Raw genomic sequence first — 132,545 nt, 5'->3', positions numbered from 1 at the left:
GTACGCTCCAGGGACCAGCCAAGAAGACTGATGATCACACCGGTTTGATCGTTCGTGCGAAATTCAGTGATTCCTCTGCGTACCACTAGAGGGAGCCTGCGTACCACACTTTGAGAACCACTGCTTAGCCTATAGTTGGACAACAAATATTTACATAATCCACTCATAAAAATAAATCTAATTTTAAAACTAATATATATCTAAATGTCAAGCAGAGGACAGGGTTTAGTTATGATCCTGAGACAGAAGAATTGGAGTGGAAAGTGAAAGTGCAGCTTCCACATTCAAAGGTGGAGCGAAGGGTGAGAGGTCATGACCTGTGACTGGCTGCGCCTATGCAATCACCAGTGTTTAATGATCTAGATTCTAGAACAAATCCAATTGAGCTAATAACCATGCAAATTAGTGACTACAAAGCATAACCCCTTCAGACACCATTTATGTTTATGGTTTTATGACTGACAAAAATAGGCACATATGTTTATTTTTTCCTTTAGCATTCAACCAAATGAGTAGACCGGATGTGATGCATGCATTGGATTTAGATGTTGCCTTTCCCCCTCCTGCTGCCTGTGAAGGATTCTGGAATGGAGATTGATACCATGGAAATCATGTGGAAGGACTTTTTTGTTTTGTTTTCCACTCTGATAACGATAGCTAGACCCTTTAGTAAACAAAATGGATTGTAGAAGAATGTAGACAAAGAATGTGCCAAAAAGCTTGTGCTGGAATCTTCAGCTTGTTGATCCAAACTTGGCAGGGAGCACGAACGAGATGGAGAATGGCTCTTGTCTGTATCCCCTGTTAGACCCCATGCTGAGATTACACATGATTTAACTGGTTAAAGGGATAGTTAAACAAAAATCTGAAATGTGTTCTGACATTCTTTTTTCTGCAGAACAACAAAAGAAGATATTTAGGTAACAAAAGAGTTTCGGTTTCCATTGACTTCTATTTTATTTTTAGTCTATAGAATGACTAACATTCTTCAAAATGGTTCATGTTGAATAGAAGAAAGAAACAGGTTTGGGACAACATGAGGTTATAAAAGATGACAGAATTTTCTTTTGGTGGACTATCCCTTAAAGGGAGCATTATGCTGTTTTGTCAAAACAAGCAGTAAAAAGTAAGAAGAATGTGGAAAACTAAAACAAATTGTAAGGCTGCTTCTTTTTTTCCTTTTGATTTGTTCTCTTCTGGGAGATAACTAGGCCTCTATGTTTTATTTATTTTAAAAAAGTTTGACTTATCAAAACTGGTATGAGTAAAGTGTGTGGTGTGTTACAGACTGCAGGAGAGTATAAAGCATTCATGATGGGATTTAGTGGAACACTGAGAATGTTATGTGTTTCTGCTGTAGAGTTTAAGCTCTATTGTAAGCGCTGTATGTCTCAGTATTGGCCAACAGAGGGTGAAGATTCTTTTCCTTTCCGTTCGCATTCAACCCCCTATTACATAGTGCACTATTAAACTTTACACAGTGAGATAATACCAATATGTGCCTTTTCCCAATGCCAATGATTCAATTAGACTTTTTATCTTGTAATAACAGAGGTCATGATTTATAAATGCTGCATGTATCAAAACTGATACTACATAATTTATTTCTAGTTAGTTTCAAAAAACCTCCACAGGGAGGCACTCGTGGTCTTCTAATGATTATTCATCTTTATATGCAGAAGTTACTTGTTTAGGATACATTAGAGCAACAAAGCAATGGAAAAATCTAATATTAATAAATCAAAGTATTTGTTATTGTTATTATTAATAATGTAATGATGATAAGAAAAATATAGTATGGACAGAGATCTTGCATGAAAATATTTCATGAAAAGCGATTATGAATTAATAGGCTATCATTTTGCTGTCAATTCTTTCCAATTTACTGTTGTTAGCAGTATTTTCATTTTTGAGCAAGCTGTAAAACGGAAACCATGGTAATATTTAATACATTCAGGTCACTTTTTTTATATTTATGTAGGCTATATGAATGTGTATTTACTTCAAATCTGTTCAGATTTGCGGCAAATCTCATCTCTTTATAATTATTTCACACATTAAAAAACACGAGTTTTTTACGACTTTAATCATCTTTAACACGATGGATGACAATGTACATTAGAATCTTTTCCTGGGAAAAAAAGCAAAAAAAAAAAAAAAAACAAAAAAAAAAAAGACTAAACGTAAAGTGTTGTTTTTTTAAACCCATTAATTGTTCTTAATGAATTCTCTGAAATTAAATCTTTAAGCTTTCACATTCTGGTGTGAAATGACTTGGCCCTTAGTGCAATAATAACATTTCTAAAAGCTTTATAAAATACCTTTGGTATATATCTTAGCACGTGGGTGTGATAGATGGCCAGAGGCATTAAGTTTGCCAGCTATAATCCATTATAAGGTAATAGAGCCAAATAAATCTCGCCATAATTAAGGCCAATTCTTCATAGCTATAAGACAAGTTAGTTTTTTAAGACCCAATTACCCGCGTCTGAGATTGCTGCTAAAATGCTGGAAATTTGGTCAGAGAGGGAGGAGTCTAGAGACTTGTTCCAGTGTGGAGGGTGAGATTGAGGCTAGGAGAATATATGGAGATGATCCAAGGTGGAATAAAAAAAGTTCCCCCTGCTCTCCGGCCATCACTTGCTCTCATTGCAGGGCCCCATTAGATTTATGTCAAACGAACACACCCTTAATTTATGTTATACGGATAATGCATCCGTGGTCCCGACCAGCCTCCTTTCTTGTTCCATCACTGGATGTTTCTTTAATTATATGTCAAAGGCCATAAAACTCGAAATGAAATTCTACATCCCAGTTTTTCCTTAAATATTATGTTTTAACAAAAGATGCTAATATCCCTGGTGCAAAAAACAAACAAAAAAAAAAACATTTAATCACCACACATTCTATGACACATAGATTGAACACCTGTCTTTGTCACTCAAAAAAACCATTCAGGGCACATACACTTAAATGTCGGTAAACGCATCTTTACAAACAACTCTGCTTGTCCTTGCTCATCATGAACATCAAGACGAACTCTACACATCAGCGTTTGTAAACGATCAGATATTCAGCACCAGTATGCTGTCATATTACTCATTTACTTTAACAGATGTTGGGAAGCAGGTTATTACTGACAAGGTGAAGAGAGAATTTAAAAGTCTTGTACAAATGCTGCGTGAACATTAAAAGATGTAGACAAATACATATTCGCATATCCATCATCAATCAGCTTTCCACCAACCAACATGTCCATACAGCCATGCTGAACCCAGTAAGCAGCAGCAAAAAAGCAATCAGAGGATGCTGACAGCACATTCTTCAGTCCTCTTCAGTTTACCAAATTGTTCTTTGCTACAGCAGAACTTAGGCATGTCACACTTTTCCTTCATTCATCAATTTGTCTGACCTAATCTAAAACTTGCATGTCCTCAAAGTTTCTGTTTTTAATTATTGCACAATATCAGCATCACTCTCTCCATTGCTATAAAAACAAGGCCCAATATGTGGAATACATAATTACACAATCTTTTTTTTTTGTTTTGTTTGTTTTTTTGTAAAATGCAATAGAAACATACAGTAAACCTTGAGGCCTGAAATGCAGCTAGCCATTGTTGAAATTTAAAACTGAATAATATTTTTTTCCAATTTTACTACATGATTGAAACAAAATGACTCCACCCCTGTTAACCTCACACATCCTGCCATGATTCTAATCTATTCAATTCTTCTGTTGGTGGCACATTAGCCAAACAATAGTATTTAGCCTGCAAAATGAATAGCTCAGAGTTTTCAGCGAAAGCTACAATATTAGCACGCCCTGTATCAAGGCATGTCCATTTGTGAAGCTGAAGCAGTGTGACCTTAATCCAAGCACAACCTTTAGTATCCCTACTGTGCTGAAGAAATTTCAGGCATGCTGTTACATTGGAGAAGCGTATGTTTTAGCTTGTTCTTGAGTCAGCGAGGCTAAAGCATGCATCTTTATTGGTAGACACTCAATATGTGCTGCACTATTGTGACAAAGAGCAGTTCAAATCGTAAAATGGAATTGTCTTAAAACACCCACTTCAATGTAAGCAATGCAAAACCGAGGAAAATCTACAAGTGAATTTTGCGCTGCCATTCTATTCCCTCAGTATCTCAAACATCCCGATATTCCTGTTCAATGATAGTGCTTTTGATCAATGGACGCCTTTCCCTGATGCTGCTTTGAGATTATAAATGCATTATTTACAAGGTTACTCTTTTTGAAGTAAAAATAAAACTGAGCATATCTTTGTCCGTGCCACAACTTCAAACTGTCCTTCTGCATTTGTTTTTTTTTTTTTTTATGTCCCAACACCTGTAAATCACTGTACATCCACAGCAGACACACTGTCTGTTCATTCTGATCATTTAATATCTGGTTACTATGACAAAAGTCGCAGCTTCTTGCCTGCGTTTCAAGGCCATCAAGGGGTTGATGTATTCCTCAGCTGAGCTCAAAGCCAGCAGAGGATTCAATAGCATAGAGTAACTTGTTCCTCATTTGCTGAGAGTCACAAAACTCTGGTAGCTTGAGAAGGTTCATGCAAGTGCTAGCGGTAGGGAGACGATCCAGGTCAGCGCCTCCGTTATGGATGCAAAATGCTGGGTACAGCTCCTAGAGACAAAGAGAAAGCAGAAAATCTCATGAACATCTATGAAAAGCAATACTCAACAAACACTTTGAGGGGAAAAAGTATCTGGAAGAGACCAGAGGAGAAGAGCTAAAAACATTTCGTTTTTCAGTGAAACAAAATCATATTTTAGTCAAGTTGTAGATGTGAGATTGCCAAAATAAATTTGAAGAAACAAAAACAAGTCTTTCTATCAAGTTTTGTGGGCTGCATGCAAAACAAAACATACAGAGTGACCAGTGTCATACAATTCAGAAATGACTCTTACGAGCCAGTTCTTTTAATGAATTATTCAGAAAGACATTACTGGGTTGAATCAGTCTGACAAATCCATCACTGAATGAACTCCTTGAATCAGTCAGGGCGGTTACTGAATTAAAGGAAACATTCGTCAATTTTCAACCAGCTTTGCATTGCTACAATGTTAATCCCCTGTTTTACCGATTTTTGTCGCGTTTGGGATAGTGAGGGCGGGGGACGGATCGGGTCACTATGAATCTGGGGGGGGGGGGGGGTCATGTCCCCCTCGTCCCCAGTGCCATCTGCGCGCCTGGTCGGTAGTATAAGTGAATGAACAATCTGTGCTCTTTTTCCATTTTACCTGCACAGAGATATCCTCGTTTATTTTGTGAAAACTACAGATCGTACATTTTTCATTTTTGTATCCCGCATTATGAGTGTTAAATCTCATTTTTCTCAGTTATCTTTAGTCGTGTATCACTGATAAAAAAAAAAAAGTATATACATACAGTATATACTTTTTTTTTTTTAATCAGTTGGCTGTCAAGAGTTGGCTGTCTATGCAGTAGAAATCTATATATATATATATATACACATATATATATATACACATATAAATACATATATATACACATACATATACATATATATATATATACACACACACACACTCACATATATATACATATATATATATACACACACACACACACACACACACATATACATATATATATATATATATATATATATATATATATATATATATATATATATATATATATATATATATATATATATATATATATATATATATATATATATTTCTACTGCATAGACAGCCAACTCTTATTAAACCCTCATCTTGCTCATCTGACTCGCTTACAGAACTGCAAGTTATCATCAGTTTCAGTGCTGATCGTTTTGAAATGAAGCAAATTTTGTATACTTAAGTTTTGCAGAAATCCGTGTAGGATTGTAAAAACAGTTTAACACTGTGTCTACACTAGGTGAACTGTAGTCAACCACAGCTTGAGAAATCAAAGTTCCAACTGTACTGTTGTCAGAAGTAGCGCAGGCACGTGGTGTTTGTCACAAATAAAACACAAGTTTATTGTCAGTATCTGGTCACACTGCGCTCCATTCAGTGTAGACTATCACTGGTTACTAAAAAAAATGCTATAAAACTAAGGCAGCATCTACGCAGATAAATGCAACAAACAACTGCCTAATATCACAGCAACAGCTAAACAGAGAACTTTTCAGATCTATAAAAGGTTGCTGAAAGAACAACAAGACGGGCCTACTGGAAAAATTCTCCACGTGGCTGCGAGGCTCAACCCCAAAATGAACCTGATTAAACCGGCTTTAAGGGGCCAATTTTTCTAACAATTAAGGTATTAAAGTATCGTTGCTTATCGAGAAAATGTCATGATGGGAGCCATCATTTTGAAAAAAGGGTATCCATCATGATTTTTAAATAGCTCACTGTGACAGGGCTATTTCTCCCCTAATGAATTCTGGGATGTTTAACGGCATCTAATTAAGGCTGAGCTGGCTGAAGAGCCAGACGAGGTGGGAGGCCATCTCCCCTTGATCCGTCTCTCTTCGTCTTTTTCCTCTTACTCCTCCTTTCCATCCGTTCCTCAGAGCGTCTGCACCAAAGTCAAATTCATTAAACAGCCCCACTTTAATTTTGGCAGTAGCACGTATCTGTGGAATTGCTCAGAAGCCATCCCCCACCCAAATTCATTCAGGCTAAAGTAATCTGCTTTAAACTGATGACAGATATTAAAAGATGCAATAAAGTCAATGAAATGACAATTACTGTCCTTGGTTAATCTAAGGAAGGCATAAAAACACATTTAATGATTTTTCTGTTCCCCAGATACTGCTGAGTGTAATAAGCACAACTTCACACTCTGGTATACAAGAAACAGACTTAAGGTTGAATTCCTGGAGACTGAGACAATACTAATCCTAAGAAAACAGTCAGTGGATGAAGTAGTCAGAATAATTTGAAAGCTCTGTATTTTATTTTCTGTGTTTACTGTCAGATGCTATCATCCTCATTTCCTGGCCTTTGACTACACGCTAGATACAGTCAACATCAAGCAAGAGCCGTTTAAAGTTCAACAGGGCATTTTATCAGTCAGATGGATTTCACACACCCAGTGGCACTTGGAAAAGCCTCAAATAACATTACAATGCTAGGGGTCACAACCTCTCTAGCACAAATAGAGGCCAAGATAAGGCCTATCCTGATAGCTGTTATAATGTGAAAATGATTTGTTACAATGAGCCTGTTTGCTCGTACACCCTTGTGTAAATTAATGACGAGATACTGCGACAAAACATTTTTTTCACTTCATTATTTCTCCGTTAAGGCAGCACACCTTGCAGGGAGTAGACGTCTTTGTGGTGGGGATCCTGATAACTTTATTGAATAAAAATATAGAAATTAGGACAAAATCATAAGCAGGTGCGAGTTGGCATGAACTTCATCTGAACTTCATATGTGCTAACAGAGGTGCAAGTCATATCGATGCAGCTCAGACACGGGGTGGGGTTGGGTTATGTCTGTACATTTCACTTTTCCAGTGAACCCACCTAAGGCCCCTTACAATCTCAGATAAAACATTAACTCATCTTTAAAGAGTTCAGACACAACCCTAAGTTAATTAAAATTATATTTTCAGAGGGTTTAGGTCAATGTCACTGACCTTGAAGCCTAAGAGCGGAGGTCGTGAGCAGCTTGTAACAAACTTGAGAAGCTGCCGTTTCTCCTCATCACTGAAGCTCTCCACCACATCCCAGAAAATGTTGATCACTGGATGATTTGCTGAATAACCACCTGAGTAGTGCAGCAACAGTTAATAAACAATAAATATAATGCATATATCTAAAGTCTTTCATAACTAAACCCTTCTAAATTATCAGATAATAGAGCTTTAGTGCAAAACATGGTTAAAACATTTTAAACCTTTTTTACTACATCCTGTTTAAGTAGAGGAAAGGTTGAAGCTTCCGAGTTAACACGTAAAGCTGGAATACACTACACGACTTAAAATCTGAATTTGTAGTTAATAAACTACAAATTCACACTTGACCTGTGCGTGTTTTGGCTCTCCGTTACTAATACATAAATACAAGACAAAATGTAAGAGCAACATGACATCTCTGGAAGGAAAGTAAGAGAGGCTAGTAAATCAAGCTAAATCTATAGTGATAAAAAGTCTGATGGGTGTGCTTGTAGTACCTGAGTAGTTAGTAAATTTCTTCAGGTCATCCAGACAGATGGGCACGTGTGCACCAGAAATCAATACCTGAAAATATAGGTGGACTTAAGTTGTTTACATTTAATTAATGACAACAAAAAAAGAGAAGAGAAGAAAAGACAGACAGTTTTCAATATTATCTGGTGATAATATCTGTTGATCTTATTATTATTAATCCTTTCTGACACATAACTGATTGGTTTGTGTCTAGACACATGTGCCCTTTCCCACATTTTTAGCATGCGTGTGTGTGTGTGTGTGTGTGTGTGTGTGTGTGTGTGTGTGTGTGTGTGTGTGTGCGCGCATGTGTGTGTGCGCGTCCAGGTAAGCTGCTACCTGAATTTCCTGCTGATCAAACATTCGCAGCCACTCCAGGTTGACCACGTTAGCCAGGCCCTGTCGAAAGGCCAGGCAGTGTGCTCGGATCTGTTTGTTCAGACGGTAATCGGCCACTAAATGGATGTAGGCTATCCTGTTGGCTGTGGTTACCGGGATGTCCTTTCCCCCTGGTTTGAGCTCAACCACCTGGAAAAAGAAACAAATAGATGGAAGTGTGACAGGCACTGTCTCCCTGGGTCCAGTGATAATTTAATTCCATGTTGAAAGTGAAACAGTACAGCTGCAGAGGAAAGTGTTTAAGGCAACTGAGGAACATAATGGAAATGAGTGCCCATGAACACCCTTTACCTAATGAAGGGGAAAGTAAATAAGAGTTTACTTGTACTTTGGTACCTTAGTAATAAGAAAGAATTATCAAACGATTTATTTTTCTCCATTCATGCAAAATAAAAGTTTTTTTTAATAAAAATCAGTATCAATTATCATTTGGTCCTAAACTAGCTAGTCACTACTGAATTACTATTTAGGCTAAATCTACCACCCTGTTAACCATCCTGTCTATATATATATATATATATATATATATATATATATATATATATATATATATATATATATATTGTTATTTAAGGATATAATTGTTACTAATAGTTGACCTGAGTTGACAATATTTTCTGAACATTCAATACCTTTCATTACTTTTTTTTTTTTTTTACTTAAACTTGAACCAAATGTGGAGAGCACACACAATTTCTCTCCATACACCACAGGTTGAGTTGGTTTCCATATGTTTGGAAGTGAGGAGTGGCACTACCAGATATCAAGCTGGATGATTAGACCTTATACTATGCTACACAGTTTTCTCCCAGTAGGTATGTTTGAGCTGGTCAACAGAGAAGTACTTTTAAAGATCTAGACAGAGACGTGCTTTATCTCCATCAGCCAAGACTAACAACAGTTAGATCAATCATTAACAATGCCAGAGAACAAGAGATGGAGAGAGGAGACACAAAAGACAAACAAAAGGGCACAAAGGGGGGGAGACGTGTTGTTCACCTGTGCTTCCCCAAGATCATTGTTGACCACAGTGAAGTTAAGGCCGAGGTCTTCCACGTCACCTTCATAGCTCTTGAGGAAAAGCAGGTTTCTGTACATCTCTGGGTCTAGAGAGGCCAGATGGTGGATGTCCACCTCTGAACTGGTGCCTAAAATCTTGGACAGGAAGAAACTGGCAAAAGGCAATTCCACTAGCATGTTTTCATACAGCGCCTGGGAGACAGAAGACAGAGAGAAATATATTTAACAATATGACCTCTAGGACTGTTAAACACTGTGTAATGTAAAGTAAGTGGCACAATTATGACAATATCTATATCCTGTGGGCTAATCGGTCCCAAATACTAATGACACTTTATACTGAAGAAGCTCAAACTTTAAAAACATCAACATATCCTTAACCTGTTGTTCCATTAAGAAGCACAAGGATGGTGAGTCCTGAAAGCTAAAGTACCACAACAGTCCTAAAAAGACCATATCTGAGGTCATTAAAATATACAGGCCTTGCATAAATGATTGCACTAAAATCTTTCAGCCACATAAGCTAAATGGATTATAAATTTCCCAAATCTCCATAATGCATGCATCTAAAACACACACGCAGGCTGTAAATCAGAGCATTTCCTAAACACAGGTTAATCGTGCAACTTCAAACATGGGACATTTTTTATGCAAAATAATCCACTTAGCAACACTCTTCCCACGAGCCCTGTTGTGGGAACATATGTGCTGCGCCCTCCTGAAACCTATCAATAACGTCGCTCCCGGGAAGAAGCCGCAATAAGGATATGGAGGCACAACGCAGCCTATTTTTCAAACCTTCAGGTTATTTATGGGTGTTTATTGCCAGAAATTGTGCCAAAATGATTTGGGATAAAAAGGATTAATGAATGGCCAGGACTTTTAATATAAGTGAGTGCAGTGGCAACGCAATTAATGCAAATTGTGGCACCATCAGGAGAGTAAACGCCAACAACTTAGCAGCTGCCTTCTGTTTCTGCCAAATAAATTTGTAAATTTACAGCATTAAGAATCAATAAAAAATTTAACACACTTGCCATCAATCAGGAGTTCTGACCTTCTCTTTCCTCTCTGTTGCCCTTTGAAGAGGGACAGTTAAGCACTGCTTGTTGAACTGCAGAGCACGTTGCATTTGTGCGTGTGACTCAGTTCGTATTTGAGGGCATGTGTAGAGTAGAGTGTGAAAATAATTCAATTCTACACAAGGGTGGGTCTTTAATTAAATGGCTGTAGCATGCCTTGATATTTAAATAAAAAACATTTATTTTTCAAGTATCCACTTCCAATATTGTGAAAACACCATTTTCTTCTACATCATGATCTATAATGCACCCAGCCCATGATGGCTTCCTGATAAAGACATGTAATAGCAATTCTACACATTAATATTGAAAATTTTATTTGTCACTTACACAGTCATATATAGAATACAACTTGCAGTGAAATGTAAACCTGGTCAGTGTCCAAGACTAAACCTAATAAAAACAATCATCAAAAAAATCATGAAATGATGAAAGATAATAATAAAACAAAAACATTTGCCAAAAAGAATTATATGTTGAATGGATCTGGGAATACTACACTTCTTAAATGGTAGCTGAAAGAATAATCATATTAATCAAAAGCTTAATCAAAACATTTAATGAATAAGTGAAGTGATGTGTCGACCCTTGTAAATGACTAGGGCTCCAATTCTGTGTAAATCATCGGTTAACAGGACCACACAAAATCTGCAATGATGTCTAAACTCTCTTAATCCTGATGACACAAATATGGGCTGCAAAGCTAACAGTATAGGCCTCAACAGGATTTTATCCAGCTGGTCCAGTCAGGCAAGAAGTTTAGATTTCACATAATATATGACGCCATCACAAAAAAAAAAAAAAACACTACTGTCAGGTTTGTACAAAACCTTTTACCAAAGGCAAAGCCAATTAGATAAATTTACCATGGTGACAAATCGTCAAAATAAAAAATAAAAAATGTATTGTATCACAAAAAGTAAAATTGACAGGTCTCTTCATTGGACCCTGCCACAGTTACAGTGACGCAATTGTAATCTATACAGATCGTCTTTATAACAGCACTAAACAAATATCAATATCCCACTCAGTCTGCCACACCTTCACATATTTATGGAGAGAGAAGGAGGGTTAATTGAAAGTCAAATTGAAATTAATCTCGTCACCTTAATTGCTTCGCCCATTACTAAGGAGCGGGGGCAATTGAATGGAATAAGATCAAGAAAGTAGCAGGGAGGGGGGGCCAGCCATTCCTCAGGGTAGGAGCTCAGTTATGTCCCTTCCATCATACAAGGTGTGTGTGTATGTGTGTGTGTTCATTATAGCTCTCTAATAAGTGGCCTGAATTGCCTCTTCACAAGTGGTGTTGATGCCCATGACTGTAAAACAGATCAAAACACTATTACCAGCGGCACGGCTCCAGTTATTTATGGTGCTAGCTGATTTAGCGTCCATGGCCAAATGCGATGGCTACACAAACAGAGACAGGAAATCATGGGCTAATGGAGTAGCCTAATTGAGCAGCGAGCTTCTTGGCATGAGGTAATTCATCTACCCTTCCCCCAGTCAATGTGCTTTGTGATAAACAATCCTGGGCATACGCATTAATGAAACTTTAAAAACATTAGCGGCTAATGAATACCATCTAGCGGCCATACAAAAGAGATGGCCAAAACAATAGCGTCAATAAATTGTGGCTCAAGGTGGAGCCATTATAGGAAAACACTAGGCAAAATTAGAATAATCAAAGAGTTATCAAGATGGTTTTATTGTAAAACATTTTCCACTTATTGTGAACCATTCTAACCATTAAGAAATTAGAATGCACTTATATCAAATTATTTCCATCCTCCAACAGAAACGATGTACTGCTACTGTATATACAGATTCCTGCAATGCTTGGAAACAGTTAACTGTTATTTCTGTCGCTAAATTAAAGCTCCTAAACTACTTTGAGGCCTCATACAATTAGACAAATTAATGTGATTGTGAGCAAATTATTTAATTTACATTCAACCATTAATTTCTAGTATTTTGATGGAGGTTTATTAAAGGTAATTTCCTAAATGATCTATCAAAAGGCCACAAATAAACTTGACTTTAAACTTCAGTGACCTCGTAAAGATAATGCATATGATCTATAATGTTAACTAAGCTACTCAGCCTGAGACCACTGATTGAACCTGACCTTTGACCTTCAGCATTGATCCAAATGACCCCATTTGACCTCAAAGACAAATGAGACACCTTGAAAAAAATGAAAAGACAAGCCACTGCAAGTGTTATTAAATTATTAACTTGCAGTGAAATATGTTAACTAAATCGTGAACAGGTGTACCAGGTGATCAAACTGATTTCGTAATGCTCTTTGGTCTCTGCACCACTGAAGAGATAAAGAATGTTATAGTGTAATGCAATACATCACATGATCCCTGTGAAATCGGTCTTACCTTTCCCAGTATCCTGCCAAGAAAGTAGTAATGGCGGGTGAAGGATTCTCCCACAAGCATCTCTGCAGTGGGGCTCGGATAGAGAAGCCCTTCATTAGTTGTCTTGAAGAAGCCTTGGTTAGGATTAAAGCCTGACTTCAACAGTTCATTCAAGAACTCTCGAAATATTCCCCCTCCATCAATGCCAGCTTCATCTAGCCCATGAGCATTGAGCAGATGAACTCTGATCCTCTTCTTGAGATCAGGTTCTGAAATGGAGATAAACAAATGTATTTAGAATGCTCCACATGCACCGTAAGAACAAAAATCTGTAGAAAAACGTAAAGGTACTGATAAATTACTGCCAGGACATTATCCGTTAAAGGGATAGTTCACCCAAAAATGTACATTCCGTCATTACATACTCACCCTCAGGTTGTTCCAAACCCATTAGACTTTAGTTCATCTTCAGAACACAAATGAAGATCTTTTTGATAAAATCTGAGAGCTTTCTGTCCGCAACTGACACTTTGATGCTTCAAAAAGTTCAGAAAAAGATCGTAAAACAAATCCATATGAATTGAGCAGTTTAGTCTAATTTTTCTGAAGAGACTTGCTTTATATAATGAACAGATTTAATTGAGGCTTTTATTCACATATAAACATTGATCAGTGAACATAAACAGAAGCTCAACTGAACCTGCTTGATGCGTGAGAACAAACCTCATTGGTTCTTGCTGAAACTCAAACGTGCTGTGTAACACGAGAATGAACCTCATTGGTTCTCGCATGTCAAGCGAACATGCTTAAGCTTATGTTTACCACAACTGATGTGTGAGTAGATGAATGTTTATATGTGAATAAAAGACTAAATTCTAAATCTGTTGGTCATATAAAGCGATCGAGTGTATTCAGAAAATTAAACCGCTCAATTCATATGGAATATGAACTTTTTGAAGCACCAAAGTGTCAGTTGCGTAGCTGTCTATGGAGGGACAGAAAGCTCTCAGATCTTCATTTGTGTTCAGAAGATGAAGTAAAGTCTTACAGGTTTGGAACAACATGAGAGTGAGTAATTAATGACAGAATTGTCATTTCTGGGTGAACTAACCCTTTAAGTTTACATTTCCTTTAACCCTAAAACAAAACACAATGCAATGAATATTAACAATACATTGTGCCCTATTTTACAGACTTTTAGTAATAACATCTGTATGGGGTGAATTACCTCAGAAGTACAGGGAATAATATTATGAGAAAACAATAATTTATATTCTTATGTGACAAAATTAGAAAATCAAGTTCTCATTCAGATCTGCCATGAATCAACAAGCAATGAATAAAACATCAAATCCCTGCACTACATTCCTTCTTTTTCGATAATCTTTTTCACTTGGATGTCCATCACAGTACAGAAGAAAAGATCTGTTGCTACTTCAGTTACATAAAAACTTCAAAGGCTTAACACCAGTCTGTGCTATAGTCAGAAAAACATTTACCAAAAAAAAGCAAACACTAAAATTTGACAAAATCTTCTGTCATCTATAAATGTCTGGTGCTACACAACCAAAAAAACTTCTCAGGTAAGTTCTTACACTCAAGAGGCCTCGCCCTCAATCATCAAAACAGCTGCTATAAATTATTGTATCTTATTCCTTTAATGTCTCATCCCAGTGTTTATGAACATCACATTATGTGTGCTAATCGCTTTTTATTAAAAGAGCTTTCAGCATATTTGAAGGGGTAGGTTTGCCTTGTTTACCATTCTCGGGGGATAATTTATCATATGCATCTTCATAGATGTAGTTCCGCCGAATAGTGACGTTAACGCCATCCAAAAAAGGGCCCTCTCCTTGCACCTCCCGCTTATCAGCATAGATCAACTTCTGGAAAATCTAAAAACAGAATGAAAGAAGTTTAGCTGATTAAAGTCAGTTAACGGATCTGAATTTGAGCATGTGTTAATTTAGATTCTCACTTTCCCAGTTTCTTATCTAAAGCACAAAAACACATGAAAGAGTTTGTAAAACCCAATGCTATCAACTAATTACAACTTTCAACCTTCTCTTTAATTCACAGATCATTGAATATTTAGACCAGTGCTGAGCATGAAATGGAATCCATATCATACCAGTAATGGCTCTTACCTTCACTCGCTCCTCAAAGGGCACAACAAATGGTAGTTCAGTCAGGATAGCCAAATGTCTCTCCTCCGATACTGACAATGGTGGAGGCTCCAGTCCAACTGTGCGGGGGACAAAAATCTTTTATTAAACTTTTATTCTTCAAGTCATCTCTGAATATCTCCTTATTTTCCAATGCTGTTTCCCCTTGTATCATTGTCACTGCTTGTCTTCTTTAAATATATATAATATACACATTTATAATGAAATTATGAAACACCCAATGTGTTTTTCACCTTTAGGAATCAATCCCAATATTTTATTAATCTGCTGTTCAATTTACAAGGACAACAAAAGATATAAAACTGACAAGCAATTTACTCAACAAGCACAGAATTAATTCTCCTGGAGAATTCATCCTCCATCTTCATCTATCCTGTTGATGCTTCTCTATTCACCATCCAAACACATATACTACCAGTCAATCAAAAATTCTTCAATGTGAGTGATTCCTTCAGAGTGAACACGGGTGAATCTGACTGCAGTAGATGTGAAAGATATGAATAAAAATTATGTTTATTCAGCCAGTGCAAATACCTGTGTTTACATCCTGTTTTCGGTCGAAGTCCATAGTAATCGATTGTCGAGTTCACACGCATAGGTTTAGTTACCTATGATCACGCGCATGAACTCAGCAATCGACTACTATGGACTTCAACCGAAAACAGGATGTAAATACAGGTACGTGCGCTGTCTGAATAAACATCATTTTTATTCATATCTTTCACATCTACTGCAGTCAGATTCACCCGCGATCACTCTGCAGGAATCACTCACATTAGCTGTGCACTTGTAATGACACATCAAGGATGTTAAGAGGCTAAAAGCAGGTTTAAAACTTGCCCCATTGAAGTCAACAGGGTGCAAATTTTAAAAAGAGGATAACATGGTGTAGGCAACACCGATTTTTGTCGTTGTTCTCTGTAATGACAGCACTCCAAATTTACAAAAAAATGAGCTCAATGTTAAAATTGACCGGAGTTCTCCTTTAACTCAATTTGTTAGCATCACATCATTATCTATATAGCGCAGCTGATTGGTTGCTGTGGCATCAACAGCCAATGAGCTTGCTGCTTAACATTCAAACACTTGGCATTGTTTGCTGTTAGCAGTCAGAAAATACAGAAAATAGATTTCAGTGAAATTATAAATACTTCAGCATAAACTAATACAAGGTTAACTAATGTAAAGGTCCTCAAAACAATTATAGAAAACAAGTAAACAATCAGCAATATAAAAAAAATAAAATAAATAATTATTATAAACAAAACTGACAAATAAATTCAACAGAACAAAAATACAAATTAAATAAACAGTGCGTTAAGTTTTTCAGGAAGATGTACTAAATTGTATTCAGATAATAGCTCAAAGTAATGGAATATAATCAAATGTAAAATAACACTGAATAGTCTTCACTGTTTACATTAAAATACAGATTAATACTTAATAGGGCTGTGACGAGACACTTGTCTCACAAGACGAGATGAGGCACGAAATTGGGTTCATGAGAACGAGACGAGATGCAAATTTTGCACAATTTTGCAGAAATCCTCAGTGACAAAATTTGTGAGAAAAATAGTCTGCAGGTGCATTTTTAACTAATATTCTAATGCATGTCTTTTCAGGTCTACTTTATGAGTATGAATGATCAAATGCACTGAAAGAAAACAAAATACAAGCTCTGTAAAAGAATTTTACTGACTGGCTTTTCTCATGTATGATTTCACATAAGTCTATTCAGAGTTCAGACCTTACTGTACATGAATTATGAGCTTCCAGAACTTCTGATTGAAGCTGTGTGTGACCTCCTAACTGAACTAACTAGGAATAAATAACAGTTTTCTCCTAGTCTTATTAAGTGCAAACAATAAGTGCACGTGCAACCATAATCAAAGTACTGTATCCCACAGACTCTTTATAATTGTTGTGAAATTGCTGTGTTTTTTTTCACCGGCAGTTATAGGGTTAATGCGGCGAGTTCGGAAAGGCCAGATAGAGAGAAACGAGGATGGTGCTACACGGATCCAATATATTGATACACCTCCTATTTACTCCCAACTGTCCCAATGACTGGTTACATGAATACTCGCTAAGACGCCATATTTGTGTGTATTTGACCATTTAGGCCCACACCTGAAGCTCAAAGTATACTTTGCTTACCCACGTTTGGCTACATCTCGCAGCGCTAACACAGAAAGCCACCTGGGGAACAGTGTCTCTTTCGTGGCTTAATGCACTTTTAATAACACTGTTTAATATCAAGCACGTCCCGCAGTATAACAACAGTAGAATGCATTTTACAACACTCGCTTATTTGGCTAATTTAGGGAGGAACAAATGGGCACCGCTGTGAAGGAAAGGAAGGTGCGCTGGACAAAGAGCAGCAGCGGCACAATAATTGTTTTACCTCGATTATCTTTTTTTCATAATCGTTGGAAGCCAAAATCGAAAATCAATAACAATTAAATCACACAGCCCTATTTTAAATAGTAATAATATTCAATATTTATTTATTTTTTACTCTATTTATTTTCTTAAATTGGTGGGACCTTAGGCTTCATTCAAGAACATAAAAAATATTATTGACCTCAAACTTTTAAACGGTAGTGTATATCCACATATTTTTTCCTTTCACAACAAGGTCAAACGATGTGGCAGTAAATTGTTAGAGATAATTAACCTGCACAAGACAATGATGTCTGTTGCAAAAGACCTACTTCATTTACATCTGTACACTTGCACAACCTTGAGTGAGGTCTCCTTCCAGCCTTGCTGAATGCGATATTTACAGAGCATCCCATTAAAGATCACTCAATCCCCCTCTGTCTTTCCTGCCACACACTTTTAATTAACTCAGCAGCGATTTGCCCATCCACCTGTCCTCTCCCTACTTACAGGGACGTTTGTTTTGTATTATACAAACGTTTCGACCACGGGAAAAAAACTGCCATAGCAGCAGATGAGAAGTGTCTTTCGTCTAATACGTTGCTTGCATGGTGGAACGATTCTACTCAATTAGTCAGTCCTTTCTCTCCCTCTCTCCACAAACCAGCCATCAAGGGGCCATCTTGGTGGAGAAATATGGCGCAGCATGGTCAATACAGGAGCCATTCGTCACTACTTCGCAAGTCCATTTAGGGAAATGAAAAAGGTCCGGACAAACAGGCAGCCAGATGTGTCCAGCCTTAGGCTGATTGAATTTTTAAGCACATATGCTCCAGGGTGGCATGGGAAATATCAGACACACTGGTACTAGTTAGCATTAAGACCCTCTTGAGTGTTCTTGCTTTGGAATGAAATTGCTTGACAGAAGCCATGTTAATATTACAACATGTTTTTGTTTGTGTTCCACAACACTTCAGTTTAGATGTGGTTGTTCTCCATATGTATAAGTCTTACCATCTAACGTGGACTGAAGCGGTCCGATACGTCCCATTCTCCTGGTTCTCCACACATGTCTTGCAGAGGGCACATAGAGCTGAGTCACCTACACACAAACGATAATATACAAAGCAAGTCAGTTCACTACAAGCTATTAGTGAGTTCATGCATTTTCAAACTTATTTATTTCGAAACATGTATTTTTGTTTATATTAGGGATGTGCCCAAAGCTTTATTCAGAAAGGCATGAAAAATAACTTCAAAACGAATTATACATAATAATAGAAAAAACTCCTTGTGCTTGCTAGATAGAGAGAGGTGATAGCCTTATTTAATAGAAAAATATTAAAATTACAATGCAATATTGAGTGTGTAAAGTTAATGAGTGTAAACTCTATGAGCGCAGCGCCATCAGTCGTGTTGCAGTTTCTGTATATTGTGTCTCTCAGAAATTAGAGCTTGTTAAGAGATACATCAACTAAGATACAGCAATATACACATTTTGTACTATTTCATATCTATTTAAACATAATACATTACAAAAGAGAAACATAATATTATGTTTTTCTGTCTTGCTGGAGGCGGAAAGCAGACGTGTGACATAACTGGCGTGCGCAACAGCATGTGGCTTTCTGCCCTGTACGCGTCAAAGAAATAGAACGTTTGTGTCTATGACTCGTCGTGCTGCACTGCATGCAGTGTAGACAGACAGTATAACTAATTATAATGGGTTCTGCTGGTTTTTGTAGTTTCTGACCAATAGGAGCGATTTCTTATTAAAGCAACATGATTGATGAGGGAGAGCAATCCGCAGTTTCTCTGGTAAACAGACAAACAAACCTTTTATTTAACATTTAGTACTATTGTTTTAATTAAAGGATATTTGAATTATTGTTGTATTAAATTATTAAAAGATTAAAACATTTTGTAAAAAATAAAAATAAATAAATACATTAAATAATAAAAAACAAGAAAAAAAATATTTTATGAATGATACAAGGCATACTTGCTATATGCAAATGATGAAGGGAACAAAGTTATATTTAAAACAGGCTTTTCGTATAGTTTAGACAACCCCCGGTTTATGTCCTACCCACATTTGGCTTTATCTAAATACAAATATTTTTGCCATTGCCACAGATACAAATATTGGCTTTGCTGTACACCTCTAGATTAAATAATAAAACCATTACACTTTCATAATAAATTGTATTTATTCTTTAAAATGCAAATGCTTGCCATTCATTAGCAAAAATCTAACTAGTCCAGCTTTCATTGGATCTTTAATATTTATCAATCAAATACATTGCAGTCAATTAATCAGACAGCAAAACTAGTAATTCTGTTTATTAGGTTTTAATTATATGATTAAATTTCTTTAATTATTTTTTACCTTGTCTGCCCTGATGTTGACCTCATCAGACAGCCAATGACCCGATGGACAGAATGGTCTTCGAATATCTCGGGCTTTGAGCATTTTCACAAGGTTGGTAATCACCTAACATATTTATAAGAAGAAAGAAAAATGTTTAGCACAATGTGCATTCACAATCAGGAATAAAATATATTTAAAAAAAATGGCTAATATATGAAAATCATGCATATTTTAAGCTTCTAAAAATATTATTAAAAACATTACGATTTAGTCATTAACAGTTCAGCAACCAATAACTATCTGCCCCATGTGTTTGTCCTATTTCTTTAATAAGTATAAATAGTTTATGTTTACATAGCTTATGTAATAGTGCAACCAAAAGTGGAGCAGCCAGCACAACTAACAAAGCATGTATTTTGTTGACATCAGGACACAAATATACACACACTCACTTGTGCAGGGAAAAGCAAAACAATAACAAAAAACACACACAATGCTATTTAACAAATATGTCTTTTCGAAGTCTTCATTCTTTTTGAACACTGGGTAAGTCACATCTAAAGTCAATTGACTTCATCTGAATTCACTTATCTACACTTCTGTTTAATACTAATTTTCTCCGATTACATTGGCAAACAAATGTCTGGAAGGCCATTTCTAGAGAACGCCTATCAATCTCTGACCAAGGAATGTTAACATCACTGTAATAACGGCAAGTGCAAAACTCTGTTGCTGGTGGGCTTGAGGGGCAGGGGGTTCGAAGGCTCTTCCTGTCTAAGTGGAATGAATAAGCATTGGTTAATTAGCCCATCGGGTTAAGTGCAGGCCTTAATGGGTCTCTCCAAAACTCCTGTGGTGACATCTCTCTCCAAACAGGGCCAAGAAGAAAGTTCCATTAGCAATATTAATACAAGCTTAGTTGATCATTTTCATTCAATTAACTTCTTTCAATTAAATAGATAGCTCGACAATAGGAGTGATAAAACATCCGGAGGGACGGCCCATGGCTGGAGGCAAACATTAGTGTGTGAGGGGTCAACTGCGTTAGAGCTGACTGTAAATTGCACATTCAATTTGGGAAATGCGTTTCTCCTGCTTGTACTTCTTTAATGGGTCGTTTTAGCTGACAGGAGGCGTTTTCCGCCATCTTTTGTGGAAATCTTTCATAGCCTTTTGTGTGCTGTACTGACTCAACCAGTGGAACCCAAGCAATAAGATGTCTTTTAAAGTGCTTTTCTCAGAACAAGAGTCTTAAAGAATAGCACAGAAAATTCCAGTGTGTTTGATTAGGGTCGGAGATAAAATCTGCAGGACAGTTGCACTCAAGGACTGATGTTGCCTATCCCTGACTTAGGATCTGTTTCTATCAGTTTTAATGACAAAATAAAGGCATACAACCAGCTTATTTGTATTGCACTGACAACATAGTTTTATATAATTAGTTTAATAATAAGGTTAATTAAAGGTTAATTAAGGTTAATAAAAACTATAAAAAGAAACCTTATGATAAATACTTATGAATGTACACAATTTTTAACTGCAAATGATAACTTACACACTTATTTGAAAGTGACCTATAACATCTTAAGACATGATATTCATCTAAATTTAAAAGATCTCATGGATGTGGATGTTGTGGTTCTTGGTCATAATGGCACCAGCTGCTGCAGTAAATGAGGCATATTCAAACAACTTTGACGCAGTTTTTTTTTTACATTTATCCGCTTTAAATGCACATTGCCCACCGTGCACAGCTGTCCTAAAGGTGGCAGTGACGCTGGAGCTTGGGCCCATCATCGCTGCAAGCAGCTATATTTACAATGTTGTTTTTTCCTTGGTTAGGTTCACTTTCACAAGGCAACATTTTTCATTTCAGAGTGCACCTGTTTGTTTTCTGGGTTTCTGCTCATAGTGGTCATCCATCAAGATGGATTGACAATTTAGCTCCACAAACTAGCTGTTGTGGTTACACATGTGCATAAATGTATATTAGTCTGGATTAGCACTCTGAATGATAAATTTAATTTAATTTAATTAAGTGACTACAGTGGCTAAACCTTAAAGGGATACTTCAGGATTTAGCATTAAGCTTTGTATCAGTAGAAAACCTGTAGTATTTTCGAATTACCATGCTTTCCTCCCTCATATCCCCATGAGATGAGAGATTTATGTATTTTTTGTCTGGAAAAAATCCTCCGATGACACAAAAATCGTCATTTTGCGTCATCTGAGGATTTTTTGGCCAGAGGCTAGAGACTACAGCCAGTAGTAGGGGCTGTCCCGCATGTTTTCAACCCGCCCATAGAGGGTGGGATCTCACTCACAGAATGTACAAACAGTGTCAGCCATCTTTTATATGGAAGCTAAGCTAATGGGTTCTTATTCTGTGGAGAAAGCTGAGTAGTAGGGGTTACCATACATCCTCTTTTTCCCGGACATGTCCGGCCATCGAGATCGTCCAAAATGTCCGGGATTCAGCTTTTGCATTCTGCAGTCGCCATTCATTGTTTACATGCACACCTTTTGTTTCAATCTAACTGAATTCATTCCAATTGGGGAATCTTAATGTAGTGTTTACATGAACGCTAAACAAGTGATCGGTTGATGTGCGTTTTACCATTGCTAAGAAAATACCCGCTCCTCTGTGAGAGATCGCCTACGATACCGGTGCGTTTCACAGGTGTCGCTCATCAGTAATCACGCCACCGGCCTTGCGTCGTTCTCCCGCGGCCCTAGTCTCGTCCTGCTCGCCACAGTAAACATGATGAATGGCGACTGTAGAACGCAAAAGCCGAATCCCGGACATTTTGTGCGATCTCAAAAACCCAGGCAGACTTGTCACGGAGTTTCACTAGTAGCCTAGCTTTGTTGTTTAACTGCCCTCTGTAACCGGTAGGCGTGGCTTGGGAGTGGCCTCCTAGGGCAGCGAAGCAAGTGCATTCTGGGAGTTGTTGTCCTTCATCCACATGAGCCAAAAATACATTTTCTGGCTTTTCTTAATCTAGAAGGCTCCAAATTCAAAAATAATTTCACATTTCTACTACATAAATGACCCAATTTAAATACACATTCATCTTTCCAGAAGTGAAGTATCCCTTTAAGTTTATCAAGTGACAAGAATACTTTTTGTGTGCAAAAACAACAAAAATAACGACTTTATTCAACTATTCATTTTCTTCTGTGTGGGCCTCTGAGTGAGTTCACGTAGTGTACAGCGCAGCGCTTCTGGGTTGTACGTCAGAACGTAGGCTCACTACGTCAAATAGGTCAGATTGCTTTCTCACCATACGCAAACTGCTCCAGAGTTTGTTTTCAATTAGGCCAAGACCCCCTCGTTCAGGCGTTCTCAGACTGATTATTTTACTCCGGATCTGAGCGTGATTACTCTGTTCATTTATGTCTAAGCAAATCGAAATGAGGGAGAAAATACACCAAGTTCCGAAACAAATGCTCCAAATGAGGAAGGTGAGAAAATGCCTAAAAAAACTGAAAACTGAATTTCGCAAATAACAACTTGTTTTTTACTTTTATTTTTATCCAAGTTTATTTTAAACTTTATCCAAATTAATATTAATGATCTCCACAATTATCTGTTAACTGAATCGGAGCAAATTTTTTTAAAATTTGTTTAAAAATTTTAAAATTATTGAAAATAAGTTTAGTTAAATGAAAAGAAAAATAGGTAAATGAGCTGTCAAAAGCAAGCAAGAGATCGGGTTAAACCACAAACAAATAATGAGGAAAAAGCTGAAACTTGACATGGGGATGGAAGTAAGAACATGATGGAGAAAGACGAGGAAGAGGATGGAGATGGATGGAGTGAAGACAGCTGACTAATATCCTAATGCCGTTATTCAGCTCACTTAGTCTTGGCAAACAACCTATTAATTTCCCGAGTGAGTGGTCTTCCTGCCTGGCTGATCAGCACTGATGGCCATAACAGATGCTAAGACTATTCGCCTCATTAATTGTAAACCCATCTAATTAGGTCATCAAAGACGTTGTTAGGACTGCTAATACAGCGCCCGGTTAAAAGTAACGCACATCATCCACTGGAGGTATTATCACCGCTAATGAATATAGAATAAGTGCTAGTGAGAATCTTCTCAGTACTGGTTAAGTTTAATTCCTTTCAACTACAACACCTAATGAAAGTGAATTCTGCATTAACTAGGTAATACGAGAGTGTGAGAAATAGAGGAAATCACCTTAAAAAGCTGGACCCATCGTTTCTGTTGAGCTTGGATGCGCTGCTGTACTTGGCTGTTGGTTTTCACCCCGACGCTACGGAACGCAGCTACATACTCCTCTTTGTGCTCTGTCTTAGTCTCAGGATAGGCCAACTTAATGATTCCCAGACACGCGTCCCGCAAACACCGAGATAATGTCACCAACTCTGACAGAGAGAAGGGCATCATCGACGACTGGCTCTGACCTGCCCGAGCAATGAAAAAACATTTAGGAGTGTAATAGTATTAACAAGACCACAATAAAAAGAAGGCAAAAAGAACTAAATTACCTGATCTGTTAAATACTTCAATATATTTATATACAGTTATTAGTACATTTCTGCAGAAATAGGTATTATTACCATCTGCTGAGCTGCCAAAAAACTCGCTGTCATGCACAGAGATGAGTGAATGACTGAAGAGTGAACTGAAGAGATAGAAGAGAGGTATGATCCTGTTGGAGTCCTCCGGAGACATTGGAGAACCTCGGGACATCACCTGCAACAAGGGAACCATAGAGCTACACAAAAGAGACAGAGAATAAAGAGAAAAGAAAAATGGATTTGTTAATATTATATTCAATAAATATGCATTAGAAAAGAACAATGTGGAAAACTCACCCTGTGATCATTTTAGTCTTCATAGATGTGATTAAAAACCAGAGGTGTCTAAGAAAGCGAGCATTGAAGGCTAAACTGTACAAAAGCCTAAAAAAAGGACAAAAAACAGAATAAAGATTTTTAGACAAAGTACACCAGTACACCAGCTAAGAAGCTACCACTAAACATTATGTAGTCTAGGCTATATACACACACAATACCATTACTTAACAATTCACCAACACTTTAAGTCAAAGGTGCTACAGGAACTATGCGCATCTCTAAATGTTCAAATAACCACATCTCCTGCCCATAAAACCTGAACTTCCCAAATTTCCAGCAGGACTCATAAAGTAGAAAAAAATATAAACAACCCAGTGAGCTGGAATTTCTAGTCTTTGTATGTGACCACAGGAAAGATTAAATGAGCCATTAAGCTTTATTTAGGTGAGGCACCTTCCATTAGTAAACTAGCAGTCTGCTTCAGGGTCGTAAACACACCAGTGGTTCCTGTGGGGGCTCCATTTAAGTTAATGACGGCCAGAGAGACAATGTAGCACGGCTACAATGGCCTGACCGTAGAAACAGTGCTGCCATCACAAATTAGATACTGTGCTTAGGCCACCCAAATCATTAAACCTAACAGGCATCACACCGGGGTGTGAGAAATCACTCTGGTGGTTACTGCATGCTTGTTTTGTGTCAAGGGGTGAAAGAATAAATAAAGCATAATTGCAAGTAATTAAGGGAGAAAATAAGATTAAAGTTGGGGTAAGGTTAGGTAAGAATGTGTACATGCACCTTACACGCACACACACGCACACACACACACACACACACACACACACACACACACACACACACACACACAAAGCACTAGTCTAAAATCCATCAATATTGGGAAATAAGTAGACCAAATGTTAAAAAATTTAAACTGACACACAAAGCAAAATGCCATGCAGTATTTTTCTAAATAAAATAAATAAATAAATATATCAGTTTATGATAAATTCAATCAAGGACCAAATACAGTAAAGTGAGTTTACAAATTAAGCAGTTTTCTCAGCATCACAGGTTCAAGGGAAATTAGGCGAGAACAATAAATTAAACGTTTTATTATTATTTATTGCTTACATGCTTCACAGGGCATGCACTGTAATTGACTATAAAAAATGACTAATTTTAACAGTAAAAGACTGAAAAACCCTGTTAATACGTTAACAGCAAGTTCCTGTACTAAATGGAGGTAAAAATAACAAATTTTTCTTATAATTTACAGTGAAAACAACTGTAAACTGACATTCCTAGAATTCCGAGTGTGACACTTCACATTTGATGGTTTTTAAATGTAATAATTATGTTTCTTCTTAGTTTTTATCTCATCAGTTACATTAGGGTTTTATGTTACATCTTATGTTGTTTAAAGAGTGTTTATTGCATTATTTTAGTGTTGTGTGTTACCATGATGGTGTTTTGTGTTTGTGTTCATGACACTGTATGCAGCTTCTACATATTAGTATTTAGCTCAGCTTGTGTTTTCACTTTACCACCAGTGTTATTATGGTGGATGTCAGTAAATGTAAAAAGAACAAGACAGATAGCGTCGCATGACTGTTGGCTTTACCGGTTCTTCTAAATTACAGTTTTAAATTGTAAAATTTACTGGTTGTTCTGTAAATATGTTTGAAGTTTACTGTATGTGATTTTAAATTGTCAAAACAAATACAGCAGGCTTAACATTAATGAGACCTTTCCATGAACAGGAACCAAGCACTCTAACAGTTTTTGATACTTTAATGACCTGTTTAGAGTAAAATACAGCCACACTCTTCACTTCAAATATGATAATGTTCAAAAGGCAACCAAGTTTGCACGCGCACTGGGTGCTTCTTTAAAGGTTGTAAATCAGGGACAGCTGTTATACCTCTTGTAAAACTATCCCATCCACTCCTGCAAGAATTAATCTTCCTAGGCCAGCTAATTATTTTGTACAGATATCCGATAATGATAAAGTAGTGAAGGCAGGATTTATGATAAAAGCCTTCTCTTCTCGACGGAGCTGTAAAATATAAAAATACCACCAAAAAAATATTCAGGGAAAAAAGGATGAGTAAAGAATATGAAAGAAACCAATGGAAATAAGCGGTTTATGTCATGTATGAAAGTAATTGGAACAGGCAAAACATGTTAAAGACGTTACAGGAGCAAGATTAAGAAGGAAGTCTAAAGGGTCATCCAGAAACTTGAGTGTTGAGTCAAATGAGGATGCATGTTAGATTTTTTTCATATATTTTTGATTACTCTATATTTCCATAGAACAATTAATAATATTAAATAGTATTTAAAAGATCATTTTACTTTGTTTAAAATCCCATATGCAGTAATTTTAGCATATGAAAGCATCATTTTAATTAGACAATAAGGTGCAAAATGATTAAATGTGTGTTAAACAGCCTAAACATGAAATCTATTTATCCAGAAGTTAAAAGTCCCCCTGTAGTCAATAATTTTGTACCTTAAAACTCATCTTTGATCACCAAAATGTCATATTTAAATGTTTTTTCCTGTCCATTTTTTTTTTATTCATGCCTTAAAATAGCTCGAATGTAACTCTACAACCTTGCTTTATTTAGTTTACACGGAACCATAAATATGCAAACGATCCCCGCCTCCACTGGCTCATACAGGCTCGTCTACAAGACGTTGTGTCAGAATGGTAATGTGTTTTATGGATCACTCTCTACAACATCGGACACATAACTGTAATTAATATGATTAGCCTTTTGCTTGACTACGTTATCAAACAGCTAATAATGTGTTGCTAATGTTACACAAACCATGTTCCCGTTCGTCACCTCAGAGTCAGACAGCTGCTTTCTAAAAATCAGCATCCTTAGAAACACTTTGAACAACTTAGAACATCAGTGGAGAAAGCCGTATAGTTCATCATAACATCGTAATATACATCATATACATAATTCACCCGCTATACTGATAAATCTACCTGATTTTTCATATCAACAGAAAAATATACTGGGATAACCTGGCTTCTCTTGAGACTCCCCTGCTTCAGAGCATAGTTAATGATATGCTAAAGCCTGCCCACACATTGACGTGATTGGTTACAACAAGGTAGTTTGTGACATAAGAAACTGTCTTTTTTTCACTACAGTTTTAAGGAGAAAATACTCAGCAATGGTGTTAACTTATGAATTTGCACATGGTTTGACTAAAGGGTTAGTTCACCCAAAAATGAAAATTCTGTCAGTAATTACTCACCCTCATGGTGTTCCAACCTCGTAAGACTTTCGTTCATCTTCGGAACACAAATTAAGATATTTTTGATGAAATCTGAGAGCTGGCTCACTCCTCCATAGGCTTCTAAGACATTATAACTTGCTGGCCCAGAAAATGTATTAAAGAGATCGTTAATATAGTCCAAGTGACCACAGTGGCTTAATCTTAAGTTTATCAAGCGACGAGAATACTTTTTGAGCGCAAAAAAACAACAAAAATTACGACTTTATTCCACTTTTCATTTCCTTCTCTCTGGGCCTCAAGTTTTTTCACGTAGTAAATCTGCGCAGCACGTCTGTGTTGTACGTCACACGCATCACACACATGACCAGTGTCGGCCAGTAGTGCGCCTACGTGTGACGTACAACACAGACGTGCTGCGCGTGCTTTGCGCACAAAAAGTATTCTCGTCGCTTTATAAACTTAAGATTGAGCCACTGTAGTCACTTGGACTATATTAACGACGTCTTTAATACATTTTCTGGGCCAGCAAGTTATAATGCCTTAGAAGCCTATGAAAGAGTGAGACAGCTCTCAGATTTAATCAAAAATATCTTAATTTGTGTTCCGAAGATGAACGAAAGTCTTACGGGGTTGGAACAACATGAGGGTGAGTAATTACTGACAGAATTTTCATTTTTGCGTGAACTAACCCTTTAAAGCATATTAAAAAAAAGAGCACATAGAGATATAAACAACATAAAAAAAAATTCACCACAGAGGGTCTTTAAACAATGTTAATTTAAACATTGCAAATATTAACAAAAGAATGTGAAAATGTAAAAATAAAAATAGAAAAAAAGAAGTGACTTTTTTTCAGCATATGCAAGATGGATCATTAACATTTTTTCTAAGATATGAAAGGCTTGTGAATGCTGCCTCCTTAAAGGAGTAGTTCACTTTAAAGTGAAAATTACCTCATGATTTATTCACCCTCAAGCAATCCTAGGTGTAGATGGCATTCTTCTTTCAGACGAATACAATCGGAGTTATATTAATAAACACCCTGACGCTTCCAAGCTTGATAATGGCAGTGGATTGCAACCATCAGTTGGAAGCTCGAAAAAGTGCTACTTTATAAAGTTTTAAATATGAATATTTCTCATACACAAACTCATCGTTGTGCTTCAGAAAACCTTTATTAACCCCCCGGAGCCATGTGGAGTTCTTTTATGATGGATGGATTCACTTTTTCGAGCTTCAAACTGATGGTTGCAATCCACTGCAGGGTGTCAGGGTGTTTATTAATATAACTCCGATTGTATTCGTCTGAAAGAAAAAAGTCACATTATACACCTAGGATGGCTTGAGGGTGAGTAAATCATGGTGCAATTTTCATTTTAAAGTGAACTACTCCTTTAATTGTGAAGACTGTTTTCTGACAAGATTTGAATACCAATACTGAGAACATAAAAGGTATAGGGCAGGGTTCTTATAGCTTAATACACTACGATAAATGATTTAGTGAGATTAAACACATGGCATGTGTTGAGGTTCTGATTAGCTGATTGACACTGGCTTTACCAATCAAATATGTCCCTCTCCTAGGGCTGGGCGATAAAACGATAACGATATGTATCGCGATAGACACGTAATCAATATCAATAAAAAATGCGTTCGATAAAACGTTCGATATATATATATATATTTTTTTTTTTTTTTTCGTTAGAAGAAACCAACAAAGCAAGTTTGATTGCATGAACAAAGGCACTCACTCTCTAGTAACTAGATAAAACAGAAAAAGTCAGCTCGCCTGACTTAAAGTCTGACCGTAGTCAGACCAATGTCGTCTGCAGATTATGCAAGACCGTCGTCAGTTTCTCTGTTATTCGCGTTCTGATCATAAAATGGTTCTGATGCGCTGTTCTAGCGTGTGCGTTTCTCAGCGCGTACATGTGAAGCTCGCATGCTCTAAAAGCCTGTCTACCAGCGCCTCAATACTGGACTAAGTTATATTTCGAGTCTTATTTTGCTAATACTGTTATATACACACAAAGTTTACATAAACTAGTCGGATATGTCTAAAGTGAAAGGAAACTTGAGAAAATTGAGAGAAAATCTGCTTGTCAAATGCGTGTATAATAGACGCGTCGCGCGCAGCTTTTAAAGAGACAGTAATAGTAAACACGCTGCCGCTTGTCCTTAAAGGGATAGTTCACCCAAAAATAAAAATTATCTCATTATTTACGCACTCTAATGTTGTTCCAAACCTGTATTAATTGCCTTCTAATATTTTCTAATATAAATATTTTGAAGAATGTGGGTATCCAAACAGTAGCTGGTCCCCATTGACTTTCATAGGAGAAAAATATACTATGGAAGTCACTCTGGTACATCAACTATTGGTCATTCTTCCAAATAACTTTTATTTTCAACAGAAGAAAGAAACTTATTCGAGTTTAAAACACTGTGAGAGAGTAAATTATGAAAATTAGAATTTTTAGGAGAACTATCCCTTTAATGTTAATAAAACAACAAAATGTAAAGAGAAAATCACTCACTGCTCTTGACTAATAACTTTATTAATAGCTTTAATAAGTATCAATGTATAATTTATAGAAAATAGAAAGAAATAGATTTATAGAATTTATAGAAAGAAATCGTAATATTATATTTTTGCCATATCGCCCACCCCTTTATAAAGCATTTCTTACGTATTCTTTAATTTTGCACCTAAATGTTAAGAGATAATTGTTAAGTGTTCATTGTGATTTTAGACTTTTGAGTTTTCCATGGTCGTGTTGACATTTCTGCCTTTATAACTGATGGGATTATAATCAGAGGTAGGTTAAGTTTAAAATAAAAAATCTTTAAATGTAATATATTTGTCTCCTGGACTGGTCCTTATTTTAAATATGTTATAAAAAAATTCAATAATTATCGATATCGACCGATATGAAACACTTATATCGTGATACAGTTTTCAGCCATATCGCCCAGCCCTACCCTCTCCCTCATTAAACTAGACGTTCTTCTCTTCCCTGTCTTTCATACCACCTCTCTCCATCACTTTCTTTCTTTCTCAAGTTCTTTCTGCTGAAATCCTGTTCTCATTTTGTCAATATAGCAGAACCAGAAGTAGAAAAAAGCAAAGGTAATTGAGAGGAGAGCTCATTAAACTAATTGATGAGTGACAGCAACTAAAACTGCCCTGGTAATAGAAAAAACACAGCAAGATGAGACTTAACCGTCTGACTGCTTCATTAGAGATTTTATTGTTTTCTGTTTTTAAAAACCAGCAGAAAAACAGAGGCAAAGATAAAAAGAAAAAAGAAAAACAACGCTCACAGACTCGAGGACAGTTTGATGTTTGGGAATCTTTTATATACTACTATAAAAGTGCATCCCAATCCTATCCGACTCTGATCTATATCACTTTCTTGACTGCACCTCTTTTTATCAATTAGAGAGGTACAGCATGATTAACTTATCTTGCAATGAGAGTGTGATAGAGCACAAATGTGCACTGTGCAGTACATCTAGTTCTATTGGTTATCCTTAATGTTGTGTTGCACAAAATGCTAGGTGATTCATTTTGTTTGCATGCGTGTATGTGATCTGACCTGACTCTGGGCACCATCATACGGTGCTGCACCATCAACGTGTGACAGATGGAAGCCATCATGGTGAAGATGTCTTCACTTGCAGAGTCTCTCCACACTAATGTTAGCAGAGCATTAGTCTGCTGCTTGGTGTCCAACTTCTGTACACATTCTTCTGTTATGTAATACACAGAAATCCAACTCCCATCCTTTTGAAAAAGAAACAGGATTATATCCACCCGTTGTATGCTACTCTCTGAATATTTTCTTCTGTGCAAAGATTTGGATAAGAGATAATGTGTGTACCTGCGAAGCAAGAGGCTGTACAGTCATTTCTTCCTCATCTTCTGAATCACTGTTGATGTCAGCTCTCCTGTTGCACTCCGTCACTGGCAACAATGGCAACAGAGTCTGTAGAGCGTTTAAGTACAACAGCAACCCTTCTTCTGAGAGTGAACCTATACAAATAAAACAGACAAAATACTCAAACCTGATTCCCTAAATATACTCTTAAAGATATCTAAAAAAGAATTGCAAATCGATTTCTAAAGAAGTCACCTTTTAAGCACACGTTATACTAGTCATACAGTGCAGTTTATCTTTCTTACACACTCTACTTACCCAGTCCTGATTCTCCAACTGACAGCACAAAGTAAAAGAGCCAAGGAGCCTGAGCTCTGGCCTGGGCAGAGGAGGCTATGGTGGCCTGGAGTGACCAAAGGAAGTTCTGAAATGGGAAAGCTAGTTTTGGGTCTGCCAAAGCTGGCACGAAGAAATGATAGATTTGTTCAGTGAAAGGCGCAGAGATGAACTCCTCAGTGAAGGCTGTAAAAACAAACTGCCTGTGAATGAGAAGAGAGAAAATGTTGTGAATTTAATACTCTATTGACTCAAATGTACTGTAACTGTAGCTAATGTTTTAGCCTGCAGTAAGTACTTCAACTTTCAATACTGACATACATTTACACACACTTTTGGCCATTTGTGTATCTATGAGACAAAACCCCCTCAATCTCCTGTCAGGAGACCTTATATTAGCAGGACTTTGTTAGTTACCATATTTAGGGTGTACTCACACTAGGCACAGTTGCCTTGTAAAGTGCCCTGGCAAGATTGTCAAACCAGACACGTTATAAACCTAAATATACTCAATTTAGTTACATTAATTGAAAAGTGTACTGTCTAAGTAATAATAGAAGATGTTTGCTGTCTGTAATGATGTAATGATGACAGTAGCGCACACAAAAGTAGAAGCTGTTCCGTGCTCCGACACGGTTAGCAATCACACTGCATGCGTACCGCACCCGAGCCCGACTGAACCGTGCTCTGGCCCACCTCTTCCAAGCGGGCCATGGATGATTAAGCAAACAGCGCCTGGGCACTGTACGAAGCGATCACACTAGTCAAACGAACCAGACTTTGGGGGTCAAACATGCTCGGGTACAGTTCAGATCGCCTAGTGTGACTACACCCTTACATATACAGTACCAGTCAAAAGTTTGGAAACATTACTATTTTTAATCTTATTGAAAGAAGTCTTTTCTTGAAAGACGTTTTCTATTTTAATATACTTTAAAATATAATTTATTTCTGTGATTTTTGGCATCATTACTCCAGACTTCAGTGACACATGATCCTTCAGAAATCATTCTAATATGCTGATTTGCTGCTCAAGAAACATCTTATTATTGTCCATGTTTTTAAGGATTCTTTGATAAACAGAAAGTTCACAAGAACACCATTTGAAATCCACTGTAACATTATAAATGTCTTTGTTGTCACTTGATCGATTTAATGCATCCTTGCTATTAATTTCTTTTTTTTTAATCTTACGGACCCTAAACTTTTGAATGGTAATGTACATTATTAACCCTAAAAACGTAAAAGGAAAGAACAGATAAAAAAAGTGTCAATGTTAATTTCAATCAAAAGGTGATAACTCACAACAACATCTGGCTGGTTTGTCTAGATACGTGCCTCTGTGTATGAGTATGTGTGTGTGTGTGTGTGAGAGAGAGAGAAAGAGAAAGAGAGAGGACAAACACAGGACTGTATGCACAAGCTTATACTCTCGCGCTCTTGTCGTTCTTCAGAGAGAAAAGAAAAGAAAACAGCACTGTTCGTCTCTCAGAGTGTTAGAATGGAGGGTAAATGTTGTGTAAACATTACATGTTGAGTGAATGAGTCTGTCTGGATTTTACTACTCTCTGTAAACAAAGCAGTGAGGGAATTACTGTCCATTGGTCCTCTGGAAGGATAAAGCTAACGGTCTGCAATAAGGCCAACCTTTTACTGGGACCCGTGCACCACACATACACCAAAACAAAGACATTACTCAAACAGCTTAAATCAAATGCTCTCCAAAGCATATATAGTGTAAAAGGCTGTGAATAATTTGAACTAGTCAGATTTCTTTACAGTATGAACGCATGTAAGTGTGTACCTGGTATCTGGGGGGCAGGAACTGTATGTAAAGTGCAGAGGCTTGAGTGTGTGTTCCAGTAGCGTTTGTGCCAGCGGAATGGAAGGGGAATCACTATATTCTAGACTCGATGGCAACTTGTGATTCACTAAAACATACAGAGATCTGTAGTATCCTAAAAGACAGAAAGACATTGAAAATAATATGATTAAAGCAGAAGCAAACTTTTGCTAATTTAAAAAGATAATTCTGTGTAGTCTCTAACTAAATATATTCATCTATTGCCTCAAAGTATGATTAAGACAAATCAAACATAGGGCAAAACTATGTACCTTTCTGTACCATATAGCTCAAAATTTGCTCAATAAGTGCAGTGACATAGTTTTCATCCTGTAAAAAGGGCAGGTAGGTTCTCTCAGATGAAAACACCTCCAGCATCCGCATCGGTACTGTCACATTCAGACTGTTATCTTCACGTGCTTGCAATAACCTTAGAGAGACAGAGAAAATGCTTAGCGACCAACCAACAAGCAGATCTATAGATTTTTCCTATGCCAGAATTTTTTATTTTAGGGATGCTCCAACAGAAAACAGTATCTGGGGAACATCTTATTGTGTACCTGCAACAGTGTCCCAGCATCCTCTTGATCTGAAACAGGCAGCTCTGTCTTTCTGGCCCTGTCAGCAGCTTGACGAACTGAGCATGATGCTTTACCAAGCTCTGACACATCCAGATCTACAACAGTTAAGACATTAACATCCTTAAATGCACATAAATCCAAAGAAGGTTCTTGGATTCATTAAAGACAATGACACCATAGAACAAAGCTGTCCAACTTCTTTTTATTTTTCATCAATTCACATTAAAAAGGCAATTAACAAAAACAAAACGTCATTGGCCCTCATGTGATAACAAAAATGCAGATCATATTTTCGGTTCTTACCATTCGGTTTCTGTCTTCACTTTGTCTGTAAAAAAAGAGAAGCTGGCGAACAAGTTGGCTGAGTATGGCACTGTCTGTAAGTTGAGGGCCAGAGCCTGACTGGCACTGACACACACAGTGGTCAAAGCAGCCCCTTTGAATGGCATACTATATGAAACAGAGAGAAAATTCAGGAATTTAACAATCTGTCTATCAACTACAAGAACGGGTTCAAAAAACCCATCCACACTTGTAGAGTTTAAAGTGATTCCACATACTTGCTGTTTTCGGTCTTGGTATCCCCTTATGTATGACTGAATGATGATTGAATTCTTTAGTCTTTTCCTCTCATCCTGTGCAAAATACAAAGATAAGTAAATCATCTTCTATTTGTTCATAACTGCAAGATTCACATTCTTATATCTGGCTCTAATCTAAAAAATAGATACACATCATGGGAATTTTGTGATACACCAAAAAGCATTTGGACACTCAAGACACACTTAAAAATGTATGAATGTCATTTCATTAGATAACAAAAGTCAAACCAAGCTTTTCTCAGAACTAGCATAACGTTTTTTGTCCTATTTTCACAATAAAATGCTTTAAACATCTGTAAAATACCCTAATGGCGGATACTCACCTCTCGTTTCCTTCTTTCTTCCTGTGTTCGATGAAGAAGAGATGCTTTTTCCTCCTGAAAAAAAAAATGTGTTAGACGTATCAAAATAGATCCAATAACAATATGGAACAACAATTACCAGATTTGTGTTGTCCATATGTGGAAATTATTTACACTAGTTTAGAATTAGCAAACAAATATTCACAAATATACAAAATGGTCAGTTTCAAAGTAACAATCATTGAAGACAAAGGTCAAATGTTGTGATGTCTATCACATGGAAAACTTACTTTTCTGCTAGCACCCCCAAGGGACACCTTGGGTGTTCTCCTGAAATCTCCCTCAAAACTGAACATGGTTACACTTTTCCCATTGAGCAGCAATCAATACAAGTATCCTGTGTGCAGTGCAACAAAGTGCAGTCTGAGCCGGCAAGACAGAGAAAACAAAAAATGATGAGATTGATTGGAGTCTAGTCAATGAACTAATCATAAAGGAAACATTATCTCATAACAAAATTTATGTTTGCTTGTAACAATAAGCACCGATAAAGATGCTGCTTAAACATATACCACTGTGAAATAAAGCAGGCTGTTATGATGAAGATATTTAAAGCAACTTTATCCTTGTGATAGATAACTGAGGAGGTGTGAATGGAAATTGTCGCCCCGCTTTCAGCAGGTGTGGTGATCAACACTAAATAGAGCTGTATAACACCAGCGTATCTCCAATCAGAAATGTCACAACATGACCGCTGAAATATTATTTCAAATTTATGTGCACATTATTGTACATGCGTACAAATATCTGTGTTCAACAATTGCCCTGCCATGAAAAGGGTTGTTTCATAAGGAGACAAACACATTTGTTATGACTCAAGCCAGGCTAACGTTAGTTGGCTTGCTAACATAAAGAACCGGTAAAGAATCACTAACGTTATACCAGACGTTCATCATAATTTACGACCGTGTTCTTTGAAGTTTTACATATAAATGAGCATTCGCGCTGTGAAAGACACAGAGTTCTGGCATTTTCTTCAGTCGGATCCATTGAACTTCTCTGTTAGCCTCTTGGCTAAAGGTTCTTTGACTAGCTAGCTAATGACTCAGCAGCAGGTCAATTGTCTTTCACCTCGACAATTCCCAATTTCCCAGAAATGTACACGTATAACTGTATGTTATTTGGGGTCTGTCACCACTTAACGAGAATTAAGACAGTATTTTGGAAACATAAATGCTCTGCTCTGCTCTGATATGTTAGTTCAGCTTGACAGAAACTTCAGTCATATGTCGCTCTGATCGCTTCTAAAGTCACCAAGTGATTTCAGTGAGGTTTTACAGCTTTTTCTACTGATGAGTCGTGTTAGTAAATGAAATGTGAATTGTTTACCTGGTTTTATTGAATGATCAGCAGAACCATACAGTTCAGCTACTGGAAATCAAAGAAAACAAAACCGAAATCGTTGCTCCTGCTCTACTAAACAAACACAACACAGAGAAACGCCCGCCCACTCAATAGCACGGTGGAATGTGATTGGACAACACAACACTGGCTACCAAACGATTGGTTAAAAACGAGGTCAATCACGTGAAAAATGTCACAATTACTTCCTGGATGAATCCCAGCAATAAAAGGAAACCAGTCACGGTCGGTGAAAGGGATCTAATCTCCGATACGTCGAACTGGATCGTGTTTATATTAGATATTCTAAAAAAAGTATTATAAAAATTCATTTCTTTATTGGTTTCTTTGTAAGTGATGTAAATAATGAATTGGCAAACACATAGCAAAACAAAAAGCAACCATTTACATAAAGTTTTGAAACATTAAAATGCATAGTACCTACACCCAAAATGTCTAACTCTTTTTATTATTTACTTACTTACTTACTTACTTCTTTCTTCTGTGGAACAGAGAAGATGTTTTGTTGTTGTTGTTGTTGTTGTTGTTGTTGTTGTTGTTGTTGTTGTCCCTCTCCATAGAATGGAAGTCAACATTCTTTAAAATATATTTTATGTTCCACAGAAAAAAGGAAAGTCATGTATATTTGGAATGTGTGAGTAAATGATGACAGAATTCCAGTTTTATAGAGAGGAACTAACTTTGAAGCCAACTAACTTAGCTTACTTACAAATACTCATCGGCACTTTACACACATCCCCCTAAATATTCCAGAATAGGTCTCACACTCATTGCTTGGCATCTGATTCTTGTTGGACAGCAGTAGCAAGACAGGAAACCACTCAGTTTCTCATATATGTTATAGAGGGATTTATGAGTTATTGATTGATCATATCCTGCCTTTTAGACCTGAAAAGGGTATAACGAGCCACTACAGCAAGTCTTCTGGAGCTGCTTCAGAATACAGAATGGGGGTCTCATCATCTCAAAAGGTCTCTAATTTTGAAAGATGTCAAAAAAGGGTCACACATTTACGTCAACTCCCTGAGTTATATGTCTCCATAACTCTTTGTTGAGTCTGGTTAATTGCTAAATTGTTCAAGAGTCCTTTCAGGACCTGTATTCTTAAGTAAAAAGTGTTTTAAGCTATTCCCTGCATCCATATATATATATATATATATATATATATATATATATATATATATATATATATACGTATATATATAATGAACACCAAATCACGCTGCCTTTACATTTGTCTTAAACAGCGTATGCTTACATAGTTCAAGTTACATGTACAATTCTTTTAAACCCAGAATAGGCACTACAAATATTCAAAACAAATGTGGGTTATAAATAATTAATTTACACAAACATTCACAGAGCAAATTTTATATCTGGCTCCAAAGTACACTTGTCAAATATTTTTATAAAACAATTGAATGTTCATCATTAAATCTGTTTATTAGGTCCTGATATGTGCTTTGTACTGTGCAGTCATTGTTTAAATGATAAAATTCCCTACAAAAACAAGACTGATCATTCATCAGGCAGTGAGACAAATGTAAAAACTGAGCTTGAAAAACATCCATAAGAAAACAGGCAACTGTTTTCATTGCCTAAAAGCTGTTTAGCTTTTATGATGTTGGTTAATAATTGAAACATGCTATAAGGCCAAATGCACCTCACTCCCCTCTTTTTTGAAAAAGTCATGAAAAAGAAAAATTACACCCTCCAATTAATTTGTGGTGGCCAAATGTGCTATTCTGAAACACAATACAGCCATCACTGTGTCACATTTGCCTTACATTTAAAGAAATGTGGATATGGTTTGGGGACGTCAGGTTTAGAAGACTAACAATAAGTAGCATAGGATAAGGCAACATTGTAGCTTTTATTATTAGGCCTATTGTTTTTAAATCATGTAAGCCTAAATGTGCAGATTCAAATCATTACAGTTTTACTTTTTTTTTTTTTTTACAAAACTGTTATCTCACCTGGTATAGAATATTAAATCATAAGGGTTGTTGTTGATTTAATAAATAGCCTTTTAAAATATTTCCTCGGTTCTCAGCTTGTTTTGTGGGGCACTCGTTTTAATAAACAGCGAGATCTTTGACTCTTTGCTGTGCTTATGACAGACATGAAATGCATTCATTTGAATTAGCCTGACATCTGGTGACATCGTCAATCACGGGCTCGTGTCACGGAGAGAGGGGACTCGTGGGTCATCTCGTTTAAAGCACATTTTAAATTACACCACTGACTGAATTGTGTGTGTTCATCACATTAGTGTAGTCTACCAGTATGCTCGGTTGAGTGACACCTGGCTTTCGGGATTGTTCACAGTTTGGTCCAGTGAATCAAGATATAGGCTAATCAGGGTTATCAAAGAAAACTGATAAAAACGCTCATTTCGATATAGCCAGAGCCAAAGAAGGACTTGTTTAAAATGAATTCAAGTTCCATGTTCAGAATCATAAATCTATAAGCGCTGAAATCGGATTTCCTTTAATGATTTTTGATACTGGTAGGGCCATTCGTTGTAAGTAACCGTTCCCTATATACAAATTAAATTGATAAAAAGATTATGGGCCCGAAATGTGTTTAAAACTATGTACATTTCATCACACTGCCCATTTGTGCCATTATGATCGAAAATATTTAGGCTATTGCAATAAAAGAGACAGTGGAGGTCCCGATAAATTGGCTTTTCATAATGAACACATTTACCATGGATAGGGCTAATTAATATATAAACTATTTCGATTTGTCATTGTGATATGTGTTCCACTTAATTGTGAAAGTAATTACCGAGCGAATGAGCAGCTTTGAGGAGAGTCCCTGGTTTCAGGCCCTTCCTTCTAACAGAGGGTGCAATAATAATAATTTTACTCTCCCCTGATGTGATGAAAAAGAGCCATAAATCTCTCTGATCGCTGCAGGTCCGTGGCTTCATATTTCACTGCTGCTTTAATAGAAATATTCATGCGATCCCTTAATGAAATTACAACTGATGGGAAGCAGACAAAGCGGCAAGACACAAGAACGTTTAACCGCGTTTAAAGACATAAGCACAATTTATTGGGAAGAATGTTGAAGACCTCAAATAGGAGGATTCCAGATAAACTCAAATCAAAATAAATAGGGTTAGCCTATTGTTGCGTTGCTTTTCGCAGTCCATGATCGTCTAAATAGGTTATACAGGCCATGCATTGTAAAGTTGTAGCAATTACACCTGAGGCTATATGAGTCCTATTATTTCAGAAATGGTGGGTAACTTCATCATTGGGACACCCTGTTATTTTTCTCCTTTTGGTTCGTGACTTGTTGATTTCCCCTGAGCAAATAAACGCATGCGAGCAGTCTCTCGAGAGTGGTTAGCTGATGAATTGAGGAAAACTAATCCGCTTTATTGGTAGACAGGTTAAGGGCAACAGAGTGTCAATAATTCTCTCTCTGGCCTCTTTCTCCATTAGCTTAAAGAGGCTTATAAGAGGAACAGACCCCACAACAGGACACAGATCTTCCACACCCCATCCCATGTACCCAGCTTGAAGAAATAGCTTAGATTTTAAGAGCGAGATTTGCATTAGACATAACTTTTAAGAAAGTCCCATCTTTTTTTCATTTTTTTCTTCTTCATTTTTTCCTTTAAATTTGATCAAACTAACAAAGGTCTGATTTGCAAATGTTTATGCAGAATAAATAACCTACAAAATATATATGTACCAACATGTTACAATATTATCAGAAGTTTAGCTGTCATGATTATTGTGACAGTTTGAATAGTGTGGCACCTTTGCCTATTCGGCTATTTATTAAATATAGCCTAATCTAACACTGAAATAACCTACACATTATCTTGTTGTTATGGATGCAAAGTTGCTAAAATATGTAAAAATCCAGAATAGGCTAGAATAATGTAACTGTTAAGGCTAATTAAGATTTTTTATTTTTTTTTTTTTTTTGCATGTCATGTCACGCGGAAAAGTTGTCAAGGTTTTGAGTCAAAAGTCAAAATGTGTTTTCGCAGTGGTTATAGTTTAAACAATTATCTTAAATTAAAATAATTTTGTGAATTTTAACCTCCAGAGTAAACATCTAATACATTTATATTTCTGTAGCTGTTTAGTAAGAAATTAATCACAATAATGTCAAACCGAAACTGGCATATTTTTAGGCAGGGGTCAAATAAAATCAAGGTCGATTTCAAATGAAAGTTTGACCTGTGTTCTGAGGACAAAGATATTTTATATATCATGTGGCGGGCAAGTTGTCACACGTGTTTTAAATATTGTAAAATAATTTATTAAATTTAGGCTACATTTAATAATTTATTAGGCCTATTATTAAATGTAGGCTATAATTTACTAAATATTTATTGCTCAAAACACTTCTCCGATAGTTACCTTTAACATTTTTCCCTAGGCAAATTGTTTTACTGCTTCAATCTTTGCAGAAAGAATTATCATTGGCTGTTCAAAAATTTTCACTGGAGTACAAAAAAGTGTGACACGGCTTGCCCTATGTTGGTATGAGGAAAGACTTTCCACAAATTCGTCCTCTTATGATTCAGAATTAAAACTATATTTAATATAAAATGCGTAGACTATATCCCACTTTGTTATTAATTCATAGGCCTAGTCTAATCATCGAATTAAAAAACAAAAACAACAATAAAAAAACGCCCATAGTTTTTGCATGCCCTTAGCTCTTGGTTGATAGCCTATTTATAAGGATATAAACTATTTGACTAAAATTATCCACGTATTAACAGGATAGCCTACTACTACCAGTTTTAGCCATTTATTTAGACATCTTCGTTTATAGGCTACTTAAGCTTTTTGCATCGAAAAAAAATCAGGCTATATCGTGATAATAAGCTACACTTTATTAAACTCTTTTTAAGGGATACATGAAAATGTTTCTGTATCTGTAATTTGATAGCATGTTAATCATTGCGTTTTAATGCTTTCTTAAAACAATTAGCCTACAATTATGGATATAAAATACGTGTTGTATGTCAACAAAGTTTTTTTTTTTTCACACACCCTTAACTTCCACGACGATACGAGAAAATTCTTATCTTTTGAGGACTATTGAATTTCTACTAAGCGCACCGTGAACAAGGTGAAATCATTGTCCAATCGGAAATCCACAGGGATGACGTGATTGACCAATCCACACCCTTTCGGGCAGCAGTTGACAAGTGCACTCCTGGCTTGCACACCTTGGCCAAGATCATAACTTTAAGGAGAGGAACGGTGACACTTGTGACAGCCTTGTAAAGTTGCGAACGACGCGTGAACCTGTTTGCGAGGTGGGCCAGATGGAGAAATCTAAAAACTTTCGAATCGACGCGCTTCTAGCTGTCGATCCACCAAAAGTGCAGACCTCGCCGCTGGCGCTGGTCACCTCCCTGCCCACATCTTCCATATCATCCTCCTCCGAAAGTGTCCAGGCGTCAGATTTGAACGCGAACTCCGAAGCACTTCGGAACGAGACTCCTTCGCCCCCCAGGATATCATCTTGCGGCTTGATTCCTAAGCCGGGTTTCTTAAACTCTCCACATTCGGGCATGGTCGGACTACACCCTCAGAGCAGCGCCGGGATTCCTCCTCAAGCTCTCTACGGTCATCCAATGTACACATATTCGGCAGCAGCGCTCGGTCAGCACCCGGCGCTGTCGTACTCTTATCCGCATGGGTCGCACCATCATCATCATCCTAATGACCCCCTCAAACTCACAGCCAGCTCCTTTCAGCTCGATCACTGGCTGAGGGTCTCAACTGCGGGAATGATGCTGCCCAAAATGGCAGATTTCAGTGGTGAGTTCAAATTGAAATGCATGTGGATAAATATATAGCCTTAGGTAGGCTTAGGTAATTATTATCCCATTATTATTATTATTATTATTATTATTATCAAATTGTATTTTAGCATATTCAAAATAGTTTGAATGTTGTGCTTTATATAGGCCTATGTTTTTTTCCCTGTAATTCCTTAATTAGCCTCACGTGGTAGCCTATTTTGAGTTTACAGAATAGCCTGTTTATTTTCATATGTAGGCTATGCTGTAATAAATAAAAATAGGCTAATCATTGAAGATTGCACAGAGCCAACGAGTAACAGTCTGGTCTAACAAGCGCGTGCAGGGTCAGTAAAGCTGTTCTTTGACAGAGAATGAACGAGCACTCTCTTTCAAAGAGGGGCTAAAATGGACAGATAATGGACAGAGGGAAAGTGGCGGACGAGTGTGAAAACCACAGCCTGCCAACTGTGTACACTGCAGACACTGTCTCTCTGTTCCGCTGCTCGTCTGCAGATTTTCTCAAACCTCTCCCAAACAAATCAGACAGGGTGGAAATGTTACCAGATGTACTGACAATGCCGTGGCACATAGAGGCTATGTGTGATTGGGAATTGCTCTGGGGGCTTTTAAAAATGAGAGTTTTTAAAATTTCTTGTCGTACCATTGTATAAATTGCACTGTGTGTAAAAATCCGTTTTGAGTGCTATAATGCAGTAATATATATATATATATATATATATATATATATATATATATATATATATATATATATATATATATATATATGTATGTATGTGTGTGTGTGTGTGTGTGTGTGTGTGTGTGTGTGTGTGTGTGTGTGTGTGTGTGTGTGAAAAGCAGTCCTGCCCGTACCACTCTCAAAAAGAAATTATTTAACGGTTCAGTGCATGCAGTAGCATTTTCATCAAATAGCCTAACTCTCAAAGTTTTTTTCTGGTTTTCTTTGGAGATTACGAAAATTGATGTTGATGTCTTGGTAGGCTATTGCATTATAGTTTTGTAGACCAGTGTATATCTGGGTTCTTTACAGCATCAGTTTGTAGGTGGTTTTATTAATAAAAAATAATAAGAAGAAAATAAAACTAGAGCAGGCTACAAAAAATATTTGCAGAACTTCATTTTATTTATTTGCAGAATGTTATTATGTTGTATAAACGAAGCTAAATCTGTGTTGGTTCTAATTGGAATAGTTCTGTTTTTAAAACAATATTTGCAACATAGTAGCCTAGCCTATAAACTTTCAAATTAATTTATGATGTTTTACGAAACATAATGAAATATAGGCTAAATATGATGAATTATAAATTTTGTCATTCTAGGCCAGGCGCAGTCAAACTTACTCGGGAAGTGCAGAAGACCAAGAACCGCGTTCACAAGCCAGCAGCTCCTTGAACTTGAGCATCAGTTTAAGCTCAATAAATATCTATCGAGACCAAAACGCTTTGAAGTGGCTACATCTTTAATGCTAACAGAGACGCAGGTAAATCTTCCGATTTTTTTTTACGCTTCGCCTGGAAAAACACTTCTGTAATGAAAAAAAAAAATGTCTTGTGATAAATAATATTAAATGTTTTTAATAAATAATAATATAAATCTGTTTAATTTAAATATGGCTGATTAACACCAATAGCGTCGAAAAATGCCAAATTCGATTAGCTACTGATGTGTTTACGAATGAGAAATGTCATGTTTTTATTTCCAGGTGAAAATCTGGTTTCAGAACAGGCGTATGAAATGGAAGCGCAGTAAAAAGGCTAAAGAACAGGCCGCTCAGGAGGCCGAGAAGCAGAAAGGCAAAGGAAACCAGGACAAAATGGACGGATTAGAGAAGGACTTCCAGAAGGTAGATTCAGTGAAAAGTAACAGAATACGGGACTTTAGAGACAGTGACGACGAAGAAGGAGAAAATTACATGCTAAATTCATCTGACTGTTCCTCCGAGGATGAACGAACCAATGCCAGTGATATAAGTCCACAACCATGAGACTTCTTTTACAAAAAAAAAAAAAAAAAAAAAAAACAACACCCATAAAAGCTAAGTATGTGAAATGCATGTCATCATCTTGCAGTCATTATGGAAATGCTGAGGTGGACGCGTCCACATGAGCTGTTTGTATAGGCATCCCATTTACAAACATTGACTGGATACTTTCCTGAAGGTATATCCTGATGTATGGTTGCAGAGCATGTGGTAAAATCGCATCTCATCAAGCATAATAGTGAGTAGGCCTATCACTATCGGTAATAATCAGCATCATTAAAATAAGATGATCCTATTCGATAACCACTTATTATTATTTTCTGAACTCGAGTGGGATAAAAATAATAATCTACAGCCAGATCCATATGTGATGTTTATTTTTATACAATGTATTTATAACGAAATTGCTTTTAAAATGCATGTTATTGTTTAGGCTTATCAGTTACACTTTGTGAATAAAAAGATTTTTTTTTTTTTTTGTAATTTTGGGGGGCCTTTTTTATTTGTAACAATGTTGAACTCTATATTCCATTACAAGCGTGAAGGAAAATCCTCCTCAACAAGGCTGGATGTGAAGCGGCCTCTGTCTCTTGTCAGTGGCATGGCCGGGTCATGGGAATCGCTGTTTATAGAGCTCTCATATCCGTGCAAATGTGCGAGTAAGCATACTCGAATATGGCCAAACATTTCTCACCACTGCAGCAATGGCCACCCAATAATGAAGCTTTGAGACAAAGCCCATCCATCATCCGAGCACATCACAGGGACTATTCTAGGTGTCTTTTATATTTATGTTAGACTTTAAGTGAAGTGAAATTAGACTGACCTTTCCGCTGATTTTAGACACTTCATGTTATATCTATCCGGAAGTCTGTTTCTGTCATGTTCACAGAGTAATGTTCAAAATTAGCCTATAGTAGGCTAGCTATTAGCTAAAGACAGAGCGATAGTACTTAGGAAGGATATGAAATGAAAATGATAAAGAAAGAGAGTATGCTGGATTACTCTACAGCACGACTATTTTAATGGTCTTTTCGGCAATCTAATTGAGGTCTATTTCGCATAAGTGCATTCCCTCCTTTATTAATAACGACATGCTTTATTGGGTAATAAACCCAGAGATCCATCTGGTCTTTGCCAAGGAGCTTCTTCGAATCAATTAGAGGACATTTAAATATAATCACTATCCACTCCTATCAGTCCAGGGCCACGAGAACTATTACTCGGACACTGAATGTGATCTGAAATGCTTCTTGTTTTCATTTACTAAGCCACTTTCAGACACCTTCTCAGTGGAATAATATGCAGTGTATTCTGGTGAATCAATTCTCTGAGACGGACTCCCCTTTTATTACTCAAAAACAGCATTTACCTGCCCTATGATGTGACTGCAATGCATATAGCAGGAACTAAAATCTGGCTAATCCCCTAAATCCCTGGGTCCTAAAAGGCTTGTAGGGTAGTCAAGCAAGAGGCAACATTTTAAAACAGAAACAGGAAATTCAGAGGGGTGAAGTAACTAAAGAATGTTGAAATGTGGTTCAGTTTAATGCAGATATAAAACATTATGATAACTAAGACCATACATAGGCTACATAAATGTATCTAATGGGCAACAATTAGCAATGATTTATACAGAATTAATTTGGCCCTGAACAGGTAGCAGTCCATTTGAAACCTTAGTTACTGATTTAACTAACGCCTAATTTACCCTACTTGTACGTTTACCCAGCTGCATATGTACAAAGAACTCAGAACCTTATCAGTGCCACTATCACCCTCTATCCATTGGGAAAGAAAACCACAAGTGAGCAGGGTGGGACACATAGGCCTACACGAAGGACTGGATGAGACAGTTAAAGGTGAGAATTGTTAAAATGATGTAATTTGTCAGTAGGGGCCAGTGCACATGGTTTTATTTAACACTCGGCTCAGGCCTATGCACATGTATGAATCTCCCATGGTCCTTTGCACAGGAACATGTAACATCCTCACCAACAGTATTCTAACTGTGCTGTTATCAGTTCAACGGCAACTTTGCTTCCTATTACCAGTTCAAACTAAGGTCAGTATCAACCTTCCTATGGTCTCACACAGACAGACAATAGCTATTTACAGTCACCTGTGTGTGTCTAAGTGGGCTGGACCCACATTATACGCTTCTCCTCACATATGGTGACAATGTTGTCTTTGTCAAAGGGTGGGAAAGCAGGACATCTGTAGGTAACCCTCCTGTTTCCAGCTCTAAAACTGCGAGAGAAAAAACAGCCAGACTGATGTGTCATCATTACAGGTTAACGTGACAGTCTGTTTGATCTCACACCGGGGTATGTGATAAGGTTTAATTAATCAAATATAATTGAACACTTAGCTCTTTTGTTGTAGAGCTGCAAGGGTGATGTTTCCTCTGCCTGACCCCAGATGATGATTGCTCATCCTCTGATCACTCCATGCTGTGGATTGATGTCAGTAATGCCAATGTTGCTAATGAATTAACCATGGGCATCAAATCTAACGGTAACCCTCTGCTATGTAATGCTAGTTGATCACATCCAGAGCACTGCTGCATGTGCAGTTGTTCCAATGAATTCATATTTCAAATTAAGCAAACAATCCATGTTTGTGTTCTTTTCTAAGTTAATAGTTTTGTTTTCATGGGATAAGCTATTCAACTCAAGAGTCACAGGCTGAATTTGTTAACACAACAGTAATTGTACATTGAATGTTTTTGCGCATTAAAGGAATAAAAGTTTTTCTCTTTTTTTGCTTGAGACAGACTCTGGCATAAAAAAATAAACAGGCCATTGTGATTTAACACACTCAAATATCTGTTACAAACTTGGTATTTTTTACTTTCCTTTTTTTATATTTACATTTTCTACTTTTATAGTTTTCAAATAAAAGATCACTTTTCCCTTTCAATTAAATAATCATTACAGAAATACTGACTTACTATTAAAAGAGATGTAATAAAACCAAACATAATTATGCATCACACAAATGTTATATTCTTCTTTCTCTTACTCAGGTATGGAAGTCAATACAAAATAAATTCCAAACTTGAGATCTGTGCTGGTCAATGTGCAGTCATTCATGTAATACAAATTTTTTTTTTGAAACTAGTGATAGCATCTTCCATCAGAATAGAAAAGCTAGCCATTGAGGTTTTCTCATATGTAACTTTTTAAAACACAAAAAAATTCATATTTATATATTTTACTTTTTATTTTTTCTACAGAATGCCATTAATAGAAAATGCAATGCATGTCAGTGATCTGCATGTGTCTTAAAGTCTGCATTCAGGTTTGCATATTGCCTCGTGTAGAAATTGTCACTTTTTTAAGTCTGATGCATTATGCACACATCTGTGTGCTCTATAGCTTGATTTGGGCGTCTCGGGCCTCCATAGCTTTGGTGGCGACCTCGGCTCTGTCCATGAGTGCCTTGGCTTGCTCAGATGATTCTTGTGTCTGAATGGTCCGGAGCAGAAAGTGACTGATGAAAAGCTTCAAGCCTTCCCGAAGCATTCCTAGCTCGGGAATTCCAGAAATCCTGGGACACAATGGTAGACAGATATTGACACACTAGGCCACACACAAGCCATTTTAGATGAACTCAGGCTGTTCTGCACATCTGGTCTTTTTACTCATTTTACTGAAATTAGAAAGTGTTTAAAAACTTGCACTCACAAATAAATATTTAAGCATTAATGTAAGAATTGTTATAGCTAATTAAGTTCATTTCTCTTTTGAAGTTCATTTATACTGCCATTATGAACAATGCCTCTGAAACAAGACTAATGTATAATTAGCGATGTCACACTTTTGCCTTTGATTACAAAATATAGATTTACGCCTTTAAAAAATTAGAAGCTTGCAAACCATTGAACATTATGAACATTTATCTACATGACTAATATTTTTTTTGTAGACAAATAACACTCACCTGCCAAATATATTGACAAGATCTTCTGGCTCAGTTTCTTTGAGGAGTTTCAAGAGAATCTGCTTCAGGAATTTGACTTTGGGCTTATCTAGCTCCCCAAACTCAATAGCCTTATTAAAACACAAAAGACAATCAGAAAATTAAGCCATCCTTTAACTAATATGTAAATGATTCATAAAGAGGAACTTTAACTTTACCAAATATTACCTTGAGAATAGAAAGAGAGAGACTCCTCCTGTGTAAAAGATGAGTGACCATCTGGACCAGGTTACTGAAAGACCTACTGGAAAGGTTTGCCAGTTCTTTGAACTTATCCCACAGACTAAACTGAAAGGTCATCTAGAGAACAGAAGAAAAGCACAGAGGGTTTTACATTTACAAAATGGATGTTATGTTTAATTGTAACTGACCTAAACAGCTACAAGCTACTAGGCATGACATGCAGCAGAAATGGGTGTAAACAGACTGACTCATATTATCAATACAACAGATTTGTATATTAAAAACTTATAGCTGATCTTATATCATATTGCACATGATAAGAGTAATATTCATTTATAATATCAATCTTAGCTAACACCTAGTGGAAAAAAGCACACTCCTAACAGACTGAGACATACTGTAAGAATCACTGCAGCTCCACTCTACCTTGAACCGACGGTCATGCAAGCAAAGTTTCTCAGCCAGAACCGCATAGAATTTATTGAACATTTTCTCCTGCAAGCAGCAGTCCATAAGAACATGAACAATTTCCCGCTCTTGCTGGTTTTTCAATCCTAACCTGAGACAGAAAATAATCCACTGTATGAATTGGGTAATTTATGGTTTATGAAAAACATTACAAACATAATGCATCATGTTTGAAATACACAAGAAGAAAACAGGCGGGTCTCTTAGCAAGTAATTTAAAGAAAGATCTGTGTGATAACATTAACTAAAATGTTTAAGTGTGTGGCATCATCACACACCAAGGATATCATTTCAGAAAATCTAACATTCTTCTTGTTCTCTTTTTAACCTAACATAAAATAAACGTTATCTTGCTAATAAAGCAGATCTGTTAATCTGTAAATACATTTTTCTAATCATTTTATACAATTATTTTACACAAGTAGGTCTGCAACTAAAAAAGTGCATTATCGATTCTGGCATTACATGACACTGTGATCAAAACAACACTTAAATGTGTCAACATGGCCTATGTCACTGAAAATCTATGAGGAGAAACAGAAACTATGCAGACAAACCTTAAAAGTTTCTCAAAGGCATCCAAATAGTCTTCACTGGACATAAGCACACAGAAAATGTTCCTCCTGATGTCAGTGTTCATTCGTTGTTTGTGTGCAAGCTCCAAAATCTTTGTGCTGTACTGCAAATTCATAAATAAATTCATGAATAATCCATTTCAGATGACAATTTGACTCTCATAAAGCCAATTTATACACAAAAGTGACAGATTCTATAAACAGAAAGAACTATATTTGGTAAGACTTTTTTTGTTTTTACAATAAAGCTTTATTTGTTAACATAACTTAGCTACATGCATTAACATGAACTAAGAATAAACAATACGTCTACAGAATTTATTATTCTTTGTTCATGTTAATCTCAACATTTACTACTACATATTTAAAAAAAGTTGTATCTGTTAACATTAGTTAATGCACTCAGAACCAACATGTCATTTTTATTAACCAACTTTAACAAACGTTTTAAAAATTTATTGCTCATTGTTAGTTTTAGTTAGTTAATGCATTACTAATGTTAACAAATGACACTTTATTGTAAAGTGTTACCCTATATTCTTATACATTTCAAAAATGTCTAAATAAGCAAAAAAAGAAGAAGAAAAAAACGTACTTGTTCCCCTTTGGTGGATGTGGTGGTTGTCTTGTTCTCATGGTCATCAATCATGGGTGCTCCACTCCAGGAAGATCCCACAATCCACCAGCGACCAACGCGTTCAGCTTCCAGAAGATTGTCTAGTGAGACTCTCAACTTCATATCACTGCCACTGCTGTGAATCTATTAAGAGGGTTGTGTTAGTGCATGACTAACTGGCAACAATTCAACATTTCTCTGAAAATACAAAACTCGGATCAATGTGTGACCACACCAAAGTATGGAGTTAGGCTGGCCCCTAGTGGCCACAGCGAGAAGTTAATTTGGTACCAATAACACCAGACATTTATTTTAGTGAATCCAGTGAATTTAGGGCTGACTTTAGGGCTGACAATAATGTGAACATTAACTAGTTATTCGCTCTAAGCACTTTTGCATCGCAAGTCCACGTTATAAATCTACCAATGTAAGTAACATCAGACATTTTCTCACCAAAGTCCTCTGCAGTTTCCTTAATTTCTCCAGAGGTTCAGGGTCATAACCCGGAATCTTCCTCATATCATTGTTCTTCAGTGCCAGCATAGTCTCCAACATAAACCGAATCTGACAAGCAAACCAACATAACAAACGTCTGTTTGTAGAACTTGAGACCGACTATAGAACAACTGTCTTCATTTGTAAATTGCTTTGGATAAAAGAGTTTAATGATTAAATGTAAATATAATATGATAATTTCTAAGCACTAGAAGACAGCTTCTTCATAGGACAAATGAGTCTTACCCTTGTTTGGTCCTGAAAACGCTCTCCTTCAGCGTTGGCTTTCCGCTGAGCCTCAGAGATCAGCTCCTTAAGAGCTAGCGGATCATCCTTTCTCAGAGCAAACCCAACGTTCTTCAGCAGCAGCAGAACTAGTTCAATATCCTTTGAGCTGAAACGTGTCACCAGCTTCTTCAGAATGTCAAACACTAGGAGAGCATGAACCACATGGAAGTTGTATATGTGGGCAATTATGGACAACAAGTTGTCACATTCTTTGTCTGTAGCATCGAGTTGACTGTAAGTTTTATCAAACTGACGGACTACAGTCTCCAGAAAATGAGCTCCAACCTCAAAGAAAACAAGAGAGAAAGTGAGAAATTAGCAGGTGTCAAGCAAATCTACAAACTATGACAGAAATTCTAGAGTATGCCGCCGAAAACAGCAGCCGCTTAGTGTTTAAAGGACTCAGGAGGCCCCATATAAAAAACAACTTTCAACATTATTACTACATCTGCACGAATGCACGAATTACACGCTTGAAAAAAGGGGGTTCCTTACTTGGAGAGAGAGGCAGAAAAAAAGGGCTACAAATTAACAGGGCGCATAACTGGTGTGTTAGCGCCCCATATCTGGAACTGCTTAGTTCCCCCAAATCACTAAGTCTGCTCCTGACAGCAAGTGTGGACTATATTGCCATGATGACAAGGGTATGAGATGTAGTAAAGTAAATATTAGATACCTCCAGGCCAACACTATGGTGGAGGATGCTGACAAGTAGGATGTGCTCCATTAAAAGCCTGGAAGAGAGAGTGTTGGTGTTAATGATAATACTCTGTATATGGTAGGTGTGGCTTGGGAGTGGCCTTGTAGTAGGGCAGCGAAGTGGGTGTTGTTGTCTTTCATCCACATGAGCCAAAAATGCATTTTCTGGCTTTTCTCAGTCTAGAAGTCACCAACTTCTAAAATAATTTCTTATTTCTACTACATAAATTACCCAATTTAAATACACATTCATCTTTCCAGCGGTGAAATATCCCTTTAATGACACAATTTTCCTTTTTGGGTGAACTTTAAGTTGAGTGTTTTTTAAGGCGGTTGCTAGGGAGATGCTAGTGTGTTCTGGGTGCTCAGAGGGGTGTTCTGAGTGGTTGCTAGGACATAGATTATTTTAATCAGTTAGAAAAGATATAGCACAGTAAATGCAGGAATACACTACACAACTTTTAAAATCATACAGGCATCATACACTTGCCGACTTTGTAAATGGTTATAGAGAAAAACAAGACAACATACATTAAACGACTGAGGATCACATACTAACAGACTTTCAAGTTGTTCAGAACACAACAAACTCTAGGAGACGCATGACCAATGAAGACAATGTGTTCTAAAATAGACTCAAAATATCAAACATGTTTGATACCCTTCAACTGGATGGAATCACAGTATGAAGCTAAAAAAATCTGAGTCTGTGCACATCATATACACTATGCATGCATCTGTCTGCAAAATCTGTTTAAAATCTGCAGACTGGCTCTGACTTTTAGCAACTGGCATTGATGTGTTTAGACGGCAAATTGGGCCAAAACATCAGGGAGAAAGCCATGTGGCAGATTCCAGCTTTAAATCAGAACAGAATGAAGATCTGACCCCTGACCCTGGTGGATGTAGCTTGAAAGCACTAGGGTTTTTAGTCTCAGAAGAAGAACATCAGTACGTGGGCTCAAGCCAACATAATTAAATTAAACACTACACAAATGATCAAAGACTGGGTTATAAAATGAAGTATAATAAGGTAACCTTTCAGGCATGAGAGCAGGTGTGACGCACGCAGCCAGCAGAATGTCCGTGAGTGTATCGTTCATGTCCTTCCTGCTGGTGCTCATGTACAGCTCTTCCAACTGACCGCTGATAGATGCCATGTTGGGCTGACTTAATCTGCCAAGCAAAAGGCGGATTATTAAACTGATCAACAAAAATTAAGCTTTTATGTAGTCATAGTACCTTCCACGCCACCTTACCTGTTAATCAGACCTTTTACACGGCGCTTCAGTTTCTCCAGCTCGGCTTTGCGTTTGCTGTCCACGGCTTCTCGTAGGTGAGGTGGAACATATTTGCCCACAGTGGCAGAATTCTATAAAAAGAAGAAACCACAAATATCAGCTTCAAAACATACTTTTGATGAGTGGAGAGTAATGGCCAGACAGTACACTAGAGCTGCTATAGCTGAATTGAGTTTTATAATTCATGAATTTTTCAACATTAACACTGTTCATGTTCTGTTTATTACTGAGAAGCTGCTTTAAAACGATCTGAATTTCTCTATAAATAAACGTGACTTGACTAATAGAGAACAAGACTGAATTTGGACCTAAACAATAATAATGAAAGATTTACAACGACATACTAGTTCCTGGCTTTCAGGTGTATATTGTTCAGATTCAACTTCCTCCCCATGATCATTTTCCTCTGATGTATCTGCGTGACCTTCTTCCTCTTCTTCCTCTCCTTCCACATAATCTTCTATGTGTGTGTCTTCTTCTTCTTCTACATCCTCCTCTTCTTCCATAATTGTGTCATCCTCTTCATCAGCGTCATCTTCATCCTCACCATCTGTCATTTGCCTGTCGCTGTCCTCTTCTAACTCATCAAACTTATCCTTCGCTTTGTCAACGTCCATTTCTTCATCACTCTCATACAGTCCTGTCGCAGATGATCCAGGCTCAAGAATTCCTAAAATATAATCGAGTCCATCGTTGGTGAATGACTGAGGCAGGCTCTTTTTGTTCTTTCTTTTATTCAGTCCGAGACGTTTTTCTAATTTCTTTATTTCCTTGTCCTCTTCGATATTTGCCTCTATCAGAGCCCGCTTTCTGCTCTCGTGCAGACTAGTTTTCGTTCTCTGCTTTGGCAGATGCTCGGAGAAGTGGACTTTCCTTTTAGTCGTCTCTTCTACACCATCTTTCATATTAATATTGTCTTTCTGGGTCTCCTGCTGTCTCTGAGCGGCATTTTTAAGATTCCCAGCTGGTTTCTTCGCAGCTGGTTTCTGTGTATTTTCTTCATTTTGCGCAGGTTTCTCCTCCTCCTCGCTGGACTTCAGGAGGGATTGACCCATGTAGTGACTTTTCATCTTAGATTTCTTTAACTTACGTTTCTCTTTGCGTAGCTCTTTTCTACTTTTCCTCTTTATGAAGGTTGCTCTTTGGTTGTTTTCATTTTCATCGAAGCCGCCTTTGCTCTTCACAAAGTTATTAACTGAATCCATGAATTTCTGAAGTTTCTCCTTGTGCATTTGCCTTCCACCTTTCCCTTTACTCTTGCGCTGCGCCTTTCCCTTCATTTTCAAAGCGAACTATATCTGACGGTGCATAAACTCTTTATTTATTGTCAATAGTAACGTGTTTACAGAAGGAAATTCGCTAAATATCGCATAAAATAGGTTTTGGAAAAATAACACATGCAGAAGCTGGAGGCAGCCATTGATGTTGACTCGTCGTTAGATGATCAGGATATTACAACAGAGAAAACACATTTGAGTGGCTTTATCGCCGCCTACTGAGTTGGAGCGTACTTGTTGAGAACCAAATAATTTAATCATATGAATCGTTTAGTCAGTGTGTGTGTGTGTGTGTGTGTGTGTGTGTGTGTGTGTGTGCGAGAGAGAGCCTGATAAATATGGAATATATAGCCACCTACTGGTTACACAACAGTATTACAGATACTAAATGGTGCATTTTTATTTACTACTGTAAAATCCCTTAAAAAATATTTGTTTGAAATCAATATTTTAAGTCTTTAATTTGTTATATGGGAGTTCAACACAGTTTGAATTGTTAGATTATAATACATTTCCTTTTTCATTATCCAGGGAGTGGAGAAACTTTTCCATAAACAAAATTCTGATGCATGTCACAGAGGATGGAATGGTAGTACTAGAGATCCACATCAGACAAGAATCTTACTTTGGTCAGACACATCACCTTTGAATGACTGAGATCTTGATCTTCAGACACCTGATATTATGCAAATATTTTAATTTCTTTGGAGCTCTAGATTAAAACAAACACCGTTTACAAGTACGCAAGAGGTTGCACTTTATCCTTATCCTTTATCCTGATCTTGGATTAGCATACCAACAGCATGTGAATTAATTCATATTTTCAATTACATTCATTCAACTGATTTTATAAGTCACAATTGAAATTATTGATGATTGTTAAAAATGTGTTTCCAATTTTAAATGTTAGAAGATAATATTAACTAAAATAAATAACTAAATAAAATTATCAGCATGATAAAAAAAGCCACGACTGTATTTTCATATTGTTTAAATTCCTCTTAATTAAGTGATCATTAATTGTGATGGTGTAATGCATATGCTAACAATTAGTGTGATGGCCATGGTTGCCAACCCTGATTATCTGGTTACAATGCAGAAAGAATCATCAGGAATAAACAAATATTTTCCAGAAACATTGAACACTATACAATATTTTCAGTATTATATACAGTACTTTAATGTACAATTACACCTGAATAGATTGAATAGATCTCTTGCGCTCGTAAAAGCTTCTGTCGACAAAATAGCAGCAGATAAATACAGATACAATTTTAAAAACAAAACTCATAACTTAATATCACTCAAATGAAACGCTTACATCCACACATGTAAGCACAAAACTGACATCACTTCCAGATCAAGAAGCTGTGAATCAAAAACTCAGTAGCCAATGAGAACACACTGCTGCTAGCCCCGCCCCCGCGAGAGATATGTGCCAGAATGGCGAACGAAAACTCAGGGAGCGTAAACGAAAAAATCAGAAGCATAAATGAAAAGTCTGAGCGCATTGTAGTTCAGATCAGCGAAAGAAATATGTGAAAACAGTTAGCAAAACATGCAGTGTATTAAAAACGAAGTCAAATTTTTTTTTTTCAGTTCCATAGATATTTTATTCAGTTTTAATTTATATTTGCATTAGTTTCTTCAAAAGTTACGTTCATTATTATTGGCACAAAGGTAATTCCATAGGATATACTAATATTTGATGCTTACATTACACTAATTTTGAATTTTGAATATTATTATTATTTTACAATTAAGGATCCTTTGTTACAGTGTAATTGAGTTACATTAGGGTTAGGGTAACACACACACACACACACACACACACACACACACACACACACACACACACACACAAATGATAAAATCGTGGACTTGATTCGAAAAAGCTAAATGGTCGTAAAAAAAGTCCTTGTATTGTTTGCGGTAAAAAATGACAGGCAATGAACGGGAAATACGCAAAAATACTGAGATTTTGTGTGTGTGTACAATATAAATCATCCACGATGCAGAAAAAAAATGCACAGCAATGAAGGGGTGACACTAAAATATCAAGAGTGCAAAACAGAAACACTATTACAGATGTTTTTCTTTCTCTCTTTTTACTCCCACCAGATGGCACTAATCTGTCTTCAAAAAATGGACATTGAAGGTCTATATTTTAACATGAAATACTGCTTTATTGAAAAGTGATACAAAATATTAGCTTTTTTCAATGGGAAAATGTATGATAATTATTGCATAAATATTAATTAGTACCATGAAATTCTCTCAAAATACAAAATATTATTGAACAAAAATGTATTACATTGATTTTACTGAAAATAAAAAAAAGTTAAATTTCAAGTGTTCGGTCACTTTTAACTGCGAACAACACAAGTGTGACCCCCAAATGAACAATACCAGAGTGTTATTTTTATGCATAATTTCCTGTTATTACTATAGTTAACTACATGTAACATGTGGAACAAGAACACTGTAAAATAAAGTGTTAACAATTTTTATTATTATATTATTATTGACTTGACTGGGAGCCTGCAGGATGTTTACCCCAGATATCTGAGGTTATGTGTTTGCCCAAGCGAGAAAAAAACAGTAGTACGACAGGAAACGTCAGATGTGTCCAAAACAACGCTGAACAAATGCTGAAATATGTAATTCTTTCAAATTATTGAAATATTTTATTCTCCGTGACAGCTGTGCACCTGTGTGTGCATACGCCCTCTTGTCCTGTCGTGTGTCGCTGAATAATGACGCAATGTATTTTGACTGTGTTTTGATCGTTTATTTGGCGCTGAGACGCGACTGGATCTCTGTCAGTCGGTCGAGCTCTTCTTCTCAGGGCGGTCTGATGATCCCATAGATGCGCTTTCTCTTACAGTGAATGGACACGCCACAAAAATGTGTTGCTAATGAATGTGTTTCTGCAATATGAAGAATGGAAGAAGACGATGTGACGATCAGAGAGCAGAATTTCCACAGCCAAGTGCGCGAGTACATCGTGAGTACAGACAGAGACTGATGAAGAGTGACCGTGTTTGCCTAGCGTGTTGTTCTTTATCGCATTTAGCCTCCATTGCGTCTGTTTCTTGAAATGAAAATACGAATGGGTGTACTCTAATTGAAACTTTTGATAGTTTCTCTGTTGAAAATATACTGAATGTGAGTGAGGTTCATTAGGCTCGTTTGCTAGCCTGTTAGCTTTTAGTTAGCTACATGTTTGAGCTCATTGATCCCTTTCGGTGGCATTTTATGTATTAAAAAAGCCAAAAGATGTGGTTAAGTTATTCGTTGTAGTCTGTTATTGTGTGCATGCTATGTTTTTGTGACATGCACATTCCTGAATTTCTCGAATTAGAGTAGACGCACAGTTGAGTGAGTTAATCCTAACGGTTCTGCACTGACAGCTTGTTTACTGTTGTTGGTGTACATACAAGCTTTGCAGGTTTGCAGTATTTATTTTGGGTGTCAGGATGTAATGTGTATCTCCTTCCACCGTTGAAGCAAACCTGTTCTCAAGACCTGCAAGTGATTAAATATCACGAATTAATTTGTCAATGCTAACTGGCATGTTTGGCTGAACGAAATTGTGCAGCCTTTACTTGTAAGAACAGCCAGAAAACTCTAGTGTGATCCCAGCTGCGGTCTCTGCCCTACAACAAATGCAAAACTGTTGAAAAATGCAAGATAGAATGATTTAGTAATCAACGTTGTTCTTGATCCACACTTTAAAACAAGGAAGCAAGTTAGGCTATTCTTTAGAAAGTGAAGCAATGAAATATGCGCAAGATTAGAAATTAAGTGTGATTCACTGTTGTTGCAATTTTGACTCTTATTTTCATATTTGTCAGTACATTTCATACACTGACTGACCTTTAAATTTTACCACTAACTTTAGAGTGAAAATGTAGAAGCACGTGCAGTGTATTTAATAGTCTGAATTATTTTTTTGCTTAAAGGTGTGTAGAAGTGAGATAGCTGTTATCAGCTGCATACAATAAGTTAGTCTAACAAATATCTGTTTTTCTGGCTATTTTTTGATGCTGTGATGATAATAATGTCCTAGAAGTTTCTAAACTGTCCTGTTTCTAATCTTGACTGACATTCAAGCTTGACGTTGCTAATAATTTTGATATATTTTGGCCTTTACCACACAAAGAATCTTTATTTTCTAAAGCCAACCTTTATTTATTTAGGATTTAAAATGTAAAACAATATTGACATGTTTTTTTCCTAGCTTTTGTGTGTACAGTTTACAGTTTTATATATTTTTATGTTTTATGTCATTCAGCCAGTGTGATGAGTGTACTTTGTTTATTATTCGGGGATTTTGAGAGTGGTGATTGTGCTAAGATCTCAGCTTCAGAGTTTTTTTTAGAAGCAGAATTTAAGAATAAAATCCCCCTTTCACACAAGAATGATAACTATAAAGATATTAGCGTCCACACCAGCGGACAATATCGTTCTATTTATTCTAAGCGCATGCTTGTCTGACGTTTTAAATGCTCGAGCTCTTTACAGCTGGATGGATTCTTGATTTTAGCGTTCATCAGCTGGATAAAATCGTTCTGAAAGTGATTCCAACAATATCGTTTCTCTGTCCCTGTTATCATTATAGCTGTGGCGTGAACATGCTTGTAATAGTCTTGGGAGGATCAGTTAGACATATCAGTAATGCTTTCCACCATATGGCATGCCATTTTATATCTAGCAAAAGCGTTTATGACGTTTAGCAGTCACAAAGTATCTGTTGTTGAAAATGTAAAATATTCATGAGTTGTAAAAATTTTTTTTTAATCAAATATAATTACAAATATAAATGTACATTTTGTTTTGTTTTGTGGTGCAGACAGATTGTAGCATGTTGCTTTGCTGTTGCATGGAGGTTCTGGGTGGATAATCATTTGTGGACTTTCCTTAGTAAGCATCACTAAATATGATAATTGTTTTAGGTTGGCCTCTTTGGCTTGTACCTCAATAGACTGCCAATCGGTGTTTGACATTATGGTTTTAAGGTTTAAGATTGCCTCACTATGCGAAGGGTTGTCAAGCATATTATTTATGCTTTAATAGCAGTTATTTGTTAATCTAATGCAAGTTAATGTATGTTATTGCTGGAAGTTTAAATTCGGCATGAAGTGTAAGTTGCAACTTCATGTCTTTTCTTCCCTATTGTGACATTTATTATATTTTGGGTGCAGTCGTGGGCTCGTGACCTAACGGTTAGAGAATCAGAATGGTAACCCGAATGTTGCGGCTTCAATTCTCAATACCGGCAAAATGTAGGTGGGGGAGTGAATGAACAGCGCTCTCTTTCACCTTCAATACCAACTGAGGTGCCTCATGTGTGTGTATAGTTGATTGTATGTAATGCAGATCTCTGTAAGGGATCTGTAGTTCTGTGAGGCTACAAGCAAGGTGTAATACGAGTAAAAATTCACACTTTGCATATGCAGACCCATCAGTCCCTCCTAAAATACACCCAGTGTCCTGGACACTCTGCTGATTCTTGCCATATCACAAAGCTACAACTCTAAAGATTACAGATATAGCATGTTTTTGATGAATAAAACAGAGGTAATACTTTATCTTTTAATTGGGCTCTTACTGCTTGGAAATATTTTTTTGATACAGGCAAGACTTATACAGTATTGAATTATGTTGGGAATTAGAGCTGCACAATTCTGGATAAATTGAGGATCACAATATTTTTTTTTTTTTTTTTTTTTTAATAGAGATCATGATTTTCCCACTGATTCTAAACAACTAAACAAAATAACAATTACCAAATTTTCGGACAACTTTGCTGCCGTCTATTTAAAGTATATAAAGTATTTAATCTTAATTTTTAAAAAATCGGTTTGAATGAATGATTCAGTGACTCAATCATAAAGACTTTGCTTGTTTCATTACTGGATGAATTAGTGTTTTTGAATGAATCTCTTGAATGAATGACTCAATCACAAATAAAAAAAATAAATACAAAATTAAACAATCTTTTACTCGTCACCACCTTCTGGTGTAATGATGTAATTGATACAATCTTCATTTGAAGCATCAAGTTACTTTATTTTGATCGCTACTGTAAACACTAGTTTTCCAAACTAATACTTTTATTCCACTACTGATAATTTGAATTATTGTAACAGAAATAACGAGACTGTGTGGTTGAAAAGTCTGTTTGTGAAGCTGTTTCATATCTATACATGACAACTGCTCTCTCTGGCTCAGTGGCAACCCCGACACGGATTTGGGTGTTCGCTGTGATCGTACTTGTCAAAGATTTAGACATGGCTGAATCATTTAGGAATAAGATTGCGTGGGAGTTTGAATCGATATTGCGATCTTGTAATGATTGATTGTGCAGCTCTATTGGGAATCCATTCAGGACACACAGCACACACAATCTGTCTTGGGCTACATTTTCTAGACCACTGAATTTCAGTTAGGTCTTCAGTTAACCTTTTAGTTAAACGGGCCTTGAATGTAAAGTTTACAATGTAAAAACCCTTGCAGAACTTCAGTGTTTGGAAACTTATTCATCTCCTTCATCTTTTTCTAGGTCTGCTTCCTCCTGTTTGCAGTACTATACATTGTGTCGTACTGCGTCATCTCCCGCTACAAGAGGAAAAGTGGTAAGTATATGACTAGACTAATCCAGTTGTTGTTACTGATCAAACTGTTGCACCATACACATGCAATTGTATTTATAATATCTACTATGAATAAATACAGCTTTTTACTTTTGAGATATTATATTATGTTATAGATAAGTTTTCCAGTCATATATTTGACTCTCACAGGTTGATGATGTCCTGTGACTAGGGTTGGGTACCATTCACATTTTAACCATTACCGGTACCTGAAATTCGATGCCGGTACCCAACGGCACTTTTTCCGGTAATTTAGGCATGTTTACCTCAATAACTGTAAAGAAACTGTCATTTGTAGAAGTGTTATTGACATTATGCCAAAGCTGCCTTGGTCATTTTAGTAATAATAAAAATATATATTTTCTCTGTTTTGCTTTCCACAAATTCTGTGTTGTGAATTTTCTAGTATTCAAATGAAGACATAAAACATTAATTTAATTGATCTTTTATATGAACTTAACTTTTTTGTCAAACAACATGCGGCACAACTGAGCTTTATGCTGTTAAAATTACAACACCGATGAAAAAGTGTGATTATTCCTTAAAAAATATTTTTTTTATAATAATTTATTATTATTAGTGTTATTATTTAATAATAATAGTATTATTATTAAATTGAGATATCTAAATTCTACTTAATCACTTCAGTGTGTGTGTGTGTGTGTGTGTGTGTGTGTGTGTGTGTGTGTGTGTGTGTGTGTGTGTGTGTGTGTGTGTGTGTGTGTGTGTGTGTGTGTGTGTGTGTGTGTGTGTGTGTGTGTGTCTGTGTGTGTCTGTGTGTGTCTGTGTGTGTGTGTGGTAAATGAAACCGCGTTCACACAGAGACATGCAGAACATGCAGGATTCGTATTTAAATAGTCTTACTCTCGCACCCAGATGCGTTCTCAGGTACTGAAATTTGGCACCGATTGATTTAATGTGAATCGGTACTCTGTAGTACCGACGTAATTCGGTCGGTGCCATTAAAAGTACTGAGTTCGGTACCCAACCCTACCTGTGAGTTCTTCAGATTTAGATCAGATTCCTAGATGACAAAATAACAGTTTGATTGCTTGCTTGCACACTTTTAAGGGGTTTACTTTACACCTTCTGTAACTCCATAATGCAACGCTTTACAGTTATGTTTTAATGTATGCACATTCCCAAGTATCATCCAGCTACATAACACAAGAAGCTGCCACCTCCAACCTTTCAATCCTGACACAGACATTTATGAGTTCTTGAGAAGGTCACGTCCTCCCGTAGCATATGTAACGTCAGCTAACCCTTGTGGAAAGCGTCAATCACAGCAAAAACTAGGCTGTTCTTAAGCCTTGTGTCTTAATAAATTAACAGATGAGCTTAGATGCTGTTGTGAAGCATGGCTGTAAAGCCAAATGACCCCAGGCCTTATGTAGAGGCTTTTCAAGGACTCTGAATATAGAGTGGTGCAGGTATGATGTTAGAACCTGAAAACGAATTATTTCGAGGGAACAGCGACGAATTAGACTTCCGGTTTCTGACATCACACCTGGACCACTCTATTTAGTGATGCTGTTCTATGCTTTTTGTCCATCTCTCTCACCCTTTTCTTTCTTTCTTATTTTGTTGCCATTTTTCAATCTGTTCCTCTCCCCCTTGCTTTGATTCTTGACAGCCTCCATCTGGTCGATTAATTGTAAAGGTTTATTCACTTGTTTGTGATTTATGATTAACCAGTTTTCATGTAGCTTTCAGTTAAATGAAGAGAGATCATGCCTTAGACATCTTAAACCATCTGTCACGTCTCTCTGCCCTCTGTAGATGGAGCTATTTGTGTCGCAAGTTCACAGTAAAGAACTTTACACTAGATCATAAAATAGCTGGCTGACATTTTTTTCATTGATAAAGATTGTCAGAGCATCATAGCTCTAAAGAACTAGAGGAACATAACCTTTTTTTTAAATAAAAACGGCAAAACCAATGACTTTGCATCTGTGGTTATGCCTTTCAGATGACCAGGAAGATGAAGATGCCATTGTCAACAGAATATCGTGAGTATTACAATAATAATAATAATAATAATAACAAGTGCCAATTTTTTATGGTACACTAAAAGGATCCAGTTATATTAATATCAATGAAACTTTAGTTTAATAACATTTGCTATTAGATGTCCCACTGTACCTTGAGTTGTAAACACTTGTTTTCATCATGTAACATCATATTATTATGCCATGATCTTAAATGTGAAGTTAAAACTGATGTAAATGGTTAATTTAATTAATATAATAATGCAAAAAATGTGCATGCTTTTTACTTATGTTCTTTCTCTCTTTCTCTCTCTCTTTCTTTCTTTTTTCTTTCTTTCTTTCTTTCTTTCTTTCTTTCTTTCTTTCTTTCTTTCTTTCTTTCTTTCTTTCTTTCTTTCTTTCTTTCTTTCTTTCTTTCTTTCTTTCTTTCTTTCTTTCTTTCTTTCTTTCTTTCTTTCTTTCTTTCTTTCTTTCTTTCTTTCTTTCTTTCTTTCTTTCTCAGTATGTACCTGTGTACATTCACATTGGCAGTGTCTGGAGGGGCTGTCCTCCTCTTACCATTTTCTATAATCAGTTATGAGATCCTGCTGTCCCTTCCAAAAAACTACTATATACAATGGCTCAATGGATCACTCATTCATGGTCAGTATCACGCCTTTTTCACTGTATTTTTACATGTCACTTTACAAGTATGCATACATAAGTTTATTTCCTTTTCGTCTGTCATGTATTAGGTGATTTTCACAGACTGTTGTGGAAATTAAATGCTACTTGTGTGCTGTTCTCCTTAAAACGCAGCCCATTTTATTAGCCCTTGCATTTCGTAAAAAAAAAAAAAAATCTGATTAAGGTTAAAATGACGTGTGCACTGGAAGATGTTTTGAGTATATCATTTTGTTGTGTTGTCTGACAAAATGATTGTTCTGAGTCCATACTTCTCCCATTTATAGTCATTTTATTACAGTTGAAGTATTTTTCTCCTTAGTTTCAGCCATGGCCACAAGGTGGTGTCATATGTCTGTTATTTGTGTGGATGGTTTCTCTGTGCAGTTTTTGGGTTGTTTCACATGATGAGAACATTTGGGGCTTTTGGAACTTTTGAAACTTGAACTTTTTTCATTTTCTTAATTGATTTTGAAAGGGGAAATCTGTGGGATGGATTTAAACATGGCAAAAAGTGTTAAACCGCACTATCTAAAAGCACAATCAGATTAGAAATAATATTTACTGAACAAGGGATGCTGTTATTATATAAAATGATATTGATCAGGTTAGTTTGCTGAACTTAAAGTTGAATGAACAGATTTCTCTTTGTTCAGGCCTGTGGAACCTGGTGTCCCTCTTCTCAAATCTCTGTCTCTTTGTGCTGATGCCTTTTGCCTATTTCTTCCTGGAGTCTGAGGGCTTTGCTGGTTCGAAAAAGGTATGTGGTAATGTGTGTTTGTGTGTGTTCTCCAAGCTTGAGGCTTTGTGTTTATATACAATGGCCAAGGACATATAAGATTCGAAAGATATTTTTACACATTTGTACAAACCAATACTCCCAGCACACCCAAGTTTGTGCACTTACTCACCCTCGCTTACCCAAAAACACACACACACACGGTTTTATGTGTGACCATTTTAATTTCAGCCACTCCCCCACCCTAAAAAGATAAAAGTTCAAAAGCAGAGCGGTCTTATGTCTCCAGCTCATTCAACCTTATGTTATTAGTCACTCAAAGAAGGGCTGTCACCGGTGCTCATAGAGACCGTAAACCAGCAAACACACACCGTCACAATAGAGCGTGCAGATAAAAATGAAAGGGTGGGAGGGAATGCATCACGTTGCCCTCTGTCTTACTCTCATCACAGTTTGAAGTCGCTCCTGGTTTATGTCCCTTCTGGCAAAGCTACATAAAGATTAGTTGCTACTGTAGTTTATGAGGGCTGCACTCATTTGTACGGGAGCAAGGCGTACTGCTTCATTTTGTCTCGTTTGCACCATGACTGTTTCTGGCCATTGATCAACCAGAAACACAGGAGAAAGGGAAGCACTGCTTTATGTTGGCCTACACGTCTCGGAATGACCAGTGGAGAGTATGTATGTGCGCACATGTAGCAAAAAGAGAGGAAATGATCAGAAACTGCCGCTTGTATGAAAGCCCCCTGCTGATACAGGGAAGGGTTAAGTCGTCAACTGCAGAAGCCCATAAAATCAAGATTTCATGTTTTCTTTTTAAGTATAAAGTCAAATGGCCTGCTTGTGCCAGTCTCCATGTTAGATGGTTAAACAGGGACGTATATATGGCAAGTTACATTCAGTAACTGGAGGAAATGAAACTGGGTAGTTTGTTAAAAGCTTGTGTGAGCTGTAGCTGGTGCGTTTTATGGACCAGTGTTTGTATTAGTACTTCATCAAATGTAATAACCAAAACCAACAATATCTGTGGAGAAGAAAAGTGTGTGTGACTGGACTGTTTCTCTATATCCACTTTCTGACTGCCAGTCAAAAGTTTGAAATGATTACGATTTTTTTTTAAATGCTTTTTGAAGAAGTCTCTGGTATTCATTATAAACAACATACGTCAAGCCAAAATGAATTTATTTGAAGCGAAATTGAAAAGCATTGGGCTCACCTCTCTCATTGGGCAAGTATCCAAATGTTTCTATATTTGCCATGTATCATTTGGTTGCTAAACTGTTATTCATCATGTAGCTAAACAAAGGCTTTGCAATCTAGAATCCACGTAAAACAGCATCCTTCACATGCGCAAAAATGTGTTTGGTTTGGGCACACTGATTTTACAGCAGACCATTTAAACTATGCAGTGTAACTTTTATATTTGGTTGACTGCATTTTAGTTTGACGATGAACGGCTGAAATGTCAAGTTAACGCTAGAATATGTTGTGTGTGCGTGCGAGGCGCCTGCACGATCAGTTGGGTTTAATAAAATAAAAAGATATAAAGAAACAAATACAATGCGCTAGAGTGTCACAAAAATTTCTTTTGTTAATCTGTTAATTAAGTTAAATATATTTATACCATGGTCTGGGTGAATACTCGATTCTGATTGGCTGCAGGGTGTCCTTTGAAAAGTGATAATGTACACCTAGGAAAGGCGTCCCGTCAATTTGCCTGATGACTGTTCTAAATGATTGCGCTGGCTCAAACTCACTGATCAACTTCTGCGGTCGGGTCGCTGTGGCCACGTTGCTTGGCAACGCCTGTATACGGGAGATATTAAATAGTGCGCTCGACTTAATAAATAAAAACCCTCACGATTTTTGCTCTAAAACACATTAAAGTATTATTAATTGATTAAATATTTCTTTCTTTCGTAAGTGACCATGATATAAGCGGGTTAATGCCCTTCGAGGTGTCCATTGTCAGGTATTAATGGACTTCAGACGGTTCGCGCCTCGCCGTCGTCCATTAATACCTGATAATGGACACCTCGTCGGGCATTAACCCTTACTTCATGTAGTCCTATTTATTTAATTCCTTTTACTTAATTTTACTCAGTTTTTCTCCGTTCAAACAAGTGCTGCTGGTGCGTGATGTGACGATGTGTGAATCCTCATGTTCTGCTGCTATTTGTGCATGTAAACCTAAACTTTATTATTTTAAATGGGTCACAGACACCCATGTAATCTAATTTAATCTAATCTTAAGAGTTAATGCTCGACTAATGAGCTTCAGCTATCAGTCAAAATAATCTAAATGGTCAAAATGCTCTCGTAACATTTCTCCTCCAGATTTACTATGCTGCACGCAAGTTCACACTAACTCAAAAACCTGCTTACACGAGCTGAGACCTGACGTGAGATATGATCCTAGCCTCCGTTCACGTCCATAAATGCCAAGTTTTGTGTGAAAATGACCGTACGCCCAGTTTTCTGTCGTACGTTCGTTTCGTAAATGAGGCCCGGTGTGTTTGCTGCTACGACTTGTGTCCACTGACTAGCCAGTAAGAATGCAACATGACATGGCGCTAAAACTTAAAACTACTCTTCTCACCTCTTTTCCCTAGCCATGAACACGTCCATATTCTCCTCATTCGCTTCCTCCTCTTTTTTCAGCGCATATACTACAGCTACCACAATTGCCAAAGTGTGATTAATCTTGCTCAATTTGTTTGCATGCTGATGACATTTTATTCTTCTATACTAACTTGCGTCGTAGCCTACGATTCAATAGGTGTCATCATCGTACAGTCTACATGCATGTCGTACCCACTTTTATTAGATGTATGTCATACATTGTAATTTATAATGATTTTTTTAGGATTGCCTAAATCGCACAGTCTGTAGCAGGCATTATAAGGGTGCTTTGGGTGGAAAGATGCATAGCCTAGGCCTGCAGTTCTGATCATGTACAACAGATGGCAGGATTATGATTTCAGTAAGCATGAACCGGATGCCTCAGTCAGTATCACATTTAAAAAAAACCTATGAAGAGGTACTTATGGCCTCCTAACTCTCTACGATGCACCTGGGGATAGGACTAGTAAAATCTATTGGTTATTATCACTATGCAAAAGGACTCTAACTTAACTGACTCCTTAGGAATCACATGAATCTTTAACATAATGATCACGTTTTTGTGTGTGTGTGTGTGTGTGTGTGTGTGTGTGTGTGTGTGTGTGTGTGTGTGTGTGTGTGTGTGTGAGTCAGTGTGTGTCAGTCTCTTCCTTTGTAGTCTGTCCACAATAGGACTGATATTTATTTTTGAGATGTGATTCTCGCTCCCAGGCTTTGCTTGCTAAGGCCATGACACTGTGTATTTACTCTGCCTGCGCCCCATTCTATACCCGTTTCTATGACAACATATGAGTTTCTCTATTTTGACGGGAAAAGGCGCAACACTGGATTGGATAATATCCTCCATAGTCAAACCTTAGAAAGCGTGAATGTTTGTATGCATTTCTTGTGAGGTTTACTTGAATGCAAATGAATGTGTGTTGACTGTTCACTACCATCAGCACTGTTTGTGCAATAGTTTGGTTCTGTTACACTAGATGCCTCGACGTGTATTTTAGTGGGTTTGAACAACACACTGAAAAATGATTGCCTGCTTCCCCTTTCTATTCATTTCTGATTTGTATCACTCTTAAACATTTTCTTGGCTTTTAACATCTTGCTGTTTGTGTTCTTGACAAACCCCAGATTAGTTCAGAAGCCGTTCTCAAAGGTCTTATTTGTTAGACACCTCATGCTAACAAGAAAAAGATGGTGACACTGTAGGAAGAGGGATAAAAAGAAAATAAAACACACCCACAAACTTCAAAAGTACTGAAGTGCCTTCCTCAAGTCATATATCCTGTTTTCTCGTCATTTTGACGGGCTTCTAATGTATTAGTCAGAATGGCACATCAATGGCCTGTGTGTGTGTTGATATACAGTGATTCATGTCCCCTGCGTGTTCTGCGCTCTGTTTTGTGTCTCTGACACTGCTCTTGGTGTAGCAGGCTTAAAGAGAAGGTAATGACTACTGTTCATGCTAAGCCTTTATTGATGAGAGTTAGTAGTTCACGGAGGGGAAATCGTAGTAGACAGGGAAAACACTGCATGTTTGTGAGCATGCCTGTTGTTCTGTCTGTTTTGCCAGGTCCGATCTGTTTAAAGAATTTTTTCTAACTTCGTAGAGGTTCTTCTCTTTTTTTTTCTTTGTGATCTCTCTCTGTCTTTCTTTTTGAGCTTGACATGCACTAAGCTTTGAGACCATGTGAAGTTAATCATTTTTTTTGTTGTCCATTTATGCTTGTTACACAGACAGTCATTTTGGGAATGAAAGAGAGAGAGAGCAGTTTGTGACCCTGACGCTGACTGAGGGTGTGTAAGGTCAGGGAGAGCCCTCTTAGGTGACTCAGACCAACAAAACATGCATTAATGCAAACATTCGCTTTTCCATCTATTTATCTCTCTCTCTCTCTCTCTCTCTCTCTCTCTCTCTCTCTCTCTCTCTCTCTCTCTCTCTCTCTCTCTCTCTCTCTCTCTCTCTCTCTCTCTCTCTCTCTCTCTCTCTCTCTCTCTCTCTCTCTCTCTCTCTCTCTCTCTCTCTCTCTCTCTCTCTCTCTCTCTCTCTCTCTCTCTCTCTCTCTCTCTCTCTCTCTCTCTCTCTCTCTCTCTCTCTCTCTCTCTCTCTCTCTCTCTCTCTCTCATACACACACACACACACACACACACACACACACACTTCTTGGAAGTCAACCTGGTATTAGCAGCGGCCCGAATAGAGTATACTGCAGTGTGTGTGTGTAAGGACTAGATGCTGAATATTTTAGAGTTACTATATTAAGCAGTGCTCACATTTAGATGGGCAAGAGTAGAAGAGCTCAACCCTTCTCTGGCTTCTCTGCCACGTGTGTCTCTCTCCTTTTTAGATACCAGAATGGTAACGCTTCACTTTTAAAACTCTTTTCTTGCCTATATTTGTTTTCTTGTTCTAAATACAAGTAACTTTAGAAAAATAGCCATGTGACATTACCAAATGCATGTATTCTTCTCTTTTTTTTTTTTTTTTTTTATTGCAGATTTTCAGTTATTTATTGACACTGACGCTGATGTTTTTTTGTAACACATTCATTCACAGTTCAAATGTAAAAGGTTCACAATCCATTGAGGGGAGACTGATATGAGGCAGATGTTGTTCATCAGGAAGTCACTTGGAGGTGCTCTAGATTCTCTTAATATCAAGAAAAGCTGTTAACTACTGCACATACAGGTACATAAAGTGCCTTAAGGACAGACTGAGACAGGATGCAGGGAATGTAGACAATTGAAAAAGTATAGAAGGGCCAGTTGAGTTTAAGGTGAAGGGAAATAATCCTAATGGGTTCAGTCAGATGTGTAATTTCTGGATTAAATTTCTGCTTATTAATGTTGCTTGTAGGGCTGCACGATAATGGTTAAACTGATAAACATGATTATTTTGCTCAAATTATAATCGCGATTATTAATCACAATTCTCATTTGGAATATATATATATATATATATATATATATATATATATATATATATATATATATATATATATATATAATATCAGCCTAAAGGGGTAATAGCTCGTGGACTTCATTTAAACAATTATGATGGCTTCATCCCACGGGAAATCAATACAAAAATAATGTAGGTTTCAATACATTATGAAAACTGGTAAACATGAAAATGTTAAATTCCTAATATTTATTTCAATAATTCCAAATGATGTACATTTTTACTTTGTATTGTAGCACAGAGTTTGCACGGACCACATTTATTCACCAACCATGTTCGCAAACAATATGGTCAAGAATCATGTTTGAATTTATTACAGATCGTCACAGAGACTGTTCGCTCGCAGATTTAGTAGCAGCAAATTGCACGCTGCCTCATGAAGGAACACAAACTGGCTGTATGACACTTTCATTGGAACAGAACTTCACAGTGAACATCGCTTAACTCCAACATGCATGCTTGTCAGTGTTGTTAGATCATCATTGCTTTTTTGCTGCGCAGAGATATGCACAGATTTGTTGCCAGATTGAGAAGATAAAAGTAAAATACTGGGCAGAAAAGACCCATTTAGTGGATTTATTCTCTTGAAATCTGACAGCCTCAAGCAGGAAAGATAGTGGAGGCTTATTACTAATGCAAATAATAAATAAGAAAAAAAAAAAAAAAAAAAAAAAAACTTTTAAAGAAAAATAATCAGTGGGGCAAATATTGTGATGAACATTTTTAATTAATTGAGAGAAGCAGAAATTATCACGATTAAAATATGATTAATCGTGCAGCCCTTTTTTCTTTCTTTTTTTAACCGTGATCCTTTTTAGAATTCTTTGAAAACAAAGCTTTTTTTATAGAAAATACAAATTCTTTACATTGATCAAGTCGCAAGTTATTATAAAAGTTTGCTTGACAATAAGGTCGCATTAGTTTATGCATTAACTAATATTAACTAACAATAAACAATACATGTATTACAGTGTTTATTAGTAAAAAAAAAAATCTGCTGTTCATTGTTCGTTCATGATAGCTCAGGTCCATATTAACAGATGCAACTTTTGATTTTAATAATTTAGTAGTAAATGTTGAAATGAACAAACTAAGATGAATAAATGCTTCAGAAGTATTTAATATTGTTAGTTCATGTTAACAAATGGAACCTTATTGTAAAGTGTTACCAATTTGTTTAAAAAATCTTTCTGACTTGTCACAATCGTGCTATAACATCAATATCTAGGTTCTGTGGAAACAGAGCAAATCAGGAGTGGAGTTAAATGCCACACATCAGGAACTTACTGACCCAGAAAAAACTCCTCTAATAGTTTCCAGATGAGCCTCTGGAGTTAATCTCAGACAGTAGTAGCCACCTTTTTCATTTTAGCCGCAAACTCCGACCGGACATGTTAATAACAGTTCATATAAGTGTGCGTGTCAGTGAATGAGAGGGAGGAAGGTCATTCGTTTTTTTGTGTGTGTTGTGACCTATTGTTGTGTGTGTGTTTGTGTTGGGAAGGGGGCTTGACATTGAGGCAGTGTTATAGGGAAGTCCCGGGGCTTCCACAGCCAAATTTCCAATTAGAGCCTCATTTACACCTGCTGATCTGTGTGTGTGTGTGTGTGTGTGTGTGTGTGTGTGTGTGTGTGTGTGTGTGTGTGTGTGTGTGTTTCTGAATCACTCTTGGCTACAACCATAAGTAAACTTGAAATCATTAAAGAGGGTGTTTGTTGCTTTCAGGGCATAAAGGCTCGAGTGCTGGAGACATTTGTCATGCTCTTTCTGCTGGGTCTCCTCATCCTGGGCATTGTATGGGTGGCGTCCGCTCTCATCGACAATGATGCGGCCAGTATGGAATCGCTCTACGGTATCTCTTTTAACCCTCCTCCTGCTGCTGTGGATGCATGCATGTGATGTAATCAGATATGTATTGATCTGTGGTTTACTGTGCCTGTCTCATTCTCTCATTCTAGATTTATGGGAGTTTTATCTGCCGTACCTCTACTCCTGCATCTCTCTGATGGGTGGCCTATTGCTGCTTAGTAAGTTCACAGGAAACCATCGTTTCCGCATCTAGCCCTTATTGGCCACCGTAACTTCCAGTGCAGAGCAGTGTATAGACATTGTAAGGAAAATTAAGCACTGTCTGAACAGTGACAAGTCAGTGTTTGTAGATTGAATGTTGCACTTTTCTTCTAAAGTTTTAAATTTGAACGTTTTGAGTCTAACCTAATATAACATAATTAGCTGTGACTGACAGTTATGACAAATATGACAGAAAGACTTTGTGCAATTTGCTATGGGAGAATACTATATAATACGCAGGCAGTTAATGTGATTGTGCATTAGGGCAGGGTAATATTTTTATTATTTATGATATGTTCATGATTTTGCTGGCGATATAAAATTTAAGCAACATTGTGAACGAGGCGTTTAAAATGTTTTAGTAAGTATGTAGGTAAATGTTTTATTCCTATGTATTGTTATATTGATGTATACAATTAAATTTGTTCATTTAGTGAATTTTTTTAAATACTTTGAGCATGTTGAATCTTCTTGGCTGAAGTGTCTGTTTGGTTAAAATGGTTCCTCTCATTAAAATTATTTAAAATGATGTTTTTTTGTTTTTTTTTCAGAGCTAATATGTCAAAATGGCATAAAAGGCTGAAAATGATCAAGAAAATATATATTTTTAGTTATATAGCCCACCCCTGCTGTGACTCAAAATGCCCTTTTCACTTGTTTCACCCACTGTAACAGTAGTTACATAAACTTGAACTCTTTAGTTCAAAGGTTGCATTCATACTCTTGCCTTAGAAAAGCATAAATGAGCATGTGTGTGTGGTTTTAAGCAGCTTCTTGTCTCATCTCATCAGTGTGTACTCCAGTGGGAATGTCACGCATGTTCACAGTGATGGGCCAGTTACTAGTCAAACCCACAGTAAGTACAGTTACGCTCTCTCTGTGTGTGTGTGTGTGTGTGTGTGTGTGTGTGTGTGTGTGTGTGTGTGTGTGTGTGTGTGTGTGTGTGTGTGTTTAAAGATCCACTCTGTCAGTGTCCCTCACACACTCCCTCTCTTTCTCCGTGTAGATTTTAGAGGATCTGGATGAACAGATTTATTGTATACAGCTGCAGGAAGAGGCCCTGGAACGTAGACTCAATGGTGAGTGTGTTTGTTTTTTGTATGATGGGGCAAATGCATTATATAATCTTGCACCTATTACAGGGGTAGATTCTCTGTAGTAACCTGGGGAATAAATGCATTGCAAAAAACACAATGGTCATGCTTCATGGCTCAGCCTGGTCAACCAGCTACTGTCTGGTTGAGATTGAGCCACTATGCCACATCACCATGCCACCCAGATGACAGATCTGACATATTAATCCTTAAACATGTTGCACTTAAATTTTTGTTCAAAAGAAAAGATTAAATAAAATAAAATATATAGCTATCTCCCTTCATTGACCTGCTTCTGTTCTAATAGAACGATGTCCCTGACTGTTTAACACCCACTCTCTCACTTCCTTTAACACCCACCCATTCATCCTCTCTTATCTGAGAAATCATACCCATGCACTCTGATTCAGAGGGCACGACCATTAGCCCACTCAAAGCAATTTTTCCATTTTGTGTGTACATGATGTTTATTACAACTAAACTTTTTCTGTATATTTTACACTAATATATATATATATATATATATATATATATATATATATATATATATATATATATATATATATATATATATATATATATATATATATATATATATATATATATATATACTTTTATATATATACAGTTTTTAAGAATTAAAGCACAATTAATTATTTCCAGCCAAAGCACGTAGTTTATTTTTCTATTTAATAAATCTATTTATCTAGTTGCACTGTGATGTAGCACTGTATGTACTGCTATTTATAAACAGGACTTGGTGGAGCAGCCACATTCATCAAACCAGGGACTCCAGTGATCTTGTTTAAATCAATCAAGTAACTGGTGAAACATCATAAAAGTAGAATTTAAAGTTTTCTCACACACTTGTCTTCTTTTAGCTGGCTTTTATTCCCCTACACCAGGGTTCAGGAACCTTTTTTGACCTAAGAGCCATTTTTTCATTTTTGTCTCTTGGCACAGCAAAGCCCCAGTTTCAATAAAATTATATGTTTCAGTCCAGTCACTTTTTTTTTATATAGCCTACTTTTACATTTTCACTGCGGTTCTAAACATTTTTAAACTACTACAAACAAGCTACGTAGCTTCTTGAATCTGAGTGCACTTTGGCTGGTACAACTTGAAATGTGTTATTCTAAACTTTCTTTTCATTAGCTTCGGGATATACAATAAAGGAATTGTAATTATCTTCTTTTTCTGCAGAAATGTCTATTGATGCGTCAAATTTTTTATCGATCATGTATTGGTAAAGGGTGCCAGACCTGGTGAGCCACATGATTTTTGTCAAAGAGCCAGGTGTGCCTCGAGAAGCATAGGTTCCCGACTGCTGCCCTACACAAACATCCACACAATGCAGGAAGTGTTTAGGCTTAAAGCCAAACTAGACTTTAGCTTCAACTCAAGCACGCAACAGAGTGTACAGATGCCAGTCAACATAGAACATGTGCTTTTTCTATTGAATTCACGGAGGTAAGCTAGATCATCTTAACTGATAGTACCCAGTTGGCCAAATCCCATGGATGAATTTCAATAGCCTCTCATTTGGTTGTTTGGTTCTGTAGTGTTAGCACCAAAGGCAGATTTGCTTTGAACACCTGATAAAATAATTGTAATCGGTCTTAACGATATTCGCTTTTTTTGTGATTGTTGTTTGATGTGAACCGCAGTGGCAGTCACTGTGATCGGGTGACAAAAGGCCACTAGGGATGCGGAATGCAATTTTGGCAAAGCATAAGAACTCTGCGTTATAGGAAGATCTCGCTCAGGCGTTAAAGAGAGAACGAATTTACCTTATCAGGAATTTAAGGAATTTTCTTTCTTTTCTTCTTTTGCACCGTAAATAAAAACCTGAGGTGAGGTTGAGGGGAAGAGAGTTCAAGAGGAAACTGTCTACTTTGCTTTACTCTCTTATCTGTGTTCTATCTAATAACAATTACCCAACTGACTGTAACTTCATTTAGATACTACATGCCTGCACACGCTCTCTTGCAGGCCTTTGATATGGGCTAATTGATAAGCGTGTTAATTATTCAGTTGATCCAGTAATCTGATGTCAACCTTACTGTCCTTAAATGGAGGCCATTAATACAGATCTCTCCATTTGGTGTCTGTGTTGTATTTTGAAGTATTATTTTGAATACATTCACGTAGTTGTGTGTGTATATTGCTATGTGTGAATGTCATTCTATGGATGCATTAGTGCACTTGTGTTTATGCAATGTGAGGGAATCTTGTGGCTGTGTGTTTAGGTGCATTTGTCTGAGTGTATGCTTTAATATTAGCCTTTTCATATAATTGCAGGCATTTGTTTGTCCTCTGTCTTGGCTCTTGCAATGCTTTTCTCTGTTGCCCAGATGCGCAGTGGCAGGGTGACCTTGCATAAACTCTCCTCGGTACCGGATGGCTCTCTGCTTTTGCATAATTACCACTGACGTAATGCAGAAAACCGGCTGAAGTTTCTTTAGAAAACAATGACATCATCTCCTTTCCTTCTGCCAGCATCCCTCTACTGAGTTGCTGCTGACCAGCACCTTTATCACCTTAATTGAAGGGCTATAAGCAAGAATTTAGTCAAGTGTTTCCTAATCTTCTTTTTGGAAATGATTGATTCATGCTGATTTGAACAAACTTTTGGAATTATTATTCCATAAAACACGTTTGACAAAAAAGACTCTGTTGTTCTTTCTCTCACTTTTTGTTCACCTCATGTTAGCCCTTTAAGGCAACTGTGAGCCATGTTTGGCAGAACAATCCAGTCCTGATCAGCTAATAGTGACACTTCCCATTTCATTGTTCTCACAGTTTTGGTTGGAGGGTACAGATTTTCCCTAAAATTCACTGGTATAGACAAGTACACGATCAGGAACCCACCTGTTGTGTTTTTTTTTCTTTCTTTTAATAGATTTCTTTATGAACCTGAACCTCTACCAGACAGGGCGTGGTACAATCATCATAATAATAATCACGTTTTGATCAAAGTGATTGACTTCTCAGCCCCATGTCGTTGAAAAGATGAAAGATTGTGTTTTTATTGCACGCCAGTAACGGTGTAACACTGAACTAATTGCTGCTGATCTGCCAGTGTGTGTCCCCCGAGGCTGTGCAAACCAATCCTTTGCTTTGAGGAGCAAACGAACCACTGAAACAGGAAAAAAAAAGAAAGAAAAAAACACCAGAATGAAATGGATAAATGAGAGCTAAATGAGACAGAAGTCTGTGGTTTTCCTGGAGAACCCCTCTGGTTTTGCCCTCTCACTCTCACCTCCTGACACACACACAGTCAGTGTTTTGAAGAAACCTCAGTCCCCTCTTCCGTCAAAACCAGTTGCAGCATGCACGCGTCTGGCCTAGACCCAAAGTATACCTCAGTTCTGATGCGAATACTGCATTTGCGTCCAGCTGGATGCTTAGGCGGTTTGACACATGTGCATTAGAATCTTTGACCAGTGTCTGTGCTGTTTCTCTCCAGAAGTTATGACCTTAAAAATGTCTATAAAAAAGTGACCTAAAAGTATCAAACGTGTTCCTTTCCATGAAATATAATGATTTAATGTAATTACTCACTTTTTTTTAAAGCAACAATTAACTTTTCAAAGCATTGTTTTCCAGCACTGTTAACCACATTTGAGTTTGCTGTTGTGTGGTGCTCATGGGATTTTCTTAAATGTTGCAGTTGTTGAAAGTAGCAGAAATAGAAAATTTAATAGAAATGTTCTAATATACAATAATCTCACAGTCTCACTTCTTGGGCGTCCATATATTGAATTGTAGATATTGAATCTCCACTCCATGAAAGCTGTTCTTTCTTGACAGACTTTCTGACAAATGGTGTGATATATTAATTATGTACTTGAGTAAGGGAAAAGATAACGTTCAAACCACTGATTTATGTTCACATCACTAATGTTTCCTTTGATCTTCTTTTACAGAAGCTATTAATAAGCCAAGGTAAACAGAATGAAAGTATCTTTCCGTCTTCTGTCACTCAGGTACGATGTCAAACTCTTATTTCCATGGAAACTCTCAGCACCATCTCTACAAAGAGCTGGACAACATTCGCAATCAGAGGAACAAACTCGGTGAGAGATGTTTTTAACAACGTTATTTTAAACTAAATTGAACCATGATTATGAACTGTCAGTTTAAAATATGTGTTGGCTGCAATATCCACTCATAATAATGTTGAATTGCAAAGTGTGTGCATATTTGAATGTGAACAGTCATTTGGAGTGGGGCCAGATGAGGTATGGCTGTATCATTTTCGACGTCAGCTTGTGTTTTGGGGTATTATAAATGATTCCAGAGAGACAAGCAGTTGGAAGGAGAGGAGGCCACAAAGGCACTTAGGATATTGGAGTGTGATGCAAACTTTATTGTGGCTGTCTCTCCAAGTGCGGTCATTAATTTAGAGGCAGCATGGTGCATATGCAGGGAACCCAGCCAACCTCAGAGCCAGAGCAGAAGCAGAGCGGGAGATGTTGAGAAGGAGAGAGTAGAGGGCAGAGCGGCACAGGAGTGACAGACACTGAGATATAGAGAAGATGTTCTAATCTAGACCCACTTCATGAGTGGAGCAGGAGAAGCCTTAATGTTTGAGGTTTTCCTGTTCAACTGTTCTGAACTATACCGAAACCTCTGAACTATAGACATGCTTATATGTAGCCATAATTCAGTAAACCCAGAAATAACTGGTATCTCTACACACTAATGAATTGCAAAGCAATAGATTATCATAGAAGCTACAGTTAGTTATTATATTATGAATGCAGCACAATCGCGAACATAAATTGACAACTTTAAAGGCGATTTATTTTATTTGACTTTATTTTATTTTTTGCACTCTCAAATTTCCAGATTTTCAAATAGTTGTATCTCAGCCAACAATTGTCCTATCCTAACAATTCATACATCAATGGAAAGCTTATTTATTCAGCTTGCATGTGATGTATGAGTCTCAATTTCAACAACCCATGTGACTGGTTTTGTGGTCCAGGGTCACATATGGCCACACATTCATACAGATAGTATTCAAGACGCTACTGTAAGTTGCTGTGTGAACAGGACATTTCGAGACTCGCACCTGTAAGTTGGCAATTCCATAAACTGACATTGTAAATGTAGCCTTTTATGTGTGACACTTGACAATAAGTTTAATTAGTTAATGCCCTTGGTATCATGAACTAACCATGAACAATACTTTTACAGCGTTTATTAATCTATTAGATTAATGTTCATTTTTACATAGACTACTGCATTTTAACATTTTTAAAGTTATCTTATGTATACATTTAGTTTAATGTAACATTAATAAATTAGTGTTATGAATGTATTTTGAACAAATATGAATTAACTAAGAAAGGTAGTATATATTTATAGATTAACATTAACCTAGGTTAATAAATGTTGTAGCAAATTTAAAGTTTGTGATACTAACGCAGTAACTAACATTAAGAAATTGAAACTTATTGTGTAGTGTTACACTTATGAATAGTGTCCTTATTGCTTTGTTAATTGAAAAATAATGTTTTAAAAATTATCCTGCATTAAACACAGATTGTTTATTTTACTCCGTATTTAATTTAAAAAAAATTGTCAGACACTGAGAGGCATGGACTAATTAAAGGAATTATAAGGTTAAATTAAACATACTGTATGTACAGTCAGTCAGATAAATGTGCACTAAAATCGTTTCTCTCATCCCTCCGTCCTAGAAAGGAGAAAGAAGGCCTCAGCCTGGGAAAAGAACCTTCTGTACCCCATAGTGATGCTGATCCTTCTTGCTGGAACGGTATGTCTTTTAGACTTTGCAGGGTCGAACCACAAAGCATATGACTTGCAGTTTATTTTATGAGTTGGTTTTATGTTTCTTTCTGCTGTTTATAATGCTTATGCTTGTTTTAATCTGTGCTGCTTGCAGGCGATTTCTGTTCTCCTGGTTGCTCTGAACATTGTGTACTTGCTCGTTGATGAGACGGCTATGCCAAAGGGTTCAACGGTAAGAAAAATGCATGTCAACAACCCAATACTCATCTTTTCTGGATTTTTCCTTCACTTGTTGCCGCCTCCTCTCACTACTGCTGTGTCCTGCTAAAATCATGCTTTGCGTTGACACAAACTGATTTCCTGATATGCTCAGGTGTGTGCTGTAGAAGAAAAGGCCGGTCTAGATGTGTATCATGTCGCTGCTGTTTGATGCTCTTTATCAGAGTTGTGCTCCCGTTCGCTCTGCTTGATGTCAATTCAAAGGCACTCACGCACTGTACCTGTGTGAAACTCTTCACACAGACCTCATTTGTTTTAACTGGGTGTTTTGAGTACTTGAACAAAGTCCTTTCAGCCAAACTGCTGCAATGAAACCATCATTTAACCTTTGAGCAGTTATGCACTGTGAGAAGACCGTGTCAGTTTTCTCTTTTGACAAGGTAATTACAAGCTACGACTGGTTAAATTTGGGTCCAAGTCAGTTTACCACTTATTTGAGCTTGGACAGGTAAATTTAATAGGTCCATGGGAACCGTTACGTCATTTCCTGTTTTTTTTAAATGAACATTTTGTTCTCACTCTTTCCTTCCCTCCATACAATGATGCTCTTATCTCACCTTACTTCACCACTCCCACCTGCTATCCTTGCTTTGCACATTTTCCTTTTTCTTCCCACAACAAAGGAAAGGCAGATCCCTTTTCTGGCCACGGTTTGACAGTGTTGAGCTTCTCTATTAGAGTGCCCGCTTCACATTCTAATTATTTTATTAGTGTCGATATTTGCCTTGGCATGATGCTTGACTGAAAATCCCCCAAATTACACTTGTCACAGTGTTCAGAGACGAAGGGCCCTCTTGACAGGCTGGTTTAATGGTTTATGCGTTTGATGAGCTGGACTGGTGCCATGCTTATGATCTCGTGTAACCACGACAACCCAGCAGTGGTGTCTCTACGTCTGTTTGATGGTTTTTACGTCGGGTTGGGATGTGGTGGGGCGTGGGCCTGCATTCCGCAACAATCTTAAGAGAGATTGATGCGAGTTAAGGTAACTAGGTTAACGCAGAGACTGTCAGATAAGGCAGGGTGTCGTAAATGTGGCTATGAGGTAAGGAGATCTAATGCAATGGCACTGCTTGCATTAAGCTGTCTGATGCACTGTTGCTAATGACTGCCATAAAAGTCTTATTGCTGTCACTCCCCATGGATTCAGAATTATTGTCGATGCTAAAAACAGCCTCATTAATGTCCGTTTCTCATCCGAACTCATATCTCACATATGTCATACGGAGCAGAAGGAGTGATGGAATGAAACAAGATGAGCGGGAAAGCAAGGGATATCATCATTTTCTTTTTGACCTCTGAACCTTTGGTAAGAGTCGACTGATGGTATTTAGCCCCTAACCTGTCAGTAAACAGCTTTCTAAAAAAGAGAGAATGTAAAAAAATCTAATCATGATTAGTTTTTTTTTTTTGTTTTTTTCTGTTATTATCCAACATCAGAGGTAGCTGAGGCACATCAAAACATGTAGTGTAGTTAGAACACACCTGAAGGAAGGCAAACACACAGATATCCTTAAACTCACTCAATCACAGGTGTTAAGCAGCGCCAACAAACACCTTACACAGCTCTGAGCATAAAAGGAGATTGCAGATGGCTGTCCAGTTCAATAATATCATTCTGTTTATGGTTAGAAGTGAAATGACAGTTAAGGATGGATGTGGAGTGAAACTGTGTGTGTATACATGTGTCGTATACACATGTACACACACACAGTTTCACTCCACATCCATCCTGCATAACATTACATTAACTTTGATTAATAAATGCTGTTAAAAAATGTTCTAAAAATAACTAATATTAACAAAATTAAACTAATTGTAAAGTGTAACGCTTTACAATAAGTTTAATTATACATTCATACATGCATACATACTTATTAGATTAATACTACATATTCGAGCTGCACGAGTCTGGATAAATTGGGAATTGCGATTTTTTTTATTTTTTTTTTAAATAGATCATGATTCTGAATGGACAACTAAACAAAACATGTACTAGTGATTCTGACAAAATGTTTATTGCTGCAGTCTATTTAAAAAATTGGCTTGAATGAATGATTCAATAGCTGAATCATAAAGACTTCACTTGTTTCATTACTGGATGAGTCAGTGTTTTTGAATGAATCTCTTGAAAGAATGATTCAATAAATTCATTTTTAACAGTCATGTGTCGCCAACTACTGGTGAAACGATGTAATTGATACAATTTGAAGCGCCAATTTACTTTCAAGAGGTGATTTACTTTATTTTGATCACTACCGTAGACATCAGTGTTTATATCCCAACTATAGACATTTATCCCAGTACTTCTGTGATTTTACTTATTGAACCAGGAAGGTCCCATTGAGAGACAATTATCTCTTCTACCAGGGAGGCCTAGTGTGGTTGAAAAAACTGTTTTTTTTAAGCTGTTTCATACCTATACATGACAACTGCTCTCTCTGGCTCAGTGGCAGCCCCGACACAGACTTGAATGTTCGCTGTGATCGTACTTGTCAAAGATTTTATAGACATGGCTGAATCATTGTCATTTAGGAATAAGATTGTGTGGGTATTTGAATCGAGATTGCGATCTTTTAATGATTAATTGTATTGCTCTACTACATGCTATATAAATATACACTCACACAATATTATAATTATAATTCTTAGCTCTCATAGTTCCTCTGAAACACTGTCAGTGGTGTTTATGCTATTATTGAGCAAGTGAGAATGGGTTATGGTTTTATGTTTGATCACATTACCTATTTTGGTCTCATTTCACATTAACTACAACCTAACTTTCTTGGATGATTCAGTAATATAAAGTGAGCGTTTGATCATATTTTACAAGTCAGTGTTTAGTTAAGCTTCTCTGTTTTTTTAATCACATGTAAACTTTCTTCAGTCCTGACATCAGTATAAACAAAAGCAAGACTGACATTATAAAATCTAGTTCAGATTTTATCTAATCCTGTTAAAAGGATCATCATAAATATTTGTATATGCTCTGTTGATTTTGAATTGGTCTTCTGTCAAGTGCACATCATTAGAATGAGACTGATGATTGATTTTTATTTTATTTATTTATTTTACTTGTCAAGCCCAGACTAAGATTGTTTTACATTGATAAATTATGCCAAATAAATGTTGGCTTTTATTGTAATAATTCTAATCCAAACCTTTAGATCACATCAATGACTTCAAAAGATATTAAAGGCCTGAGATTGAAAAACTTTGTTTGCCAACGCATTTGTTTTGGTTTCTTTTTTCCACATTTTTCTCCTAATTTTTGGCAGCCATTCATTCAATGCAGCCTCTTACTGTAAGAGCACCACTGCTTTTTCATTCTTTTCTTTTTTTTTTTTTGTTTGAACACCTGCTCGCATATTATGCGTGTGTGAGCAGCGGTGAATTTAAAAAGATTTCTTTCATCTGCTTCCATTCATTTCTTCGCCAATTTCACTCTGTCTGTCCTCATTGGTGAGAGGGGAAACTTCGCTAATCTGAGCTTTATACGTTTTATTTCTTCATAATAGCGTTCACTCAGAACAGCTCCAAATATTTGTGCGCTTTTTTCTTCCCACACCGCCTCAAGCACTGAGGTGTCAACACTGTAGTCTTATTTAGATTAACAGCTTCAGTTGTAACAGGAGCCTTCGCGTTGGGCATGTCGCTAAAACACGTCCACTACATGCAGTTTCTCCATGTACAGTAAGAGCATTGCCTCAGTCCAGAACCTAAACCGGCACTTATGAGAGTCATACTAAAAAATTATCATGTTCTGAAACCAAATTTTATTTGGGGAAATTAAGTTTATGAAAATAACCTCTGGCAGTAACTTTCACTCTTTCTTTTGGCAGGAGAGAGATATTGGCAATGCCTCTTTATCCACGTTTGGAGTTGCCCAGGCAGTTATTGAAATTATTCTCATGTTGTATCCTTTGCTGTGTGTGATTTCTCAAATTATGCATGAGCTGTAGTCTAGTGTTTGATCACAGATTGTGTGTGTTTAGTGAGGGGACTCAAGTTGTTTGTTTATGATTGTTGTGAGTGTGTTCTAGAGTGAAATGCTAGTAAAGGGTTTGACGAGAAACCTCTGTGTTAGTCTTAACTCTTGAACAGTTATCTGATGGTCTCGTCTGTGGTTGGCTTCTATAGCCTTCGCATCTTTCAGGAGCTCACTCCCAGAAAGGACGACACTACCATGACGACGGTAGGATCTGCAACACTGCTTCAGTTTTATGGCCTGTTGACACTCAGTCAGATGGGAAAATATTCACACAGTTCATTGTTCATGTTATTCTCTAAAAAAAATTGTTAAATACCTGAATATATTGTTTAGCATCTGAATACAAAAATAACCTCCCAATTATTGCATTATAATATGTTGTACTTCAATGTATAATTACACTGTAACAAGGACACCTTAAAAGAAATTTTAACCTTACAATTTATAATATTATTATCGTGAAAAATTGGTCATGTTGCATTTAGTTATATTTTCTTTTTACCAAAGCTATTGACTATGGAATCTTTTGTCATTTTATATTTAATTTGGAATGATGGAAATGTTTCTTAGACTTGTTTTTCCTTTTCTTGTAGATCATCGGTTGCTGTGTATCTATTCTAGTGCTGAGCTCGGCCTTGCCTGTCATGTCCCGAACACTTGGTAAGGTCCTCCCTGCATGCATGCATACACTATCCTTCATAAGCATCTGTGTATTTCTTGGGGTTGCCATTAACATGCCATGCAATGTTTGTTTGTTTGTTTTTGGACACTACAATTGTTCTACATTATCCAGCTGCACTGACGCACTTGCAGCTTACACATACCTGCAAACTCATTTCCACTGTTCAGATTTAACAAGTAACATTCCAGCAGGATTTGCCATAGAGATTTTACACAAGAATGGAGCGAGAAAATGGACAGACAAGCAGCCGTCACAATAGCTGCAATAAACAACATGGCAAGCTACAGAGACAGCTGTTCAAATAGCCTTGTGTGTGTGTGTTAGTGAGTGAGTACAGTGATTCATTAGGAGCTTCAGAAAATATCAACATTTCTGCTGTGCTGCTGAATAGATGAAAGGAGAGGTTGCATAGAGTAGTTTTTTGTTTGTTTTTGACCAAAGAATTTCATCAACTGTTCATATAAGCTGCTTTTTCACCGTCGTGCCAAACGGTTCTAAGAATGGTTCCAGTTATGTTCTACTTGAGCCTAGTACAGCACGGCATGATTACAAACCTTTCTGAGCCCGGAATTCTCTGCACCGTTGGCTAACCATGCCGAACCGTGCTGCTAGAATACGTGTAGTGACGTCACCACTCAGGATTGGTCACTTATCTCTGTTGCCTGGCTACCAGTTTCTCTGTAGCTGGCTAAGCGCGCTATTTGAGCGACGTAAACACAAAGTCATTATTCAATTTCAAAATTATCTGATCATCCTCCATAACGCAGTATATTTACATCTCATATCATCAGTAAATAGCCAAGGCAAAGACTGACGCATTTGTATTACATTCCAAAGAGTGGCCGTTATCACCACAGTGGAAAATGAAACCACATCCGTGCCGGCTGACCCTGATCAGCACAGAATGGAACGGTTAAGCAAAGAGAACGGTTTGGCCCAACAGTGGAAAAGCAGCCATAGAGTCTCAAACTGACAAATTAAAACTCATTTACTATCAAATAGACTCAAAAACATCCTGCATGTGGATGGAAGATGGAAGTCCTTCAGAAATACTCAAAGGTGTGTGTGTGTGTGCGCGCGCGCGTGTGCGTGTGCGTGTGCGTGTGTGTGTGTGTGTGTGTGTGTGTGTGTGTGTGTGTGTGTGTGTGTGTGTACACATAAGCAGACTGCAGGAGCCTGTTGAAAATGTGGGAAAGGCAAACTGACTTGTGACACTGATTTTTACAGACATTTTACAACTCTCACCTCAACACTTTTTAACGCCTAGATATTTAACTCTTGATTTTTTTTTTTAATCTTGTGTAGGAGCAAGTTACTTGGATTTCTTTATTTTATGTAATTACTAGGGGTTTCCAAAAAAAGGAGGCTTTTGCTAAATAAATCATTTACACATGAGCAGGAAAGTGCAGTTCACCTAAAGTTTTATGCAATTGTTTTAATTCAACATGATCGTCAATGACTATAGGTTATAGACTAAGGATGCACCGAAAGGAAAAATCTTGGCTGAAATGGAAACCGAAAATTCAGGATGCACTTGGCCAAAAATTGAAACCAAAAATAAATGAATAATCAATTAATTAATCAAACTTATTTAATAATAAGCAATCAAATAGCTAAAACTGAGTTGTACAAACATTTTAAATTACACATAAGGTAGTTTTTATTTCAGCTTTTTAATAAAAGACTAGTTTTACTTCAGTTTGTTGGTGAAATATAAACATTTAAACGACAATAAGTGTAATAACTTGTTTTCATGACAGACTTATTCAAACATACATTAAATAATAAAGACTAACAGGTTGAGTAAAATATAATGAATATGTAATACAGTGCATATATTTAGCAAAATGATCTTCTCTAGTTATTTTTTCTAGCTAACTAATGAGTTTATGGACTTTGAATAGCTTTAAGGTGTCATTGTATAGCCTACAAGCTGTTTTATTGACATCTTTCCCCAGTTAGGGAAACTGAGCGATAACATGAGACAGGATTAATTTTTGTATGTTGTAATGTATCTTTCAGCATACCTTCTGGTGTTCACCCATGTTTATTTCGTGCTGCAACTAGTAGTAAAGAGGAGATGTGACGATCGCTTCACGTGCGCTTGATCTGTGCTGCAGCTACAGTGATCTGTCACAGCGTATTAAAGAGTGCCAAAACAACATTTATTGCTTGAATTTGTAATAAAATCAACAGAATTTTTAAGTTGAGGCTTTGCTTCATATTAAAAGTAACAAATCAGAGCTTTTTGCAATTATTGAATGGCAGGAGGGCTACAAATGTTTAGTGAAGTTTGTTCACACATCAACAGAAAACAGCACAGTCGAAAATGTTTAGATTTAAGAAACCATACCAATTGAAAACCGATAAATGAATATCATCAACCCAGAGCTACTGTCCTGACAGCTGACATGTTTAACTGGTATAGCTTATCCACGTTGTGTGCACGCAACAGACGCTGAACGGTCAAAACGTGTCATTGGTGAAGCGATAATTAAATGTCTGTTTTGGACACTGATTTCGGCCCTCCAAAACCATTTTGGCCAGAAACAGCTTTTTCGGCCAAAAAAATTTGTTAGCCGAAATTTCAGTGCACCCCTATTATAAACCTTGTGGTATGTGATGGACTTACAGGTATTATTAGATTGTATGCAATTAATTGAATTCAGGATAATGGTGTGAATGTGACTGCAGCCAAAAATCTGGCATGCTCAAGAGAAACCTTTTGAGAATAAGTTTACTTCTACAGCAAATCAGCATATCCATTTCCAAATCCTTATTCAAATAATTGGATAAATCCTGTTTATAATTTATCATTTTAAATGTGATTATCTTTACAGCTGCCTTTAAACATGCAGTTTAAAGTGCAGAAATTGGTCATTGCCCTCATTAACTGGTAATTAAGTCCAGAAAAGATCTAATTTATTTGTTGTTTAACTTAGAATACATATGCTTTCCCAGGGATGAAAACTTGACCCTGTTTTACCATTTTCAACTTATGCTTTTTCTGATGATGCTTTATATTTTGAAAGTGAAACATTGAAGTTGTTTTAAGTTATCCTCAGGAGTCAGCCTGTTGTGCGCAATGTTTTATTTAGAGATAGTCCAGAAAAAGGTTGAGTTATAATGGTATTTAAAGAAGCACCCAAAAGCTGGAGAGAGAGGAGGAAAAAAGAATCATGCCCAATAGGAATAGCCATTATGCATTCAAGTGGAGGAAAAAGAAGGAAGGCAGATTCATCCTTTCTGACACATGAAACTAGTTGAACTCTAAATTTGATGCATTTAAAGGCAAGTAATTTATAGTCAGTGTAAATTTATTTTGGTTAAACAATTATCTGAATTCAGACTGAATTTAGAAAACACTTTTCTTTTTTTGCATCCATGCAGTCTAAAGTGATGACCTGAGTTAATTCATTTCAAACTGCATGCTGCATTCACTATTATTAAGTTAAGCAAACACTTGTTTGGCAACTTAGCAACATAACACTCAAATTTATTTTGCACAAATACATGTTGTTTGAATGTGCACATGCACTCTGTGGCGTTATATATATATTTTTATATATATATTATCTGATTGAGATGGAGTTGTAGTCATTTCAGAATTGTCTCCTTTTTATCACGTCTTCATCTTGAGCCCTCACCTGTTCTTTCAGTCCTTTCTTTCCAACAATACATTTTCCCCTTTCTTCAATCCTTTTATTCATGCTTGAGACATTGACAGTGAGTTTAAAGCCTGGGACACATCAAACCGACGCCAAAGAACTAGCGCTGATGAAAACTGACTGTGTTGTCGCCTGCGTCGGGGGGAAAAAGCTGCACTTGAACACACCGAGAGAACTACTGCCGACTGTCAGCCAGAATGCGCGTAAATGAGACAATTGTCTATTTCTGCAGATATATTCGTCATTCAAAAAGGGAAATCGACGCTGCAAGCTGCAGATACATAAACCATAAACAAAGCAGTGCGTGCTTAGTGCGTTATCAATCCTGCGAAACACTTTCTTTATTCCATTCCGCTCATGGTGATACTGAAATATTCGCCAAGGAACACTCAGGTAAGATGATGTAACATTAGAACAGCCTTCTATCTGTACCGTTTTTACTTCTTTGCTATTATCCTCGTGCTCTGACTCGTTCACTAAGCTGAACAGCCAATCAGAGTTCCCTCTTTCACGGCCTGACGCCGATTCAACATGTCGAATATTCGGCTGAAAAAAAGCTGACGAGGACCAATTTCTGCCGACGGTGCGGAAGACACTGAGGAATAGTCGGCCGACGCACAAAAACTGCCCGACAGCCGTCCATTGGCTTGGTGTGTCCCGGGCTTAAAGGTGCATTGCGCAACATTTCATGTTAAAAATACCCGTTTTTCTAACCCATACATGCTTAAGCAATTGCCTGATGGGCTGAATGAGCCCTTCTCTGATGACTGCGATTGCCTCTATAATCCTGTACAGTAAAATAAATAAGAGGGATTCGGGTCGGAATTTGAGACTGGGCGTGACGTCATGCGCGTTCAGTTGCAGTGTTGCAGTTTCGCTTGTCGCCAGAGGGGGCATAGTTCTGCAAAAACTCAGAGACTTGCGCAATGCACCTTTAAAATGCCAAATCCTTTTAAGAATCTCCAACCCAAATAAGCAGTCGTGGCACATATCATGAGTTTACATTCTCATTTCACTGATGTTTTATTTTGTGCATGTGGTTCTTTTGTTTGATATTCCGTTAATTCAGAGAAAATAAAAATAATTTGAGAATTGTGGGTTGTAAAAAAAAAAAAATAAATGAATCTTTGCGATATTGTTTTGGTGTAATGCAAACTTGTCTGTTCTGCTGTTCAGCAGCCCTTTTGTTGATTATAAGAAAGAGGTGGTGTTAATCTGAGAACCATTTTTCTGTGTCTCACTTTCTGCAGGAATAACAAGGTTTGATCTCCTGGGTGATTTCGGACGATTTAATTGGCTTGGAAATTTTTACATCGTACTTTCATACAATCTTCTGTTTGCTGTGGTAACCACATTGTGTCTGGTCCGAAAATTCACGTCTGCCGTGCGAGAGGAACTTCTCAAAGCCCTTGGTAATGTATTCTGCCTGACTTCATTCTATTATGACTTCTTACATCTTAGTTTAACCTCCAAATTTCTTTCTGCTCTACATTTCCCTCATTCCTGCACTGTAAAAAAAACATATTTATCACAACTTTTTTACCTTTGTCAAATCAACTTAGATAATTAATGTGGTTCAGATAACATAATGTTTTGAGTTTCTGTTGATTAAATTAATCTTCTTTGTATTAACTCAATTTTTTTATTTCAATGAACTCAATTTTAAGGCAGCTAGGTTCCCAATTTTTTTTTTTTTTTAAGTTAAACCGACAAGTATTTTTTACATAATGTGTGTTCTCTACATTTTCCCCCCATTCCTGTTTTCTACATCTCTTTTGTTGGACTCATGTCTCTGTCTGTTTGTATTCAGAGCAATCCACTGATTGATGATGCATAGGCTACTGTAGTTTTGGGGTCTGAAATGCTAGTTTGTCTATTAGAGAGAGAGTGAGAGAAGAGGAGATCAAATCTGAATCTTTCAAATTCTTTCTTTTTTTTTCTTTGGTTTCAGGTCTGGATAAATTGAATCTGTCAAACAGTACGACGGATACAGAGTCAGGGAAACATGCTGTCAACGGGCATCAGAAAACTTTGTGATAGAAAAATCATCAAGATATTCTCACACAAACACGCGTATGTGTATACAGTTGGCTTTTTCATTTTAAGAATATAGCGGTATACAGTCAGAAAGCATCAAAAAAAAAAAAAAAAATAGAAAAGGGATCATTAGGAAAAGATATTAATGTGAGATGCTTCTAGTGTCAAGTGTTTACCTGATGTGTGGAATGTGTCCATCACCTCATGTGAGCAGTCAATCTACTATACAGTTGTACATGCCACTGAAACTCACTGCAGAATCCTTCCAGCTGAAACCAATCTGAGATTCACAATGATTTAATTTTGGTCAATGTTTGTTGTTCTGCTTGTAAATGCTTTCATTTCAGGTGAGAAAATGTTATTTCCATGCTGACCTGCACATCTAAAAGGCCTCTTGACTGCACCCTTCAATGGGGTATTATTATTATTATCCTCAATACTTTCTCTTTGATTAGTGGAAATATTAAGCCGTTTGCCAAGCTGATTGAGTTTCACATGCAATGAACCGTGCATTAGTCTCATTTAGGGCATATCATTTTCCTCCTGAATTATTGTAGATTTTGTGCCCAGATTTTTTTTAACAGTATTTTGTTAAGTTAAATAGAACTTGTTACATGAAACAGGTTTAGGCCACAAGAGCAGTTCACGTAAAAACAGCACGCACATGAAATATAAACTTTGTTGATATCGACTGGAGAGATGCCATTATTACATGTAATCTTAGAGCTAATGTTAAACTATATTACCTTAAGAATTGCAGAGCTTTGAAGTTTGGCGCTGGGAAAGAAATTGCTGCAGTGTTACTTAACATTTATATAGTTTCAAATATTTTAATACCAAATTGACTGGTTCTAATTAAAATGGCACTCATTACAAAATCAGTTCATGATAATATACAAGCAAAATGTGATCGCCCAATATTCTGACAAATATTCTGAAAGTTTGATTGTCAGAATTGGTCCATATCTGTCAAATGTCTTGCTTGACGTATAAAGTATTGTTATTCTGTGTCTGCCATTGAATATGTTTACGTTCAATTATGCATACATGATCAATTATTATTTATTAGATGATCAATTATAAATGAGGAAGCATTATGATTTGTTTCCTCATGCTGTACTGTGACAATTCAGGTTTGTTGGATGTGACCGAATTAAGTAATGGGAATTGACAAGGAAACTCCCCAAACATGTGCCTTACTCAAAATGTTGGCATATTCTGGGTAGTATTGGAATGTTACTATCAGTGGAGGATCCTAGCTGCCAAATTTCTATTTTGCACTGCAATTGCTCTTGATTCCATCGGTAGGCAAAGTTCAGAAGTGGACATTATGGGTTTGAGTCACTACCAACAACCAGCTTAATATCTTGTTGTGTTTACTTGAATTGGTTGCGGCAGATTGTGTTTAGGAATGTTTCGACCTGCCAGTCACTCTCGGAAATATCACATCAATGATTTAACACATTAAATGGATTGTAGTGTACCATAGTCTAGAATTAGGGAGGCAACAAAAATGAAATGACTGCAGAGAGATGCGTCTCTGTTGTTATAGTGGTAAAAATGCACCAAATATTTTGGAGGAAGGTGAGGCACAATTTTGGGATTAAGATTCCTGTTCTTAAATCTGCTGCTACTTCCTCCACAACCTTTGATACTATGCTATTCTACATGTATTACACAAAGTGATTTTTCCCCCCTTGTTGGGAGAGCATATAACCAGTACATACATCCTTTGAACTTGGTTATCGCTGCAGAGCTTGTTTGCCTTATTTCAGCATCACTAGCAAAACAGCCTTCAAACATCTAGTCTGTACCTCTGAGGCTGCTTTGCTTTTTGCAAATGGAAGATTATTATATCCATGAACATTAAATGTTTTTCCACTCTCTCTCCTGCTGGATTTTCGGCCAGCTTAGCCTGTTTGGCCTTGTGAATTACTGGCATATGCAGATTAGAGGTGACACTCTTGCATTAAACAGGACTGCAGAGCCACACGAGTCGGTTACATGCCTAATAAAGCTTATTGTGCGGTGAAATGAATGTGAAGTCCGAGCTGAGACCGTAGAAAGCAGCAGGACTTATTGAAGGGCAATGAAATGCTTTGTAGCAATGAAATACAGTGTCATAGAAACTTTTTTATTATTATTATTGTTTTGCTTTAACTTTAACTTTGTTGAAATGTTACTGGTCACACATTTATTGTACAATATGCTCTGTATAGTTTCCAAACATTCCCATTCTGAGGACAAAACCAACAGGCTAAAAAGAATATGTAGACCATAAAAAGAACATTTGATGTAAAGCTGCATAGACATCCTGTTTACTCTTCATTGTCTCTTTAACTATGACAAGCCTCATACTAATGTAAATTATGTATGTACATGTATATACAGTATATTTCTCTTTTTATTTTTGTAGAATGTAGATATGAAACAGGCTCTTGAGCCTCATTCATACTATGCTTTTTGTGGAAAAGGCCAGACAATTAGTCTCTCAGCATTTGTTTATTGTAAAAAAAAAAAAAAAAAAAAATCACCTCTGATGCCTTAAACAGGCTTTCTAGGCTTTTTTCCGTTTTCGTCTCCTGTTGTCCGGTAGTGAGGAGACGAGCTGTGAGATGTGTAAATGAGTGAAAGAGTGAGACAGACTGTCAGGGATGCACGATATATCAGCCACCATGCTGGTATCGGCCGATATATGATCCTTTTAATGTTATTGTTGTCGACCTGATACGAAATTTTGGCCGATTAAAGCCGATAATGTATTATTTCCTTCATCTGAGACACTTCAGATGCGCACTGTTTGCCGTGATGCGTTTGAATCGCTTGAAATATGATTGGAATCACTTCGAAAAGGACACCGTTAAGAGCAACATGCGCAGCGCAAGTCTGTCAAATAGGCTACGTAAAATTATAATGAGAAGTGAACAAAACTGTGAAAGAATGTTGGAAATTCTTTGTACGCCGGTGTTTTAGTGTATTGTTAGAGGAAAAGCGCATCCACAGCAGAGTTACACCTTCATCTTGACCTATAAGTTTGCTTGTGCATCCCCAGCCTTTTGGTTTGTGCAATTATAAGTTGTAATATGTTTATTTTGTGTATATATCTGATTTATCTCATGTAGGATGCATTTGGTTAAGAATTAAGGGGTTAGTAAAGCGTGCCGGTGATCATCTTCAGCTTCAGCACGTGCAGCTTAAACAGCAATGCATGACATTAATAACTATGACTGGGACTGTCATATTACATAACATTATAATGAGAACACTATTGTAAATAAACGTTGTGAATTCATTGGGTTTAGTTGCCATGTTTCAGCGCGTTGTTGCGGGTAGAGCGTGTCCACAACAAGGAGTTACACATTCATACTAGCACATAACTTAGTTCATGTTCACTTGTGCATTTGCAATCATTTTGTGCAGATATAATTTGTAATATTGTTTATGTAGCATAAATATCTGATTAATCTCATGTAGGCTTAAAGCGCTTTAGTTTCCCATTCAGCTTTTCAGCTTCAGCACACGCAGCTCAAACAGCAAGGCTGTTATTTGAAACAATAATATAAATTTTAGATGTTTCCTTTTCAAAAACAGTGATGCATTATTAATAATAACAAGCACTTTTGTTTTTCTCGTATTTTCATCAAAAATATGGTTTAATTAAAATCTTTTCATTATTGTCCACGCGTTGGCTATTCCATTTTATTTATCCATGGCATATGTATTTTTATTCTTGACTATCAATGACTAGTTTGCATTATTTAGGAAGTATTTTATTCATTTTTTTTATTTTATTTTTTGGATAAAGAAATTTGGCCATAGGAGTGTAAATTCATTTTAAAACTTGCACTGGTTCAAACTAGGCTACTGAACTGTATATGTTTGATTTATGTTGAAGTGCTTGGGACATGGCTTTTAATGGTGAGACTTTTTTTTTGTAATCAGGCTCTCAAGAATTATATAAAAATGTGGATTTAAGTTTAGATTTATTGGTCAATATATCGGCTATCGGCTTTCAAATTTCGGCCAAATTTTCATATCGGTGCATCCCTTGTTAAGTGTGTGTAACTTTTTTTATTGACTAATTCACTGTGATTCCCTCCCTTGTCAATAACATGGCATACCAAAACGACTGGGTGCGTCTTTTTAACTCAAACTGGCCAAAGGCAAAAGAACCTGTCAGGGCTCTGATATGGAATATTAATGTTTGGGGAGGAAACATTTTAAGAAATATATTGTATTTTGTGGAAAGTTGAAGGATTCAAATGAGGGACACTGAATTCAAAGCCTGTGAAATGGTCATTTAAAATTGACACCTCAAAAATGGGTTCTGTGGTTCAATATGTTGCATTGTTTTTGTATTTTTATTGTCATGGATTTAACCAAGTTTCACGTAAAATACCTTTTCCTCCTGTTGATTTGCACAAAGAATATTTTGTAAGAAAATATCTGGGGAATAAGTGCATGTTGTCAATAATTGTGTCATTTGAAGTAAGCTTTTAAACTTCATTTTTTTTTGTATCACTTTTGTCTGCACAAAGTTTGTAATGCCAGAACATGTTGTGTCATTAACTATCAATACTGTCTGGACAAGATGCTAAATTCTACTCTCTTGTTACTTCTATTTTAGTTTAATTGGCTTTTTGAGGGATGTTGCTGTGCCAGGCTTCACACCTGGTCCTACTTTATGCAGCACAAGGACTGGTGTGTTAGTTGGTGTGTTTCTCAAAATAGAGGCATTTGCAGTGATGTACTAGAATTACAGTGAGGAAAATAAGTATTTGAACACCCTGCTATTTTGCAAGTTCTCCCACTTAGAAATCATGGAGGGGTCTGAAATTGTCATCGTAGGTGCATGTCCACTGTGAGAGACATAATCTAAAAAACAAAACCAGAAATCACAATGTATGATTTTTTAACTATTTATTTGTATGATACAGCTGCAAATAAGTATTTGAACACCTGAGAAAATCAATGTTAATATTTGGTACAGTAGCCTTTGTTTGCAATTACAGAGGTCAAACGTTTCCTGTAGTTTTTCACCAGGTTTGCACACACTGCAGGAGGGATTTTGGCCCACTCCTCCACATAGATCTTCTCTAGATCAGTCAGGTTTCTGGGCTGTCGCTGAGAAACACGGAGTTTGAGCTCCCTCCAAAGATTCTCTATTGGGTTTAGGTCTGGAGACTGGCTAGGCCACGCCAGAACCTTGATATGCTTCTTACAGAGCCACTCCTTGGTTATCCTGGCTGTGTGCTTCGGGTCATTGTCATGTTGGAAGACCCAGCCTCGACCCATCTTCAATGCTCTAACTGAGGTTGTTCCCCAAAATCTCGTGATACATGGCCCCGGTCATCCTCTCCTTAATAAAGTGCAGTCGCCCTGTCCCATGTGCAGAAAAACACCCCCAAAGCATGATGCTACCACCCCCATGCTTCACAGTAGGGATGGTGTTCTTGGGATGGTACTCATCATTCTTCTTCCTCCAAACACGTTTAGTGGAATTATGACCAAAAAGTTTTATTTTGGTCTCATCTGACCACATGACTTTCTCCCATGACTCCTCTGGATCATCCAAATGGTCATTGGCAAACTTAAGACGGGCCTTGACATGTGCTGGTTTAAGCAGGGGAACCTTCCGTGCCATGTATGATTTCAAACCATGACGTCTTAGTGTATTACCAACGGTAACCTTGGAAACGGTGGTCCCAGCTCTTTTCAGGTCACTGACCAGCTCCTCCCGTGTAGTTCTGGGCTGATTTCTCACCTTTCTTAGGATCATTGAGACCCCACGAGGTGAGATCTTGCATGGAGCCCCAGTCCGAGGGAGATTGACAGTCATGTTTAGCTTCTTCCATTTTCTAATGATTGCTCCAACAGTGGACCTTTTTTCACCAAGCTGCTTGGCAATTTCCCCATAGCCCTTTCCAGCCTTGTGGAGGTGTACAATTTTGTCTCTAGTGTCTTTGGACAGCTCTTTGGTCTTGGCCATGTTAGTAGTTGGATTCTTACTGATTGTATGGGGTGGACAGGTGTCTTTATGCAGCTAACAACCTCAAACAGGTGCATCTAATTTAGGATAATAAATGGAGTGGAGGTGGACATTTTAAAGGCAGACTAACAGGTCTTTGAGGGTCAGCATTCTAGCTGATAGACAGGTGTTCAAATACTTATTTGCAGCTGTATCATACAAATAAATAATTAAAAAATCATATATTGTGATTTCTGGATTTTTTTTTTTAGATTATGTCTCTCACAGTGGACATGCACCTACGATGACAATTTCAGACCCCTCCATGATTTCCAAGTGGGAGAACTTGCAAAATAGCAGGGTGTTCAAATACTTATTTTCCTCACTGTAACTGTGAAAGAAAACGAAGCCTATTCATTCCATACTCTGTTTTTCTGCTTCAGTTGTTCATCTCTCTTTCCAATCCTCAATCCCATCGTCTGTACGACATTGTTGAGCTACTAAACTACACACTACGTCAAGGATGCTGTGGTATTTTTGGTTCATCAATCTGTCAAACTCTGAGAGACAGCGTTTCACTAGACAGTGGCCTGTCTACACACCAAAACAACTTGTTTGTTCATCATAGGTTAAATGTCTGTGGTGTGCAATGTCTGGTCTCATTTGAATTCTCATTTTCAGCTCTAAGGGAAAGATTAATTCTTTTCTGTTTCTGTTTCTGCCTGTTGATTCTTTTACATGTGTGAATGTATTTTCAGAATGTTCTTTTTCCCGTTAGTGTTTAATTGCATATGTTTGTGAAGCAAAATGTTCAGATTATCTTTAGGTTACTTTGTATTTAATTTCAGTTTTACAATAAAGTTTGTGGTTTTTGACACAATTTTTATTTTATTTAAATTTTTTTGGACTGTATCATAATGTAGAACCACAAATTCACATTTTAACTGATGTAGGAGAAGTTTAATTAGTCTCTTTAAGTAAATACACTGGAACATCAAGACTACGTAATAAATATAGTGAGCTTCAATTCAAAACAAGCATTTTAGCGTAGTGTGACCGGCAGAGAGGACATTTGGGTTTCACCTCCTGGCAGAAAAGCTCATAGGCCTGCAGACAGGGTTTGTGGAAGAGATGGGAACAGGACAATAATAGGACGTTTCTGTCTTCCTTCGATGAGCCGTTGTGTGAGCTCAAGCGGTTCAGGCAAATGGGGCAGTCCTGAACGCCTCGCTGGACAGCCTAGTGGAACCAAGAAAAATAATCATTTGTAGTGTCAATTTTTAGGAGATTGTGTAATTCAAAAAAGTAATTTCAGTATCAGGAAAGAGCTTCCCAGTGGAAAACATTATCAGTGAGTAATCAGACTAAGTATGTGAGAACAAACAGTAATGCTGCCTGCTAATGATTCATGTGAGAATTACAGTGATAATGCTTAAAATGCATATATACCCATCCAGTTGCTTTCAAGAAGGTGCTAAAATGTCAACGACATCATATATATCATCCAGTATCCATTTGCAAATTTAACCAATTGTCTAATAGGATCGAAAATTAATTGTCCACTACCCATAAAATGTGTTATCAGGGACAATTCTTGACGTTTAAGAGACTATAACCATTCAAAATGCATGATGATTTATGCTGGTAAGAAACCACTGTGACACTGACACCAGCAATTAGTAGGTGCAACTGAATCGGTTGCTATTCAGATTCAAAGATGATCAGAATTGCTGCTATGCATCTATTGATCAAATGCCCTTTGACCTATATCCATTTACATATTTTTTTTTTATTCCCAACTGAAAATTCAAACTGACTATCACTTGCTGCTCAATTATTATCAATCACTAATGGTACTCAATTATTAATAATGGATCTTAATATTTTCAATGTTGAACGCAGTTTTTGCTGCTTAACATTTTGAATGGAATTGTATCACGGTTTCCAAATTATTATAAAACTATTTTCAACATTGAAATGTTTCTTGAGCAGCAAATTGACTGATTTCTGAAGGAGCACGTGACTCTGAAGACTGGAGTGATGATGCTGAGAATTCAGCTTTATCACACACAAAAAAATACAATTTAAAATCTATTCAAATAGAAAAAAATTATTTAAAATTGAAATAATATCTCACAGTATTACTGTTTTTACTGTATTATTGAAATGCAGCCTTGGTGAGCTGAAAGAGACTTCTTTCAAAGAAACACAGAAATCGTTTGACCGGTAGTTTAATGTTATTTGGTATTTAATTATCAAACTATATTCTTCTATTATTCCCTTGAGTTAACAAGCGAATCATTTGCTTTCTAGGCCTCTGAAATGTCACAGTTCCGTGAGAGTGCTTTCCTGTTACATTATCAGGGGAAAATGATTAGCAGATTTATGACCGCTGTGTGCTGCTCGTATCACAGTTGAGATTCAGTTGAGTCTAACAGAAGGTAGGTGTGCAGCCATAATCATTAACTGACTGTCAGTTTCCTTTATTCAGCGAAGGCCAATTGCTTTGCACAAGAACGTTTCATAATTGTTCGTTCTGTTTGCCTGGGTGGGAATGGGTTGGTTCTGACTTGAACTCTGCTAACTCTAGGTTTGAGTCTCAAGTTATCTCCCGACCTCTCATCCAGACGATAAAAAATGAGCATTTTCTTTTTTAGTGGATCACCGCCATTGGCTGCCTCAACACAATAACAATGAGACCCACTGAAATGCCAAATCTTTTCTTCAGCTCGCATGTAATGAAAGGCTAGGCGTGCATTATCCACACAGCTTGTGTTTTTTAGTAAACACAGTGGATTATTTCTGCTCATTCATTAGCAAGGTAAACAATCATCTCATGGAGGGTTTGATACTGTTGAATTGGAACATCTGTGCTGCCAGTGCGGCTCGAGCGTTTTGGGACAGGTGGCGGCATGTCGGGCTAAGGGCAGGACCGAGGAGCGACTGCAGAGTGGGATTAGAGGCATTGACGAGCTGCTCTTTTATAAAGGTACTCTGGTATTTCAGTCTCCGTCTGCATGTGTAGGTGTAGGTGAAGGAGCAGCGGCATTATTCCTAACCTTCTCTTGAGCTTCCAGCCAGTCTTTATCCTCCATTTCAGAAACACTCGTGTACTTGTTGTCGAAGCAGCGCAGGATGTCGTGGCTCATGGCCACCGATCGATCGATATCGTTCAGGAATGCTTCCACGTCTGTGCTGCATGACTGCACCAAGCTGTCGTTCATCTCCTGAAACTGATTAAGGAAACAAATGACACGAAAATGGGTTTTGGTCAGACTTGACAAGGCAAACTGATGTTCCATCATAACATAAATCAATTCTGAATCTTACACTGACAATGAAAGGATGTTAACAGCCAGATCAATAGCAGTATGAATGGATGTATGAAGGAAACTTTTGGACAATCCCAGAAATTGACCTGCAAGATTAAGCATGCACAGGTACACACACACACACACATCCTGTGGCGGCTATTGCACCGAATGACATCAGTGGTTTCTTTAGAGCTGTATTTGATCAGTAATTAAACAGACGTTAAGCGTTCCACAGAGTTCAAACGTAGACCTTCCTAAAGAAGGACAAACAACACTTGGCAATGTGAACTCTGCCTCTTCACATTCAGGGAAAAGAGAGGGCAGGTACAATCAATCTTAATGTCACCAATTTAACTTTCTAATATGTTGACTTAGTGAGGTACCTGAAGAAAAAAAGAGCGACTTGTTGATTGAAAACCTATCTAAAAGCAAAGTGATAAGCATACTACATTCTTTCTCTCTTTTGTTCCATATTGTTTAGCTGGTTAACCGCTTCCTGGTGTGCCAAAGGTCTAGAGAAACTCAGACAAGCACTAGAAATATACTATTAACTCATTCACAAGTATCATGCCAAAAATAATACATCCACATAATATTTTGCCAATGTTATATCATGGCACTAGCAACACCAAGATTATGGGTCTGATTCCTAGGGAATACAAAAAACTACTGAGATAGCATTTGGATATTAGCCTAGTTGTTCAGCAATCACAACTGAACGCTACTAGTAGCAGACAAATGTAAAAAAAGAGAAAATATTCAAATAGATTTGGCATCCCACAAAGGTATACAATACTGTCACGGGTTACAGAATCGGAACACTCTGTTCCTCAAAGCAGTTTCAGAATATGGCTTGTATTGCTTGGACTCTGTAATCCTGCTGTCAGCTCCAGAGCCGTAACCAAGACTTGACAGTTGCTGCCTCACTAGATGGCAACCTTTGCTTTCCCTGGGCTGTGGGATAATAAGGGGGCTGCAAGAATAGACGTCTGTGTCAGTGAGGTCCCTGACCAAGAGCCTCTAACCACTTTCACCTGCTATCAGTATCCTGCACTCTGAAGGGTCAAAGGGTGCATGAAACCGCCACGGAAAATTACAGGAAAAGACTTCTTTTTTAAACTGTTCACAAATCTTGTAGAAAATTAATTCTTTTCATTTGGATTTTCATTTTGCAGAATAAGCAATAACAAATTACAAAATTACAGACGAACAAGAAAAGTGTAAATATATGAATACAATAATCGAATTAATCAACTTAAAAAACGCTATTGAATAGAAGAGTGTCAAAGTGTCAATCAGCAATGTCAAAATATCTCAATTAGTGTTACCTTTTTTTCAAAGAATCTTCGTCTCAATTTTTGGTCTTTCGGGGGTACGTGCTTCCTTATGTTGCTGTACCATTTGCGAACGTGGTAGCCACGCCAGAAAGCCTGTATTCTGAGATTTTTGAAACACAAGAAAACAGTTACAAGTTCATTTAAGAGACCTGGGAGCTATTTAGATGAATGTAGATTGTCAAACCTCATGAACTTCTACATCTTTACCTGAGAGCACACTTTTCTCGATAGAGCCGAGCACCATCATAGATCACCCTTGTCTCATACTGCTCCTTCCTGCACATCGGGCAGCTCTTCCTGCCTGAGAACTTCTCAAAAGACTTCAGACACACCTGAAATTAGTGGCACAAATGGGCTAATCACCAAATCACCATCGCTCAGAGTGATTCCCATAAGGTGTTATTAAAGCTCCATGACAATTCATGATGTTGGAAGGATCTGTGGTGACTTACTTTGTGAAATATATGGGAACAGGATAGTAGGACCTATACAAACATCACAAGAAAAATCATTAAACATGCTGTCCTGACTATGTTAAGGAGCGACTCTATAAAATCATCTAGTATAATGTTTTCCCAAATGTAGCATGTGTTGTACATTGTTCACTGGTATATCTATACCTATTAAACTCTGCCATAAAACAGTGCTTTAATGTACTGTGAGAATGTAGAAGGCTGAAAAGAGTTCTCAATAAATACTGCATGATAATGAACTGAACAAGGTGGCAAGGTTATTCTGGAATGGTAAGCCACCAGAAACGCCAGCTAGGAGCATATATAAAGTGCAGTGAATATATGCAATGACTGTGGGTGGCAACTGGGAACATTAACAAAGCCCTAGAAGTTTCATTGCATAGAAGAGCAATAGAAAGTGGGCATACACTTCTTATACAAGATGTAATAACAGAAGAAAACATAGGATTTCATTTGTAAAAAGTAAAGGATTTCTTTGTAAATAATTACAAACAATGCAATTATATTGCAATCTAATAACTTGTTTGCAGTATAAATATTGTTTTTTAAGGATTTTATTACATTTATATATTTATATTATGTGTTATATTATACATTTACAAATTACAGATATAAGGTATCGAAAATACAAGTTTCAACTTATTTAATAATATATATTTTAGAATGGCTATTATTGTTCAATAATTAATATTCTCTATTATAATGTTGACATACTTGGTATTGAGAAACTGTCTGATCAACTACTTCAGTGCAGGTTACGTTGTTATGCCAGTAGGTGGCAGCAAGGGACTTTAAGAGTGAGTTAAACCATTCATTAAAAAAACACTGATTCATTCTGGAACAAAGCAAGGTTGTAAACCAGGATATTATTTTAACTTTGAACAACACCTTATAAGGCGCAACTGACAAGCAAAGTGGCTCCGGGTGAAGCTGAATCTGACGCTTCACTTCATAGAGATACAGTATTGTCCAGCGCTGTCCCAGTCATGGGAAATCCCCTTAAAGGTATAGTTCACCCAAAAATGAAATTTCTGTCAGTAATTACTCACCCTCATGTTGTTCCAACCCCGTAAGACCTTCGTTCATCTTCGGAACACAAATTAAGATATTTTTGATTAAATCTGAGCGCTGTCTCACTCCTCCATAGACTTCTAAGGGACTGAAACTTGCTGGCCCAGAAAAGTTATTAAAGAGATCGTTAATATAGTCCAAGTGACCACAGTGGCTTAATCTTAAGTTTATCAAGCGATGAGAATACTTTTTGCGCGCTAAAAACAAATAAAAATAGCGACTTTATTCCACTATTCATTTCCTTCTCTCTGGGCCTCGAGTGAGTTAACGTAGTGTTTTTGCGCAGCGCGTCACACACATGACCAGCGTCGGTCAATACTGAGCCTACGTGGTGACGTGCAACACTGACGCGCTGCGCAAAAACACTACGTTAACTCTCGAGAGAAGGAAATGAATAGTGGAATAAAGTCGTTATTTTTGTTTGTTTTTAGCACGCAAAAAGTATTCTCGTCGCTTGATAAACTTAAGATTAAGCCACTGTAGTCACTTGGACTATATTAACGATCTCTTTAATAACTTTTCTGGGCCAGCAAGTTTCAGTCCCTTAGAAGTCTATGGAGGAGTGAGACAGCGCTCAGATTTAATCAAAAATATCTTAATTTGTGTTCCAAAGATGAACGAAGGTCTTACGGGGTTGGAACAACATGAGGGTGAGTAATTACTGACAGAATTTTCATTTTTGGGTGAACTATCCCTTAAACCATTGAAAGGATACTATGACAAAGATATCGCTTTCCTTGATCAACCTAATTTTTTTTCACATGAATTTATGATTGACCTGAAGAATGAAAGCTGTATCATATACTTGGAAATATATGAGCAATATCATGCTCATAGCCATGCGAAATGTCTCTTTATCTATACAACATATAGATAAGAGACATTTAGCATAAGCAGTGCTAATTTTGCGTGAAAAGATTGTTTTTGTGGGGTTTTTTTTAAATCAATTTCAGGTTTCAAAGTTTTTTTCAGGGCTTAAATTTCAAAAGGTCAAATTCAAGTACTTCAAGCACCTTGTACGAACCCTGACAAATGTAATACTTCAGAACTTTATATTTCATATCATATTAATATTTCTCAAATCAACTATTTTCAATACTCATGTTAGTGCTGATCTACTTAAGTCTCTTCTCACCTTATTGTATTTGTATCTTATTAGTTTTCATCCCTACAACAGAAATGAGGCTGTGCTAATAATAATTGTTTTGAGGAATACATAATTCAAATTAATATAATAAATACTATAAAATAATATTCTAATATTTAATATGAACTATATATTAATATAGTAAATATTATTTCTTCCTAATTAATGAGGCTAGTGATTACAGTTTATAAAGTTATAATTATAGATATTTTTCTTACAAAAACACATCGCTTCGCTTCAGAAGGCCTTTATTAACCCCCTGGAGCCGTATGGATTACTTTTATGATGGATGGATGGATCCGCTTTTTTGGGCTTTAAAACAAAGTACCATTCACTCCCATTATAAAGCTTGGAAGAGCCAGGATATTTTTTAATATAACTTCGAATGTGTTTGGCTGAAAGAAGAAAGTCATATACAACTAGAATGGCTTTAGGGTCAGTAAATTATAGGATCATTTTAATTTTTTGGGTGTGTAACCCTGGTAAAATAAGTTTTACAAATACTATTTATGTGTATGCTGCTTGAATAGAATGATATGATTATTCATACATGTGAAATTCTACATAAAAATACATCTATCTATAAATTACAGAAACGTCTGTCTGTCAGTCTGTGTGTCTGTCTGTTATTCGCATATCTCTTGAACCGTTAGTCTGATGGATTTCAAACTTGACAGGTGTCTCGCTACGGGCACGAGTAAGTGCAGTTCACAAACTGTTTGCTCAAGTGTAGCGTTTTTTCTGAGTTCACCGTGTAGCCTGCTCCCTCAATCGTCGCGCTTATTCATTTGTGGATGTTAACTGAATCTGTAAGTCAGCTACGCTGTTTACTTCTGAATATTATATCTATCTATAAATTACAGGAACGTCTTTCTGTCTGGCTGCGTGTGTGTGTGTGTGTGTTTATGTGTGTGTCTGTTATTCGCATATCTCTCGAACCGTTAGTCCGATGGATTTCAAACTTGACAGGTGTTGCTACGGCCACGAGTAAGTGCAGTGCCAAGTTTGGCGTTGTTCGGATTAGAAATGCAAAAGATATTGTTAAAGATATTGGTAAAAAAAGCACACATTGGCTTTTGCCACTCTAGCCGCTGGCCACTCCCCCTCTCACACTGACACTGAGTGAGCACAGCACTGGACCAGAGGCCACTCCCCCTCTCACACTGACACTGAGTGAGCACAGCACAGGACCAGAGGCCACTCCCCCTCTCATACTGACTCTGAGTGAGCACAGCACTGGACCAGAGGCCACTCCCCCTCTCACACACTGAGTGAGCACAGCGCAGGGCCAGAGGCCACTCCCCCTCTCACACTGACACTGAGTGAGCACAGTGCAGGACCAGAGGCCACTCCCCCTCTCCACAATGCACACTGAGTGAGCACAGCGCCACTCACCCTCTCACACTGACACTGAGTAAGCACAGCGCAGGACCAGAGGCCACTCCCCCTCTCACACTGACACTGAGTGAGCACAGCGCAGGACCAGAGGCCACTCCCCCTCTCCAAAATGCACACTGAGTGAGCACAGCGCAGGACCAGAGGCCACTCCCCCTCTCACACTGACACTGAGTGAGCACAGCACAGGACCAGAGGCCAATCCCCCTCTCCACACAGCACACTGAGTGAACACAGCGCAGGACCAGAGGCCACTTCCCCTCACACACTGAGTGAGCACAGCACTGGACCAGAGGCCACTCCCCCTCTCACACTGACACTGAGTGAGCACAGCACAGGACCAGAGGCCACTCCCCCTCTCACACTGACTCTGAGTGAGCACAGCACTGGACCAGAGAACACTCCCCCTCTCCACACAGCACACTGAGTGAACACAGCGCAGGGCCAGAGCCCACTCCCCCTCTCACACTGACACTGAGTGAGCACAGCGCAGGACCAGAGGCCACTCCCCCTCTCCACACTGCACACTGAGTGAGCACAGCACAGGACCAGAGTCCACTCCCCCTCTCACACTGACACTGAGTGAGCACAGCACAGGACCAGAGGCCACTCCCCCTCTCACACTGACTCTGAGTGAGCAAAGCACTGGACCAGAGGCCACTCCCCCTCTCACACTGCACACTGAGTGAACACAGTGCAGGACCAGAGGCCACTCCCCCTCTCACACTGACACTGAGTGAGCACAGCGCAGGACCAGAGGCCACTCCCCCTCTCACACTGACAATGAGTGAGCACAGCACAGGACCAGAGGCCACTCCCCCTCTCACACTGACACTGAGTGAGCACAGCGCAGGACCAGAGGCCACTCCCCCTCTCACACTGACAATGGTTGAGCACAGCACAGGACCAGAGGCCACTCCCCCTCTCACACTGACACTGAGTGAGCACAGCGCAGGACCAGAGGCCACTCCCCCTCTCACACTGACACTGAGTGAACACAGCGCAGGGCCAGAGCCCACTCCCCCTCTCACACTGACACTGAGTGAGCACAGCGCAGGACCAGAGGCCACTCCCCCTCTCCACACTCCACACTGAGTGAGCACAGCACAGGACCAGAGTCCACTCCCCCTCTCACACTGACACTGAGTGAGCACAGCACAGGACCAGAGGCCACTCCCCCTCTCACACTGACTCTGAGTGAGCAAAGCACTGGACCAGAGGCCACTCCCCCTCTCACACTGCACACTGAGTGAACACAGTGCAGGACCAGAGGCCACTCCCCCTCTCACACTGACACTGAGTGAGCACAGCACAGGACCAGAGGCCACTCCCCCTCTCACACTGACACTGAGTGAGCACAGCGCAGGAACAGAGGCCACTCCCCCGCTCACACTGACACTGAGTGAGCACAGCGCAGGACCAGAGGCCACTCCCCCTCTCACACTGACACTGAGTGAGCACAGCACAGGACCAGAGGCCACTCCCCCTCTCACACTGACTCTGAGTGAGCACAGCACTGGACCAGAGGCCACTCCCCCTCTCCACACAGCACACTGAGTGAACACAGCACAGGACCAGAGGCCACTCCCCCTCTCACACTGACACTGAGTGAGCACAGCACAGGACCAGAGGCCACTCCCCCTCTCCACACTGACTCTGAGTGAGCACAGCACTGGACCAGAGGCCACTCCCCCTCTCCACAATGCACACTGAGTGAGCACAGCACTGGACCAGAGGCCACTCCCCCTCTCCACACTGCACACTGAGTGAACACAGTGCAGGACCAAAGGCCACTCCCCCTCTCACACTGACACTGAGTGAGCACAGCGCAGGACCAGAGGCCACTCCCCCTCTCACACTGCACACTGACTGAGCAAGCGCAGGACCAGAGGCCACTCCCCCTCTCCACACTGACACTGAGTGAGCACAGCACAGGACCAGAGGCCACTCCTCCTCTCACACTGACACTGAGTGAGCACAGCGCAGGACCAGAGGCCACTCCCCTTCTCCACACTGCACACTGACTGAGCAAGCGCAGGACCAGAGGCCACTCCCCCTCTCCACACTGCACACTGAGTGAGCACAGCACAGAACCAGAGGCCACTCCCCCTCTCACACTGAACACTGACTGAGCAAGCGCAGGACCAGAGGCCACTCCCCCTCTCACACTAATACTGAGTGAGCACAGCACAAGACCAGAGGCCACTCCCCCTCTCACACTGACTCTGAGTGAGCACAGCACAGGACCAGAGGCCACTCCCCCTCTCACACTGCACACTGACTGAGCAAGCGCAGGACCAGAGGCCACTCCCCCTCTCCACACTGCACACTGAGTGAGCACAGCACAGGACCAGAGGCCACTCCCCCTCTCACACTGACACTGAGTGAGCAAGCGCAGGACCAGAGGCCACTCCCCCTCTCCACACTGCACACTGAGTGAGCACAGCACAGGACCAGAGGCCACTCCCCCTCTCACACTGACACTGAGTGAGCACAGCGCAGGACCAGAAGCCACTCCCCCTCTCACACTGACTCTGAGTGAGCACAGCACTGGACCAGAGGCCACTCCCCCTCTCACACTGACACTGAGTGAGCACAGCACAGGACCAGAGGCCACTCCCCCTCTCACACACTGAGTGAGCACAGCGCAGGGCCAGAGGCCACTCCCCCTCTCACACTGACAGTGAGTGAGCACAGCGCAGGACCAGAGGCCACTCCCCCTCTCACACTGACACTGAGTGAGCACAGCGCAGGACCAGAGGCCACTCCCCCTCTCCACAATGCACACTGAGTGAGCACAGCACTGGACCAGAGGCCACTCCCCCTCTCCACACTGCACACTGAGTGAACACAGTGCAGGACCAAAGGCCACTCCCCCTCTCACACTGACACTGAGTGAGCACAGCGCAGGACCAGAGGCCACTCCCCCTCTCACACTGCACACTGACTGAGCAAGCGCAGGACCAGAGGCCACTCCCCCTCTCCACACTGACACTGAGTGAGCACAGCACAGGACCAGAGGCCACTCCCCCTCTCACACTGACACTGAGTGAGCACAGCGCTGGACCAGAGGCCACTCCCCCTCTCCACACTGCACACTGACTGAGCAAGCGCAGGACCAGAGGCCACTCCCCCTCTCCATACTGCACACTGAGTGAGCACAGCACAGAACCAGAGGCCACTCCCCCTCTCACACTCATACAGAGTGAGCACAGCACAGGACCAGAGGCCACTCCCCCTCTCACACTGACTCTGAGTGAGCACAGCACAGGACCAGAGGCCACTCCCCCTCTCACACTGCACACTGACTGAGCAAGCGCAGGACCAGAGGCCACTCCCCCTTTCCACACTGCACACTGAGTGAGCACAGCACAGGACCAGAAGCCACTCCCCCTCTCACACTGACACTGAGTGAGCACAGCACAGGACCAGAGGCCATTCCCCCTTTCACACTCACACTGAGTGAGCACAGCGCAGGACCAGAGGCCACTCCCCCTCTCACACTCACACTGAGTGAGCACAGCGCAGGACCAGAGGCCACTCCCCCTCTCCACACTGCACACTGAGTGAGCACAGCACAGGACCAGAGGCCACTCCCCCTCTCACACTCACACTGAGTGAGCACAGCGCAGGACCAGAGGCCACTCCCCCTCTCCACACTGCACACTGAGTGAGCACAGCACAGGACCAGTGGCCACTCCCCCTCTCACACTGCACACTGACTGAGCAAGCGCAGGACCAGAGGCCACTCCCCCTCTCACACTCATACTGAGTGAGCACAGCACAGGACCAGAGGCCACTCCCCCTCTCACACTGACTCTGAGTGAGCACAGCACAGGACCAGAGGCCACTCCCCCTCTCACACTGCACACTGACTGAGCAAGCGCAGGACCAGAGGCCACTCCCCCTCTCCACACTGCACACTGAGTGAGCACAGCACAGGACCAGAGGCCACTCCCCCTCTCACACTGACACTGAGTGAGCACAGCACAGGACCAGAGGCCACTCCCCCTTTCACACTCACACTGAGTGAGCACAGCGCAGGACCAGAGGCCACTCCCCCTCTCACACTCATACTGAGTGAGCAAAGCGCAGGACCAGAGGCCACTCCCCCTCTCACACTGACACTGAGTGAGCACAGCACAGGCCTAGAGGCCACTCCCCCTCTCACACTGACTCTGAGTGAGCACAGCACTGGACCAGAGGCCACTCCCCCTCTCACACTGACACTGAGTGAGCACAGCGCAGGACCAGAGGCCACTCCCCCTCTCACACTGACTCTGAGTGAGCACAGCACTGGACCAGAGGCCACTCCCCCTCTCCATACTGCACACTGAGTGAGCACAGCACAGAACCAGAGGCCACTCCCCCTCTCACACTCATACAGAGTGAGCACAGCACAGGACCAGAGGCCACTCCCCCTCTCACACTGACTCTGAGTGAGCACAGCACAGGACCAGAGGCCACTCTCCCTCTCACACTGCACACTGACTGAGCAAGCGCAGGACCAGAGGCCACTCCCCCTTTCCACACTGCACACTGAGTGAGCACAGCACAGGACCAGAAGCCACTCCCCCTCTCACACTGACACTGAGTGAGCACAGCACAGGACCAGAGGCCATTCACCCTTTCACACTCACACTGAGTGAGCACAGCGCAGGACCAGAGGCCACTCCCCCTCTCACACTCACACTGAGTGAGAACAGCGCAGGACCAGAGGCCACTCCCCCTCTCCACACTGCACACTGAGTGAGCACTCCCCCTCTCACACTGACTCTGAGTGAGCACAGCGCAGGACCAGAGGCCACTCCCCCTCTCACACTGACTCTGAGTGAGCACAGCACTGGACCAGAGGCCACTCCCCCTCTCACACTGACTCTGAGTGAGCACAGCACAGGACCAGAGGCCACTCCCCCTCTCACACTCATACAGAGTGAGCACAGCACAGGACCAGAGGCCACTCCCCCTCTCACACTGACTCTGAGTGAGCACAGCACAGGACCAGAGGCCACTCTCCCTCTCACACTGCACACTGACTGAGCAAGCGCAGGACCAGAGGCCACTCCCCCTTTCCACACTGCACACTGAGTGAGCACAGCGCAGGACCAGAGGCCACTCCCCCTCTCACACTGACTCTGAGTGAGCACAGCACTGGACCAGAGGCCACTCCCCCTCTCCATACTGCACACTGAGTGAGCACAGCACAGAACCAGAGGCCACTCCCCCTCTCACACTCATACAGAGTGAGCACAGCACAGGACCAGAGGCCACTCCCCCTCTCACACTGACTCTGAGTGAGCACAGCACAGGACCAGAGGCCACTCTCCCTCTCACACTGCACACTGACTGAGCAAGCGCAGGACCAGAGGCCACTCCCCCTCTCACACTGACTCTGATTGAGCACAGCACTGGACCAGAGGCCACTCCCCCTCTCACACTGACTCTGAGTGAGCACAGCACAGGACCAGAGGCCACTCCCCCTCTCACACTTACTCTGAGTGAGCACAGCACAGGACCAGAGGCCACTCCCCCTCTCACACTCACACTGAGTGAGCACAGCGCAGGACCAGAGGCCACTCCCCCTCTCACACTGCACACTGACTGAGCAAGCGCAGGACCAGAGGCCACTCCCCCTCTCCACACTGACACTAAGTGAGCACAGCACAGGACCAGAGGCCACTCCCCCTCTCCACACTGCACACTGAGTGAGCACAGCGCAGGACCAGAGGCCACTCCCCCTCTCACACTGACTCTGAGTGAGCACAGCACTGGACCAGAGGCCACTCCCCCTCTCACACTGACTCTGAGTGAGCACAGCGCAGGACCAGAGGCCACTCCCCCTCTCACATTGACTCTGAGTGAGCACAGCACTGGACCAGAGGCCACTCCCCCTCTCACACTGACTCTGAGTGAGCACAGCGCAGGACCAGAGGCCACTCCCCCTCTCACACTGACACTGAGTGAGCACAGCAGAGGACCAGAGGCCACTCCCCCTCTCCACACTGCACACTGAGTGAGCACAGCGCAGGACCAGAGGCCACTCCCCCTCTCACACTGACTCTGAGTGAGCACAGCACAGGACCAGAGGCCACTCCCCCTCTCACACTGACTCTGAGTGAGCACAGCGCAGGACCAGAGGCCACTCCCCCTCTCACACTGACACTGAGTGAGCACAGCACAGGACCAGAGGCCACTCCCCCTCTCACACTGACACTGAGTGAGCACAGCACAGGACCAGAGGCCACTCCCCCTCTCCACACTGCACACTGAGTGAGCACAGCGCAGGACCAGAGGCCACTCCCCCTCTCACACTTACTCTGAGTGAGCACAGCACAGGACCAGAGGCCACTCCCCCTCTCACACTGACTCTGAGTGAGCACAGCGCAGGACCAGAGGCCACTCCCCCTCTCACACTGACACTGAGTGAGCACAGCACAGGACCAGAGGCCACTCCCCCTCTCACATTGACACTGAGTGAGCACAGCACAGGACCAGAGGCCACTCCCCCTCTCACACTGACTCTGAGTGAGCACAGCACTGGACCAGAGGCCACTCCCCCTCTCCATACTGCACACTGAGTGAGCACAGCACAGAACCAGAGGCCACTCCCCCTCTCACACTCATACAGAGTGAGCACAGCACAGGACCAGAGGCCACTCCCCCTCTCACACTGACTCTGAGTGAGCACAGCACAGGACCAGAGGCCACTCTCCCTCTCACACTGCACACTGACTGAGCAAGCGCAGGACCAGAGGCCACTCCCCCTTTCCACACTGCACACTGAGTGAGCACAGCACAGGACCAGAAGCCACTCCCCCTCTCACACTGACACTGAGTGAGCACAGCACAGGACCAGAGGCCATTCACCCTTTCACACTCACACTGAGTGAGCACAGCGCAGGACCAGAGGCCACTCCCCCTCTCACACTCACACTGAGTGAGAACAGCGCAGGACCAGAGGCCACTCCCCCTCTCACACTGCACACTGACTGAGCAAGCGCAGGACCAGAGGCCACTCCCCCTCTCCACACTGCACACTGAGTGAGCACTCCCCCTCTCACACTGACTCTGAGTGAGCACAGCGCAGGACCAGAGGCCACTCCCCCTCTCACACTGACTCTGAGTGAGCACAGCACTGGACCAGAGGCCACTCCCCCTCTCACACTGACTCTGAGTGAGCACAGCACAGGACCAGAGGCCACTCCCCCTCTCACACTCATACAGAGTGAGCACAGCACAGGACCAGAGGCCACTCCCCCTCTCACACTGACTCTGAGTGAGCACAGCACAGGACCAGAGGCCACTCTCCCTCTCACACTGCACACTGACTGAGCAAGCGCAGGACCAGAGGCCACTCCCCCTTTCCACACTGCACACTGAGTGAGCACAGCGCAGGACCAGAGGCCACTCCCCCTCTCACACTGACTCTGAGTGAGCACAGCACTGGACCAGAGGCCACTCCCCCTCTCCATACTGCACACTGAGTGAGCACAGCACAGAACCAGAGGCCACTCCCCCTCTCACACTCATACAGAGTGAGCACAGCACAGGACCAGAGGCCACTCCCCCTCTCACACTGACTCTGAGTGAGCACAGCACAGGACCAGAGGCCACTCTCCCTCTCACACTGCACACTGACTGAGCAAGCGCAGGACCAGAGGCCACTCCCCCTCTCACACTGACTCTGATTGAGCACAGCACTGGACCAGAGGCCACTCCCCCTCTCACACTGACTCTGAGTGAGCACAGCACAGGACCAGAGGCCACTCCCCCTCTCACACTTACTCTGAGTGAGCACAGCACAGGACCAGAGGCCACTCCCCCTCTCACACTCACACTGAGTGAGCACAGCGCAGGACCAGAGGCCACTCCCCCTCTCACACTGCACACTGACTGAGCAAGCGCAGGACCAGAGGCCACTCCCCCTCTCCACACTGACACTAAGTGAGCACAGCACAGGACCAGAGGCCACTCCCCCTCTCCACACTGCACACTGAGTGAGCACAGCGCAGGACCAGAGGCCACTCCCCCTCTCACACTGACTCTGAGTGAGCACAGCACTGGACCAGAGGCCACTCCCCCTCTCACACTGACTCTGAGTGAGCACAGCGCAGGACCAGAGGCCACTCCCCCTCTCACACTGACACTGAGTGAGCACAGCAGAGGACCAGAGGCCACTCCCCCTCTCCACACTGCACACTGAGTGAGCACAGCGCAGGACCAGAGGCCACTCCCCCTCTCACACTGACTCTGAGTGAGCACAGCACAGGACCAGAGGCCACTCCCCCTCTCACACTGACTCTGAGTGAGCACAGCGCAGGACCAGAGGCCACTCCCCCTCTCACACTGACACTGAGTGAGCACAGCACAGGACCAGAGGCCACTCCCCCTCTCACACTTACACTGAGTGAGCACAGCACAGGACCAGAGGCCACTCCCCCTCTCCACACTGCACACTGAGTGAGCACAGCGCAGGACCAGAGGCCACTCCCCCTCTCACACTTACTCTGAGTGAGCACAGCACAGGACCAGAGGCCACTCCCCCTCTCACACTGACTCTGAGTGAGCACAGCGCAGGACCAGAGGCCACTCCCCCTCTCACACTGACACTGAGTGAGCACAGCACAGGACCAGAGGCCACTCCCCCTCTCACATTGACACTGAGTGAGCACAGCACAGGACCAGAGGCCACTCCCCCTCTCACACTGACTCTGAGTGAGCACAGCGCAGGACCAGAGGCCACTCCCCCGCTCACACTGACTCTGAGTGAGCACAGCACTGGACCAGAGGCCACTCCCCCTCTCACACTGACTCTGAGTGAGCACAGCGCAGGACCAGAGGCCACTCCCCCTCTCACACTGACACTGAGTGAGCACAGCACAGGACCAGAGGCCACTCCCCTCTCCACACTGCACACTGAGTGAGCACAGCGCAGGACCAGAGGCCACTCCCCCTCTCACACTGACTCTGAGTGAGCACAGCACAGGACCAGAGGCCACTCCCCCTCTCACACTGACTCTGAGTGAGCAAAGCACAGGACAGAGGCCACTCCCCCTCTCACACTAACTCTGAGTGAGCACAGCACAGGACCAGAGGCCACTCCCCCTCTCACACTTACTCTGAGTGAGCACAGCACAGGACCAGAGGCCACTCCCCCTCTCACACTGACTCTGAGTGAGCACAGCGCAGGACCAGAGGCCACTCCCCCTCTCACACTGACACTGAGTGAGCACAGCACAGGACCAGAGGCCACTCCCCCTCTCACACTGACACTGAGTGAGCACAGCGCAGGACCAGAGGCCACTCCCCCTCTCACACTGACTCTGAGTGAGCACAGCGCAGGACCAGAGGCCACTCCCCCTCTCACACTGACTCTGAGTGAGCACAGCGCAGGACCAGAGGCCACTCCCCCTCTCACACTGACTCTGAGTGAGCACAGCACTGGACCAGAGGCCACTCCCCCTCTCACACTGACTCTGAGTGAGCACAGCGCAGGACCAGAGGCCACTCCCCCTCTCACACTGACTCTGAGTGAGCACAGCACTGGACCAGAGGCCACTCCCCCTCTCACACTGACTCTGAGTGAGCACAGCGCAGGACCAGAGGCCACTCCCCCTCTCACACTGACACTGAGTGAGCACAGCACAGGACCAGAGGCCACTCCCCCTCTCCACACTGCACACTGAGTGAGCACAGCACAGGACCAGAGGCCACTCCCCCTCTCACACTGACTCTGAGTGAGCACAGCACAGGACCAGAGGCCACTCCCCCTCTCACACTGACTCTGAGTGAGCACAGCACAGGACCAGAGGCCACTCCCCCTTTCACACTTACTCTGAGTGAGCACAGCACAGGACCAGAGGCCACTCCCCCGGTCACACTGACTCTGAGTGAGCACAGCGCAGGACCAGAGGCCACTCCCCCTCTCACACTGACTCTGAGTGAGCACAGCACAGGACCAGAGGTCACTCCCCCTCTCACACTGACTCTGAGTGAGCAAAGCACAGGACAGAGGCCACTCCCCCTCTCACACTAACTCTGAGTGAGCACAGCACAGGACCAGAGGCCACTCCCCCTCTCACACTTACTCTGAGTGAGCACAGCACAGGACCAGAGGCCACTCCCCCTCTCACACTGACTCTGAGTGAGCACAGCGCAGGACCAGAGGCCACTCCCCCTCTCACACTGACACTGAGTGAGCACAGCACAGGACCAGGGGCCACTCCCTCTCTCACACTGACACTGAGTGAGCACAGCGCAGGACCAGAGGCCACTCCCCCTCTCACACTGACTCTGAGTGAGCACAGCACAGGACCAGAGGCCACTCCCCCTCTCACACTGACTCTGAGTGAGCACAGCGCAGGACCAGAGGCCACTCCCCCTCTCACACTGACTCTGAGTGAGCACAGCACTGGACCAGAGGCCACTCCCCCTCTCACACTGACTCTGAGTGAGCACAGCGCAGGACCAGAGGCCACTCCCCCTCTCACACTGACACTGAGTGAGCACAGCACAGGACCAGAGGCCACTCCCCCTCTCACACTGACTCTGAGTGAGCACAGCACAGGACCAGAGGCCACTCCCCCTCTCACACTGACTCTGAGTGAGCACAGCACAGGACCTGAGGCCACTCCCCCTTTCACACTTACTCTGAGTGAGCACAGCACAGGACCAGAGGCCACTCCCCCTCTCACACTGACTCTGAGTGAGCACAGCGCAGGACCAGAGGCCACTCCCCCTCTCCACAATGCACACTGAGTGAGCAACAGCGCAGGACCAGAGACAGAGAGGGTCGAAGAAAGCAGCGGAGCTTAAGTAGCATTTTCTCTGAGTTCACTGTGTAGCCTGCTCCCTGAATCGTCACGCTTATTCATTTGTGGATGTTAACTGAATCTGTAAGTCAGCTACACTGTTTATTTCTGAATATTATATTTTATTCTGGTGCGCTTAACGTCATCGCTACTGTGTACTAGTAGCCTATGCTATTCACCAACTAAACATATCCTATTCAATGCGTTCACAGTCTCTTTCACGGACATCATTTGTAGTAGCCTAAGCCTATTCACAAACTGTTTGCTCAAGCATAGCGTTTTCTCTGAGTTCACTGTGTAGCCTGCTCCCTCAAACGTGTAGTTCAATTTTCCATATTTATTGTATGTCATTATGTCAGTATCAGTATTTGCTTTCTACCATGCACAAATAAAAATGTCTCTTAACTTTTGCTGTGTAATTGTATAACAATAAGCACTCAAACACACTGAACCAACAATTACTAAAAACACACACAAAAACTGATTTTGCACAGGCACTTTGCACTAGTAGCCTACAGTAAGTCATAATTTCAGTCTTCCACATATTCTTTAGCGTATAGAAACACATAAATTTGAATAATCAGCATTGGACACCACAAGACTAAACTGCATCTTATTTGTATTTGGAAGTAGCCTACATTTTGTGAATCAGAGGTTGTTCTCTCTCTGTAATCTTTAACGTCTTCGATACAGATTCCCGAGTGCATGAGTTCAGCCAAAAGTCATTCTCACAAAAGGCTGACATTTAAATGGATATATAACAACACATATAGATAGCAATGATGATATCAATTCATTAAATGCTAAAATTCTTTGGTTGTATTGTGCTGACATATTAAGATTTGATAAAATTTAGTTTGGACTCCCCCACTAATAATCATGTAGGCTAAATGGCATATATTTGGCTTTAAAATGTATACCAAAAGGCAACGACTTTGGGGCACTATTAATTTTGTACCTATAATAACCGTGGAACTTAATCAAATGTAAATATATTTATATTTTGCCTTCTGGAAGTTGCATTCAAATTCCACTTGGCTCAAATCTAAGGTGGCATGTGAATGTGCATGATGCCTCTGAGGGGCAGTTACCTGTGGTTGTAGACGAAACTCCTCCCTGCATATCACACAGGGTAGGGTTGAGTCTCCCTCCTGGATGGACCTGGCTTTGACCTCTGCCCACTCCTCTGCTGTTAGTCTTCTTGAGGGAGCTGCCACCAGACCCATCCTCTGGGCTGCATCATCATCAACAACTGCATATTAGTCACTGTGAGCTTTCAGCAAAATTTCAGAATGAAGCACCATGATCACAGCCTACCAAGAGTCAGAGGTGGAGGGGAATGATCCAGCACATACTCTCTCTCTTGTCCTGGTGTCCACTCAGGATATCTGACTCTCTGCCTTGTGTTGTGGTCTTTGTGCCTCCTACTAAAATGTGCAGCTCCATAGCCAGCAGGACATGAAGTGTCTGATAAGGGGAGGTTATGGGGAATGTTTTGAATAGGAAAGCTTCGTGTGATATGGTCCTGTAGTGCTACAGCTGCTAGAGTCAGTCTCCTGCTCTCTGCTTTACAGCCAGATCCCTAAGGAACATTGAGCTGTCAAACTCAGTTAAGAAGGCAGATAATAAAATATCAGTCCATTTCTCACATTTAAGAGCCCTAGTAAATCCACAGTACTATAATGAAATATTTGTGAATTATACAGTAGACTTCCATCAAAATAGAAACATGCTTCTTTATAGATCAGTAGTCTAAACTGGTTTACCTGCTCTTTACAATTATTATACAATTATATTACATTGGATATAATGTGGATTATTGTGAATAATAAAGGGCTCTTAAATATGTGAGAAATGGTCTGATACTTATCTGTCTTTTGCCTTTGACGAGTGATCAATGAATAACAATGCTAATGATAGACCAATTATCTGTGTTTTTTTTTTTTTACTTGGCCATTAGGGTTAGGGTCTATAGGAAAACCAAGAAACATTACCAGCTTGAGAACTTATTATAATCCAGTGCTTTCATTCCAGGTCAAACAAACCTTTAAACTTAAACTGTGTGTTCAAGAGCTGCGCTTAAGTCTGTGATATTTAACGTTATATGGAGAGTCTGGGAATTTGAGACTGTCTTACTGCAAGATCCTATTTTATGAGAAGATTGCATGTTGTTAAATTGAACGTTGCGTCATAAACGAGTGATTTATGAGTACCATAACAATGGTAGATTATATTAATATGATGGTGATGATAATGATTACATGATTTGATGAACAGGACAAAATTCTTTAAAGCTGAAAATATTTTTATAGTCACCAGCCTCATAAAAAGGTCACGATTGTAGCATTTTGAGCCACTATTATGCAGTTTAACTTACTTTACAGCGTCCATTTATCTTACACCTGCGTCTGCGTCTCACAGAGATATGAACACAAAGATTAGCCTACAAAGAGTTTACAAGAATTTGCTAATGTCGGTGATATGGCGTACAATTGTTTAACCATGGCAACTGATACAACTGACGGAATCAGAACAGTAACCATAACATCTAGCAAAAGCTCGTCGACTAGCGGGAAAAACAAGACAAACGTTCTCTTAAATTATGAGGCGCAAAATAAGCAGCGACGCATTTTGATAACCTTACAAGTCACCCTTTCATACTAGCTTAAGAACGCAGAGAGGATCCTCAAAAAGAGTAAAGAAAAGAAAAGCACCTCACCCGCGGCATTGCTGTCCACAGAAACACTGTTTACTTGGTCGCTATGCGACGAAGTTCCATTCAACACAGTGTGTGTGACGTTCCCACGAACTCATCTCATTTTCCTGATTGTCCTGATTGAGCCTACCTGATTACGAACGATGAATTGAATAGTGGAAATGCTTTTAAAATGCACAAATACGTTTTTAAAAACATTTACTACCTGAGGTCTGAATGTTCATTTTTCATTTGCACTCATTAATAGCCTAATTATTTGGCTAAAGAAATTTAGAAACAACAATGTCAAGTGTATGGTGTTTGTTAAAAGCATTATATAGAGAATGTATAATAAGAGTGCAGAACATTTATTCTTTTGTTAGCCCATCATCAACCTAAGCACACGCTCATGTCCAGAAAAAAATCATAAAAAATAAAAAAAACTGTAATTTCAACATTCACACTCCTCATCTTTATACTGGGAAAAACTTAAACCAGAGCATGGCCAGCATGATTTTTTTCTCAGATTCATCCATGATTTATTTGTTTATTTATTAGAGTCAGAACATTTCTTGACAGGTGACTGCGTGATTGAGATGACCAATTAAATTAGATGCAGGCCAGGGTTGCACTGGTTTGGAGGGAAAAACATACATGGCCAGTGTATGCAGGTATAATGTATAGGCCTACCTTGAATGAAGGTTGCTTTGGATAACTTGTTACAGTTTTTCTGCCCTTATTTTCTATTCGAAGAAGATTTTTTTTTTTTTAGGTCGACACATTACTTTACTATGTTTTACCATGAAGCAAATTTTTTGAGATATCAGCAAGCTCAAATTTGGAACACAACTTATTTAGATTTATGGCTTTGATTTTTTTTTTTTTTTTTTTTTTTTTTTTTTTTTTGCTGTTTTAGAGTAAAACGTGTTTTTGAAAATACATAGACTATTTCATATAAAAATTGAAAATAGTATTTTTGTGCATTTTTCATTACAATAAACATAATATTATGTAACTTAAGTTCACTTTTTTTTTCACTTCAGCAATAATTTGCCAAGTGTCGTCTTTGAAAAAGAGATCAAACTTAAGACTGCTCTAAAGCATTCCAGATTTACTTAACAAAATTAAATTTGCTCAAAAATACAGCGTAAATGTAATTTAGTACCATAAAATGAAAAAATACAAAATATTAAATAAAAAACATTATCTAAAATATAGTAAAAAATCTGTCATTTTTGACCCCCAAGAGAGGGTTAACTTTAAATGAAGAAGGTCAATTAGTGGTTAAAACACATGTACTGTCTACAGTGAGAGTCGAGCTGTCGTCAGATGCTGAATTCCTCAAAGCTTCTTTGTTCATACCTGAATCATGAGCTCAGGTGTCTCAAAGAGGTCATTCTTAGATGTAAAAAAATAACTTAAAGAGGGAAAGACACACACATACAAGAATCTTCACCTGTGATCATAATGTAATGGTGTAAAAGGACATTTTATAATTTAGAGAGTCCAATAAATTGTGTATATACACAAGGTGTGAACAGCTGGCTATGTTCAACACCCATCACATCAATAAAAGTGGAAGTCTTTAAAAAGAACATTTGCCTTTTCTCTTAGTGTGACAGAGGGAAACCATCACACTTTTTTCTACAGACTCATGCATTCTTGAGATTAGTGCAAGAAAAGTGCAGCCTATGGCCTTTAATGCCACAGACAAAGGTATGGAGCAATTTATTTGTGAGGAATTTATCCCCTGAGTGTTCAGTCAAAAAACTGTCTTCCCCAATCCCCATCATTTGTGTTTTTAAGTAAATAATCAGTTTTCCACAAAAAAAAAGGACAGTCAAGTCTCTCCATAAAAGCTGCTTTCTTCCAACTGTCATCGAAATGGATCTTAGCATGAGCTTTCATTTTCAACATGAACTCTTTTTGTTTTCTTCCTCTCTATAAATGCCGGTTTAAAGAGCTTTCTATTTAACTTTCTTCTATGTGAACTATTTTACCTGTTATGTGGTATTTTAAAAGAAAAGCTGTTCAATGTGCCGATGACCTAAGAAACAAGGGCTGTGGGCTCTGTGATGTTTTAAATAGGAAACCTTTGCTGAACTTCTGTGCAAACTTTGCAAGGCACAGACAGTTTGAAAAAGAAGTAATCCATCAATTTATCTCTGCATAAAGAGAAGGGGCAGGCATAATCTGAATATGAATGTGTTCACGTCAAAGTGAGAAAAGATAATTAAGGAGAGAGCTTGTTTTTAAAGCTTGAGATGAAAAGTGCGATATGTATTACTGAATAATTTGAAACAACAATGGAGAAACTCCCCAAGGATTGTTGCTCTTTTGTGCTGAGAAGCATTGGTTCTGTTTAAAGGACATAATGTGCTGCTTCCAATCAAGCCAGGTTATGTTGGACTGTTTGCCTGATCTGGCTTTCAGAATTCTAAGACACACAGCACAAAAGCTCTCGTTTGGATGACTTAGTTGGAATGAATGAATGAAATAGGAATGAATCATGAATGAATGACATTTTACTTGATCCATAGCTGAGAGTTCAAATTATTTCCTGTGCTTCCTTCTATTAGAACTTTAATATTATAATGGCACTATAATACAACATGCATCATCAACCAACTGAGATGGGAGCTAATCAAAAGGTTGAGACATTAATGTTATTGTGTTATTGTTGTGTCATTGCTGCTGACTAAATAAATATGTGAAAAAAGAAAACAGCCTTTGTAAAGACGGAAGGTGAAATAGTTAGAACATGTCCATTGAAAATGAAATACAAATCACTGTGTGCTTTTGCGTCTTTTTTATTTCATTTGCTAAGTGCTACATTACCTCATGCTTTGGACCTCACAAAGGATTTCCTATAAATCTCCTGGCAGCTGAGAGTAATCGATCAGGCGGTTTGATTAACCTGTCTGAAGGGTCCTCCCACAGCACAGGTCTTTGCTGTTTCTGCGGATGGCTTGTTGGAAATGTTTATTGTCATTTAGCCTGGCTGAGCTCAAACTGCAGAGGATAAATTCTGGGACCGACCTGCGCTGGAGGAACATCTCTGCGATCATGTTGAGCGCAAACCAACAAACTACAGTGACATAAATTTGGTGATGGCGTGTGGTGGATCAATAGCGCCAATAGTGATGCTTTTACTATTTGTCTCTTTGGTCACATGTTACTCCCTGCCCATCAGCATACCTCATCCACTTATACGACATATAATAATAAGTCTTGATGCTTTGCACTCGCTCTCGTAGTCTGTAAGGACTTGCTCTGTGTGCCAAGTGGATTTCACTTGAATGTCGCAGTGGTGCCCAGCAATCTGCAACACACTTGCGAAGCCATCTCGTCCCCATAATGGCCAATAATTGAGCAGAATCCATCACAGGGGCTGAAAATAGACTGCCATAATGGCCATAAATTGTAGCCCAGGAGAGATTAACACACAGAGCTGTGCCGACCCTGCTGTGCCTGAGAGTCTCCTGTACCTCCAGAGACAAGCCTGCCTCATTTTCCTCTCTGTCACCTGCTGATTTCACACATAGGGTCAGCGATTAAAATTATAGCTCCTAAAGCATGAGACCTTGTGCTCTTGGTGGGTGGATGTGAGGGAAGAGCTGTGCTATAGCCCACCCCCCTCCCCACAGCCCACACACACACACAGTATACTGAAGTTTGCAGTGATATCTCACCTGTGCAGCATGTGGGGTTTAATTCTGTTGAAAACACACCACAGTGGAAAAAGGAAACTTATTAAGAGCTGACAGTCATCTGGATAGCCTCAGGCTGTTTGATTGCTTATTTTGACCCCCTAACTGTTAAAAGCATAAATTATAAATCTTTAAAGAAAATTAGTGTTTTCACTGAGTGGATTTATTATCGTTATCATTAATGTTGAACCCCCCCATATATACACAAACATCCAGAGAGAGGGTAATTAACTCATCTCATTTAAAGTGGGAGTTTAAAGCCCAAAGACTTCCTCACAAGTCCCACATTAATCATGTGATTGAGTGAATGAATGACTGAATGATGGAGGCTGACGTTTGCCTTGGGTTGGTGGAATGTGTTTGTGGTGAAATGTCGTAAATGCAAAAGGTCTCTGAGCAAGGAATATAAATATGTCCCAAACCGCTCACTAGAATTATCACATAATTGGGGGCTTTCCACGTCTACCGTAGGGCAACACCCTCCCAACTCCCTGCACTATGCCCCGAGTTTGAGTTTGGTTAGTTTTTATTTGTGGCTTCCGAATATTATCTCTTCAATGCAGACTTAAACAGTCTTCCTGATACAGTCAATTTGAGGGCAACAATTTTGCAATGTTCTGTTCATCTAGCACCTTGAGGTTTGATAAAGTTCTCCACATGGTGAACCAATAATGTAATGTAAAGTATGTTTGGGTTATTCCATATGTAAATCACCATTCGTTTCTAATTAATAAGTGCCCCGAGAATCTTAATCTTCTAACCAAAACATAATGACCATCATAATTTCAGCTTGTTTCAAATGCTATTGTGACTTTTGACTTTTGACAGTTCTTTCCACTTGTTTGTTTTGTTCAATGTGTTCTCTCACTCCATATCCAAATGACTGAATAGATAAGCACAGTTCTTGAGGAAGAAAAAAGCCTAAATGACACATGTTGCCTCACTGTTCAGCAGGCAAGTCATTCAGCACGCCTTTGATACTTCAAAGCATGTTGAGGTTGTGCCAAAGGAGAGGACTACTTTAGTCTTGTGTTGTAATTTCAGACAGTGATGAAAGATAAACTATCAGTGCATATTTACTTGTTTTTCACCCTTCCAAAGATACAGTGCATAGAACACTTTTCCTTTTATTGCTCATATTGACACACACTTCTACTGTACATCTGTTTTCTGTACCCTCAGTCAATATGATTATATGATCTCCAAAGTATGTTTTTTATGTACTTCATATTATATTTTCTCATATTTCCACTGTAGACATTATTCTGATTATGAATGCACTGTCTAAATGTTGATTTTTCTTGCCTTTTGATGCTTAAAACATTTTCCTGAACAGGTCCTGTGGAAATCATATTCTCTTTGAGAAATACTGTGCTTCTAAACGTGGTGACATGTGACGGACACTCGATAATAGCATTTCGATATGGGGCGTTGAAACATCCTTCATCCATCCCACAACATCTGAAGCATCTGTTTGACATAGGCTGTGACAGGAAAAAGCTGAAAGTTTGATATGCTCTGTTGCAGATCGTTAATGCTGAGAAAACAAAACGTCTTGTCTTGAATTGCAGTGATGTGCATTCACACTAAAGAGATGGGAAGCTTTACACCAGAGGAAAAACTAACATGTCAGCCGAAACATAATGTCATATTAAGAGTAAAAATGTTGTAATCTGTATGGCATACTCATCATCTGCTGTAATATAGCCCAAGCCAGTGAAATATAAAAAATTACCACATGCATTACAATGATCATTACAAATCATTTTATTATTAAAGTGGCATGCTGTGACATTTGTTCAGCATTGTGAATAAAAAAGATGGATATGTTTTGACTTCTATAGACAATTCTGCTCAAGATGTGGGTTATCTTATTGTTATAATCAGTTCAACTGAACAGGTCTCAGGCAGATCTTCTGTTAGGCAGCACAGATACTCAGCCACACATTTCAGCTCAGTCTGAAAAAAAGATTCATGTCTTGAATGATCAGGCATAGGTCTGCTTTTTAAGTCACACTCAAATGTTACAAAACGGTCAAGGTGTTATGAACCTAGACATTTCAATGAGATTTCCTCCGTGGCATGTTAACATGCCACTTTTTTGTAATGACTGGTTGATAGCCTCAGGAGGTGACAGCCCGTTGGCTGCCAGCCTGACCCTGCCATCCGTGCCGAAGTAAACAGGTTTGATAACTTTACGTCGCTCATCACTTTACAACCACTCAGCTGTGTCTCTTCGACAGCATGAACACGGAAGAAAAAATAAAATCAAAAATGTCCCATATGTCTTAAAGCGCGGTCCATTGCTCTAGGATGGCTCATCTTTTTCTTAATCATGGAATGCTTCCAGATGTTTTATTGTTTCAGAGCATCAGTCATTTTGTAGGCCAGTAATACATATTACCAATGTAATATGGATGATCTTTACAAATGAACTGAATCAACACTGAACTGACTTGACACGATTTTCTTTTTAAGAGCTGCTTTACATAACTTATCTCTGTTTGCATGATTGAATCATTATTTTCCTGTTGATCACTTTAAAGCTGCTTTGAAACAATCTGTAATGTATAAAGCGCTATAAAAATAAAGGTGATTTGTCTTGACTTGACCAAAAAGTCTTGATATCTGCCTAACAAGACCATGACCATTCAGGAAAAAGGCCTATTAGCCTTTTTAGAAGATGGCTTCCATTTAGGCAATCTCTTTTCTGCATTCTTCTAATATATGTACCTGACTTTCTGCTCTCCATATGTAAAAAAAAAGGTGCATTACGAACATTATTGGCAGGGAGATGAAAAATGCATTGGGCCTTGACAGCTTTGATTGGCTGATAGTTTTGTCTCACATTACAGTGTTGAACCATCGGGCCCATCCACGTGTCAGGGAAGGGAAATGGAAGATCAAGGGCAGAGGAGAGTGGCGTGTTTACATTTTTCTCTGATGTTCCTCTCTCCACATCTCTCATCCAGCTCTGTGAATCAATAAAGGATGGATGAAGTGGAGGAGGAGATCCAGTTCGTGTAACCCTTCAGCAAGGTGAACAAGCTTTGTGAGCTTTATCACGTCAGCTTGTGGATTTTTCTCCTGTTGGGGAATCACAATGAATCACTTATCTCAATTTGGAAATTAAGAAAATACTTTCCGTTCTTGTGATGTTTTGTGCATTATCATATGATTTGATATTGTTTTACGCTTACAGTAACACACTGGAATCACAACAAAAGAATTTAAAATGAAAATAATATGCAATACATATTGTAGGTTATATGTCTGTATGCGAATATCAAATGCTAGTCTCATCTACCACAGTAATCTGAGATAAGCATCAAGATTTAAATGAGATTCTGTACTAGTTCAGCTACTATTTGGTATATACACATATATAAGTTTTAGATAAATGGGTTTAGTTTTCTTATTGGTATAGTTTTCAAGTCTGTATAACAACATTTTTATCAACTACTTTTTTATGTTTTCAGTATCCAAATGTGCATGGATTATTGATCAGTTCAAGTATGCCTTCATATTTCATTTCCCTAAAATCTAATGATGGGTGAATATAATGTACCCTGGGTCGTAAGCCTAAACTTGACATAAACTGTAAACTTGTCCCTCAAATCTGATTGGTTGATTGGAATGTTGTTCCAGGATCAACAAAGACATTGATCCATTCCAGGAGCATGTTAGCATACTTGGTAAAATCACGTTCATCCGGGTGAAAGACCCAATATTAACAACCAGTTCGCACGCTCACACGCCACACCGTGTATTTCTCACGCTGAAAAGGCAATGCCAACCAAGTTGTCCTGCAAGCTTTATATACAACGTTATATACCAGGCGCAGGCACACAAAGTGAAGTTTCCTGCCGCCAGCACGCATCTCGGCCAGATTGCGTTCGTTACTAGGCAACATAGATGCGCAAACACACGGAAGTTGACGGAACATTCTCGGCCACCGTACGTTCGTTACTAGGTAACCAACAACATCGCGCGAACACACGTCGTGATGGAGAAGGTAAGTTGGAAGAAAGCTCGTCTAACATTTTTAGGCTAGAACATTTAATATAGCCCATCGTTTACATTATTATTGATGCAGTCAAAAACTCTACAACTACTTTGCAACCACTTGAACCAGGCCAGAAGCTTTGGCTCAGTTTGGCTAGCTTACTGTCTGAAACTAAGGGAAATGTTAGTGGGTATGGGAAGGAATGAAGATGTATTTCTTCATTTTATTTTAAATTATATATTATACTGTATTAATAGTCTTTCTAGTTACATTAAGGCTACATGTATTAAAGCAGAGTGCTCTGGGTAATATTTTATATCCTGTCAAAACCTACATTAAGTTAATCATTGCCAATGCATTTGTATTTTTCAAAGATGTCCCCCTATCCCTGTTATCAAGGCATCAAAATGTGCAACAAACACTTACAACACAACACAAAACACATTTCATAAGCTGGAGTGTGTACTCTTTTAGACATTGTCATTTGGGGCTCAGTGCAAAATGTCCTCCATGGCAAAACTCCTCTCATGCTGATTTTTACATCAAAAGGAGTGGATGAGGTAAGGATGAAACCTAAAAGCTAGACTCAGACACATCAAGCTTTGCGTGCCCTTTAATGCTTAATTATACCTGTTAGGGTGATGAGAGACTTATCCCACAAGCCTCATGATTAATAAACAAGCCATCAAGGACCCAACAAGTTCCTGCTCATCACCTTGACACATACATTCAGTAAGAGGGTACATATCAAAGCCCATGCTGTACATCTCGCATAGACACACACAAAACCGTTAAATTGGCCCACACCGGGCCAGCTTTGTCTACTCTCTGACCTGTTTCTTTCTTTCTCACTCTTTATCCTTTTGTCTCTCTTTTGCACACCTGTTTGAGTGACAGACGATGAGAACGTGGTGACGCTCGTAGCCCAGATGGGGTGAGTGACAGCCTCAGTCATGCTTTCATCAATCAGCATTTCAATTCTGCTTTGTAGCAGACCAGCCAGGGTAAGGGTTGCGTTTGGCCGTTTAGTAAATAGACACCTCTCTGGGAAAAAAAAGATGGCTCAGGATGGAGTTACTTACTGCTAGAGCTGAAAAACATACAAGAGTGACCTCAGGCCGAGGTCATGTAAAGATTCCTCCTTTGATAGTCTTACATGTGCAAAAGAATCCAGTACAGGACTTCACGTATACATGTCCTGTATACGAAGATCAAACACTGTTCTTCTCTGCCACAGTAATCTGTGATAAGCAGCAAGTTTATACACGTTTAAATGAGATTCTGGAACTAAACTTGAACCTGCTCAGGTGTTGAGGAAAACTTTTTAAAGAAATTTTGAGATAAGAGTTTAGTTTTTTTTGGGGGGGGGGTTCTAAGTGTTCATGCTTGTATAATAACATTATTCACTCGTAAAGACCTACTTTAAGCATCAAGATTCAAATGAGATTCTGTACTAATTCAGCTACTGCTGGTAGCTGGTCAGGTGTTAGAAGTTTTAGAGAAATGGGGTTAGTTTTCTTTTTGGTTCTTAGTTTTCCTTTCTGAAGAAAAACATTAACATAAAAACCACTGCAGGTGAATGATTTTTTTCTTGCTAACAATAGACAAACACTGTGGCTGCAGTAAACATTAATAAGCAGTAAACATCCATAATTGTCTGTTTTACAAATAATTATTAGTATCATCATCCTAATTCCTGAATATTTTTAGCTGTGAGTGTCTATGATTATTAGTATTTAATTATTTTCTTTTGTGTAAGTTTAATGTGTTAATGAGAAAATGTTTTTGTAGCATCCAATACCAATTTACTCTGCAGAGCTATGAACTGTGAAATAGCTATTTTGGGAAAGCACAGAAATGTCTTACTCTTACCCCTGAGGGATTAAGAAAACTTTTCTCATTTACTTTTTACTACTTTGAGAAATAATTGGATAGAACTTCCTACATAGGCTGACTTACTAGCACTGGTATTTCATTGGTCGCCTCTGTCTAGACAGCCTCACACCACTTCTTCAGCTATATAATCAGTCTGGAGGTCTTGGAAGCTGAAATTGGTTCTGTCCATCAGCTTGCGTGTTGCAGAAATTGACCTGCCTCTTGCCTCCGCGTTTCATCTCAGACGATAGCCTGCAACAAGAAAGGGCAAAATGTCTTTCCGCTTGGCACAATACCATACTATTAGTCTTTTGCACTCGATGTGAAAGTGAAAAAGGTCTCGTGGACCCCGCACTACTTGTAAATAGAACATAGGAAGCCTTTTACTTTTGCTATGAAATGGTTTTAGTTTACTAATAACTTGTTGAAAGAAGAAGGAAACAGCATTTTTCCTCAAGCTGAAACTGAATAAATACTTCAGTCACAAGTTTCATATTTGATGGCATCTCATCTCTTATAATAAAATTGATAGTTGCAGTTCAAGCATCTGAGTAGTTAATACAGCTTTCTATGCATGCTAAAATCACAGTATAGAAACAGCTGTGATGTAAAACACCTGTTCACTACATCACTGTGCGGCATGAGCATCCATAGCGGATCGTGTTTTTGTTTCACAGCAACGTTATCTTGTAGCAGAAGGGTATACATTTAATGAATTTGCTTAATAAAATAATGTGTTAATTAATAACTTTGTATTAAAAATCTCGGAACTGATCAATTGATGCTATTCGCAGTATAGCACAGTCTCTCATACCTTTTTGCTTAAATACAGCATGTAGTTTAAATATTTACATCATTGTCATGTAATGTTGCATTCCTCAGTTCTATTAAAAACTACTGCTCTGTTATTTGTGTGAAAGAAAGCTCACTAAACTTTTGTCTGTTTGACCTTTCTTGACACCCCTCTCTCTCTCAGCCCTCAGAAAGACAGCTGTTCCTGTCTTGGAGTGTTTGGACACTGCTAATGAGGGGATGCTTTGTGGTGTCCCTCTGTCCAGAATGGTCTCTTTAGTTGTCTCTCTGTCTAGCGGTAGGTCTAGACCTTTCTTTGACCAGCTTCTCATCAGAAGCAGAATCCCCATTAAGGATGGACCGTTGTCAGTTGAATGAGAATAGAGCATAGTATGTGTGTGTTTGAGTGTGTGGATCAGGGAAACAGCAAAGTCTTTTCCACTGTGCTCTTGCTCAGGATATAAAGCACATCGTTGTAATTGCAAAGGATTCCAGCTTTGAGCGTCTGTGGCCACTCTAAGCCCATCTCTGTAGATGCATGTGCTGTGCAGATTATGTCAGCTTGCTTTCCACAGGACTCTCACTCTATTCAGTGAGAACCCGAGGAGCTGTCAATGCAACATGACTATTGCGTCTTCACGCCCTACTCAGGGAGGAGGGAAACTCAGCAAACACTATAGCAATTACAATGTATATAGCATTGTGAAACTTCACTCAAATGGTTATGGAGAGAGGGAAGTTTTAATGTAAAAAATGCATGAAAGGTAAAGAGGCATTCATGCAGGGCATGCTATTATATATCACATTAAGAAATCTCTTGGCTAATCCACATCTTGTTGACTATTTTAAAATATATTTTTACAGTTATTTATTCATTATTAATATGACTTGCTTTTTTTTTATTTGTAAAAATCTTGGGTTTAGATACTCATGATGGTTTTACATTGTTCTGGTGTTCTTGATCTGTCCTACAAATCTTTGAATTGATCATGTAGTGTGTGTAATTGAATTAAATGGTATGGTGAGATGACGAGGCTAAATACTTGAATTCCAAAAAGATGTCTGTTTATTTTAATTACTACTTGCACTTGAAAAAAAATTTTTTCCCAGCCTCGAGGGGTGAACACTTGACTCAAAAGTTTCACTAGTCATATTATATTTCTTTGTAACATTATATTGCTTCTGCACAACCTTAGATTTAGATCATATGCAAGCACCTGCAGATGGTTGCATAAGTGCTAATCGCTCTGCTCAACAAATCTAGCGCTGACTTTAAGTGAATTGATATCTATAGGTAGATTGTACAGGTCAATGCAAGTACGAGCTGTTGTCTTAACCTTTTTAACTGTTTTGACTATCAGCCAAACACAGACTCCGCTGACATTTGAGGAGGCCACATTCAATTCTGGACACAACGGCCAATGCGTGCACCGAAACTGAATGAGATCGTTTTAAATGAATTTGCCTGTCCTCATGCATTAGGGAGTCTACATAATGAGGCATTAGTCCAAATTGTTTTGCCATAGCATTTGTCACTGAAGATCAAAGCAATATTGCATGAGTGGTGTACAAACGTCTGAGACAAACTCACAGCAGCGCTTCCTTGCAACCTGCAGCATATCATTGTAAGAGAGATGCTGATAGATACTGACAAAATTAAAGGAAGGAGGAGTGTGGCTTGTTGGTAGCTGGAAAAGTGTGGTCGGAAAAGAAATGATCATACCTTATCATTGATTTTACTAATGATGAGTGCCCCCAGTGCAACAATAGTAATTTTGCCATAAAACTGTCAGCAGTTCATCAATCTCTGGAGGCCTTTCCTCCCTCAGAGCAAGATTTATTAAATGCTTACAGTCATGAGCCTGGACTTGCCTCGTCTGTCTGTAGCATACAACAGAGCTAGCCTTTGAGACGTTAAAGTCCTCTCACTCACAGCGTTACGTGAAAGTCGCTTTCTCTCTTTACTCTTCTCTCTGTGTATGTTTACATGGGACAGAAGCCTTCTTGGTTTTCTGTGAAGAACAAATCCTTCACAAGAGGATATCCTTTTGTTCAGCCTCACTATCATGCTTTACAATTTAAACCCTTCTGATTGTTTTTCTCTTCTTCTCTTTTTTTGTGCTTGTGTGTTTTGTCTGTGTTCTTCAGGCAGTTGTGTGCAGCCAAGACATGCACTTTAAATGCCTGAGGACTGAGGCCTGTCTGCCAACAATAGGAATTTCCCTGGTTTACACAGGATAGATTAAGCTCATACCTTTCCCAAGAGCACATTATGGTTCTATTTAAACCGATTTGTGCATGCAACTTTACGCTTCACATGCTAGTTCATGCTATTGATTACTTAGTTTGATATGTTCAAGCTCTTGTTATGTTTGAGGATAAAGTGCAGCCTCTACTGTCTGAACATTAAAACATAAACATAATTATGTTCAGCTGACAGGTTTGAGACCCAAATAAACATGGCTGAAAACTTGGCATCAGGTCTTAACAGGCATGTAATATAATGTTATGCTTCTAAACAACAATGACTTTGTGAGAATATCAGCTGTATTCATGACTTATCAGTAAACTTACTTTCAAAAATCCCTGTTAGGCTACATATTGACACAAGTGAATATCCACACATATGCCATTTCTGATGTGGCTTATGTTTTGAACACCTGGGTATCTGTACACAAAGTGATCGGCACAAACTCAAAGATGAGTTAATTAAATTAAAGATTTAATTAACAGCTTGGAGATGAACTTGTAAGATCCATCCGCTTCAGGCAGTGTGAGCGATCAGTGTCTGCAGATAGTTTAGAGATAAACGGACGCATCATGTTTAGATGTTAATCGAGGGGAAGCTGAGGGTTCCACCCACATGACACCTCAATCATCCTAACCCTTTATTACACGGAGTAAACATCATAAAAAGCCACTTTAAAGATGATGAGAGAAATCCGAATTTTGCTTAATATTTATAATGATGTGATTAAATTATTGTTTTTGCTGTCAGAGCTTGCTCCTGCTGCTCTTCCATTGCTCCTTTGAAGTCAGTTTTAAGTTGTGTTTCATGTGGTCATGGAGTCTGCTCGTATTGCTTTCCAAACGGCACACAGTCTTACTTAAATACACACTGAGCACTGTAATTTTTTACAAGTGAAGGTGCAATTTGCTGTAAATGCAGTATCAGTGTTTCAAAACCCATAGAGGGCCATTGCATTTAAGAGGCAAACTCTTAATATTTAGGAGAGGGGAAAATGAATGAAAAGTTAAAATGCACCTAAACAAGAGTTACATCATATAATTAAAAATCGTAATCATATAGCTTTTGAAAGTGAATTGCTACACCGGCTGAGGCTGCTTTATACGCTGTCATTTTCAGACTTACAGACACTTGCTTCTAGATCAATGCATCTAGTCTTTCTAGATATTCCTTAGAACTAGCTAAATGTATGTGTTAAATGAAGGGATCACTTGAGAAATAGTTCACTCAAAAATGAAAATTCTGTTATTTTTTACTCGCCGTCATGTTGTTCTAAACCTGTATGACTTCTTTTGTGGAACATAAGGTCGAGGTCGTTGTCATTTTTGGGTGAAGTATCTCAGGCTAACTTCTTGTGTATTCCTATAAATGTCAGATGCTTTCTTTAAATCACTGATTAAGTCTCAAGTTGCAAAATATCCCTGCTTTGATAATTATATTCTCCAAGGTACATTTGATATAAACTCACCTAATGGATTATTAGGAACACCATACTAATACTGTGTTTGACCCCCTTTCGCCTTCAGAACTGCCTTAATTCTATGTGGCATTGATTCAACAAGGTGCTGAAAGCATTCTTTAGAAATGTTGGCCCATATTGATAGGATAGCATCTTGCAGTTGATGGAGATTTGTGGGATGCACATCCAGGGCACGAAGCTCCCGTTCCACCACATCCCAAAAATGCTCTATTGGGTTGAGATCTGGTGACTGTGGGGGCCATTTTAGTACAGTGAACTCATTGTCATGTTCAAGAAACCAAT

The 132,545-nt window shown here is 39.1% G+C and overlaps 5 protein-coding genes across 11 annotated transcripts; 2 read left to right on the top strand and 3 right to left on the bottom strand.

Annotated features, from left to right (window-relative positions):
- Positions 1-2,073: 2,073 nt before the first annotated feature.
- Positions 2,074-37,135, bottom strand: ube3c (ubiquitin protein ligase E3C). 3 transcript variants are annotated; one of them, XM_081357429.1, is made up of 24 exons: positions 37,012-37,135; positions 35,913-36,045; positions 35,644-35,697; positions 35,279-35,353; positions 35,022-35,168; positions 34,698-34,813; positions 34,410-34,567; positions 34,099-34,252; positions 32,277-32,497; positions 31,962-32,113; positions 31,677-31,864; positions 24,838-24,924; positions 24,580-24,737; positions 24,197-24,423; positions 20,007-20,111; positions 18,632-18,719; positions 15,197-15,294; positions 14,812-14,944; positions 13,071-13,318; positions 9,578-9,790; positions 8,519-8,707; positions 8,164-8,230; positions 7,628-7,758; positions 2,074-4,648 (listed from the first exon to the last, which is right to left on the bottom strand). In XM_081357429.1, exons 2-24 carry the CDS (start codon positions 35,976-35,978, stop codon positions 4,478-4,480), a joined length of 3,246 nt encoding a protein of 1,081 aa, XP_081213555.1. In that variant the 5' UTR covers positions 35,979-36,045; positions 37,012-37,135; the 3' UTR covers positions 2,074-4,477. The 3 variants fall into 3 exon arrangements, with proteins under 3 accessions (XP_081213555.1, XP_081213557.1, XP_081213556.1); XM_081357431.1 differs by having other exon boundaries at positions 35,913-36,019; positions 37,012-37,087; XM_081357430.1 differs by lacking the exon at positions 37,012-37,135 and adding an exon at positions 36,195-36,301.
- A 5,220-nt stretch (positions 37,136-42,355) lies between these two features.
- Positions 42,356-44,855, top strand: mnx1 (motor neuron and pancreas homeobox 1; the record flags this gene model as incomplete). The annotated part of the gene is made up of 3 exons (XM_081393067.1): positions 42,356-42,854; positions 44,179-44,339; positions 44,562-44,855. 3 exons carry the CDS (start codon positions 42,356-42,358, stop codon positions 44,841-44,843), a joined length of 942 nt encoding a protein of 313 aa, XP_081249193.1. The 3' UTR covers positions 44,844-44,855.
- A 2,811-nt stretch (positions 44,856-47,666) lies between these two features.
- On the bottom strand, positions 47,667-55,037 carry nom1 (nucleolar protein with MIF4G domain 1). Its single transcript, XM_081358761.1, has 12 exons — positions 53,794-55,037; positions 53,408-53,520; positions 53,187-53,324; positions 52,126-52,183; positions 51,408-51,734; positions 51,120-51,230; positions 50,646-50,810; positions 50,033-50,154; positions 49,434-49,566; positions 48,993-49,124; positions 48,786-48,895; positions 47,667-48,392 (listed from the first exon to the last, which is right to left on the bottom strand). The coding sequence occupies exons 1-12, from the start codon at positions 54,727-54,729 to the stop codon at positions 48,215-48,217; spliced, it is 2,523 nt and encodes an 840-aa protein (XP_081214887.1). The 5' UTR covers positions 54,730-55,037; the 3' UTR covers positions 47,667-48,214.
- A 2,270-nt stretch (positions 55,038-57,307) lies between these two features.
- lmbr1 (limb development membrane protein 1) lies at positions 57,308-96,794 on the top strand. 5 transcript variants are annotated; one of them, XR_014029682.1, is made up of 19 exons: positions 57,308-57,733; positions 61,295-61,367; positions 63,358-63,397; positions 63,879-64,018; positions 64,696-64,799; positions 72,083-72,209; positions 72,316-72,384; positions 73,219-73,283; positions 73,434-73,506; positions 77,511-77,600; positions 79,233-79,309; positions 79,439-79,516; positions 83,406-83,479; positions 83,668-83,758; positions 84,148-84,214; positions 89,155-89,316; positions 89,856-89,977; positions 94,569-94,642; positions 96,353-96,787. XR_014029682.1 is itself a non-coding variant. In XM_081359259.1 (18 exons), the coding sequence occupies exons 1-17, from the start codon at positions 57,671-57,673 to the stop codon at positions 89,939-89,941; spliced, it is 1,479 nt and encodes a 492-aa protein (XP_081215385.1). In that variant the 5' UTR covers positions 57,308-57,670; the 3' UTR covers positions 89,942-89,977; positions 96,353-96,794. The 5 variants fall into 5 exon arrangements, 2 of the variants coding, with proteins under 2 accessions (XP_081215385.1, XP_081215384.1); XR_014029683.1 differs by having other exon boundaries at positions 94,569-94,654; XR_014029684.1 differs by lacking the exon at positions 94,569-94,642 and adding an exon at positions 90,289-90,356.
- Positions 96,628-118,315, bottom strand: rnf32 (ring finger protein 32). Its single transcript, XM_081359260.1, has 8 exons — positions 118,177-118,315; positions 116,775-117,039; positions 116,549-116,691; positions 101,013-101,045; positions 100,768-100,892; positions 100,552-100,660; positions 98,969-99,142; positions 96,628-97,148 (listed from the first exon to the last, which is right to left on the bottom strand). The coding sequence occupies exons 1-8, from the start codon at positions 118,183-118,185 to the stop codon at positions 96,933-96,935; spliced, it is 1,074 nt and encodes a 357-aa protein (XP_081215386.1). The 5' UTR covers positions 118,186-118,315; the 3' UTR covers positions 96,628-96,932.
- Positions 118,316-132,545: the final 14,230 nt, after the last annotated feature.

Source organism: Scardinius erythrophthalmus (assembly GCF_964197995.2).
Source record: "Scardinius erythrophthalmus genome assembly, chromosome: 2".
Taxonomy (NCBI): domain Eukaryota; kingdom Metazoa; phylum Chordata; class Actinopteri; order Cypriniformes; family Leuciscidae; genus Scardinius; species Scardinius erythrophthalmus.
Note: the sequence above shows the minus strand (reverse complement) of the source record. Positions and strands in the feature narration are given on the sequence as shown.

What these genes read in the sequence shown, in the direction of transcription:
- rnf32 (XM_081359260.1), bottom strand. An exon ending in CCCTCCACCTCTGACTCTTG is followed by an intron (nt 116,692 to 116,774) that starts GTAGGCTGTGAT and finishes ATGATGATGCAG; the next exon opens with CCCAGAGGATGGGTCTGGTG. An exon ending in GAAGATTCTTTGAAAAAAAG is followed by an intron (nt 99,143 to 100,551) that starts GTAACACTAATT and finishes TTCCTTAATCAG; the next exon opens with TTTCAGGAGATGAACGACAG.
- lmbr1 (XM_081359259.1), top strand. Translation starts at nt 57,671, where the DNA reads ATGGAAGAAGACGATGTGACGATCAGAGAGCAGAATTTCCACAGCCAA. An exon ending in AGTTACTAGTCAAACCCACA is followed by an intron (nt 73,284 to 73,433) that starts GTAAGTACAGTT and finishes TTCTCCGTGTAG; the next exon opens with ATTTTAGAGGATCTGGATGA. An exon ending in GGAACTTCTCAAAGCCCTTG is followed by an intron (nt 89,317 to 89,855) that starts GTAATGTATTCT and finishes CTTTGGTTTCAG; the next exon opens with GTCTGGATAAATTGAATCTG.
- nom1 (XM_081358761.1), bottom strand. Translation starts at nt 54,729, where the DNA reads ATGAAGGGAAAGGCGCAGCGCAAGAGTAAAGGGAAAGGTGGAAGGCAA. An exon ending in GTAAAAGGTCTGATTAACAG is followed by an intron (nt 53,325 to 53,407) that starts GTAAGGTGGCGT and finishes TTTGCTTGGCAG; the next exon opens with ATTAAGTCAGCCCAACATGG. An exon ending in GGAAACTGCAGAGGACTTTG is followed by an intron (nt 50,811 to 51,119) that starts GTGAGAAAATGT and finishes CCCTCTTAATAG; the next exon opens with ATTCACAGCAGTGGCAGTGA.
- ube3c (XM_081357429.1), bottom strand. Translation starts at nt 35,978, where the DNA reads ATGTTCAGTTTTGAGGGAGATTTCAGGAGAACACCCAAGGTGTCCCTT. An exon ending in TTTTGGCAGCTCAGCAGATG is followed by an intron (nt 24,424 to 24,579) that starts GTAATAATACCT and finishes TTGCTCGGGCAG; the next exon opens with GTCAGAGCCAGTCGTCGATG. An exon ending in TTGATCAGCAGGAAATTCAG is followed by an intron (nt 8,231 to 8,518) that starts GTAGCAGCTTAC and finishes CTATATTTTCAG; the next exon opens with GTATTGATTTCTGGTGCACA.